This window comes from Sturnus vulgaris, unplaced genomic scaffold, assembly GCF_052056855.1.
Source record: "Sturnus vulgaris isolate bStuVul1 unplaced genomic scaffold, bStuVul1.hap1 Scaffold_180, whole genome shotgun sequence".
Lineage (NCBI taxonomy): Eukaryota > Metazoa > Chordata > Aves > Passeriformes > Sturnidae > Sturnus > Sturnus vulgaris.
In genome coordinates this window covers 3,185,655-3,327,827 of record NW_028276110.1, presented here as the reverse complement: position 1 = coordinate 3,327,827, position 142,173 = coordinate 3,185,655, and the positions used below count along the sequence as shown (strand labels likewise).

At 51.2% G+C, this 142,173-nt stretch overlaps 2 protein-coding genes across 2 annotated transcripts; both read right to left on the bottom strand.

The window, feature by feature from the left end:
• Nucleotides 1-33,472: 33,472 nt before the first annotated feature.
• LOC148218567 (serine/threonine-protein kinase pim-1-like) lies at nucleotides 33,473-96,896 on the bottom strand. Its single transcript, XM_088157827.1, has 6 exons — nucleotides 96,867-96,896; nucleotides 35,126-35,260; nucleotides 34,993-35,043; nucleotides 34,395-34,764; nucleotides 34,015-34,191; nucleotides 33,473-33,746 (listed from the first exon to the last, which is right to left on the bottom strand). Exons 1-6 carry the CDS (start codon nucleotides 96,894-96,896, stop codon nucleotides 33,607-33,609), a joined length of 903 nt encoding a protein of 300 aa, XP_088013953.1. The 3' UTR covers nucleotides 33,473-33,606.
• Nucleotides 96,897-108,702: 11,806 nt separating this feature from the next.
• Nucleotides 108,703-110,724, bottom strand: LOC148218566 (serine/threonine-protein kinase pim-1-like). The gene is made up of 6 exons (XM_088157826.1): nucleotides 110,698-110,724; nucleotides 110,227-110,361; nucleotides 110,094-110,144; nucleotides 109,496-109,865; nucleotides 109,111-109,287; nucleotides 108,703-108,842 (listed from the first exon to the last, which is right to left on the bottom strand). The coding sequence occupies exons 1-6, from the start codon at nucleotides 110,722-110,724 to the stop codon at nucleotides 108,703-108,705; spliced, it is 900 nt and encodes a 299-aa protein (XP_088013952.1).
• Between the last annotated feature and the right edge of the window lie 31,449 nt (nucleotides 110,725-142,173).

Here is a 142,173-nt window from a genome sequence, read left to right as displayed (position 1 = left end):
GGTCTCTTGCATTGCTTGTCTTCTTGTAATTTGTTCCTGCATGGTCTGTTCTTCTTTGCTCCATGCTGTCTTATGGTTTTAGCCAGTTGCCAGGGGTATTATAGTAAGCACAATGAAAATAATTCTCAGGAATTTTAACTTTCTACCTGTCTCAAGGCCCCTTGGGTTGCAGCCAAGGGCCGAGATGTCAATCTTCTCGGTAGCAAAGTTTTTATCCTGGGATTTGTTTCTCTTTGGTACCCTTGGCCTCATATAGTTCGTATGAGCCATTTTAACTTTTTCTGTTCCAAAGATGCCACAAAGTATTTGTAGTTCTGCAGCACTGCCTTATCTCTCTCCCTAGACTGATCATCTATTTTTCTTAATCCACTAAAGCTCTGGAGATATGCCAACTATAAGATTTGTTTTTACACAACTTGTCTCGATGGTGTTCCAAAAAATCACTAAAAAATCCTTTCAAAGTTAGCTGTTTACATGCACAACTTAAACAAACCAATTGTCTCTCTTTTTCTTTCACTCTAGTTACTCTTCACCACAAATTAAAACAACAGGTACAAATAACACAAATTTGTGGACAACACTTTAAGCCATGGTTAGTACATTCCCAGTGTGCTAAATGTTTTTGGGCCCTCTTAATAACAGGTGTTACCAGTCTCTTTTTCTGGAGTTGTAGTTCTTCTCAAATAAATCATTTAATGTTGACTGTTGGAGGCTTTTGGAGAAAATTTTAAATCCTGCTGGGCTGTTCCCATTGGTCAACGAGGTGTCTGATTCTTTTCTATCAGAGCTGTTCTGCCTTCGGGCTCAACGAGGTTGCAGTTGGCAGCCAATTCAGGATGTCCAGACTTTGATAATGCACCTCTCAAAACAACTTCAAACTGGTATTTTAAACAGCATTGCCATAAAATAACATTTTTTAATCACACATACCAAAACCACATCCCCCCTTGGTCCCAAAGTACAGTGGTTCTATGCTAACTTTATATAGACTGTAGCCTTTTGGCACCCAGCACCCTCCTTAGCTTCACCATGGATTTATTACAATTTTATTGAGTAATTTGTTTCCTAATTTCAAATATTGTTATACACCCATAAAATTGTTTTAAAAAATAGTCACAAAGTTCTCTCGTGCCCCAGTGAATCCCCCCATGCGAGCTGCCTGGGATCTGTCGGGCCAAAAGTCCTGGCACCGCTCTTCTACTGTGGGCAGAAGAATCCATCCTTCTTCCAGGGTTACCCCCAGCTTCTTCACAGCCTCCACTTCTGCCAAGGAAAAGCATGGTGCCCCACCCTGTGCTTCTGCTTCCCCAAAAGCCACACTCACACTGCTGCTTTCTCCCAGGGCTCCCCTCCTGTTTCATCATCAGCCAAATTGTTTCCTCTTATTTTATGATGCTTGTATCCCCAAATAGTCTGTTCAGTTGGTGTTGAATATTGAATTCTGCAGCTTTAAGACTGATTCCAGGAGTGAAAGAGGAGAGACTGAGTGCAGAATTAGTTATCAGAAACTACACTGACTCCCCCGCATTCCTGCTCACAGACCTAGTTGTCTGCAGTGGACAGCGGGAGAGAACTCTCTTTTGCTTTTTGGTTAGTTTTTTTTTTTTTCTTCTTAACCAATTAAAGTAAAAAAATTCCCTGGAGTGTGTTTTTCTTCTTTTTTTCTTGAATTATTCAATTTTGCTCTGGACTGAAAACCCAAGAAAGCACTGGAAGCTCACACCGTAGCCCACCTAGCCTGGCCTGGGCCAAGGCATTTCCCAGCACTGAAGGAACTGATACCAGACTAAGTAAGTTAAGCTGCAACTTACAAAAAAACCTTCTTTTGAATCTGTCATCTTTTTGAAACAATAAGAAGTTTTGTTGTTTAATATTGTTCATTTTTATACTGAAAAGTGTTTTGCCTGTTAAATAAATAGTTATTTTTCCCACTTCTCTCTGAGGAAATTTTTTTTTCTCTAACTAATTAAAAAAAGATTGCTTAAATTTGTTTCCCAGAAAAATTCTATTCAAAAGTTTCTCTCTAAATTTACCTTAAACTAAAACAAAGTCCTTGTGTCTCCTAAAAACATGATTTCTTCATTTTGAGAATCTACTTTCAGCTTTATCAAGGGGTCTTCTGGTATTTTGGTTCATATTAAATAAATGAGCCCCTGACCCCCCCTTAGTTTTCTTGAATTAATATTCTTTTCCTGATAAATTCTTTGTGTTTGTGGCTGTTTGTATTTCTTGGATTGCTGTTATTAGAATCCTGGCTTTAATTTTCTTTTCCTCATCTCTCCGAACATACGCTTCTTGTGCTTCCTTTAACAACTTCTGAAGCTCCTATCCTGCTAATCTTCCAATTTTTCTAATTTTTTCCTGATGTCCCCCCCTAAGACTTAGCTACAAATTGTGTTTTCAAAAGGACCTGCCCTGCTGGTGTATCGGGGTCTATGCTTGAGTATAACTGCAAATCCTTTTTTTTAGTCTCTTTAACCATTCTGCCAGGCATTCATCTTTCCCTTGGTGCTCACTCAGAGATTTCCCTGTATTTTGTCCTCTGGGCATTGCTTCCTGAATACCTTGGATAATCATTTACCTGAAATCTCTCATATTTTGTCTATGTTCTACCTCCTGATTATTACAATTTGGATCTGCCATAGGCCATTTCTGATCTCTTTGGTTTGGCTTCTAATGATCTCTATTCTAAGCCTGTATTCCTGACTATCTAATCATTTCTTTCTTCCACTGTAAACAAGATTTCTAAAATAGACTGCAATTCCGCTCAGGTGTAAATATTCAGTCCTAATAACTGATCTAGTTTCTTTGCTACCTCAATATGATCTTCTGGCATCCTGCCTATTTCTTTCTTAAATTTCCTAAAGTTCCTAGTATTCAGGGGAACACTCACGTAACCAATAGGTCCCTGTCCTGGGGCCAGATTTGCCATTGGAACCTCTCTAAGAGGGTATAATCTATCCTCCCTTCCTGCTTCCTCGCCCTCTTTGTCACTTTCTTCCCCCTGTCCCCTTCTGCCTCTAGTTCTGTGTGCTACTGGCTCGTCCTGAATAGGGGGTGCATCGGGGACCAAGGGCTGGACAGGCTGGCCAGGCTGTCTGTATGGGGGTGGGAGGTGATCTAACGGGTCCCATGGCTTTAGCCAGTCCCTTTTTGCTGCCCGTCCTTTAGTTTGCAAAGGGTATAACGAATAACCTTCTTTTTCCTGCCTTTGAACTATAAATTTACCCCCCACACTTTTTGGAAGCCACAAAGCAGCATATTCACTTTCTTCTTAATTAAAACGTTGTTTTGAATTCACATATAGATTTAAAACCTGACAAATCCAATCCTCACATGATCCAAACTCTGGCCAGTATAAATTGTCTGCACGGATCTTTTCTTTTGTCCACTCAAACATACAGTACTGTATCATTTTCTGCTTACTTTTTCCTCTCCGGGATTCACTTGTATCCCAGTATTGTAACATGATTCCCAGGGGGCTGTCCTGAGGAATCTCGCTCCCCTTCTGGGAAACCCCCTCTCGGTTCCCAGGCACACCGGGTTCTCGTGAACTATTCTCATAATTCACAACCCCTGGGTCAGAGATTTTACTTTTTTTCTGGCCCATCTCTGGCGGCAACAGCTTCCTGGCTCTCCCTCACTTGTTCTGCGGTTCAACTCCTTCCTTTAATATGCACTATCTCACTTTTTTCCAACCACTTGTTTCCCACCTAATTCCTTCTTTTTTCTATCCTTTCCTCCTTAGCTTCTCTTTCTGACTACTCTTCACAGTCCTTCTTGGTCACTTACTAAAACTTCCACCTTTTATCTTCCCAACAAATAGTTGAACCTAACTCATTCATTCCCTTCTCTCCTGGGAATTCTCAGACTGGGACTTTCCCTCCCGGTCCCTCCCGGGGTATTCACTCGCTCTCCCCAGTCGCTTCCCTCCGCTCCCGGCCGTTCTCCTCGCGGAGAGACGGAACCGCGGTACGAGGAGGTCCCAATTACTTCAGCTAGGCAGCCGTCTCAGACCTTCCTCACTCACACACAAGCACACAGCCGCCCCCTTTACCCAACCCCGTGGTGCTCACACAGCCCCGTTTTCACACAGGGTTCTTGTGCACAAGACGTTTTACGGGCACCTTTCCTTTTCTGCCGGCGTTCCCACGGGAGACTTCTTCTGGTACACCTCTTTGTAGCGAGCTTCTTTTGCTTATGCTTTATTTTAATTTGGAACTCCTTCTCCAGGAGAGCCTGGTCTAGCCTTGGGACCACCTTAACAACTGGTGGGGAGCTCCTTCCCAAAACCAGCCACTCTTCACTTGGACTGGAGTTCCCGGGTTTCGGCACCAAATTGTTATGAATGGTTTTCTATTTTTCCAATTAAACAAACAACAAAGATTAAAAGTAACAACAAATTTTTAATAGTAACAATTATAAATGAATACAATCAGAAGTATTAAAGATGATTACAAAAATTATTGAAACTAAATACCATCCAAGTAAAGTATTACAATTGTATAATTTGGGATGGATAAAATTTGAGAGTAAGTGTTTTAGTATAATTGAGGTTCGTATAAAGCATAAGCAAAACCGACCGGGGGTACGGGGAGGGGCCTGCACTTCCTCTCGTACCAAAGCATTTGGGCTAACAATCCCACTTATATACTATAGGCTACAAAAGTTTCTAGAAAGCTCCTCCTAGTTTCTATTCCTAAAATCTACGTAACTATACTGCACGGCGCATGCTCTACTAATGGGTTAGGGGTCTCTCATCCTTTTGAGGGTCTTATTTCCGGTGAAGGCCCATCATCTTCATCAGTGACCGAGGTGTGACCTGCAGGTAGCGCAGGCGCCCTGTGTGACTGAGCAGATGTTTTCCATAACATGACTTTAATTAAGTCCCATGCTTGGGATCATTCCATTTTTGACAGCTTCAAGGTTGAAGCTGTATTTCTAGATGCCGCTTATCAGACCTCCGTCCTTCGACTATTCTTATCTGACTTTCTTCTAACCTCCTTCTTCGACTCCCAACATCTGGGAGATGTCTTTTATCCTGTAACACCCATCTCCCCCCCTTTCACTCGGTAACAATAGTCTTTTATTGATCTAAATACAATTTTGATAATATAGTTACAATTTAATTAGCACGAATCACATTTATCACAGGAGTGTCTCTATTTGCAGTGGGGAACATTAGGAGTTTTAGATTGCTTCAAAAAAAAAAAAAAAAAAGAAAACTCCTCTTTGCCAGACCTCCTAAGGAGAGACCCTGCATCAATATCAATCACAGAATGCTGCAATCACATCTGCTCTAAAGAGAACAGTAATTAAACACACCCTTGAAAATAGGAATGGATATTTCTAAGAAGCTCTTTGAAATATTTCTCCATATCTGGAGTTGAAAACCTTCCTGATGAACTGCCCCAGACCAGATGGAAATCAGGATTTTTCAGGACTTGCTTGATTCCAATGAGCCCCGTGGTGCATTTGGTGCTGCCAAGGAGCTCCAAATAATATTTTGGAAATACTGGCTCTCTCTGCAGTGCTGCCTTTGCCAGGAGCTCTGCCCAGCTCAGCAGCACAGACACAGCACAGGGACTTTAATGACCCTCTCGGGGTTGGGGCTGAGTCCCTGAACATCAGTTCCTGAGAGGGAGTTGAAGAAACCTCTCAAGAATTCCAAGTCAAATTCAAACTCCAAAGTTTCTCTTACTTTTAGTGAGTCCCACTGATAAACACGAAGGAGAAAGTTTCCCAAGGGTTGAATTAGAGGAGAAAAGTGATGACAATGATGTCAGGTAGGAAAAAATAGGGTAAAGGAGGAAAAGAAACCTCACAAGGAGGAAAAGAAACCTCTCAAGAACTCAAAGACAGATTCGAAGTCCAAAGTTACCTGATGTTCTAATGGGTCCCACTGAAGGACATGCCTGAGAAAGTGTCCCCAGGTGAATTGATCCCCAGCTTTATTGTTTTTACATTATATTTTAAAAGTGTGGGTTTATTGTTTTTATGTTACTTTTTTTGTGGGGATTTTTTCTTTTTCTGAATGAAGCAGAGAGACAGGACTTCTGAGTTGCTTTAGAAAGTGTGGTTTATTTTTCTTATTTCCTATCCAGGCAGAAAGAATAACTTTGTCTACTGGATGTTCACAGCATGACTTAGAAGTCAAAAGATTTATTTGCAAGATCTGTAAAGGATTTATTAACCAATAAAACACTGTCAAGAGAGATACTTGCATTTCAAATTCAACACTAAGTTATTTTTGTCTTACTGACTCATACTACAGTGTGAACTTTCTTAGCTAATTATATCAAAACACTCAAACTTTCATTGCTGCACTCTAAAACTTCTTGTTACGTTTGTAACTACCTTTATTTTTTCTATATTTTAAATTCTAAAATGACAATTATCTCTACTTAACTGTGTATAATTGTAAGCTTTGGCTTACAGGCCCAAGGTTCTGAGAATTCCTTACATTTTGAATTCCAACAGCCAGGTTCCAGTTAGAGCAGAACACTGGAGGCACTGATGACAAGTGGGGACAAACAAGGGAAAGGTGTCTCTGATGCTGAGAAAACCTGTGTGTGTTTCAGGAATGCAAAGGGCCAGGGGCTGAGCCCCAGCCCCTGGCAAGGCAGATCCTGTCCCTCCCTCATTGCTCAGGGCTCTTCCTGGGCCACTGGGCTCTGGCCATGTGCAATGCCAAGGGCAGCACCATGGGGCGGCCCCTGCCAGGCTGCTGAGCAGGGACAAGGAGGCAATGAGGCCCCAGCACAGCAAGGCTCACTTGTCCCCTGCTGGCCTCAGGCCCAGGGCCAGCCTGCATGGCCCAAGTGCTGCAGGAGTTGGCTGTGTCAGGGCCTTTCAGCTGCTGCCCATCCCTGTGGCCTCTGCAGCCCAGGCTGTCCTACGGTGTCCATGCCCTGCGCCTCTGTCCCTGCAGGCTGTCGTCATCCCCCGGCTGCCCCACCTCGCTGGCCCCTTCCTTTGCTGACAGCTCTGCCTCCTGCCTGCCTCTGCCTGGACACACAGAGCCTTGGGCTGCTCCAGACTCCTTCTGGGGGATGTGCTGAACCACAGCCCTTTCATAGAAGGAAAATTTCTCCTGGTGTCCAGTCTGGGCCTCCCCAGCTGCCCTTGGCATTAATTCTTTCTTTCTCAGGCTGTTTTCCACTATGTCAAAAGGATCCACCATCTCTGAAACCACTGTTCAATCCCTCCCAGGGCTCTCTTCTGCTGTCCTCAGTTTCCACTCCATTGAGCACAGAGCTTCTTTGTCCCTAGATAGTGGTCAAGTGCTTGAACCCAAGAGCCCTTGGACAAGAGGGATCGCTCTTTTCCATAGGAAGGAAACCACAGAACCCCAGGGTTTTGAAGGCAGATGAGAAGCACTCACCAGAGGCCAAGGCAAGCCAGACCTGTCTGTCCTTACAGCTTCTGTCTGAAAGCAACCTTTGGATATATGGGGAGTTTTGGAGGTGGAATTCCATTTCAGCCATGGGTTCCTGGACTAGAAAGACAATTCTCCATAGGAAGGAAAGGGTAGAGTCCCAGTTTTTCAAAGGCTGATTAGACGCAGCCTCAAGGAGGCCAAGGCCAGCCAGACCTTTTGTCAGGGAGGAATCCTTGAACAGACAGAATTTGGGAGGCCAAATCCCACTTTTGTCTATGGACATCTGGATGAGAAGGACAATTCTTTTCCCTAGGAAGGAATGTAGGGTGCCCTGGTGTTTCAAAGGCAGACAAGAGCTGGCCCACAGGAAGCCAAGGGAACCTAGACAGTCCTGGCAGCTTTTGTCTGGGACCTATCCTTGGAATTTTGGAGGTGGATTCCCTATTTTGGACATGGATGCCTGGACTTGAAAGATGTTTTTTCCATGGGAAGAAAAGCACAGGTCACCAGTGTTTTGAAGGCAGATAAGAGGTGGCCCCCAAGAGGCCAAGGCCAGCCAGAGCTGTCTGTCCTGGCAGGTTTCATATGGGAATAATCCTTGGATAAAATCAAATTTGGAGGAGGTATCCCAATTTTGGCCATGAACCCCTGGAGGAGAAGGACAGCTCTTTCCCACAGGAAGGAAAGCACTGAACTCTAGTGTTTCAGGGGCTGATGAGAAATAGCCCCCAACATGGCAAGTCAGCTGGACCAGTCAGGCAGCCCTCAGGAGGCCCAGCCAACCAGACCTGTTCCATGTTCTTGTACCCTTGGGGCCCTGACATCACAACTGCCCCTTGGTGTTGTGTTCCGCTGCAGTGAGGGGCACAACAGCTTCCCTGGGCCCTGGAGTCTTGGACCTCAGGCAGCCATTAGTGACCAACAGGAAAAGACGTAAACAGGATGGGTCTTGGTTTAGTAAAACTCGGGATCCTTTATTGAACCAGGGACCAAGACAAGAATGAGGGTAGAGTCATGGGTTTTATATGCCAGGGTACAGGTGGAGTTTAGGTTCAATTATGAGAAAAGCAGGGGGCTGCAAAGGGGTGGGTCAAGGAGGACAATCAATGGGAAGAACTAAGGCGGGAACACTACAGTCAAATTTAAACCAATGAGGGTACAGGAAAAGAAGATCATTCTGGGGCCATTCCTTATCTGACAAAATGAGTGGAGTATCTTTTCCTGGGCTTGCAGGAGCATGCCCCACAGGGTGGAGAGGCCCTGAAGTACAGAATGGCCCCTTGATTCCATTGGGCCCCTCTGTTACATGAGTTCTTAGTTCTATGGAGCCCTGTAGTTTCACAATGGTCTCCTTGGTTCCATGGTGCCACACAGTGTCACAACAGCCCCATGATTCCATGAGGCTCTGTGATGTCACAATGGTTTCATTGGTTGCACGAGGCTCAGCAGTTCCACAATGGCCTTTGAAGTATAAAAATAGTGTCAGCGGGTTCCCCTGCTGATTCACAATGGCCTCCTTTGTTCCATGATGCCTCATAGTGTAACAATGGTATCCTTGGTTCCACAGAGTCAGAATGGTCCTGTGGTCTCATGGAGCCTGTCACGATCTGCTATTAATACAAAGCAGGGGTCGTGATGGTTCTTTTGATCTTAAAGGTGCAAACAGGCAAAGTGCAGGGGACAAAATCAGTTTATTCAACAGCAGAAAATCAGTTTATTCAACAACAGCAATGCATTTCATCAAATGCCAACAATTCAGTTACGGTAAAGGGGAGAGGTATAGGAAACAAAGTATAGGAGAGGGGAAGGAAAGAAAGGGATGGGAAAATAGCTACCAACAGACGAGACGGGCGTCCTCACGGGTCACCCGATAGACGAGTCTCCGTCCGTGCGGAGATCTCAGGGGTCTTCTCCAGGGGGCAGACTGGTCTTCATCAGTGGAGAGATCTCAAAGGGTCTTTCCCAGAGGGTCGCTCTTTTATAGTCCTTCTCCAAAGCGAGTGGCCTCTGGCCAAGAGGTGGGAAGATTTATGGACCATTGTGTGGTGCTGCAGGAGACAGGTACGGTCAAGCAGTCCTCAGTTGGTACAACACAACCTCTGGTTGGTGCCATGGCAGCACAGTCCAGTGAACACAATACACCAGCACACAGTCACGAGCATCCACCTGGCCCGGCCAGGAAACCATTGTTCGGAGTCAGCCTGGGTGGGGGTCCTCGAGGTCTCCTTGTGATGGTTGGGAGGCAAAATCGAGGGGAAGTTCGGACCGACCCTTACAGAGCCCCACAGTCCCCTTATAGAGCCCCACGGCCCCTTATAGAGCCCCACGGCCCCTTATGATGCCCCACAGTGTCACTATGATCCCCTTGATTCCATGAGGCCCTACCATGCAACAGTGGTTGTACCCCTCGGTTATACAAGGCCCTCCATTGTCCCAACGGCCCCTTGGTTCCAGTGGATCCTCAAGTGTCATAATGATCTCCATGGTTCCATGAGGTCCCACAATGCCACAATGGACTTTTGGTTCCATGAGGTTCAGTAACGTAGCATGGATGCCTTGATTCCATGAGGTTGTGTAGCATCACAATGATCTCCTCGGTTCTGCAACCCTGCTGTGGCTGCTGTGTAACAATGGATCTGTGGTACCATGAGGTTCCATAGTGTCACCATGGTCCTTTTGGTTCCACAAGGCCTTGCTGTGCCACAATGACCCCTTGGTTCCATGAGGTGCCTGGCCTCTCATAGCTGTAATAATTGAATCAATTGAAATAGGAGACATAAACCTGAGACCCTGGCAAACTGGCCACTGTGAGATGTTAATTAGCACATTCCAAAGTAAATTTAATTCGTAGCCCTGATTCTCGGTTGGTCTGAGACCTTTGCCATAAAAAGCCAAGTTCTTCGGGATTGGACCTCTGCCCTCAGGTATTCCCTGTGTATTGTGAACCCGATCCCCTGACCCTTGTCTTTGGTTCCTGCTTATCTTTAGATAACATCACTTTTGGAAACTGCTTCATGGACCACGTGGATTAAAGGATATCCTGGCAGACCACTGAACCCCTCCCTTTATTATTTTACAGCCATGCTATCATTTATTTAAGCTGGTAATGTTGTCTCAAAAGGGAGAATCCCCGAGGAATGCAACACACAGCCCCTCACAGACCCTTATGGCCCTCATTGCTCCTCACAGTTCCCCGTGGTCCCTTGTGGGCCCTCACAGCTCCAGGCATGGGGCCCCTCCCAAAGGAGAAGGGGTCGGGCCCTGCTTGTTCCCCTTTTATTTTGGTCCCTTCACAGCAATGAGTAAAGAAAGGCTGAAATGGAGCCTTTCCCCAGCGTTTCCCTCGGGGTTCATTGCGGGCTGAAGCTCTGTGCTGGCGCTGCCCCAGCACCAACATCCCTGCAGCCCCCAGGGCCTTTGCTGTCCCCCCGTGTCCATTCCCTGTCCCCGAGTCCCGCCCGGCTCTGGCAGCAGCAGCAGCCGCAGCGCAGTGGGCGCCGGCCCGGCCCAGCCGGGGCTCCCGGGCAGGAGCAGCAGCAGCGCCGGCCCCTTCCCACCTGCTCCTGCCTCGGCTTCCAAGGCCTTTGTCCAGGGCAATTCTGGAGTACAGCAACAATCACCCACACACAGCCCTGATTCCTCAGGGCCTGCCTGTGCTGCCCTGACCCAGCCTGCAGAGACAGAAAGGATCGGGTTCCAGCGCTGCTTTCAGCCCTGTTTAACTCACCCTGAGCTGACAGCAGGAGGCTCTTGTTGCCTTTGCCTTGGGAATTGTAGATCATGGCTGCTCTTGCCCCTCTTCTGTTTGCCACTTGAATTTTATCTGTAAAACTGCAATTGCCTTTTCAGTCAGTACTACCCAGAGTGCTTTTGTGATGGGGAACTCAGCCTGTTTGTTGCAGTCATCATGAGTAGCAGATCTTGAAATGTTCACAAATCCCTGAGCACAAAGTCAAGGAGAATTAAAGCCACACAGGACACTTTCGCAGCACTCAAACACAGCCCTGTTGCTGGTGCTGCTGAAATAGAATCAGCTGACAGAGGCCATCACAGAAATTGCCTCTGGACTGTCAAATAAAATGAGAAATCCATCAAGACAAAGAGAAACCAGAACGCCTCAACTCACTTCATTGTTCCTTCTGAGCAGCAGCAGAAAATGTAGATGTCCAGAGGTATTTCCAGCTGCTGCTGATGCCAGTGGGAGCCCAGCCTGCTGCCCAGCCCCAGCGGGATCCTGAGCCCAGCCCGGGCAGCTCCCGCAGTGTCGGGAGCTCAGCGCACGCGGGGCCAGGCCCAGAGCCCCGGGCATGGCCGCCCATTGCGGGGCAGCGGCGCAGGCGGAATGTCCTGAGCCCAAACCTCCTGCTCTGCCACACAGCGCCCAGCCTTCTCCCCCTGCTCCTCCTCTCCCAGCACGGCACAAATTCCAGCTCCGAGGAGGCTTCCCCACACAGGCCTCAGGCTCCTGTTTCAGCCTGAGTGTCCCTGCAGAGGAACACGGCATCTCTCAGGCAGTTCCACAAGCTCAGGGTTCTCACTTCATGGTGAATCTGGGGTGGAAATGGCCTTGCTAAGAAAGCTAAAAGCCAAGGGAATGGATTAGTAATTATTAGAAAAAATTACCCTTCTTCTGGGTGTAATATATGATGTAATTCGTGTAAAGTCGTAAATTAATGAACAGTGTTTGTATGAATAAAATAAACTCAGAAACCAAAAAGAAAACCACAAATGGAAAAAAAACCCCAACACACATTGCTTCACCACAACATTGTAACAGCCAACAAAAGCAGGACGGCGCAAATTAACAAGTGAATGGACCGTGGCCACAATGAAATGGCTCTCTTCAAAAACAGTCCAGAGAACACCCAGACATTGAGCACCAAGCACCCAGGATTAATCGGGAAAAATACATCTCAATACCAACTTCCCTAAACCAAGGCCTGCCTTCATCAGAATTCATGGTCTCCCAGAATATGGTTTTGTCCAGCCCCATGCAGAGAAAGGAAACTACATGAATAAAATACATGAATATGCGAAGCAATGAAAGGAGACAAACACCTCTGCTCCAGGCTATGAAAAACTCTATATAAACTGGACTGAAAAGTGGTTTTGTGAACATTGGGTAATCTGGAGCAGTAGAGTTTGGATCACAGTGTGTTTACCTGGCGCTGATCCCGGGCTCAGTGTTGCTCTTTGTGATTTTGGCTGTCGTGGACTGTATCCTGGCCACGAAATAAATTATCACTTATTTCTGATTATATTCAATTCAGCTAAATCATTTTATTATCTATAACATAGGCAAGGTTAACCAAGTCATTCCCTACATTTCCCCTGTTCAGATTCTTTTAGTTGGCTACTTTGAGAGGTCCAGGTTTTTCTGGTGCTTATCATGAGCGGATTGTACTCTTGATTTATGCACCAATGCACCAGATGTGGAATCGTCTACCCCGAACTCAGAAACAAACTCCCTCTGTCAGACCATTTTCACATTCCAGATAATTTTCAAGACGTCCACTGAGAGGTTGGAATGATTATCACACAACTCTCCACTTCTGGCTGCAGGCCCTGGAGATTCTTTCTCTGAATTCAGCCAGGCTTGTATTCCCTAGCAAGTCCTGGTACCACCTCCTGTTTTCTTAGATCAGAACAGTAACAGTGAAAACATTACCCACGGCACAACTTCCCAGCCCACCAGCAAAAGAAAGGACAAGTTTTCAAGTTCTCAAAACCTTTGTCCTGCTTTGCTGAAGGACAGTGCAGCACGCACAGTGTGGAAAGCTAAGAGACTCTGCAGTTGGTGGCACGTCTTGTGACAGGAGCTCGTCCTCCAGGAAAAGTTTGTGAAAAGAGCAAACACCAATGTAGAGAAAATGCTTGGAACAGCGGAGCAGCTTTCCAGAAGTGCAATGACAATGGAAGGAAACAACCCAAGATGTTCACATATACTATTAATTCCTTTCCTTATACGCTCCCCTTTTCTGTGTTGCACTGGTTCTACATCAACTGATGTTACCTCGAAGACCTAGGACTTAGCAAGTTTGATGCACTCTGCAGTATCATTAGCTACACACAGTTTGCCTTCTCCCTGTTTTGCTTTGAAAGCAATGCTGGAGACATCAGAAACCTGCAAATGCAAGATTTTAAAGCACAGCACTTAGGTTGGCTATGGGTTCTAGAGACAGGGCACGTGCTCTCACAGTATTTCACCCTCAGCAGTGACAATACACAGCAGCAACAAAGGTGATTCCTAGGACATCGTGCAGGGGTCAAGACTCCGTCTCTTGGCTTAACATGGCAAAGTTCACATGTTTTGACAGACTGAGGATCCAAACTAGTTTGCTTTTCTAGCTGTGTCGATGAACAGCAGGACAAATAAAGCAGCCAGCAGTTTCTTTGCAGAGAGGGCCTTTGCTCCAGGCTGAAAGGGCTGGATTGGCAGGGAGGAGGCAGGCAGCTGAGCTGCTGTATTGGACTGGCATCCAAACTCGGCAAAAATAGCAGTTTCATTCTTTTATTTTAATTCTCCTGTCGGCAGTCTGCGATTTTCACCCGGAACTGAACAAGAAAACAGGAACAGCCCTGGGGATGAGGGCACCGCGCCGGGCGTGGCCCCTCTGCTGCCGCTGCCCACCCGGAGCGGCCGGAGAGCAGCGCTGCCCTGCAGGGGCTGCATTTCTCACTTCTCATGTGCTGCTCTGCCCTCCCACGGGGCTGGCTCTGCCTGGCCCTGGCAGGCTCCTCCTTCGGCACTTTGCTCTGCTCCAGAGGAAAGTGCGGACAGCGCTTTGCTTGCTTGTGAGGAACAGACTGCAGCGCGGGGCGAGCGGGCGGGATAGGGCCCGGGGCATGCGAGCACAGGGGACAAGTTGCAATCCAGAAGGAAAAAGAAGTTCTGTTGTGAATGATATTCTATTTTTCCAATTTATCAAGCAACGAGATTAAATGTAGCAGCAAATTTTTAATAGTAACAATTAAAAATGAATCCAATTAAAGTACTGGAGATGACTACAAAAAATATCAAAGTATTGTAAATTAATACAATCAAAGTATTAAAATGAATATTGAATACATATATTTCAGGAAAAGTAAAATTTGAGAGTAAGCAATTTAGTATAATTGAGGTTTGTATAAAGCATAAGCATAACTGACCGGGGAGGGGACCCTCCCCCTACCAGGGGTACGAGGAGGGGCTCGCCCTTCCTCACGTACCAAAGCATCAAGGCTGACAATCCCACTTATGTACTGTAGGCTATAGAAGTTTCTAGAAAACTCCTCCTAGTTTCTATTCCTAAAATCTATGTCACTGTGTGTATGGCGCATGCTCTACTAATGGGTTAGGGGGTCTCTCATCCTTTTGAGGGTCTTATTTCCAATGAAGGCTCATCGTCTTCCTCAGTGTCTGCTGTGTAACCTGCGGGAAGCGCATGGCCACTATGTGACTGAGCAGATGTTTTCCATAGCAATACTTTGAGTCCTATGCCTGGAATCATCCCATTTTGTCCCATTTCAAGGTCGAAACTTTGTATTTCTAGATGCTGCTTGTCAGACCTACGTCCTTCTACTATTCCCTTCCAACATCTTTCTTCGACTCCCAACATCTGGAAGATGTCCTTTGCCCTGTGTCACCCATCTCCCCCCTCACTCTGTAGCAATTGTCTTCTATTGATCTAAATACAATTTTGCTAATATAATTACAATTTAATTGTCACGAATCACATTTATCACAGTTCCAATCTAATGAAGAAGCAGCTAAACAAGACGGTGGTTTTGAGTGGGTGCAGGAGGAAGAGATGCTCTGTGACTTCAGTTTGGCCCCGGTGCGGAGCGGCCCGGGCTGCCCCGGGGCGCACGGGGCGGAACGGACACACAGGGAACGGACACACGGGGAACGGAGACACGGGGAACGGGCACGCGGGGAACGGACACGCGGAGAACGGACTCTCGGACAAACGCTCGTGGCGCTTCGGCAGCAGCAGCAGCAGAGAAGAAGCGATCCCGCAGACCCTCGACGTCCCTTCTCTTGTTCCTCGTCTCACTCTCCCGCTGTCCCACACTCTGTCGCGGTGTCCCGCAGCCTCTCCCAGTACCCCTTTCCCGGTCTCCCCCTCCCCTCTCGGTGTCCCTGTCCCGGCCCCTCCTCTCCCCGCGCCAGGCCGGGCCATGTCCCCACCCCACTCCCGGCCCCGGGCGGGGCTGCCCCGTCCCCGCCCCCGGCCGTCCCGCCGCGGTCTCGCCTCCGCCCGGCTCTGGCGGTATTGGCGCTGGCGCTGCTGGGCGGGCATCAGTGCCTGGGCCGGGGGCGGCATCGCCGCTCTTTGGCTCCGCTTGTCCCGAGCCCGGTGCCGGCCCCGACGCGGAGTCCAGTCGCGGCTTCGGCGCCGGCGCCGGCTCCTCCCGGGGCCCGCGGAGGACACACGCGGCGCGGCCGCTCCCGCCGCCTCCGCTGCGGGTTCCCCGGCCCGAGCTCCGCCGCTCGGCAGCGCGGCCGCCGGCCCTGAGCCGCCGGGGCCCGGGGCGGGTGGGGATGCCCGGCCCGGGACGGTCGGGGGGCGCTCGGGGGCCGTGTCTGGCCCCGGGCCGAGCGCTGACGGCCGCGTGTCGCCCGCAGGGAAGGCGCAGGAGGCCTTGCAGGAGCGGTACCGGCTGGGTTCGCTGCTGGGCAGCGGCGGCTTCGGCAGCGTCTACTCGGGGACGCGCCTCGCGGACGGCGCCCCGGTGAGTGGCGGGGCCGGCGGCGGGCAGAGGACGAGGAGGAGGAGGGCGGGGGAGGAGGAAGAGAGGCAGAGGAGGAAGAGGAGGAGGCCGGGGCGCGGCGGAGCGGGAGGTAAGCTCAGCCCGCTTCTACCCCTTGCTCGCAGGTGGCAATCAAATGCGTGCCACGGGATCGCATCCGGCACTGGGGCGAGCTGGTGAGTGAGCGGGGCCAGCGGCCGAAGCCGGGGCGTGCCGGGCGGCGAGGAGCTGGCGCCCGGCAGGGTGGGAGCCGCCGGGAGCCCTGCAGGGAGAGCGAGCGGGGGATACAGAGCGTCCCGGGCTGGCTGAGGGGTCCCAGAGCCCTGGCACGGCCTCAGCCCCACTGACGGCATCGTGGTCCTCGCGCAGCCCCACGGCGCCCGTGCGCCCCTGGAGATCGTGCTGCTGGACAAGGTGTCCTCTGGGTGTGCTGCTGTCATTCAGCTCCTGGAGTGGGTTGAGCTGCCCAACAGCTTCTTGTTGGTGCTGGAGCGTCCGGAGCGGTGCCAGGACCTGTCGGGTTTGCTGGCGGAGCGGAGGTTCCTGCCGGAGGAGGAGGCGCGGGGGCTGTTCCGCCAGGTGCTGGAGGCCGTGCGGCACTGCAGCAGCTGCGGGGTCCTGCACAGGGACATCAAGCCCGAGAACATCGTGCTCGACCTGGCCACCGGACAGCTGAAACTGATCGACTTTGGCTGTGGCGCCTTCCTCCAGGACACAGCCTACACCCAGTTTGCAGGTGAGCCCTCCCAGGGGATGCTCCTGGGCATCTTATGGCCCAGCCGGGCTGCAGCACCGAGGCTTCTGCCTGTTGGAGCGGGGATGGGATTAATGCTTGAGCCAAGTTGATTTGGGTGGGGGTGTGAGGGGGGCCAGCTCCCAGCCCTGCTGACAGCCTTCATCACCCACTCTGCCCTGGGCTGGGGTTGGAGCTGGGGCAGCCAGGCCGACAAAAACCCCATGGGGGTAGCAGAGGGGGGGGCTCTGACCCCGTGCCCTGGCTGGTTTGGTGTGCAGGCGAGGAAGGGCTCGAACTGCACCTCTCCCCTTGTTTGCCTTGGCTTACTAACATTTTCTGAGGGCCGTGCAGGTGGGGAGGAGAGTGGGTTTTCTCCACCCCTGGGTGGGTTTTTCTTTTCCGTGCCATGGTTGGGCCTTCTCAAGGCTTCGGCTGCCCTCTTCCAGCACCGGTGGCTTCTTTTCCAGCCCCGAGTCTGTACGCAAGTCCCAAGTGCTGGTGAGAGGGCAGCGAGTCACCCCGTGTGCCACTGGGGCAGCCCCTGCATGCCCAGGGATGCTGGGGCGAGGCTCTGGGAGCAGCAGCATCCTCCTTCTGAACTCCATCCGTATTCCATAGGAACCCTGTCCTACAGCCCACCAGAGTGGATCCACCACCAGCACTACCACGGCGAGGCAGCAACGATCTGGTCCCTGGGCCTCCTGCTGTACCACCTGGTCGTGGGGAAGCACCCGTTCAGGAGGGGCCAGGAGATCATCTGGGGACGGATCTTGTTCCCACAAAGGCTCTCTCAAGGTGGATCCTCATCTCTGGGCACAGGGGGAATAGCAGTGCTGGGAGACAGCAGCGGGGTCGTGAGCATCCTGCTCTGGCAGCTGCTGAGGAGGTGGCACAAGTCCTGCTCTCCTGCTCTCCTCTAAACAGTAAATCCATGGGGAAGTTTAGGCACAACCCTGGGTACACCCAGCATGGCCTGGTCACGGGAACGGGGTGGGGGGGAGGCAACTTCTGCAACGTACTGGTGATTTCTGGTTTCTCTCTTCAGAGTGCCAAGATGTTATTAAGAGGTGTTTGTCCATGCAACCGTTGGACAGGCCATCCTTAGAAGACCTTTTCCGCGATCCTTGGATTCAGGGTGTTCATCTGCCCTAGAAGATGGGAGAGATCCACTGGCACAGCTGGATTCAGGAGCCTGGCAGGTAACAGCTGCACACATCTCTTGGCAATCAGTGGCAAAGCAAACCAGGGTGCCTGTAGCTCTGAGCAGGGATCATCAGAAGGGAGCATGCAGCTCTTGGGCTGGAGCTGAGCTAGAGACATGGTGTGGCAAGCACTGGTGGCCACCATCCCCCCTAGGTTTGCTTGTTTGGTTCACTGATGGCTGGGGCCCTGGGCAGAACACTGACAGCCTGGTCTGGCCCCCAGGGAAGGAGAAGGAGCCCCTGGAGAAGCTGTTCCAGGTGGGGCTGCTGCCAGAGACACCAAGGACACCCTCAATGACAAGAATCTCTTCCTCGACCTGGCCAGCTGAAGATGATCGACTTTGATTCTGGCACCTTCTTCACAGACACACTCCACACCCAATTTGTGGGTGAGTCCACAGCCAGGGGGATGCTCCCAGATCTGGGCACAGCATAGCCTGGCTGGGCACCAAAGGTTTCCCCAATTGCTGGGGCAGATGCAATGAATTCTTCAGTTGGCTGCCAAGCTGCTTTTTGGCTCTGGGCAGCTGCTGAGGGGCTGGATGTGCCATGGCTGGCTGCAGGCTGGGCACAGTCCTGCCCTCCTGCTCTGCTCCCAGAGGCAGCAGTGATTGGGAGGTTTGTGCCCAGCTCTGGGCACGGCCAGCATGGCCTGGGCACGGCGGGAGCTGGGACAAGGGGGACAGGAGCCTTCAGCTGACGGGCGGTTTCTGGTTTCTCTCCTTGCAGCCGGGCTCTGCAGATGCTGAGGCTGCTCTGGGCTCTGCCAGGGCTCTGCTGGGCTCAGCCCTGGGCACGGCTGGGCCCGCTCTGCCCTCACATGGCTCTGACAGCTTTGCATCAGACGAGCCCATTCCGAGCACAGCACCTGAGCTTTGTGCTTTTGCAGGTGAGGGAGACTCTCCTGCAGGCCAAGACATTGCAGTTAGACACACACATCCAGTTGGCAAGAACCCAAACTCTCCACAGTCCCAGCTGAACGCCTGGATCTCCACAAGATGTTTAGTCTGTCCCACTTGTCATTCCTTTTTGGTTAGAATTGTGCAATTGCACTTTCTTCCTCCTCTAGAAGTGCCACGAGTGGGCAAAACCTGGTGAGGGGGCCGTGTTCCTAAGGCAGTGCAGTCTGGAGCTGATGGATGGAGAATTGCACTTCTGCACTTCCAAACCAAGCAAAAAGCCGTAAGTGGGACTTTGTGTCTTTAAGAAGCCTCTGACAGTTTCAAAGGGAATGTGCAGCTCATTCACAGGCTGAGAAGGAAGGGCATCTTCTAAAAGATTTGGGCGGTGACAGAGTTGAGATTGCCAGTCCTGCCAGGAGCTGGCAGGGCACAAAGCAATTTCTTCTTGCTTCACACCAATTTCACCACAATTTAAAAGAACAGTATTGGAAACAAATCCCAAAATCTTTTTTAAAAAGGTTACAGAGGCCAGTAAGATGCATCAATGCCATTGACTCTCATTTGCAAAGTGAATAACTGAGTTTTCTGTTGCAAAAGATCAGTTACCTCTTAAAGTTACAGAAGATTTTTCACTGCCCACTTGGGTTTTGCTTTTATCTTTCACATTTTATAGAGGTTTTTTTCTTTTCTTTTTCCTTAAAACAGAAAATATGCCATAAAAGAGCAGCGTCCTCTGCTCCTGGTTCCCGTGTTGAGCATCTCCTTCCCGCTGGCTGAGCTGCTCAGGCAGAGCCCGGCAGCTCCTGGCCCTGCAGGGCTGAGGCTTTTCCCCATTGCTGGGCACAGACTGATGGAGCAGCACTGCTGAGCACGGGGACACACAGAGGGGCCAGGAGCAGCTGCCTTTGTCCACCTGGAGCTCCAAGGCCCAAACTCTGAGCAGACAGGGCTGGAAGGGACTGACAGGCTCCCTGTTTGCTGTGCTGCCCCACTTGTGCCCGGCCCAGCTCTGTGTGGGGCAGAGGGAGAACAAGGGGCAGCTTCCCCTCTGACCCCAGGGCTTTGGACACTGTCAGCACCAGCTGCTCCAGCCACCGTCTCTGCTGGCACTGACAGCAAGTCCCAAATTGTGGCTGATCCCGAGGGAGCAGCAGCAGGGCCTGGATCTGATCCCTGACTCTGGGGCAGGGCTGGACAAATGACCCCCACAGCAGCAGCAGCAGCAGCAGCACATGGACCTGACTTTCAGCACAGCCCCTGCCACTCTTCCCTCCCGTGTGCAGTGGTGTCACAGCAGCCTGGGCCACCTGGGAGCCCCCAGGGCCAGCAGGGACTGGAGATGGCAGCCCTGGGCTCCTGGAGGTTGTGCAGGGAACAGAGGTGAGGACTCGCTCTCCATGTGGAGCTTCCAGATGGAAAAGGCTGCTGTGAGCAGGCAGCTCCAAGGGCACAGAAAGGAAGGACTGGAGCCCTTGATCTGTGCCAGTTCCACAATCCTGGGCAGCAGCCACCGAGCACAGGGGGAACAGAGGACACAGCAAGAGGGACAAAACCAGTCAAGGTCAGAGAGACTGGGAAGAGCCAGAGCTGGGAGCAGGAACAGCTGCTCCATTGCACCCTTGGAGAAAGCTCTTGGCTGGTTCAAAGTGCTGAAAGGTGTGAAGGGCACAGAGGAGAGCACAGCAAACAATGCTCCTGTTTCCACAGCCTCCCCTCTCAGTGTCCCAGAAGGAATTGGATGAACTGTGTTCTTCTCTCTGAGCCATCTCGTTCAGCATGAGCAGCTCAGCACCAGGAGCTAAAGGAGCTGAAGCCTTAGGCCACAAGAGCTGACCAAGAGGGAACTTTTGACCAAAGTAGTGCTGCTAACATGGACCTAGCTGAATGCAGCAGATGGAATCCTTTCTGTAGGGAAAGACCTCTGAGCTCATCCAGTCCAGCCATTCACCCAGCAGTGTCAAGTTCAGCACTAAACCCAGTCCTGAAGTGCCAAGGCCTGAGTGAGGCCTGAACAACAGGCCCTGAGCCAAAGGTGACCTCTCGATGGACCTTCCAACCAAAGGTTATCTTTGTATCCACTCATTCCTGAAATATGCAGGATCATTAGCATTGTGATAGATGTATCCACTCCTTAGGGAAACATGGATTGACCTTTTTGCATTTAAAACCAGACAAGGCCACGAAATCTGACATCTGGCCTTGTTTGGGGCTGTATGGTCAAAGTCAGCTCCCTTGGGTCCTCCTTGAGCCCTGGCCAGGCTTTGGGAGGATCCCAAGAGGAGAATGAAAGCAGCTGTTCCCTCACTAGAAGTGCTGTCAGTTTGTTTATTCAGCACTATCAAAGCATCCAAAAATTGCATCTCAGAAAAGGAAAAGAACTTGTGGGTTTGGGAAGACAAGGATGGATTTTGTTGACAGCACATTGGAAACAGCACCAACAGAAGGAAGAATCGGTTTTGGAACACTCCCACATGGAGTGACAGAGGAGGGTTTAAATCTTGAGCTTGGGTTCATTTCTTCAAGTGAAATAGAATATTATTATTCATAAGAATGGTTATATAAAAATATAACATGATCTTTTTTTTTAGATATCATTAAAAATTGATAATGTGAAATAATGCTGACAATGCTAATATGTCAGCTTTGGCTGCTCACTGTGACACTAAATACCCTACAGAAAAGGACTAGCCAAGACCCAAACATCAGTGGTAAACTTTGCAAATTGTATAGAAGGAATAAAGGAAGAAGGGATGAAATTGGCTATTTTTATGGGGTTTGCTGGTACTGTGATGTGGAATGCTTTGTGTGTTCCTGTGAAAAATGCAGTGAATAAGACATAAGGGTTTTTCATATACCAGATTATCCACAAGCTGCAGGATTGGTTGAACAGATGAAGGGATTGTTAAAAGAGTAGTTGAAGATATGAGGAGATTGGGAACCTGTCCCAGTGGAGAACCCATCTCCCAGATGTGCTCCATGCCCTAAACAATGGGCCCACTGGGAAATGGAAACCTCCTGGCTGTGCATGACTGCACCCAATTTGCAAATACAGCCAAGGACAGTGACACTGTGACTGCCTGGGAAATTATTCCGGGTGTGATGGCCCCTGACAGGCCCCCCAGAGGCTGCAGGGCTGGGCCTTCATGCATTGGAATTAATTAGGATAAATCAGAAGCAAATGAGACTTAACAATACAGGAACAGGAATTCAGATTCCTCCAGGACACTTTGGTTTGATAACTGCTTGCTGGAGCTTGGCCTTACAAAGTGTTCATGTCATGGAAGGAAGAACTGATGCAGATGATCTAGGAGAAATTTAAGTAATTCGGTTAAGTAATTATTAAGATTATTCAACCCCATGGCGGGGTGGCACAGTAACTGATAACTGCAGTTTTAACAACAATTGTGAAAGAAGGAGCTCCACCTCAAATCCACCTCTGTTTGTAGAGACAGAGGGTTTGGATGCAGCAGTCCTAATAATGGAGCCAGAGTGTGGGTGCAGAGGCCAAATGGCCCTCCCAGGCCAGCTGAAGGAACAGCTCTGGGGAAAGACAACACTGTTTGAATCCTGAAACCTGGGCAGAAGCAATGGGAATGTGTCCCTGCAGCCAAGTGCTCTGTGCCAGAACAAGTGGATGTTATGGGATATTGTTTTACAGATCCTGCCAGACCAAATCTCCCTGTTTGCCCCAACGGCCCCTTTGGAAAATGCTCTGATCCACGGGGCTCCATGTGAAGGCTGATGTGACACTGAGGGACCTCCACACAAATTCCATCCAGGAGCCTGGGGGCCCCTCAGGAGCTGGGACCTGGCGTCTCTCCAGCCCGAGGGGAAAGGACCCCACCAAGCCTTGTCAGCCACAGGCAGTGCAGTAAAGCTGGACAGCAAAGGACCTTGGGGACATTAGTGTGGAATTAAAAAGGTGCCAACTCCATGGACAACAGAATTATTGTTCTTAACCCGAATGAGATTGAGGAAAAAGAATGAATAACCTTGTCACTAAAGTACTGTCTTGTTCAAGTTGTCTTGAGAGTCAGCCAGAATCTTTGCTTGCCAGAAACACCTCTAGAGTTTCTCCAAGGGATGAGTCATGAGATTCTTATGAAAATTTAAAGATCAAAGTAACCAAAATACTCAATTTACCTAATCGCTGGAAATGTTGTCAACTGATGTTGGGAGGAGTGGGGTTCCCTTGGAGGGCTCACTCAGTGGGGCGGCCAGAACTCTGTCACTGGGCTCTGACTCATAACTCATAACAGAAACTGCACTGTGGAACAAGGGAATACAATTACCAGTTTTACAGGATTCACTATGATTTCCCTTCAGGAGAAACCAAGCCCTGTTACAGTTAGAGGCCACAATGTGAAAGGATTTCTGTGCTTTACCATCGCTCCCAATGTCAGTAGAACTCGGGGTGCTGGAGCTGGTCAGGTCAGTGTTACAGCACTCCCAGCTGCAGGGCCACTGTGAAACTCCTGTGTCCCGAAGGCACCAGGGACACAGCAGGAGCACAGGGAGGAGCCCTGGATCCATCAGCAGCCCACAGTGGGAAACGGGAAATCAGACCTTTGGTACTGGGAATGGGAGCTGCTGGGTGTGTGGAGACATCCTTTAGGAAGCCGTTTAGAGGCAAGTTTGGGTTCTGTTTCCAGGCAGTATTGATGCCTCCCTTGAAGGTACTTTGGCAACAAGCACGAGGAAGAATTGGGGCTGGAAAACATTTTCCACCCAAGGGGTGCCTTTGATTTCAGAAAGCCAAAGATTCTGTATCACCCTGTGCCCCATGTGCGCTGCCTCGTCCTGTGGAGTTTACATTAATGAGCTAAATCAATTATTAGAGGAAGTAAAAAGTGATGCTGTTAACATATCCAATAGCACATCCTCTGAGTTCCAACGAACACAAATTGGGGCTCTACAGAGCCACAATGCCTTGGATTATCTGCTTGCTGGCCAGGCAGGAACCTGTGCTTTTCTAGGACAGGAATGTTGCAGGAGTGTCTATCAGTGCTGGGTTTGAAGTCCAACAATCTGGAATCACCTCGATAGAAAGAGCAGCAGAAGAGTGGCAGAAAGAAGAAAATTCTTCATGGTGGGATTGGCTTCCAAATTGGAGGCTGCTGTGAAATGAATTTGTGGCAGTCACTGTAATCACTGCGGCGTGAGCACTTGGTGTATTATGATTCCATGCTAGAGCTGTTGTGACACTTTGTGCTGAGAAATGGAGTACTGAGACTTTTCTACCAAGAGACACAGTCTCAAGAAAAAGTGGGATTTGACAAAGAACCTAGAAAATAGCAACTAATTAGGTACGTTTTAAAAGGAATGCGAATTATAGCTGTGAGTAATGAACTTGAACAACACTTAATTGAAGAACACGAGGCGATGCCTTTATGCCTAATATCTAAATCTAAGGTTCTGTATTATGGAAAGAATTGTTATGAAGGTTGTAGTTCATCTCTAAGTCAAAGCATGATTGAAGTACTGAGGCCTGAACACCCGGCCCTGGGTGAGGCATCAACAACAGCCCTGAGCTAAAGCTGTCCTCTAGAGGAACCTTCCAACCAAATGTTATATTTGTATCTGCTCATTAATGAAGCTTTGTTAGCAATATGAACTCTGTATATGTGCATTGGTGAAACATGGATTTATCTTTCTGTATTTAGAAACCGGACAGGGTCACATCTGGCCACGTTTATTTGGGCGTGTATGGTCAAAGTCACCTTCCTTGGTTCCTCCGTGAGCCCTGGCCAGGCTTTGGGAGAAACCAAATTGAGAATGAAACCAGGTGTTCCCACACTAGAAATGATGTCAGTTTGTTTGTTTAACAGTGTAAAAGCTGGGCCCTCTCACAGCCAGGTTGGAGCCTTGTTGCCTGCAGAGGTGGGCGTACCTGCAGGAACTCCCAGTGTCTGGGAGGGGCTCTCCAGTCCTTGGCTGTGACAGCTTCCCCCAGCTGATGTGCACATCTGGGTGCTGCTAAAGTCGGGGGTAACTGGTGCTGTCTGTTTCTTCATCACTACAGGCAATCTTTGGTAGTGATGATTGGGTGCATTGCTGATCTTCTGCTTTTGTAATTATTTTCTAATGGTTATGTGCTTTGCTGAGCTTCTCCTTTTGTAATTCTTTGCACTTTTGCATTATATAAATTCCTCTGTTCCTGAAGTTGGTGTCTGTGTCTTTGGTGCTGACCCTGCCTACCAGCAAAGCAGGTGCTGTGGGCCCCATAGAACCAAAGATGCCTTGTGACACTGCAAGGCCTGTTGTGACCAGGGGACCATTGTGACACTGTGGGGCTCCACGGAACCATGGGGACCATTCTGACACTGCAGGGATTTATATTACCAAGAGTCCCTTGTTTTTCTCTCCCTGCCCCTGCCCCAGCCCAGCAGTGCAGTTGACCCAGTCATGGTAACCTCCTGCAGCAGGAACTGGAGGCACTGCAGGTCAGGGACAGCCACTCTGTGTCTGGAATGCTCAGGAGAGCCTCTGCTCGGGCAGCTGCTGCAGCCCCAGGGCCAGCCCCGCTGCCCAGCACAGCAGCAGAGAGTTGGCCTAGGACTCCTCAGGCAGCTGCTGCTGCCCCAGGGACAGGGCAGCCTCTTGCCAGGGCTCCTCTGCACTCCCACAGGTTCCTGCTCTGCTCCTGGCACATGCCAGCTGCCCACAGAGCCTTTGCCAGGGGAACACGTCTGTGCTGGCCTGAGCAGCCATTGCTGCAGCCCCTGCCCTGCTCCCCACAGCCCCGAGCTGGGGCTGCTGCTCTGCAGAGCACGGGGGCTGCGCTGCCCGGGGCCCTGGGCTGCCTCTGCTGGGCTCTGCTGCTCAGCCTGGGACACAGAGGCAGCTGATGGTGCTCCCTGCACTGACCCCCTCCCACACAGGCTCTGCTGGGGCCATGCAGGGGCTCAGAGCTGCCTGCCTTGTTCCAGGGCTGCCCCCAAGAGGCCAAGGGCAGCCAGACCTGTCTGTCCTGGCAGCTTTCACCTGGGAGGAATCCTTGGAGGTACGGAGTTTTGGAGGTGGAATTCCAATTTTGTCCATGGGCACCTGGCTGAGATGGATGTATTTTTCCTATAGAAAAGCAAAGCGTGAAGTCCAAGTGTTTTGGAACAAGATGAGAAGTGGCCACCCGTGGGCCAAGCCAGACCTGTCTCTCCTGGCACCTTTCATCTAGGGGCTATCCATGGACATAGGACACTTTGGAGGTGGAATCTCAATACTGGCCATGGGCATCTGGCCAGGAAGAAGGAAATTATTACTATTATTTTGTTTTCATTAGGAAAGCACAGAGCCTCAGTGTTTCAAAGGCAGATGAGAGTTCGCCCTGAGGAAGCCAAGGCCAGCCAGACTTGTCAGTCATGGCAGATTTTGTCTGGGAGCAGTCCTTGGATATTGGGAATTCTGGAGGGAGATTCCCAATTTTGGCCATGGGCACCTGGTCAAGATGGATGTTTCTTTCCCATAAGAAAGAAAAGCACACGGTCCCAGTGTTTCAAAAGCAGATGAGAGGTGGCCCTTGGGTGGCCAAGCCAGACAGATCAGTTAGTTAGTCCTGTTAGTCCTGGCAGATTTCATCTGGGAACAATCTTTATGTATTGGGAAATTTGGAGGAGACGTCCCAATTTTGGCCATGGACAGCTAGAGGAGAAGGACACTTCTCTCCCATAGGAAGGAAAGCCCAGAGCCCCAGTGCTTCAGGGGCAGGTGAGAGGCAGCCCTTGACATGCCAGGGGCAGCCAGACCTGCCAGAAATCACCAGGAGGCCCAGCCAGCCAGAACTCTTCCATGTTCCCTTCGTTTCATGGGACCCCACAGTGTCCCCATGTTCCCTTGGTTCCATGAGGCCCTGCAGTGTCACAATGTACCCCTTGTTTCTGCAGTGTCACAATGGCCCTGTGCTTCCATGAGGCCTCACATTGTCACAATGTTTTCATGGATCCATACAGCCCTGATGTGTCACAATGGCCCGTTGGCTCCATGCACCCTCACTGTGTCACAATGGCTCCTCTGTGACACTACAGGCTCCACAAGATCACCATGGACCCTTGGTTCCTTGGGGCCCTCAAATTCCACAATGGTCTCCTTGATTCCATGAGGCACCAGAGTGTCACAATGGCCCGCTGGTTCCATCAGACACCACAGTGTCACCATGGTGTCCACATTGTCACAACTGACCCATGGTTCCATGAGGTTCCACAGTGTCACCATGGTTGCAGACTGGATGAGATGGATGTCCCAGGCACCTTGGGATGCTCGGAATGCCCGTGTGGGGCCAGGGCCGGGTCAGGCCTTGGTTTGTGGTGGGACAGAGCCCCGCCCCCAGCCATGGCCTGGCACAGCTGCCAATCACACAGCAGGGGCAATGCTAACCCAGCTCTGATTGGCCGAGCTGTCAATCAATCACACAGCAGGGGCAATGCTAACCCAGCTCTGATTGGCCGAGCTGTCAATCAATCACACAATAGCAGCTGGTGCCTGCCCTGACTCTGATTGGGCAAACAACTGGAAGTCCCTCCCAAGGGGCGGGGCCCATGAAGGCCCAGGGGGTTAAAAGCCGGAGCACGAGGTCAGCCCATGGTGTGGATCCTGCCTTCTGCTGGGGTTCTCCTGTGAGCCACTCTGGAACCCGAGCCATTGGTACCTATATGTGTGTCTCTCCATACATCTTCTGTTGTTCTCTATTTCTTCTTCTCCTAATCCTACTTAACTGAAATACCTTTGGGTAACTTAGTATCTTCAGGGTTAAAGGTTTTTCAGTTAAATAGTCTAAGTCAAGATGTTAATGCTTTTATATGAGTTTTATATTGAATTGGATGTTGTATGAATTGTTTTGTCCATGTTCCTTGATTGTCTATATTTTGCCAGCAAAATTTTGTTATTTGGACCTCTTAACGCAATTGTTTAGAGCTGGTATCACTGAGGTTGTGGGTTCAATCCCTGTGTGGGCCATTCACTTAGGAGTTGGACTGGATGATCCTTGTGGGTCCCTTCCTATCAAGAATATTCTTTGCACCTGGCCATATTGAGAATATCTGGCTGGAGTTTCTCATGTGCATGAAACTCAAGTAAAGGAACCATTGGTCACCCCCAGCATTTCAGTGTTCTGGGGTGTTCCAGCCCTGCAGGCTCACCATGGCCTCTTGTTTCCATCAGGCCCTGCTGTGTCACACTGGCCCTTGGTTCCATGAGCATCTGGAGTGTCACACAGCTTGATGACATTTGTCCTTGCTGCCCCTGCCATCCCACTGCCCCAGCAACAGCCCCGAGCCACCCGTGAGGGACAGGCCCTGCTGGGCCAGGCCTGGGCTCAGGCCTTGGCCTTTCTGCTTCCTCCAGCCAGCCCAGGCCTTGCTCAGCATTGCAGTTCCCTGCTCACAGCCTCGGGCTCCTGCAATCCTGCCCTCAAGGATCTGCTCTCACCAGTCCCTGGGGAGCCTTTGGCACTCCCTGCCCTCAGTGGGCCCACTGATGCTCCGAGGGACTTGGAGTTTTGCTTCTGACTCCTTGAGCAGCTTCTTCAACCTTCTCTCAGTGCCTGAGGGTCCTGGATTCAGCCCCAAATCCACTGTGAGGCTGATTAAAATACAGAAAGCCTTCAGGAGCTCTTTGTCTTCCTTCAAATGCCTTCTAGTCTTCAGGGTAGTGCAGCTGTGTGACATTGACTGGCACTGTGCCTGAGACAGAAACACAGCACTCTATGATCCATGTGACAAAAAGCTCTTTACTGTTCTGACTTCACCTTAAATACCTTTCTTTATGTTCCTGGGCAAGCCCTTGTGGTTGGTTGCAAGTTCAGGCTGCTCAGCTCTCTGACCAATAGCTCCTGCAGCTTAGCTGGGACTCATTGGATCAAATCCTTGTCTATCTCCAGTTCTGTCCTATCTGTGTTCCCTGGAGCCCTGTCTATCAGGTCAGGCTGTTTCTCCCATATGTGGCCGAATTAACTGCCCTGTACAAGCCAGCTTGCACTGTGACAATTCACTGTTTCTTTTTTATTAGTTTGAAGAAAAATTTGAAACACCATCATGCAGCTTGTTCTCTGTTATCTTACCTGCAAGGGCCCTTTGGCATGCAAGATGACATTGACAGCAGAAACTGAATTTGGATGGTGTTTTTACTTAGCTTAATAAATTTGTCTTTCTTAGGTGGTGATGAGTTCCACGTACCAAAAGCTGCAGTGCTCATGTTCAGGAGCGGCTGGGTGAATTTAGTACCTTCTGGTTTCACATATAACCATTTAACTGCTTAAAAGATATATTGTGGAAAAGCAGACTGAGAGCCTGGAGCTGCTCACTAATGCTCTGCACATCCTTCTGGCTAAGTCCTGCAGCTTCTTTGAAGTCATGACTAGCATTTCCAGCTGTAGTCAAAGAGCAGCAGCTCTGTCGTGGGGCAATAGCATATATACCAACAGCCAGCTGGCCTCACTTCTGCCGGTCCATTTTTGCCTTCTTGATGTCGTTTCTGAGGACGTCCATTGGAGCAGTTTGGCTGCCAGTGGAGAATGATGCAGTACAAGAGCAACACGTTGTGTTCTGAAAGAGGGATGCATGTGCACAGGAGATCTAAGCAGCTATGGCTGGCTTCACAATCAGGGCCAAGAAGGACTTGGTCTCTGCTCAAGAGTGTAGATGCAGCAGGACTTTGTTGGCCTTGAATTGCAGAGGAAAGCCTGCTGCAGTACCAGGACTCAGGCACCTCTCTTCAGCTCCTGAAAGCAGAGCACTTCCACGTGGGTTTGGAGTTGGTGCAGCAGATCAAGGAGCCTCTCTTGGCAATTCTCTGGCACTCCACACAGGTGAAGGCCACGTGGCTGCTCGTGGCTTGTCTTGCTCTGGTCTGATTTGATTGTGGGCAAACTAAAGGACTTGATCAGCTGGGGGGATAGAGTCAGGATAGTGTGTGTGTGCAGGGGAGGGGTTTGCACCCCAAATTACATCTTGTTTCTGTCTCTTTTGGCTGCTCTTTCCTGCTTACACGATTTCCATGTTGGCCTCCAGACTTGAGGCGATGCTGTTCAGAGAAAGTTGAAACTCCCAAATGTGCCTGCTTCAGCCCTTGCATGTACAGGGTGAGTTTTCTTAGTGGGCTAACAGGGCAAGGTGAGTGAGTACAGACAAAAAGCAGGTGAACAGAGTTTTCTCCTGTGCTCACTGACATACAAAAGAGTGAATGACAGACACTGATTATTTGCATCCTGTTTTGTGGCTTGAGGTAGCAATTGAAGTGACATAGTGGTGTAGGGAAAGCAGCAAAACCTGTGCTTGTATGCAGCTCTGATCCAGAAAGCTCCAACACTGGCAGACTCAGTTATGGAAGTTGCTCTCCCTGGACTCTCTTGTGTTTCTTTGGATGGAGATGCTGAGACCATGACAGTGGGGTGTTGTGGGGCTGGGTGGTGGCTGGTGCTCACAGCAGAGGCTCTGCTCTTGTGCTCTCCTTCTCAACAGGCAAAACCTTAACATCCTGTGTGACTGCCCCAACACAGATGAAGGTGGCAAGGAGGCTGAAGATGAGGAGTGTGATCCACAGTGGCAGGAAGACTATGATGATGACCTTGATGAAGACAACTTTATGATTGATAATGATTCAGATTGTGATTCTTACTTTAATGATAATGATAGCTATCGTAGCTAACACTGGACGTGTTCTGTCACCCAGCCTGCCAACTTGGACCTCTGCCTCTACTTTGTCTCAACCAGTTTGTGTTCATGTTTTTCCTGGAAGGCAGGGAGCAGCTCTCAGATGGAACAAAACATTTCCTCTGAGAGGTTTCTTGCTCAGTGACTCTTGAATATGCAGGAACATGCTCTGGGCAGCTGGTCTGTGTTACTGTGGCCACCTCTCTCAGAAAGGCATCTCCTTGCCTTTTTCCCTTGTTCTCCAGTTCTGCCTGTAGGTATTTGAGTTAGAAAGTCACAGCCCACCTGCACAGTGAGGACAACTTGCCACCTGTTCAAGGGCTGCTCCTTGTGCTTGGTGTGCCCTCCCCAAGGGATGGGCAGAGGGGAGGGTGGCATGTGTCCCAGCACAGCCCTGTCTAGCAATGGCCAGTGTCTAGAAATGCTCTAAGAAGATGCATTTACACTCAAGTTCAAGCCTCCCAGCTGGAGCTGGTGGGATGCTCTCCAGCCACAGATGGATGTGGTTCAGTTCCTCTGGTTGAGAGGGGCTGCATTTTTACCCTTTGGAGTTTTCTTCTCTGTTAGGAAGCAGGAAGGGCTGCTGTGAATGACACAAGGTTGCAGAATTGGTCAAGTTTATAAATATATGCACACACATTTTATATATATGCAGAGATTGTTCAGATAATACTGTATCTTTGCCAAAAAAGAATGAAGGCCCAGAGATTTGAAAAACAAGTTCTATTTAAAAAACTAAACAGTTTTCTTCCAGCACAAGCCTTCTTCTTGTCTGTGGGGAACAGGGGAGTGAAGGGAGAGCAGGATATCCTCAAGTGAGGATGTGACCTGCATGTGCTAATCCCAGGAGTTATTTGTGAAATTCGTGTGGCTTTGGAATCCACAGGCAGGCCACACAGTCTGCCATGCCAAGTGGCTTTTCCTTCCTGGGCAGTTCAGGGAACAGTGAGAGGGTGTGGGGAGGGCTGGCAAAGAGGGCAGGGCACCAGGCCATAGGGAGGGGTGGGGCTGCTGTTTCTGGGAGCAGGAGCAAGGCAGGATGCCTGCATGGTGATGGAGGGGTAACATCTGGGGCCCAGAAAAAGGCATATGACCAACATTGAACTTGTCAACTTCCATGTCAAAATGGGCTCTTGGAGGACATTGAGCTGTTTTCCCTGGGCAGTTTGATCAATTGCATGGAAGGGGGAAGGATGAAGAATTTGGGCAGTGTTGGAGCCAAAATGGCATTTTGCCACTTGTGATTTCCTCCCAGCTTTTGCCGAGGGGTGACAGCTCCAGCCCTGCAAACCACTCCCTTTTGCAAGGCACACTCAGACCTTGCTGGAAGCTCAGGGTTCTTGAAGGGGCTGCTGCAGTTGGCAACAGGAGCTGCTGTTGAATTTTTCAGGTTGCTTAACCCCCCATCCCAAATGCCACCACGTGGCTGAGGAAGGACAGAAAAAGATTTGGGTGGAAGAAGGGAGACCAAAAGCTTAGAAAAGGATGAAAGAAAAGCTCTGATTACGATGACGGCAATAACAAGAAAAAGATTTATTTTTGGCAGCAAATGAGCACCTGCCGCCCTGCAGCCCTCCCAGATGGGCAGGCCCAGCGGTGCCGTTTCCATGGCATGAGGTGCTGGGAGCCTGGGGAGAGAAGCCAGAAAGCCACGGTCAGTCACAGAAGGCTCCTGTCCCCCCATCCCACCAGGGCCTGTGCGTGGGCCAGGCTGCTGGCTGTGCCCAGAGCCCAAACCTCCCAACCCATTCTCCCATTTTTAGAGGAGAGCAGCAGGGCAGGCCACGCTCCACCTCTTCTGCTTAAGCACGACACAGCAACATCCTCAGCAGCTGCAAGAGCGAGATTCTCGTGTGCCCACTCCCATCTGCCCCTGTGCCACCTGTGCTGTGGAGCTGGGTACCCACCTCTGCAGAGCTGCTGCCAGGAGAGGAGCTGATCCCACACAAGGTCCTCGTCCTTCTTGAAGGGGATGTCCCTGCACACCGTGGCTGCCCCGGTAGCGCCGGCACCTCCGTGGAGTGCGTCCAGTGCCGGCGCTTCCCCACCCGGTCTGGGCACAAGGTGCAATCTTCCTGGAAAAAACAAAGAACAATCGCATGAAACTCAATTCAAAATGAGACCTAGAAAGGAGAAAAACCACCAAAGGTTATCAATAATTCAAACGGCCTGGGGAGGGTCTGACCACTCCATGCAAGAATTAAACCTCTCCCCAGGTGGGGAAAAACCCCACCTTTCCTGCCCGTAAGTCCACCCCTTCCTCAAGGGCCTGAAAAGCAGAGCAGCTGGGGCATGGCTTTGGAACCCACCCCCCTCTGCTGTCCCCCATCCTCATGGATGGATGCTTTTGTCAGGCAGGCTGCCCCCACCCCAGTCCACACCAGGCTGGCTGGCAGAAGCTGTAGGTGAGGCCAGGAGCCGGCTCCCCTTCCACAACATCCGTCCCCTGTCCCGCCAAAAAGCAGCTGGGCGGGCGGCGCAAAGATGAATATTCCCCATTGCCGCCGAGCGGGGAACCTCCGGCGCGTGGCCAGGCCGAGCCCTGGCATGCCTGGGAGCACGAGCATCCCCCCGCCCCTGCACCGGCTGGGGACTCATCTTGATTTCGTCGGGGCACAGAGCCTGTCCTGTCCTCCAGGAAGGGGCCACAGCCAAAGCCCGTGGGCTTTGCCCCGCCAGCGGCCAGCTCGAGGATGGTGTTCTCCGGCTCCACGTTGTGCTCCAGAAGAACACGCCAGCTGTGCCTCGGCTTGCGGGACATCACGATGCCATTGAGCTGCAGGGGGATGTTTCCCCTTGTCCAGTCTGTGGCAACTTCACTGCACTGTGCCACCACTTCTCCAATAGGACGGGGAGCCCTGAGCTGCTCCCTCCACAACTCGCCGGGGACCCACGGAAGCGTCTCCTCGGCCACGCTCTCTGCTCCGTGCCACGGCCACAGGGAAACGCTCTGGGGTTTGCTTTGAGCGCCATGAGACATGAGAGCTGGAACTTGCTGGGCTCCTGGATCCTACTGTACAGAGGGATGGATCTCTGCTGTCTCCTGGGCCAGCTGGGGGTTCTGCAGCCAGGAATGCTCAAAAAGGTCTTCTAGGCATGGCCTGTCTGCAGGGTCCATGGATAAACACCACCTGATCAGGTGCTGGCACTCTGCAGAGAGAAACCAAAAACCCCTGGTCACCTCCTGTCCAGGCTCTCCCAGATTCCACAGTGCCCACCCCACACTAGGAGTGCTGGGGGCTGCACCCAAAGCTTCCCATCCATCCTCCCTTTTGGAGCAGAGCAGCACACATGCCACCTCCTCCAGCTAAGCCCAGGAGATCAACCTCCTCCCTCGCTGCAAGAGCAGGACGCTTATGTGCCAGCTGCCATCTCTCAAGCCCATTCTTGCTCCCTTGCCTTGAAAACATATCCCCACCTTGAGACACCTGGGGTGGCAAGAAGAACTGGCCCCGGATGATGTCCTCAGGGGTTTTGAAAGGAAGGTGCCCGCAGACCAGGTCATAGAGCAGGATGCCCAGGGACCAGATGGTGGCTGGCTGGCCATGGTAGCAGCCGAAGAGGATCCACTCTGGCGGGTTGTACTGCGGCGTTCCTATGGGACACGGGCACAGCTCATCAGGCCGATGCTGCTCCCTCCCTCCCAGCCAGCTCAAACACAGCCAGCCCCTGCCCCCGCCAAAAAACAACTTGGCTGCAGCCGGCTGAAGAAGGATTCCCCCTCCCTCCCTCCGTCTTCCCCTGTGCCAGCAAAGGGGAGAACCTCCGCTGCCCAGCGGGCCCTGGCTTTGGGCTCACCTGCCATGTGGGTGTAGAACGTGTCCTGGAGGAAGGTTCCGCAGCCAAAGTCAATGAGCTTCGCCTCGCCCGTGGCCAGGTCAACGAGGATGTTCTCGGCCTTGATGTCGCGGTGCAGGACGCCGCGGCTGGTGCAGTGCCGCACGGCCTGCAGCACCTGGCGGAACAGCCCCCGCGCCACGGGCTCTGGCAGGAACCCCCCCGCGTCCAGCAAGTGCCACAGGTCCCGACAGCGCTCCGGACGCTCCATGACCAGCGCGAAGCCGTCGGGCAGCTCAAACCAGTCCAGGAGCCGCACGACGCCGCGGAAGCCAGGGCACGACACCATCCACAGCAGCACCAGCTCCAGTGGCACCAGGGCGCCCTTGTGCTGCGGGGGGACCGCGATGCCGTCAGCGGGGCCGATGCTGCGCCGCGCCTTCGGCACCCCCTGCCCGGCGCCACCGCAGCTCACATTGCCCGGCCCGGGACGCTGCGCGGCCCCCGCTCACTCCACGCTCGCTCCCCTCGCAGCGTCCCGGCTCCCACCCTGCCGGGCCTGGCCTCAGCCCCGCCCGGCACGCCCCGCCGGCTGCTCCCGCTGGCCCCGCTCACTCACCAGCTCAGCCCACTCCCAGATGCGATCCCGGCCCACTCGCTTGATGGCCACCTGCAAGTCAAGACAAGCGGCGGGCTGAGCTCGCCGTCCGCCGATCCCCCCCTCCCCGCTCCGAGCCGGCCCCGTCTCTTACCGGGGCGCCGTCGGCGAGCCGGGTCCCGGCGTAAACGCTGCCGCAGCCGCCCCTCCCCAGCAGCGGGCCCTCCCGGTAGAGCTGCTCCAGGGGAGGCTTCTCCGCCCGTGCGGACGGCACCGCGCTCTCGGCATTCTGCCCGGGGCACCCACTCGCCCCGGGCGCTGCTGCTTGCCCAGCCGCCCCGGGCTCCGGCGCCTCGGGGCCGGCGGCCGAGCTGACGGGCGGCGGGGCTCGCACCGGGGAAGCTGCCGGCGACGGGGCGGGAGCCGGGCGGCTGCGGGGCGGCTCCGGGCGGAACCGCGGGAGGGGCCTCGTTCGGGGCCGGGGCCGGGCCAGGGCCCGCGGCAGGCGGAGCCAAAAGGCGATGATGCTCCAGCACCACCACCAGCAGAGTGAGGAGCTCCTGCAGAGGCTCTTCAAAAGGCGCCGCAGCCAGTGCGGACAGAGGTGGGCAGGGGCCCCGCTCACCCTCGGGCGCCTTGCGCAGCGCGGCGTGAGCCGGGCTGGGAGAGGCGGAACACGGACGGGATGGAACGGGAGTAGAGGGAGTGTGAAAGGGAGAAGGGGACGGAGAGCGAGTCGGAATTCGAGCGGAAAACCGATCGAGAGAAGCGCTGCTGCTGCTGCTGCTGCCGCTGCTGCGGAGCCGCCGGAGCGCGCGGCCGTTCTTCCTCCGCGAGCCCAACGGAGGAGCGGCCGCGCGCCCCGCGGAACGAAAGAAACAAACAAAGAAATAAAAAACGGAGCTAATTCATATTAGAGTGAGAGGAATGTTGAATTTCTCTTTACAAATGAGCTGTGGATCTGCCTGTAGATAAGGCTAGCACTGAGAGATAAAAGAAACAATGGGATGGATTCCACTGATTGATGAATGGAAAGAGATATTTGCCTTTACAAACAAACTGTAGGGCTGCTGATAAATGAAACTGGATATCGAAAGATGAAAGAAGCAACAGGGGCAAAACCATTAATTCTGTAAGAATTAAAATTAAAAGGGAGGGTTATACATTAGAGGGGAAATTCAGGTATCAGGCACTTCGGGAAGTCTGTGCCTCTCAAGTACCTCAGCCAATCGGGAAAGAGAGAAGGAAATCCGTCTGGGAAAATTGGATAAAAAGGAGGCTGCGTCCTCCAAAAATTTGAGAGATCCCAGGGGAAAGTCCCATGGCCTCTCCCTTCATTCGAGTAAAGCAAAAAGGACTCCTCTGTCTCCTTTTTGGACATAAACCTCTGGTGTTTGTGGATTAATTTTCCTGACAATTTTGGGGGCTCATCCAGGATCTTTCCACCATCCGGGGCAGTGGGCAGTGAGTGGAGTTGAAGGCGCCTCACCCAGTTTGGGTGATCAGCTCCCCTTGGTGCCGGCCGGTACCGGGCGATCCGTTGGGTTCCCGAGACTGTCCAGGAGACAGACGAGTGGCGGACCAGGGGGGTCCGTGAAGAGTCCGCAGGGAAGGATCACTGAAAATCTCACCGGTGAGTAAAATGGGATCTTCGGGGAGCAAACCTGGGAGGGCACCCATGGAGGGTAGCACAGGTAAAACGGGGCACCCAGAGAGGGTTGGAAAGGTGAAGCCGGGAAGGGGCCCTGGCAAAAGGGATGATGATCCCATAATACCCCCAGAGAGTCCCTTGGGGAGAATGCTGAGGTCTTGGGACAAATGATATATTCACCCAGTAATAAGTATGGAAATGATGGTAAAATATTGTTATTTTGTGTGGCCAGAGTATAAGTTGGCAAGGGGACTTATATGGCCACCTTATGGAACAGATAAAATTCATTTGTGTCGAATTTTGTGGAGGTATTTAGAGACATTTATATGTTAAGAAAAAAAAAAAAAAAAAAAAAAAAGAAGAGGACAGTGTTGAAGATTGGGATGTTTTTCAGCACCTTCCCCTGTCTTGTCCTCCAGTGTTGCCAGCTGACCCAGGGCCAGCTGCAGGTCGTCTGTATCTTCAACTTCAAGAGCAAAGGGATCAGGAAAATGTTATTCCTACACCCCACCTGAGAAGGATAATGGTGTAGGGGGAGGGGATCAGCATGTTGTATCACCCCCCAGAACTAGAAGTGGAACTCAATTTAGGGCATCAGAAGCCCCCCAAGAGACAGGGGTACACCAGATGCCACTCCGTCAAGTTCCTTTGGGGGGTCAAGGGGGAGGATTTGGGTTTGTAATTGTACCACTCACTACCCAGGATATAAGAGGGTTGAAAAAAAGATTTTGATGATCCCATAGGGGTGGGGGAAAAGATAGAGAAATATTTGGGAAAGGTGGATTATACGTGAAAGGATTGGGATTTTCTTTTGGGAATTTTGTTTGGGTCATCAGAGAAACGAATGATTTGCAGAAAGCTCGGCAGCTGTGGGAGGATGAACATCCACAAGCAGCAGGGGGGGCTGGACCCAATGCACCTACAGTGGATGATGCCATCCCCCAGGCAGACCCCCAGTGGGACCCAAATAACCAGGCCAGTCTGGCTCACCGTGATTGCCGTGCTTATTTGACCAGGGAGATCAAGTCAGCGGCTCCCAGAACTAACAACATAGCTAAGGCTCTGTCATTAAAACAGGAGAAACAGGAAAGCCCTCATTGGTTGGAGAGGATTAGGGATGCCTTGAGGAAGCACGGGGGGATGGATCCTGAAGGGCCAGCCTTCAACACATCGCTTAAGGTACAATTTGTTACTAAGGCCTGGCCTGATATAAGGAAAGGAGTACAGAAAGATGAAAAGTGGCAGAATAAGCCTCTAGAGGAATTGGTTAGAAAACCGCAGCAGATATGTGTAAGAAGGGATGAGGAAAAGGCAGAAGCTAAAGCAAAGATGATGGCAGAGTTTTTGCAGCCCCGGAGGAATAAACCGCAGGGTCCAAGGGGTCCCCAGGGACAGAGGGGACGGGGTCGGCCACAAGGAAGTGGCAGAGGGATTCCCTCCTCGGCAGGGGACAGCCGACCCAAACAGCGGCTGGGGAAGAACCAGTGTGCTGTCTGCAGGGCAGAAGGGCATTGGAAAAACGAGTGTCCGCAGAAACAACTGGACCCTCAGGAGGAGGAAGTCCAGAGGATAATGGAAATGGATTGTTAGGGGTGTCAGGGGCTCATATTATACCAAGGACCCACCACTCAGGAGCCCTTGATAACTTTTAAGGTGGGTCCGGATCGAGAGGATGTGTGTTTTCTGGTAGACACAGGGGCCTCTCCGTCCACCTTAAGTTTTATACCTAAGGAGGGGAAATTGTCAAAAAGATCCTTGGTTATTCAAGGAGTAAGCAGGAAGGATGAGCGAGTGCATTTTATTCAACCGCTGTTAATAGATGTGGGGGACAGATTTGAACTGCATGAATTCTTGTTTGTTCCTAATTGTGATTGTAATTTACTGAGAAGAGATTTGATGGCTAGAATGGGAATGCAAATTAGCATTGAAAAAAGTGACACGGAGTCCGAAACTGTGATATCTTTGTGTAAAATGTCTGAGAAGGCTTATGCTGAAATAAATCAGGAAGTATGGGCAGCCCCAGGGACAAATTGGTTAATGCCCCAGTCTTAGCTCTTCCAGATGCAGAAAAAGAATTTCAACTATACGTGGATGTCAAACAGGGTCATGCTAAAGGAATTTTGGTGCAAGAGCATGGGGGAACACGAAGGCCTGTTGCCTGTTTTTCTAAGTTGTTAGACCCGGTGGCCAGAGGCGGCCCCATTGTCTGCAGAACTGTGCAGCCACAGCTCTGATGGTGGCTGAGGCCCGAAAGCTGACAAGGGGAGGGTATCTCATTGTTAAAGTCCCACATCAGATTAAAGCTTTGTTAACTGAGAGAGCCTCTAAGTGGATGAAGAGTACTCGATTATTACAGTATGAATCTTGTTTAATGGAACAGGAGGATTTAGAATTTAAAAGTGGAGAAGATTTTAATCCAGCCTCTTATTTAAATGGCCCTGGAGAAAAGGGGGGCCAGGAAGAAATCCATGATGGTATCCAGGTTATAGACCTCCAGACACGGGCTAGGGAAGATTTACGGGATATTCCCTGGCCTGAGGGAGAGAATGTGTTCATTGATGGGTCCTCCAAGGTGGTAGAAGGGAAACGATTTACAGGATACTCTATCGTGAATGGGAAGCAATTAAAGGAAGGGGGGAGGTTACCACACACCTGGTCAGCTCAGACAGCAGAGCTGTACGGGCTTGTGAGAGCCTGTGAATTATACCAGGACAAGACAGTAAATACCTTTACTGATTCTAAATATGCATATGGGGTGATACATGCATTTGGAAAACTATGGGAAAAAAGAAGTTTATTAAGCTGCAGAGGAAAGACATTAGCTCACGAGAACTTAATCTCTCGCCTATTGGAGGCAGTGAATTTACTAAAAAAAGGTGGCAATAATCCACATTAAGGGGCATCAGGCAGGATGGTCGAAAGAGGCAATAGGAAACCGACTGGCTGATGAAGAAGCTCGAAAAGCTGCATTGTTGCCAGAAGTCTCTAAGATCCTGCCTTTGCTCCCAGTAACTGCACTGCTGCCAGAGAAACTCTCTTTTCCACCAGAGAAACTTGAGATAATTAAAAAGAGTGAGGCAGAGGAAAGAAGAAAATAATTGGTTTACAAGGGATGGCAAGCAGTGGATACCAAAAGCTCTAGCCTTACAATTGTTAAAACAACTTCATGAAGGGAGTCATTGGGGCTCCCGAGGACTGGCAGAAGCCTTCCTCAAAATGTTCGCTGCTGTTGGTCTCTTTAGCCTGGCAAAGCGAGCCACTGAAGGCTGTTTGACTTGTGCTAAAACCAACAACAAAGTTACAAAGAAACTGGCCAGGGGAGGGAGGCGTTGGGCAGTACGTCCCTTCCAGAGATGCCAGGTGGATTTTACTGAAATGCCTCGAGTGGCAAGATTTAAATATCTTCTGGTAATAGTATGTCAATTAACCGGATGGCCAGAAGCATTTCCAACTGTGTCAGCAACTACAGGATCAGTTGTTAAAATATTTTTGGAACAAAAAATTCCAAGATATGGGATGGTGGAAGCGATAGATTCAGATAGGGAAACTAATTTTACAGGAAAAATTCTTCAAAAAGTTATGACTGCTTTAGGAATACGGTGGAACCTCCATACCCCCTGGCACCCACAAAGTTCGGGCCAGGTTGAAAGGATGAATGGAGAAATAAAGAAACATCTCCTAAAGCTGGTAATAAAAACTAAGATGCCGTAGGTACGGCTCCTGCCCCTGGCTTTAACAAGAATAAGAGCCAGACCCAGGGGAGATATTCAATTATCTCCCTTTGAATTGATCTTTGGAATTCCTTACCCTTGTAATTCTCAGACGAGTGGGGTGATAAAGATAAGTGATGTGTATTTAAAACAATATGTGGCTCGGATACTGTCTCTTGTGAAATCTCTTGGACAGGAAGCTCAGCTGGCACAGACCCTGCCTTTGGACTTTGCTGTTCACAACATCCAACCGGGAGACTGGGTCCTGGTTAAGGAGTGGGAAGAAGCACCACTGGTGGCCAAGTGGCGTGGACCTTTCCAGGTGTTGCTGAGCACAGACACAGCCGTCAAGACAGCTGAACACGGCTGGACCCATCACACTCGGGCCAAGGTCTCTGCAGCCCCAGAGGTTTGGACATCTCAGCTGGAGGAGAAGGACGGGAAGCCGCGACTGACACTCGGCAGGAGGGGACTGGAGCAGCAGCCAGGGCGTCGACATCGGGGGAAGCCTCGTGTGCCCACCCACAGAGTGCCTGCTGAAATAGTCTGTGTGGGCATCCCTCCTCTCAGATCTCCAGGCACTGGGGGCCAACCCTTGCTGTCATTGTTTTCTTTATGTTAAGCTGTTTCTGTGCCTTCACTCGCCACAAGTGGTGTGAAAGACAACGTGAAAGTAAAAATTAAGTTAGGAAATTAGATTACACAATCAGAATGTTTCTCTTAATAATGTTACCTTTATATTATCAGTTAGGTTAGAGCCAAAAATGGGAAAATAATTGTTTTGACCTTAGGAGAAAAAGTAGCAAAAACCTTTATGGGAATGGGACATGTTTTCTTGGCTACCTGGTGGACTATAGGTTAAACAATTACTTTTTTCCTCTTATGTGCTGTAGCAACTCTAATTTTTTACCATGCATGATCCCTTGCTTAGTACAACTTATTCAACATGTGATCAAAGGGATGCAGGTAATAGCCACGCCTACTGATCCAGAGATAGTTACAAAAGGACAGAAATTGATGTCACTCCAAATAATTACAAAACCAAAAAGAACTCAGGAACAAGAAATTAAGTCAATGATAGCTAAAGTTTGTAAAGACAATTATTAACCAAATAAAAGAGGAGGGATTGAGAGGAATGTTAAATTTGTCTTTACAAATGAGTTGTGGATCAGCCTATAGATAAGGCTAGCACTGAGAGATAAAAGAAACAATGGGATGGATTCCACTGACTGATGAATGGGAAGAGATATTTGCCTTTACAAACAAACTGTAGGGCTGCTGATAAATGAAATTGGATATCGAAAGATGAAAGAAGCAACGGGGGGAAAACTATGAATTCTATAAGAATTAAAAATTAAAAGGGAGGGTTATACATTAGAGGGGAATTTCAGGTATCAGGCGTTCCGGGAAGTCTGTGCCTCTCAAGTACCTAAGCCAAGGGGGAAAGAGAGAGGGAAATGCGGCCGGGAAAATAGGATAAAAAGGAGGCTGCGTCCTCCGAAAATTTGAGAGATCCCAGGGGAATGTCCCATGGCCTCTCCCTTTATTCGAATAAAGCAAAAAGGACTCCTCTGTCTCCTTTTTGGACATAAACCTCTGGTGTTTGTGGATTAATTTTCCTGACAACAATTAGGAACACATAGGAATTCCTGCATTTCAAACCCAGTCCCCTGGGTGATGGGGCCCCCTTGGGCCCAGGGGGTTCATCCCTCAGGGGCTGTAGAAACTCTGCTATGGCCTTTGCCTTCCCCTTGGCCTTTTCCTCATCCCTTCTTGCATTCCCCTGCTGTGCCTTTGTGACCAACTGCTCCAGGGGCTTCTTCTGCCCCTCCTGCAGCCCCCTCAGTGCCTGGGGGTGCTCATCCTCTGACAGCTGCTGAGCTTTCTGCTAAATCATTCCTTTCTGCAGTGACCCAAACAAAATGCTTAAAAGCGAATCTCGATCCTTGCACGTCCAATCCCCATTTCCAGGCTGTTCCTTCCTGCTGCTCCTTGTGCTGTCGCTGCCGTGGCCAGCCCGTATCCCAGAGCCGGTGCCTGTCCTGCCGCAGTGTCCAAACGCGGCCCCCCCGGCGGGCAGGGCCGGCAGCTCCACGGGGCCGGGCAGCGGCCGGGGCGTCCCGCAGCCTCCTGGGGGCCGGGGGCCACTGCCGGGCCTGCAATTGCCGGGGGGTGCTGGGCTCAGGCAGCGCCCGGCGCTGAGCCCCGGCTGCCCCACAGCCCCGGCCCGGCCCCGCAGCTCCCCACAGGCCCCCAGCCCGTGCTCCCGGTGCCGCCCCTCTGCGCCCGCTCCTGCCGCTGCCCAGCACAGAGAAACCCCCTGCAATCCTGACCTCCTCGTGTGCCTGTCCTGGGAACCGGGGATACAAAGGATCTGCATCAGCTGGCAACTTCTGAGGATAAGAGGTTGCTGAAAAACATCCCCATCCTCAGTATTTTTCTCTTCCTCCTCTTTACCATCATTCATTATTTCTTCCCACATACATTGCTCCTGTTTCTTCTCTCCTGAACCATATTCCTGCACACTCCCCTTCTTCATCCAATCCCTTCCCAGCACACCAACACCATCCATCCGCTGTTGTCTAAATCCCTTCTGGACTTCCCTTATTGCCTCCCTGGGTTTCCATGTCCTCGATTACCTCTGTGAGAATGTCCAAACGCTCTCAACATGCTCCCAAGGGACCCTTCAGAGATATTTTGGGATCATCATCCCTTTTGCTGGGATCCCTTCCCGGCTTTCCCTTTCTACCTGCCATGTTTAGTCCTCGAAGATGCCACTGTAGTCACTGCTGAGATTTTCAGTGCTCTCTGGCTGCCGACTCTTCCCAGCCCCCCTGATCTGTCACTCGTCTGTCTCCTGGCCCCAGCGCCCCCCGGCAGGGGAATTTGGGGAGGTGGGAGGGGGGGGAGCGCCAAGGCCGGGCCCCCCCGCGCTGTGGTGGCGGCAGCGGCTGCAGTGGGGTGCGGGCGGGAGCGGCCGAGAGCCCAGCGCTGCCCCAGCCCGAGCTGCCCCAGCTCCATCGCTGCCCCTGCGCTGGGATGCTGTGGGTTTGGGGGGAAGAGGGAGCCGGCAGTGGGTGCTGGGCCGGGGGGCAGCAGGAGAAGGGAAGGAGAAGCAGGGTTGAAGAACCAAGTGGTCAAATACTGTACGTGGGAGGAGAAGGTGGCATTGTGCGGGAGGAGGACGAATAGTAGGAGGAAGAGGAGTGTGAGAAGGAGTAGGGACACAGGAGGAGGAGAAGCAGAATCAGTAAACACCACAAGGTTCCACCTCTTCCTTTATCTGCAGCCTCCCCCAGCCCCAGGAGCGTTGTCTCCCCACATGCAGTAGGTGACTGAAGAGGACCATGCATGATTTTCACAGGGGTGAATCTTGGTGTTTGTGAGCTTTATTGGATTAAATGTTGGTGCTTTGATTTTTTGCAGGGGCTGAATCTTTATATTTTGGAAGGGATTTGGGCTGAAACTTGCTTTTGGGGGAGTTTTTGATCTGTGTCTTGATGTTTCAATAATTTTTGTGCTGAATCATTGTGTTTTGGGGGTTCTTATAGACACAAGATGCCCAATGACTTCCTGAGTTGCACTTTGGAAGGAGGAACCCTCAGCCCAAGGTGCTCTCTTGTGTTTCCCTCCAAACCAGGATTTGTCATTCCCAAGGAGTGGATGGATGGAGGAGGAGGAAAAGTCCCAGGGATCCCACAGGAAGCGGGGCTGCAAACCCAGCCCAGGGAGCTGCGAGGAAAAGAGACCCTCCCTGAGCCGGGAAGGCTGCTGGAGATCCAGATGGAGCTCAGAGCTGGTGGAGAAGCCTCCTGGAGGGGAGAAGCCCCACAAATGCTCACAATGTGGGAAGGGTTTCAGCTACAGGTCCCAGCTGATCCTACACCAGAGGATCCACACTGGGGAAAAGCCCTATGAGTGTGGGGAATGCAGGAAGAGCTTCAGCACTATTTCTTATCTGATGCAGCACCAGGTGATCCACACAGGGGAACGGCCCTACACCTGCTTGGAATGTCAGGAGACCTTTGGGTGGAGCTCTGACCTGAGAAGACACCAGCGCATCCACACTGGGGAGAGGCCCTACGAGTGTCCCAAGTGCGGGAAGAAGTTTCAGACCAGCTCTCATCTCCTCAGACATGAGCGGATTCACACAGAGGAGAGGCCCTTCCGCTGCCCCGACTGCGAGAAGGGATTCAAGCAAAACTCCCATCTCACTGCCCACCAGCGCATCCACACTGGGGAGAGGCCCTACGAGTGTCCCAAGTGCGGGAAGAGCTTCTCCAGGAGCTCTCACTTGACCCAACACCAACGGAGTCACCACTAAGGGAAGCCCTGTGAGTGCCCCGAGTGTGGGTCTGGGCTCTGCTCCAGCTCCATCTCCCATGGGAGGATCGGTGTTGGATGATCCCCAGTGACTCCGATTGGGCAGAGCCCTGGTGATCCTTGGTCCCGGTGATCCCTGTTGCGTGGAGGGAAGGAGTTGAAGAGATTTCTCTCTCTTTTCCTTGTGCTGCTGTGATTTGGTTGGTAATAAATTCCCTCGCTGTGCCCAGGCTGGGTCTGCTGTTCCCGTGCCGGTGCTCGGGGCGGGATCTCTCCTGTTCCTTCTCTCAACTCCCGGGCCTCTCCTCAGCCAATCAGAGAATGCGATGAAGAAGATTCAGCCAATCAGCGAGAGGAGCTGTGATGACTCACCGGTTGCCGGGCAGACCCGCAGCACCCAGTGTTCCCCACCTGGGCAGGGTCTGCAGCGGCTGCTGGGACAGGAGCTTTGTGGGCAGAGAAGAGGGGGTAACACTGAGCCAGGGGTCCCCAGGGGGAGCACACAGGCTCTGGAGGAGGGGGCACACGACTCGTTAGGACCCGTTCTCACGTTCTTGCCCAGGTAAAAGCCGAACTCCAGTGCCAGGAAGATGAAGCCCAGCACGGAGCCCCCAATCCCCATCAGCACCTTGGTGTCGATGGTGTCTGGCAACATCTCTGGGGGTTCACAAGGGTCAGAACCCCCCAAAACCTGTCACAGATACCCGAAACCCCTCTAAGCACCCTCCCAATTGCCTCAGCCCATGCAGGACCCCTTAAAATCTCCTCCCAGTCACTTTCCAGCACAACCAACCTCATTCCAACCCCTGCTTTTCCATCCCTGATCTTCTTCCATCCCCTTCAGGCTCACTCAAATCCCTCCTAGTTACACCCAGCATCCCCAGACTCCCTCCCAGTGCCCACCAGGACACCCGGAACCCCATCCCACCCTCCCCAACATCCTTCAGACTCCTTCTCAGCCATTCTAAAACCCCCAGCCTTACTCCCAGGTTAAACCAGGCTATCTCAAACTCTCTCCCAGTTACTCCCAGCACACCTCAATTCCCCTACCAGCCCCCCCAATACCTTCCTCACTCCCCCTACACTGTGGGGTCCGGGCCGTGCCCCAGTGCCGGCTCAGGGGGTGCTCCAGGCTGACGTGCTCCACCTGGAGCTGGAGCTGACCCCGTGCCGGGGGGTGTTTTCAGCAGCACCAGGAGTTGGTAGAAATCCAGTCCCCGTTGGGGACCAGGTCGGTGGCCACCATGTGCCCCAAGAGCTCCTGCTGGCCCTGGACCAGCTCAGCTGGATGTCGGCAGAGTAGAAATCCATCACGGAGCAGAGCAGGCAGCTGGGGCCGGGCTGGGAGCTCGAGGGCCATGGTGATATGGATACACGGGGGGACACTGGGAGAGAGTGAGGACACACTGGGATCAGCTGGGGGAACTGGGAGAGATGGGGGAGGGCTGGTGTGGCACTGAGAGGGACTGGGATTGAAACTGGAGAGAATGGGGAAACATGGAGAGAGAGTGGAGCGGATTGGGGCAATGGGTGATAGGGTGGTGGTCTGGAACTGGACTGAAAAAGGATTTGGAAAGGACAGGGAATGGACTTGGAATGGAATGACTGTGGACTGAGAGGAATTTGGAGGGACTCTGGTGTCACTGGGAGGGACTATGAGGATACTGGCAGGGCCTGGGGAGGCACTAGGAGAGACTGGGATGGACTGGGAGAGACTGGGACGGACTGGAAGAGCCACCATCCCACCACTTCCCGTCCCTCCCGCTCACCCGAGAGCTCCACGCTCCCAGCCCGGGGGGCTCCCAGTGGCACCAGTAGGGCCCCAGCTGCCCCACACGCCCCATGGCCAGCGCTGGGCAGGGTCTGACACCTCCCCCCTGTTGGAAACCTGGAAACTGAGGGATTTGGGCTTTCTGTGCTGACAGGCACTGACCTCCAGGAAAACACTGCTTTTGACCTGAGGCCGTGAAGAAGCTTTCCAGAATTGAGTGATAGAACGGGGATCACTGGTGTGTAGTTTGAATAGAAGTGTGTAATGTCCCATGGTGGACAATTTAGAGCTTGGGGTTTTAGAATATAGTAATGTATATAAAACAAGATGGATGTTTTAGGGTGGAGTTTTCTTTCTTTTTCACCTTCTTCACGGGTCTAGGTGGTACTTTTGTAATTGGATAGAATATTCCACATTACAGGTCATGAGTGATTGGTTGTTGGGTTAATAGTAAAAAGAATTTATCTGTCTGTTCTTAATTGGACAGATTGGCCCTTAAAAGGCCTTGTAGAGAGAGAGCGAGATACGTCTCCATTTTTAGCCTGTTAGCTAGAAGTGCTGTAGAACTCACTGTAATATAGATAAGAATTAATAAATATCTGAGTCCAAACATGAAATTCCGTCTCTCGAGCATTTAATCCTGACTCTGGAAGAATAAAAGATAAAACGTGATACTCCCCACCCCAAATTCTCCTGGCGGGGGGCGCTGAGGGCGGGGCGCGGGTGGAGTCCAGGTGAGGAGCTCTGGGCGCTCTGGGACTGCCTGAGGAGTCATCAGCGCCGCGCGCTCTGATTGGCTCAATTATTTTGGTGCCTTCTCTGATTGGCTGAGGAGAGGCCCGGGAGTTGACAGGAGGACCAGGAGAGATCCTGCCCCAACTTAGCAGTGGAAGAACATCCAATTAACAAGGCATGCAGATCATTTCCCAGCGGTGCCCACACTCCTGTAGGAACTAAATGCACCGAGGATCTCACGAGGGTCACCAACTCTCTGGCGGCCAAATCCAGCCCTGCGCTCCCTGCGCGTGCGGGCACTCTGGGAAGGGCTCAGCTGCGGGTCAGATGGCCGGAGAGTGGCTTGGTGGTCACCTCGTGTGTGAGGCAGTGATGGGCTGGAGAGATGCGTGGACACTGCACATAATCCCTTCCAAGCTAAAATCATTCCAGGAAGGAGTAACAGCTTCTGACAGAAACCAAGTGTTGCCACCAGGTGCTCCTGCCAACAGCCGCCTGCAGAAAGGAGCACACACACCAACGCACGTGGGCTTTGGCTGTCCTCTGGCAGAGAAGTCCCCAGGGGACACAGGTCTCTGTGGCAGGAGCAGGCACCAGCATTGGCAGGCCTTGGGGGCGGCAGGTCTCCTTTGGCAGGGACTCTGCCACACCTGCTGATTTCACTGTTTCCAGGACTCAGAGCAGCATTCGTGCCCTGGGCCATACGTCCCGTGTCTGTGTCACACTCCCGTGTGTGTGACAGCCACCCAGCACCGGGTCTTGTCCCAAAGAGGCCCCGGCAGCTGCTGTGGAAGGCCCCGATGCCCTTCCTGCTGCAGCTGCATCGGCAACCGTGGGGGCTCCTTCTGCTGCCCTGAGCAGGCAGAGCAGAGGAGCATCTGCTTGTTGTTTGAGCCATTCCTAAAATTCCTGTTGGGCTGTCCTCGAACCTTGAGGGAACGTCTTCCTTGCAAGCTGGGCCACTTTGGGGGGGGTGTGGGTGCCCCCAGGGCACGTGGAGGTGTGTCCTAGGGCTCTTTGTGACACAGTGCACCGTGGTCACCGTGCAATAGGAAAGGGACAGAGCGTACAAGGGTGACCCTTTGTGACACATTGTGACATAGGTGCTGGCGGTGACACGGCCACACCACAGTGCTCGGTGCACTCGTCGAGACAGGACGGAGAGAGCGGTGCTGTGAGGAGCCCCCACACAGCCAGCTTGTTCCCTACTGACCCGGAGCTTTTCCAAAGCGTTTCCTCTGCAGGTGGCCTCGAGGACAGACTGCAGGACACCGTGTCCTGTAGCCTTCCCAAGGCTTCTCTGTTGCAGGTGCCTACAAGGCACAACTGCAGCACTTGCTCATCTGGAGCTTTTCTGAGACATCTCTCCTGCAAGCAGTCCCAACTCCAAACAGTGACATGGAGCAGACGCCACCCAGAGTGCCCAAGCTGGCCTGGGTGAAGGAGGAGGAGGAGGCTGCAGCTCCCTCAGCACAGCAGCCTGAAGAGCTGGAGCAGATCCAGCTGCTGCAGGAGGGTGAGTAGCAGAGCTGGGTCACAGGGCTGGTGCCTGCAGCCAGCTTAGCCCCATCCCATCCCATCCCATCCCATCCCATCCCATCCCATCCCATCCCATCCCATCCCATCCCATCCCATCCCATCCCATCCAACATGCCCATGGATAGGACAGAAGAGGAGCTGGGGCTGAACCCCCTGTCAGCCACACCCCATCCCTGGAGCATCCCAGGGCTGTCCCTGCCTGGGAATGCAGGGCTGGGCTGTGTTCTCTGGCCTCTCCCACAGCCCCTCAGCCCTGGCTGCGCTCGCTCTTTGCCAGGTGCCGCCATGGACCCGACACAAGAGCAGGACCCTGCCCGTGGCCGCTTCCGCAGAACAGCGCAGGTACTGCAGCCATCCCCACCTGGGCTGGGCCTGCTGTCACTGCTCAGCCCAGCACCGTGCTTGGAGCACTCCATGGATTCTCCCTCTCTTCCTGCCCTTCTCCTGCAGATGATCTATGAATTCATCATGTGCATTTGGCGGGAAGAGACCACCAGTGTGTGCACTGGGCTCTTGGCAAACTTTCCCCTCTTCACTGCTGAGACCGGGGCAGCCATGCTGGATTTGCTTGTGGAGAAGGGTGTCTCCAATCCAAAGCAAGTAAGCAGCCTGCGACCAGGGCTTGATCACCCCAGGAATTGTGTGGCACCTCAAGCCAGCTCTGCTGGGTTCCTTCAGTCTTTGAGGCCCAGATCAATAGGGTAGGAAGGGCAGCACTTCTCAAGGGAAGCTGGGGAACCTGCTGCTCGGGCAGGTATCCAAGTCTCCCCGGGCCTTCTGCAGGTGCCAGCCATGGTGAGGTACATCCACAAGTGGCTCACGGCCAATGAGTCTGCTGGGCACAGGCTGGACAAGGCCCTTCTGGAGCTGACCAGGGAATACCCCTGCGATGTGCTGATGACTCTCTTGCGCTGGGCCCCATCGGGTGACAGGTACGGCAGCCCCACCTGCCTTGAGGGTTTAGGGTTCCCCGGCCCGTTACCCTGTAGAGCCTGTCCCTGGTGACTGCCAGACAGGGGGACAGTTCCAGGAGCCTCTGGCTCCTCCGTTTGCCAGTGCTGCCATGTCAGCCCCTGAGCGTGCTGCCACGCTCCCTCCCTGCCCCTCAAGATGCCTGCACCCCCGTGGGCTGGCTGGGTGCTGCCAGCGAGGGCCGGTGGGCAGAGGCAGGGCTGACGGCCAGCGCGGGCCCCTGCAGCAGCCCAGGCCACAGTGCTGTGGTCGAGACCCCCCTGACACAGAGCTCTGACCCCACAGAGCTGCTACGGCCATGTGGGGAGTGATCATGTCCTCCACTGGGACTGCGGAGCCGGCGCTGCAGATACTCCTCAATGTGCTGAACGCCTGGCCAGTGGACAGTGTGTACACCTCCGATGGGGACAGCACAGGAGTCTTTGCCCTGGCTGTGAGTTCCTGCAACTGACCTTGGCTTGCCCCTAGGCCACCTCTCCAGCAGCTAGCTCTCTGTCCTCCCCCCAGCTGCATCTCTCTGCCTCAGGCACTGGGCTGAAACCTGCCTTAGGGGCAAGGTTCAGGGGCACCAGGCTGGGTGACCCCGCATGGTGTCTCCCCCGGCCTCTCCCTGGCATGCTCGGGCCCTGCCACACGGATGTCTTGGCACTGAGTGTTGTCTCTGGGTGGTTCATTTTTTGCAGGCAACCGTGACACTGTGGAGGGTCTTCAACCTGACCTGGTGCCCACCTATAGTGTTGGAGTATTTTCCCCGTCTCTTTCTGTGTCTGCTCTTCCAAGTTTACATCAGCGCACTGGATACGCCAGAGGAGGTTGATACCTTCTGGAAGGGGTGCCAGGAGCAACTGGGCCTTGCCACCAACCCCCAAAGGTGCTCCATCCCAGTCCTCCCAGTCTCCCTATCCCTTCCAAGGCAGGAGCCAGGGCTGCCAGCATGACCTGGGCTTTGCTCTGCACACAGGTTTGCAGTGCAGACCCTGAAGGTCCTGCTCTGCCGAGTGCAGTGTGAGCGTGTTGTGGTAGCCATGGAAGGCAGGGCTGGCTGGGACACGCTGCTCTGTACTGACACCCACCACTATGCAGTGGGACTCCTGGCCAGGTGAGACCCCCTTCTCCCTGCTGCCCCCGGCACTTGTGCCCAGGGTGCCCCCCACAGTTCCCATGGGCATGGGTGAGAGGGCTTTGTCACAAAGAGACGGACGAGCAGACTGGAAAAGGCTGGCAGAGGAGGGTGCCCGGGAACAGCCGCCTCCCAAAGCGCCCACGGGGGGCTTGGGAAAAGACCAGAGCTCCGTGGGTCACTCCTGGGAGAGCTTTGCCCACCCGGCTCAGGGGCAATGATGCCTTTTCCCCCCCACCAGGGAGATGCGCTGTGTCTCCATGATCTGGTGTTGCAGCTTCATCTCCTGCCTCTTGGAGCTCCTCAGCCAAGACATTTCAGACTGGCAGCTGCCCGCCATGGCATTCCTTGTGGAGGTGAGCCCCATGGGCAGCACAGCTGAGCTGCCTCCCACCTCTCTGCCCTCTCACAGCCGCAGCTGCCTGGGACGGTGCCCGTGCCCTGTGCTGCTGCCTTGGCTCAGGCCTGTGCAGTTCTGAGCTCCTGCCAGCTGGGCACCCCGGTCACTGCTTTGTGCCTTTCAGGTCCTGGACCTCCTGGACATCAAAGAATGGGGTGACAGCCTCCTGGAGATCATGGCAAGGCGCCTGCAGAGCACGTCCAGGGAGATGCGTCGCCTGGTGCTCAGAGGCCTCGTGCAGCTCAGCAAGGACCCCTCGATGGTGAGAAGACAGCAGCGGCTGAAGCTGTGCTGGCAGCGTGGGGCTGGGGAAAGCAGCCCCTTGGGCTTGGCTGGGCTTTGGGAGCTGTGGCAGCTGCTCCCAGCTCTCCTGCGTTGCTGTTCAGCTGCCCGAGTGCTTCAGGACAGCCCTTCGGCCCCTGGGCTCCACGGCAGCAGCAGCAGCAGCGTGGGCTTGCCCTGCCTTGTCTTCCGTGCAGAACATTAGAATGTACAGCCTGACAGAAAGCCTTGTGGACCTGTTGCGGGATGCAGATGAAGACATCGTTGAGATGACCGTCGCGGTGCTCAGCTTTCTGCTCTCGCACAGACACCTCGCAATACCCAGCCCCATCGCCCTGCGGCTGGCTGGCGCGCTCTGGCCACTGCTGGACAACGTAAGGCTCTGTGCCCCCAGCCACGGCCACTGGGTGCTGCCCCCAAGTGTGGGGCCCCGTGGATTTTTGGGCCTGTGCACAGAGGGGCCTGGAGCAGCTGATGTGGAGGGCTTTTGCTTCCTTTCCAACAGGACAACCGCCATGTGCAGCTGCTCTCCATTCGCCTCTTCCAAGAGGTGATGAGGTTGGTAGCGGCCAAGGGTAAAAAGCCCCTCAAGATGCTTGTGAGCAAGAGCCTGCTGCCACTCTTCTTCAACTGCCACGATGAGAACATGCGTGTGGCAGAGGTGAGGACTCCTGGGCGCTGCTGTCCTCCTGGCAGGGGGCTCAGCTGTCTCCCTGCACCCGGGCACCTCATGGGCTCCAGCCTCCTCCTGGCCTTGGCGCAGGGAGGCAGGTCCTGTGCCCTGGGCTGCGGTGCCATCTCTGGGTCTCTGCTGCTCTGCAGGCCTCTTGTGAAACGCTGCTTTCTGCACTAAGCTTCCTGAAGAGGAGGGACCTTGAGCACCTGCTGAGGGCAGATCAGATGTGGAGGTTTGGCGAGTGCTTGGTAAGGACAGCCTGCAAACCCCAGCCCCCGCCTGGAGAAGCCCCCTGCCCACGGTGCCCAGTCTGTGGGGCTGGCAGCTGTGGCCCCTGCCCGGTGCTGCACCCAGGGGCACTGGCCTGCGGCCCACACACTGCTCCCTTCCCTGGGCTGCCCACGCGGGCTCTTCTCCAGGCTCCTCTGGCCCCAGGCCAGGAGCTGATGGAGCCCCGAGCCAGCCGGGCTCTGCTGCGGGCCAGCACCGCGGCTTGTCGTGTCCTCTGCCCCTCTCAGTGCTGTGCGAGCAGGGCAGGCCGGGGCCAAGGGACAGAGCCCGCGCCAACCCTTCTCTCCGTGCCCTTCCGTTCTCTCCAGCTGGCAGAGGACAGGAGCCGAGCGGCCGAACTGCTGCGCCAGGCGCTGCCGTACCTGCGGAGCCCACAGGAGCCCCTGCGAGAGGCGGCCGTCAGGTTTCTTGGTGAGCCACAAGCCCGGCTCCCTCCCCGCCCCGCCGCAGCTCGGCCCCAGCCCCGCCTGCTGCCCCGGCAGCGCCATCCGGGCCGGGGCTCTGGAGCCCCGCCTGCCCTCGGCGCCGCTGCCGCCCTCTCGCAGCCGTGTCCTTGGGCGTCAGGATGCGGCGAGGGCCGGGCCTGAGCCCTGCAGGGGAAGGCGCTGCTGTGGCCACAGGGCTGGCAGCGCCGCTGCGGGGCAGCTGTGCGGCTGGGGCCGTGACAGGCTCTGTGTTGGCAGGGATGGCCGGGCGGTTCCTGAGAGAGCAGCAGCGAGAGTTGCAGCTCATGTGCAGGGGTGAGTGAGGCCAGCGGGCTGTCAGCGGGGGCTGGCGCTGGCAGCTGCGTTCCCTGCCCCGGCTGGGAGGGCTCTGCTCCCTGCGCGCACGAGGGGCGGCGTGGGCAGAGCACAGAGACCTTCCAGGGCCTGCGGGAGGGACATTCGTGGCCAGCACCTTCCAGCTGATCCTTGCTGTCTCCTGCTTCCTCCAGGCCGTGGCAGAGCTGCCGTGTGGGATGGATGGGGCAGGAGGGTCTCCCCAGGTCCCTGCAGATGCAGGCTCTGACTGTGGCTCTGTTCCTGTCTCTTCCAGCCCTTCAGGACATGACGGATGACACCAGCCCTGCCATCTCGTGCCTGGCTCTTCAGACTCTGTACATCAACAGAGTTGTACAGAGCATTCCCTCCTCCCGACTCCAGCAAATGAGAGATCGATTACACCGGCTCTGGAAGTCGCAGCCTTCCCTGTGTCGCAGGGGCTGGTTGTCCTGCGTGAGCAGTGTGGAGAACTGATCCGGGAGGCTGCGTCTGCTGGGGCCACCTGAGCCTGCAGGGAACATCTCTGCTCTGCAAGCACTTTGTTTCACCCCATTGTAGGATTAGTAAATTCCCGTTGTCATACACAGAGGTCCAGGAGCTGTCTTTTGGTGCCCAGAGTCTTCAGGCCAATGGGGAAGAGGGCACAAAGGGTGCTTGTGCTCGGCAAGTGGGCCAAGCGTGCGGTGTTGAAGGGAAAGTGGCCAAAAGGCCCTTGGCCTTTGGTGGTTCTGTGGAAGCCTTAAGGCTTCTGACAGAGCGGGCGGGCAGAGGCCGGAGCTGCGGCGGGGATCCCTGAGAGACCGGTCCCTGGAGATGGCCAGCACCCCTCTGCCAGCCTGGAAGCGCCATCTGTGTCCTGCCCGTGTGTTGCTGGCTGGATTGCTGAGGGCTCTGAGGTGCCTCTTGATGCGGCTCCTCTGGAGCTCCTTCAGCAGCCAGGCAGGCCTGGGGGAGGCGTGGAGGGCACGGGACAGTGGGAGGCCATGAAGGGCTGCGGTGCTGCCAAGGCCTGCTCGGAGAAGGCAGTGGGAAGGCGTGAGGGGGATGCGTGTGGCGCTGGGTGGCTGGAGGCAGTGATGGGCCAGGAGGACTTGTGTGGATGGGTTGGTGGGAATCCCTGAGGAACTGGGTGGCAGAGGCCATAAGTAGCCCCCAGACAGCCACCTTCTTGCTGCCAGCCGGCTGCTCTGGCGCTTCCCCGACGCGTCTCTGGTGCCTGTGGCAGAAGCCCTCGAGGCCTGGCCTCAGCAGGACGGTGGGGACAGCCCCAAGGTGGCCAGGCTGCTTTGGCCAGGGACAAGGAGGGACAAGGAGGCCCTGCTGGAGCATGGCCACTTGCCGCTGCAGGCGAGGAGCAGTGGGAAGTGGCAGCGCTGGCGATCAGCCCGGGTCCCCAGAGCTGCCCAGGCCACTGTGCTGTGTGGCCAAGGCTCCCCTGACAATGAGCTCGGGACCCACAGAGCTGCTGCCACCATGGCAAGAACGATGTCTCCTGGAGCTGGCCTGTGGAGCTGCTGCTGTCAACGTGGCTCTGGACACCAGAGAAAAATCACCAGAGTGTGCACAGGAACAGCAGCACCCAGAAGGCTTGTACCTCCTCAGGAAGACTTCCACACCAGCCAGGATGCTAAAAGAGAGAGAGGCTGGAGAACACAGCCCAACCCTGCATTCCCAGGCAGGGACTGCCCTGGGATGCTCCAGGGATGGGGTGTGGCTGCCTGGGCATTCAGGCCCAGCCCCTCTTCTGTCCTATCCATGGGCATGTTGGATGGGATGGGATGGGATGGGATGGGATGGGATGGGATGGGATGGGATGGGATGGGATGGGATGGGGCTAAGCTGGCTGCAGGCACCAGCCCTGTGGCCCAGCTCTGCCACTCACCCTCCTGCAGCAGCTGGATCTGCTCCAGCTCTTCAGGCTGCTGTGCTGAGGGAGCTGCAGCCTCCTCCTCCTCCTTCACCCAGGCCAGCTTGGGCACTCTGGGTGGCGTCTGCTCCATGTCACTGTTTGGAGTTGGGACTGCTTGCAGGAGAGATGTCTCAGAAAAGCTCCAGATGAGCAAGTGCTGCAGTTGTGCTTTGTAGGCAACAGAGAAGCCTTGGGAAGGCTACAGGACACTGTGTCCTGCAGTCTGTCCTCGAGGCCACCTGCAGAGAAAACACTTTGGAAAAGCTCCGGGTCAGTAAGGAACAAGCTGGACTGATGTGGGAGGATCTATGAATTGGGGGGATGGGTGTGGGGCTCCCAACTTTGGAAGGAAATTGGGGTGTCACCATTGAACTGGCTGGACATCATGTGTTGGATAAATCTAAATTTTGGTGTTTGTAGTTGAGAGAACCCCAGCTTTTAGGGAGTAGACACTCTTGAATTGGGATACTGTGGGAGAGAAGACCCCAATTTTTGGGGATCAATGTGGGGAAGGCAGTGGGCGGACCCCAATTTTAAGCGAATGACTGTGGGGGAGCCCCCATTTTACCCTGCCCCACACTGGGGCGTCACTCTGGGGTTCCCCCTGACCCCCCCCCCCCTTCCCCAGATAATTTTGGGGGTGCGCCAGGCCGGGGGCTTCACCCGCTGGTTGGGGGTCGAGTGCTCGAGTGCGGATGAGGTGCCGGCGGCTGCTGGGGCTGGGGCTGACATCGTCCTGCTGAACAACCTGCCCCCCCAGGTGAGCCCCAAAATCGGAGGGGGGCCAATAGTGGTGGGACCCCAAGTGTGGGCTGGACCCCAAAAATGGGAGTTTGGATTCTAAAAATGGGGATAAACCCCAAAAATGGGGCACAGATCTCCCAAAAACGGTGGGTAATGCCATAGGTTTGACCTCTTCCCCCACCAGGTGAGCTTCCAAAATCTGGCAGGAGCCCCCAAGAAAGGGAGGACCCTTCAGGTGTGAGCCTGGACCCCAAAAATGGGGGTCAAGACCCTTTAAAAAGAGAGACAGACCAGTGAAATGGGTTGAACCCAAAAAAGTGGGTGTTAACCACATAGATCTTGGCTCTGTTATCCCCAGCTGAGTCCCCAAAATCGAGGAGAGTGGCAAAAATAGGGTAAGGCTACACCAGTAAAATGGGGATCTGCTGTAAATGTGGGGCAGCCCTAATGATATGAGGGGGAATCCCAATTTCGGGGGAGTCCGAGGGTTGGGTAATCCCAGTTTGGGAGGTTTAGGGTGAAGGGACCCTTGACTTGGGGAGTTTAGGTGGGGGGATTGTAATTTAGGGGTCAGTGGGTGGGCAAATGCCTGGATTGGAGGCGTTGGATAGGAGGCCACAATTTTGGGGGGTTCTGGGTGGGGGGACAGCCCAAATTTGGGGTTGTTCTGGAGGTCAGTGGTGGGTGGTGCCCCCAGTTGGGCAGATGTTGGGTGGGAATCTATTTTTAGTGAGTTTTTATTGGGTTTAATCAGGATAACACTTGATTTGGAGGGGTTGGGGGTGGACACCCCAGTTTTGGAGCTCAGTGGGTGGAGTGATCCCTGAATTGGTGGTTTCTTGTGGGGGAGCCCACATTGAGCAGATTTGGGGGGGGATTCTGCACTATGTAGCATCCAGTATACATCCATATGTCCAGTGTACCCCCAAATTTTGGGGAGGGGGTGCTCCCTGCTAACAGGGTGTCCCCCCCAGGAGCTGCACTCGGCTGCAGCGCAGGTCAAGGCTGCACATCCCGGAGTGATGGTGGAGGCCAGCGGGGGCATCGTTTTGGAGACCCTCCCCCAGGTTTTGGGGCCCCACATCGACGTGGTGTCCATGGGGTGTCTGACCCACAGTGCCCCCGCCCTGGACTTTGCGCTGCAGGTGCTGGAACCCTAAAATCCATCCCCCTGACCCTGAAAACCCAGCCTAGGACCCCAAAAATCCATCCTAGGACCCTAAAAACCTACTCTGGAACCCCAAAACCCAACCTGAGATGCCCAAATCCATCCTAGGGAGGGTGAAACTCACTGTGAAACTCCAAAATCCACCCTGGGAATCCTCAAACCCCAATGGCTTTCCACTAAGGGGTCTGTGAAATCTGGTGCTCGGACCCACAAAATCCATCTTGCACCTAATCTATGCACAAAATCTATCTTGGAACTGCCTAAATCAACCCTGGGACACCCAAAATTCCACCCTGAGGCCCTCCAGAACCCACCCTGGGACCCCAAATCCCCCCTGAGACTCCACAAAGCCCACCCTGAGGATCCCAATCTCCATCCTGGGCTACTCCCACTCACCTCCCCCCTCTAAGGTAGACCCAAAATTCCACCCTGAGGTCTCCCCGTCCCCCTTTAATCTTTGTATCCCCAAATAAAGCCCTACCTCACCTCCCCCACTTGTCCCCCCCCCAGTTTTTTCAGGGGTCCAAACTCCAAGCGGGGGGAGGTTCCAGACCCAGTTTGAGGATTCCAGACCCCAGTTTGAGAGGCCCAGGTGCCAGGGTGGAGAGCTGAGACCTCAGTGTGAGGATCCCAGATCACACTGGAGGGCTGAAGATTCCAGTTTGGGGGTACCAGATCTCAGTTTAAGAATCCCAGACGCAGTTTAAAGAACCCAGATTACAGTTTGAGGGTCCCTGACCCCAGTTTAGGAGTCCAGGACCTGAACCCCCAATCTGAGGGACCCAAACCCCAGTTTAGGTGTATCAGATCTCAGTGTGAGAGTCCCAGACCCACCAGCAGCACACCTGGCAGCACCATAACACTGGGAATTAGGATCAGAGGAGAAGTCCTGCTGTAAATCACAAAATCAGGGTCTAATTCCTGGCCTGATCCCACCCACCCCATCACACCTGTGTGCCCACCTGCCCGCAGGTACCTTTGGGATGTCTTAAAAGAAATTTGAAAAGCAATTATTTAAAACTTTTAAAAACTAACTTTATTTACAAAACTATAGTTGGTTTTCCAGCCATAATCCTTAGGACAAAGTGATCTCCAGGCTCAACGACGCCTGTATGACCCTTCAGACTTAAAGTGCTGCCCCAGTCTGGGGCTGGGGTTGGATCCAGCCACACCCAGAGCCTTCTCTGAGAGGAACCCTAGGAAGTCAAGGAGTCCTTTCTGCACCTTGTGAATCAGTAGGAGGGTGTCCCTGATCAGTCGTGCCTGAATGTCCCACTCTGGGCACAACAGGCCCCCAGCTCAGCAGTGCCAGCACCACAGAGCTCGCAGGGACTGTCCCGGTGTCCTCTGCTCCTTCGGGCTCCTCAGGATCGAGCTGCTCTGAGCTGCCAGACAACGCATGAGTTCACACCCATCTTTCTGCAAGGCCTGAAGTTCTGTGACCAAAACAGAGCCGAGATGAGTTCCCGTGTTTGGAGAGACCCCCCACTCTCCCAGCCCTCACTCCCCACTCCCCACTGAAATCCAGAGCAGGCAGCTCCTCGCTCTGGTCCTGGAGATGTCACGCGATGGTCCCTGGGCACAGAGCTCTGTCAGCCCCTGCTGTTCCCCAGCACGATCCCAAACAACCAGGGACCACCAGTAGCCTGGATGTGGCACTGGGCAGGGGCTGGGGGGGACAGGGGCTGCCCAAAGAGGGACCCTGGGCTGGGGCTCATGAACCTGATGGTCCAGTCTTGCACAAATTCCTGAGGGTCCCTCAGCTACTGCAGGCTCTGATGAAGGTGCTGCTCAGCCCTCCTGCTGTCCTTTTCCATCTGGAGGGACCATAAAGATGTGGGCATTGTCACACATCTTCCAGGTGACTGGAGCAGCCCCTCCTGGCAGCAGCCCCATTACCAAGAGCCCTCCTCCCTCCCACTGGGTGCAGGAAGGGGAGATGGGACTGGAGGAGAGCCCCTGGGGCTCTGTTCTTGAGCCAGGAACAAGGATGAAGCTGCAGGCTGTGGGGTCTCTTCCTCAGGCCCAGCTGCAGAGCCCACGGCCCAGCACAGTCCCTGGGGCACATCCTCACCCAGCAGTCAGCCATCCTCCAGGTCTGCCCTGTCTTCACCACGTGCTTCAGCTCCTTCCACTTGAGGAGCTCTGCGATAGCAAGGACGGCATTCCTGGAGGCCTGTGGAACAGCAGAAACTGGGAGATGGCTCCAGGGCCTGGGAAAGTTGACCTGGGGTGACTGCCTTTAGGGAGCTGCCAAAACATCCGGGAATGGCCCCCAGGTACAGGGATTGAGGCCCAAATGCCTGCTCTCCAACACCTTTGGGGACACACCTGTCCACACCTCAGTGTCCTGGTGCTGAGCCCTGCTGCAGTGGGCAGGGTAGGTGCTGGCAATGCCAACTTGGCTCTGCAGGGACCCTTCCCTGGGCTGTGCTTGGGGAATGCTGCCCAATGCCTGGAGCCCCAGGGGGTGTCAGCCACCCCTCTCCGTGTCAGTGCTCAGCCTTGGCAGCAGTGCCTGGCCCACCCTGGGGGTCTCGTCATTCATGGGGAGGATGAGCAGGGCCAGGACACTGCACGCAGTTCTTCATCCACTTCTTCCCCTTCCCCACCCCTGCCCTCAGCAGGCCTCGGAAGGAATGCATGCAGCGCTCCCACACCCAGCTTTCCTCCTGGAAGGAACGAGGAAAGGTGAGCTTCAGGAGGCAGCAGCTCCCTGCCCATAGTGATGTGAAAAACGAGGTTCACTTTCCTGGTAAATTTTACAAGGTTTAATTAAAAAAAAAAAAAAGAAAAAAAAAAAGATAAATAGGAGACTAAGACAGTAAAGCAAAGGATTAATGTGGCTGGGTGCTGGGCATTCAGCCAAGGGCACACACTCAGAAAACACTTCCTTAAATGCATCAACGTGTTGCATATTCATAGACCTTCATTATTCAAATTCATCAACCCCAACCTGCAAATCAACTTTTTTTGTAGCCGTCCTGTCCTACTCCCCATCAATAAATTCCTTCCCTGGAGTTCTGGTTATCTTCATCCAGATAGGATAATCTAATGTCTTGGTTTAATTTGAATTTTTGAATTTCCTGGCCAACGCACCAATTAATGTTATAGTTTTGACTTGCCAATTTAAATATACTCATTTTCTGCTGTGAGACAGAAGCAGGAGCAAAAGAGCAAGTCAGGCCTAAAACGTAAGAGGGTATAAAAATCTTTATTAACTACACTAAGAAAGAGAAAAAAAAGCAAATTCAGAATAAGATCTTCAGACCACTCTTTCCCCCTGTTGGGGGTTGAATTGTTCCCTTTTCTTTCTGTGGAATTTTTCCCATTGTTATGTTAAGTATTTGTGGCTACACCTTAGTAGCAATAGTTTTCTCTTGCAGGGGGGTGGGGGAATGGGGGGAGACCAGAAAAGGAAAAGGTGGGAAAGGGGTCTGGGGGGGGACTCTTGCTCTCTCACTTCGCCTGTGGAGAGAGAGGAGGACGACCCGTGCCCCAATCTGGCATCTCCCCTGCCATCCCAGCGCTGAGATCCACGCTCCCTGCCATTGGACATCGCTCTGCTGCTCTCCCACCTCACCCTGCTACCTCCGGACACTCTGCCGAGCACCACGACCGACACCATGAGGGGGGAGTCACTTTCCCCATCCCCTCTCACCCCTGGGCCGCTGCCGCCATCACTCCAGCCCTCTTCAACTCTGATTTGAAACTAAAATAATTAGAAGGGAGGTGGTTGCATTCTGCATCTCACGAAAGGGGTTCTCACCTTTCCTTAGAAAAATACCTGTCTTTCAAACCAAGACAAGGTGACGCTGGCCCGATGCCAGGCACCCACCAGAGCCACTCTGACCCTGCCCCTCCAGCTGCAAGGGAAGAGAATGTTTAACCAGGAGCTCCAGGATCAGATTAAGACAGGACGAGCAAACACACCAAACAGAAAAACGGGCATCAGACACAGCCTGGGCACAGCGAGGGAATTTATTACCAACCAAATCATAGCAACAGAAGGAAAAGAGAGAGAAATCTCTCCAACCACTTTCCCCCACCCAATGGGGATCACCAGGACCACGGATCACCAGGGCTCTGCCCAGCGGGGGTCACTGGGGATCATCCAACACCAATCCTCCCATGGGAGATGGAGCTGGAGCAGAGCACGCAGCTCTTCCCCCACTCGGGACACCCACAGGGCTTCCCTTAGTGGTGTCTCCATTGGTGTCAGGTCAAGTGAGTGAGAAGCTCTTCCCACACTCAGGACACTCGTAGAGCCTCTCCCCAGTGTGGATGCGCCAGTGGACAGTGAGGTTGCCATTTTGCTTGAAGCCCTTCCCGCAGTCGGGGCAGTGGAAGGGCCTCTCCTCTGTGTGAATCCGCTCATGTTTGAGGCAATCGGAGCTGGTTTGAAACCTCTTCCCACACTGGGGACACTCGTAGGGCCTCTCCCCAGTGTGGATGCGCTGGTGTCTTCTCAGGCCAGAGCTCCGTCCAAAGCTCTTCCCACATTCCAAGCAGGTGTAGGGCCGTTCCCCAGTGTGGACCACCTGGTGCCGGAGCAGGTCAGAGATCTCACTGAAGCCCTTCCCGCATTTCCCACAGTCATAGGGCTTCTCCCCAGTGTGGACCCTCTGGTGTTGGATCAGCTTGGAGCTCCGACTGAAACCCTTCCCACATTCCCCACATTTGTAGGGCCGTTCCCCAGTGTGGATCCTCTGGTGTTCGATCAGCCTGCACCTGTAGCTGAAACCCTTCCCACATTCCAAGCACTTGTGGGGCTTCTCCCCTCCATGAAGCTTCTCCATCAGCTCTGAGCTCTGCCTGGATCTCTGGCCAACTTCCCGGCTCAGGGAGGGTCTTTCCTCCTCACAGCTCCCTGGGCTGGGTTTGCAGCCCCTCCTCCTGAGAGATCTCCGGGGCTTTTCTGCCTCCTCCATCCCCACACACCAGGGGAATGAAAATTCCTGGTTTAGGGGGAAATAACAAGAAGAGAGCTCCATAAACTGGGTGTTCCTCCTCGCCCAAGTTCATCTCTGGAAGTCATTGAGCATCTTGTGTCTGTAATAACCTCCCAAACAACAAGATTCCCACCCAAAATCCCCCAAACTTTAAGACACAGATCAAAACCTCCCCAAATATCAAGATTCAGCCAAAATCCACTCCAAAATTTGTGCTGGGTTGAAAGCAAAACCAGTGAGAGACTCCAAGTCAGAAATAGAATTTCATAAGAAAAACATAAGAGAAAAAAAATCCATGCAATAGTACAAAAGAAAACAACTGACAGAATCAGAATACAACCTGACACCCCGCTAGTTAGGGTGGTGGTAGCAGTCCCAATGAAGTGGTCTTGTTGTAGTAGTGACGCTGTAGAAAGGTCTGGTAGCTCTTGTCCTCTGGAAACCAGTGGGTAAAGGCTGCCTTGGTGTTCCAAATCTCAGATTTCATCTAGGTAGGAAAGGCTTGGCTCCTCCCCCTGGCTGGAGCATTTCCCAATGGGATGATGGAATTTTATCAGTCATGCAGTGGGACTCAATGGCCCATTAACAGAAGATATCTTCCTGGAGGAAGGATGGGTTGTGGAAAAGATAAAGAACACTGCCCCACCTGGTTTTAACAGATGGCCCATTAGCAGAGGATATCTCCCACAGAGATAAGGATCACTGCTCCGCCTGTTTTTTTCCACCACTCTTTGTTCTTTTGTTTCTTCCCTGGACCTCTGACTGGTTACTTCATGTTTGCTGCTGATATCTCTCCCTTTTGAAGATGAAAATGGTAAAAGTGTCTTTTACCTGCCTTGCTGGATATTGTGAAGAGGAACAGTCATCTTCTGCAAGTGGAAGTGTCACAGGTGGAGCAGAGTTCTGTGAGTGCTGTATCAAACCAGACCTCGTCAGAGCTGCCAGAACAACTGGTCCATGCTGCCCTTCACTGCTCCGCCTGTTCCCCACTGTTTCATGCCAGAGTAATTTAACTGCTGTTAATTGGTTGTGTGTTTCACTCGAGCCAGTCCAGCAGAACCAGCAGAAAGCAGCCCCAGAATGAATGGGGCTCTGCAGAGGAGCCCCAGACTATTCATCAGCCTGCCCGCTGAACTGGCTCCAACTCTGAACCCTTGTGACCACACTCTGAAGAAGACACACTTCTGATATTTCTGATGCACTTATGACTGAGGCACTGCATGTGCTTGTGCAGGTAAGAATCCCAAAGTTCTTTCCTACTTCAGGAAAAATCCTGTAGCAGTGCATACCCAGCATCTGCTATCAGCACATCCTGGCTGCACGTGCAGGAGAAGCAGCAGCAGCATTGTACGCGTGGGTTTGTTAAGCTGAACTCCCCGACACTTTGAACAGTGCTCATCACAAACATATTTAATGGCACACCGATGCCATACATTTCTCCTAAAAGCCTCCCTTGTAACTAAACTTTGCTAGAAAGTTAATGCCGAGGATGAACGAGCAACTTCGGTCTCAGTCCGGAGGCGGAGGGGTTCTAAACACTGACTTTCCGAGAGCAGCATCTCTCCTGAAGCCTTCGGGGCCACCCGTGCCGCCAGCGGGAGCGCGGGGGAAAAAGCCGACCCGGACTCAGCCGCAGCGCCGGGCACCGCGCATCGCTGCTCTGCAGGGCGGCCCGCACGTCCTCCAGCAGCTGCCGCAGGCTGCCCTTCTCCTGCTGCAGCTCGGCCATGCGCTCCTCGGCCCGCTCCAGCGCCACCATCTCCTCGCAGCGCTCTCGGGAGCAGGGCCCCGGCGGCCGCCGCTCGGGCTCGGCGGGGGCTGCGCGGGCGGATGTGGCTCTCGATGTGCTCGCCCTCCCGGCCCAGCGGCAGCCGCGGCCCCGCGCGGGTGCTGAAGTGGCCGCAGAGCCGCGCGTGGAGCTGGCGGAAGGTGAGCTCGGCCCAGAGTCCGTCCCACAGCCCTGCGTACTCCTCGGGCTCCGCCGCCTCCTCCGGCCCCAGCGCCCGGCACAGCGTGCGGGACTCCTCGCCGGGGATGCGGCCCGGCCCGGTGCAGTCCCGCTGCTGGAAGATCTCCTGCAGGGACTGCTCCGGGCCGCTGGCCAGCACGACCATCTCGTTCTCCACGCCGCGCTCCAGCCCGTAGCGGTGGGCGAGGGCGCTGAGCAGCCACTGCGTGCCCCGGGCCGGCCGCCCGGAGGGGTCCCAGCCCTCAGGCGGCTCCATCGCGCCCGCCCTGCCCGCGGCGCTGCCCGAGCATCCTGAGCGCCGCCTGCCCGAGCGCTCGGCCCCGGCCCCGGCACGGAGCGCCCGGCTCGCCCCGCACGGAGCCGCGTCCGCCTTTGTCCGGCAGGAGCAGGGACTCGGGCAAAGCGGGCAGGTGCCGCCCTGCTCCCTTTGTCTGCCAAGCCTGAGCCCCAAGTGTGGTTCTTGTTTCTTAGCTAATTTCTCCCTGGTTTCTCTCTAACACAAGCAAGACAATAGCATCGCACAATCCAGTTTGACAAGTAAGGCTTGTGAACGAGTGAGTGCTTCCACTAAATTAAAAACTCGATGTGCTTGAATGTCGACCTTGTGTTGGCTCAGGCTCCTGACCTATGTAGATGAGGTGACTTCCTGGTGTTGGTGTGTGGATGTTAAGAGGTCTGTGTTAGAGATGAGTAAGTGTTCAACTCGTTCAAGCGAGCTGCCCAAAGCAGTGATTTTGGTCTCTCTTTGGCTGGGCAGTAGGACCGGCTTTGTTGAACGCAGGCAGCGGCACGAGCAGGGCTCCTCCAGCAGCAGGGACACGCCAGGAGCCAGAGGGGACCGTGGCACCAGAGGGGACCGTGGCACCAGTCGTGCCCGAGGTCTGAACAGGCTGCCAAAGTCAGGTGGTGCTGACAGGCTGCGTTAACAGCCCAGGCAAGGCGTGGTGAGGAGCCAGGGCTGGGGGCCACCCAAGGAGTCCTGTCAAGAGTAAATCGTTCTAATATTCTCTCTAGGACAAAAAAGGAGCAAACCAGTTCAGCTGATAGGTGAGGAAAAAGAATTCAAGTTCGTTTAAAACACTGCTCAATACAGGGTTGGGTTTCTTTTGAGTGAACTGATGCTAATAAATATTTGCTCCCATATGATGGGGTTTCTCTGCAAATAGGCCTTGATGGGAATTTTCTGACCACCTTTAGTTTTGCTCTTTCTTAAATTGAGCACCTGAGTAGCTTTGTTGAGGAATGGAGAACTGTTTGTAGCTCAGTATTTTCTCAAGAGGAGCCTTACATTTTAACACAGGAGGAAGGAAAGGCAAAGGTTTGAAAGGCTTCTCCTGATGAAGTGACACACTTTGAGAGGAGTCTGCGAGGAGAAGTCCCCTCAGGCACTGCCAGGGCTGTTTGCCTCCTCTGCAGGCTCAGTATTCTGGGAGTTCCACAAGTCTCAGCTGCCACTGTATTTTCCTCTGAATATTTCTTGTTGTAGAGTACACAGGGAGAATATTTTGTGCCAGATTCTCGTCTGGGCTTTGAGGTGAATCTCAGTAATAGTGGTGACTTTCATGTCCAGATGTACTTTTTATTGATAGTAAGGAAAAGGCAAGAGGTACCATGGAAAATTAATTGCTCAAAATGTGAGTGGCCAAGCACACCAAAAATGAAGTCTGAAGTGAAGAATTTTTTAATTTTTTTCCCTCGATAGGTGGGGTAAAACATGCAGTGTTAAAAATGTTCTTTGAAGAGATTCAGCCAGCACCCAGGTGTATGAAAATCAAAACAGCAAAGGATGAGGCAGGGCATGGGAAGAATCTTCAGCCCTTTCTGTTGGAGGCACGACAGTATGAAAAGTGCCTCTGGATGTTTTCCATAGGTAACACGTGTTATTTGTAGAGAGGAGCAGATGTCCCAAGCTGTTGGTGGCCCAAGTCCTGCCATGGCTGGCCCAGTTTCAGTCCTAGCTGGACCAGGGTGGCTGGCTGGACAGGGGAGGAGGTGGGGGGATCTCGGGGGGCTTCCGCTTCACGGCCGGGCTGGGGGGCCATGGGGGAGGCAGGGAGGGCTGGTGCTCTGCTTTCCTGGGCGACTGCTGCTGCTGAGGCCGTGTGTGAGAGCTGTCAAACCGGACGGTCCTTGGGCTCCCTGGGGGCGAGGGAGAGTCGCGCCTTCTTGGCCGGGATGGTGGAGCTGCAGCAGGGCGAGTGTGGAGAGAGGAGTGGCTGAGGCCCCAGCTCACACAGGGACCCTCCTGCACAGCAGGGCCCAGAGCTGGAAAGGTTCCCCAGCATGGCTGGAGCTGCTGGCACACCTTGGCCCAGCTGGACAGCTGCTCCTCAAGGCCCTGGCGAGCAGGGGATGTGTTTTAGGTCACAGGATGTGACCAAAAGTATGTATTCTATCACCATCTGTGGGGCAGGGATCCTTATCTCTGTGGGAGATATCCTCTGCTAATGGGCCATCTGTTAAAACCAGGTGGGGCAGTGCTCTTTATCTTTTCCACAACCCATCCTTCCTCCAGGAAGATATCTTCTGTTAATGGGCCATTGAGTCCCCCTGCATGACTGATAACATTCCATCATCCCACTGGGAGATGCTCCAGCCAGGAGGAGGAGCCAAGCCTTTCCTACCTAGATAAAACCTGAGATTTGGAACACCAAGGCAGCCCTTACCCACTGGTTTCCTGAGGACAAGAGCTACCAGACCTTTCTACAGCGTCACTACTACAAGACCACGTCATCAGGACTGCTACCACCACCCTAACTAGCGGGGTGTCAGGTTGTATTCTGATTCTGTCAGTTGTTTTCTTTTGTACTATTGCATGGATTTTATTTCTCTTATCATTTTTCCTATCAAATTGTATTTCTGACTTGGAGTCTCTCACTGGTTTTGCTTTCAAACCAGCACAATTTTGGAAGGGATTTTGGCTGAATCTTGATATTTGGGGAGGTTTTGATCTGTGTCTTAAAGTTTGGAGGATTTTGGGTGGGAATCTTGGTGTTTGGGAGGTTATTACAGAGACAAGATGCTCAATGACTTCCGGAGATGAACTTGGGCGAGGAGGAACACACAGTTTATGGAGCTCTCTTCTTGTTATTTCCCACTAAACCAGGAATTTTCATTCCTCAGGTGTGCGGGGATGGAGGAGGCAGAAAAGCCCCGGAGATCTCTCACGAGGAGGGGCTGCAAACCCAGCCCAAGGAGCTGCGAGGAGGAAAGACCCTCCCTGAGCCGGGAAGGCGGCCGGAGATCCAGGCAGAGCTCAGAGCTGGTGGAGAAGCCTCCTGGAGGGGAGAAGCCCCACAAGTGCTTGGAATGTGGGAAAGGTTTCAACTACAGCTCCAGCCTGATCCGACACCAGGTGATCCACACTGGAGAACGGCCATATGAGTGTGGGAAATGTGGGAAGAGCTTCAGGAGTATTTCTCATCTGATGGAGCACCAGGTGATCCACACAGGGGAACGGCCCTACACCTGCTTGGAATGTGGGAAGAGCTTTGGACGGAGCTCTGGCCTGAGAAGACACCAGCGCATCCACACTGGGGAGAGGCCCTACGAGTGCCCCAAGTGTGGGAAGAGGTTTCAAACCAGCTCCAATCTCCTCCTACATGAGCGGATTCACACAGAGGAGAGGCCCTTCCGCTGCCCCGACTGCGGGAAGGGCTTCAAGCACAACTCCACCCTCACTGCCCACCGGCGCATCCACACTGGGGAGACGCCCTACGAGTGTCCTGAGTGTGGGAAGAGCTTCTCACGGAGCTCTCACTTGACCCGACACCAACGGAGTCACCACTAAGGGAAGCCCTGTGAGTGCCCCGAGTGTGGGAAGAGCTTCGTGCTCTGCTCCCCCTCCGTCTCCCATGGGAGGATTGGTGTTGGATGGTCGAAAAAAACCACAAAAATAAAACCAACAAACAAAAAAGTTTAGTTTTCTTCTAAGGGTTTTTTTCTTATAGTTTCTAGTAATAAAATTTCTCTTTATACCTTTTAAAGTAAAACCTGTTTTTTGTCTACTTCTTAATCCTCTCTCACAACAAAAAAAATCAAATTAATAAAGCAAAACTACTACATTTAACCTCAGTGATTCCAGGATTTTGATTTCCTATTACCCAAGGGTGTCTTCCACAGCCAAATGGTGATGAACTCAGGCAAAGACCAAGATTTTGGAGATAGTGGGGTGGAAACTCCTCCAAAAATGTTCTTCCCTCCCTCCCTCCCTCCCTCCCAAGCACGTGGATCTTCAGCTTGCACAGACACAGAAATTCTTTTCTTTTGGCCTTGATTTGCTTTTCATTTCTCTTCATCCCTTTAAAACATCCAACACTGGGGTAAAAATAAAGACACTGAACTGAGACATGGGTTGGACATGGAGGGACAATGACATGGTGGGACACAGACCTGGAGAGTGACATGGGGACACATGGACATGGAGGGGGATGTGGCCATTCGTGGGGACATGGGGGGACACAGGCATGGATGGAGATGTGGGGGACAGTGACAGGGATGGAAACATGGTGGGGACACAGCCATGGGTGAGGACATGGTGGGACATGGCCAGTGACATGTGGGGACACGGCCACGGCCGGTGCCATGGGGGGAACTTGCAGGGGCTGTGGGGGATGCTGGCTTGGAGGGAGTTGAGGGTTCCTGGCAGGGACTTGGGGCTGGCTGAGGCCTTTGGGGACCCCAGGCCGAGCAGCTCCGGCTGCGCTGGGAGACCCTGGCGGAGGTTCTGGGGCAGCTGCTCAAGGACCCCCTGCCTTGGAGTCCCAGCCGGGCACTGGGCTCCTGGAAGAGAATGAACGTCCTTGTCCCCAGCAGGACAGATTTCTTATTTCTTGCAGGTGCAAATGGTTCTCTTACCAGAATAACTTGTTGTGTTAATTGTTTTCATGCTTAAGATTGTTTTCACATGGAAACAATCAAGTAACTTACCTGCACATAGAAGAAGTGACAGGCTAGCTATTAATTTAGCAGAGAGCAAGACCTGATTTTATGAAGCCTTTCTTTTATAATTTGTCTACCTGACTGCAGCATCTCACCCTTTTTCATTAATTCAAAGAAGGTTCATATGTTCTGATGATAAAATAGCTCTCTCTTGTGAGGGTGTTATCTCATTAAGGTTATTACTGGTTATCTGTTAGATATGGGATAAGATACATAAACGACAGATTACAATCAACAAAACTTAGCAAATTCTATCAGGTCATTGACACAGGGTTTCACAGCATGAGAAAACAAAAGAATAATGTCCAATGTCTCCTAGGCAAATGGGAATAAATGACCATTGTTTTAAAGTCCAAATAGTCAATTAGCTTGAAATGTTAATCTTTGACATCACTGAATGTGCTCTTGGATCCTGGAACAGGGAATAACTGAAGCAGGTTAGTAGGAACACTATATCATGATGATGACCTAAGGCTTTCCTTGGCAATTTACCTGTAAATTTCCAGACACAACTATGTCTTGGCAGTCCTACTTCTGATTTTGTTCTGGCCACGAAGGCTGCGTGGTGATTAGGTTCTTTTTCTTCTCACTGGGCTTCATTTTCTTGGAGGCAATTGATATTTGGCTGAATAAAGAGGTGACTACTTTGAAGTTGTTGATGATAAAAACACATGCATACCTTCTCCTTAAGTTAATGAATTAATTAGTCTTTGTCATTGTACATTCAATTCAAGAGCCTTACATTCAAAATTTTACTTTTTTTGTATAAATATTGCAAAATGTTTTTTGTAAATATGTAAATATTTAGGAGCTAACTCCCCCTTCTTTGTTTTAAAAACAGCATGCATGATTCTTGCCATGAAAGGAAGTTCAAAACAAAACAATACATGTAGTAAAACCAAAAACTTACAGTAACTGGGAATAATTCTGATATAACAATCCAAAACATTTCCGATGACAGATATAATTAAAAACACTTGTAAAATTAGATTATTACCAAACATTAAAACATTGTACCATCATCCCAGTGTCTGCAACAGCTGATAAACCTCAAATCAGTGAAGAACTGGATAAGCGTCTGTTGGGGGTTGGTTTTTCCTTTCCTCTCTGCCTGTGGATTTTTTTTCCCATTGACATGCTAAGAAGCACTGATGGTTAGGTCCTAGCACCAGGGAGAGGTTCCCTGGTTTTTTGGGAGTTTCTCTCGGAGGGTGGGGGGAGGGAAAGGGGGAACACGGTGAGATTGGAAGCAGGTAAAGGAGGGCGGGGGGCAGTTGCTGGCTCTCGCTCGCTTTTGGCTCTCGGAGCAGAAAGGTCATTGCTACCCCCCCACCATCCCAACGCCGGGAGCTGCCTCTCTGTTTTGGACCCTGCACCCCTGCTTGGACGCCCTCCCGCTTCAGCTTGCTGTTTTCCCAGCATCCTGCCTCTCCTCCATCCCTTCCCATCTGGGACACAGCTGCCATCACCCCCAGCCCCTGCAGGTGCCGGGATCGTCACATCTGCCCCGTCCACCGGGAACCTGCCAGCGCTCACTGCCAGCGGTGACGGTGACTGCAGCACAGGGGAAAAGTGCCTGAGGCCCAGAAGGACTGGAACTGGGTTCCTGTTCTGCTTCTTGTTAATTCCAGAGTTGTTGTTCTCTTTGCCCTCTTAGATATACTGGTAAAGAACTGTCATTCCTATCCCCATATCTTGGTCTGAGAGCCCCTTAATTTCAAAATTGTACTAATTCAGAGGGAGGGATTTGCTTTCTCCATTTCAAGGGAAGGCCCTGCTTTCCCTAGCACACACCTATATTTTATTCTAACCAGGAGTGATTTTGGCACCCGACAGTGGAACCTGTGGGCATTGAGTGGAAAGGCTGGAAAAGGAATAATAGTTCTTGTGTGACCTGATTTTGTGTTTTAGGTGGCACCATGGTGTCCAGCTTACCCTGGCTCGGGCTGCACGTGGTCACAGCTACATCTCTCCCACTTGCAGCCCCTTATCTCAACACGGGTGCTATCACTAAGGGTACTGTGACTATTATAGAATTCATTTTGTGGGTTGATAAGGTGAGGAATTCATGGATTTTTAACTCTCTCTGGAAGGTAAGTACATGGATTTAGAGCTATCACACTCTATCTGTGTGCTTTTGGGATTACTTCAATAATGGTACTTAATGTGAGGAAGTGAGAGCAGGGGAAATTTTCTCCCAACCCATCACCCAGTTGTTTAGGTCCACCCCACCAGTTTTCAAAGGCTTCAAATCCACTCTAAATGCTAATGATATCATACAGTGGCTGGTGTTGCTAATCTGCCTGTTCTGTTTAACATTCAGAGACAAGGGGACATTGACTTGGATAACAACCCCAGGAAATCGGGATGCTGCTGCAGAGACTGACCCTGTTCCAGAGACTAGGGGTGTTTCCACAGAGCCTAACCCTGCCCCAGAGCCTGACCTTGCCCCACAGCCCACTTCAGAAAGAAACCACCCAGAGTGGGTAGGGGTTACAGTGAAGGAGATACATGAGATGAGCCAGATGCTGAAGGAGTACCTTGCTCCAGCTGGTGAGAAACCCTCCCCCTGCCTTAAAGAGGGAGAGTCTGATGGTGCAGCAGTGGAACCCACAGACATTACATCTGTCCAGGTTCCAAATGTACTGCAAGAGCACTTGTAGCCAGCAGCAGTCACCCCTGTGGAAACTAAGAAATCTAGGATGAGAACAAAGCACCTAGTTGATAAGGATAAGAAAGGAGGGCCCTCAGAACCAGCAGGGGAGCCAGAGGTTGAGATCATCACTGAGTCCCTGTCATATGAAAGTCTCTGTAATCTGTAAAAAGACATTGTATGATGGGGCCGTGAGGCTTTTAAAACTTGGTTACTTTGGGTCTGGGACCTTATGGGTACAGGCGTGCAACTGGATGGTATTGAGGCAAGGAATTTGGGACTCTTGACCCAGGACTCAGGTGTGGAGCAGGTATTTGTAAGGGAGCCAGGCCTCCTTTCCCTCTGGGAGTGACTTTTAATGAGTGTGAGAGAGAGGTTTGTCCACAGAGACAGAATGCAGGAGCACCACCGTAGAATGCCTTGGAAGACCCTTGAGGAAGGGATCCAACAGCCAAGAGAAGTGGCAGTGCTGGAGGTGCTCTTTGGGAGGGACAAACAGCATGACAATGACCCTGACAAGGTCAGGTGCACAGGGCAGAGATGGAATCTGACAAACCTGGGGCCATCTCACTACACCACCTTTACTGAAACAATTAATGCTAATAACAACTGAGAGACAGTGGGTTCTGTCACCAGCAAATTTAGAAATTTTGGGAGTATGATCAATGGCCCGATGCAGGCTCCTGTCTCTGCCATGGTCAAGGGCCTCCAAGAGAAGATGAGGGAGATGAGGGAGGAGATGAGGAAAATCAGTGCAGCACCAGTGTGAGTCACAGGCCCCAAAATCAGAGCCCAGTATCCCCCAGCAAGACAGAGAAGGTACAACCCATGAGCTCACCTGTGGTTCTTTCTGTGTGACCATGGGGAAGACACGAGAAGGTGGGATGGGAAACCCACTTCTGTCCTGGCAGCACGGGTGTGTCAGCTCAGGGGGGGAAACACAAACTGAGGGAGCTCCACTAAAGTGAAGGTAGCCTCAGCCTCCCATGACTGAGGTGTTGGGTATTACAGAAGGGAGGATGATCTGTCAGATCCCCTTGAAGGAACTTCCAGCATGTATCCCCAGGAAAGAAATAATAACCATGGCTAGTGGGGCCCTGCCTCTAGCCAGAGAGAGGGACGGGAAAACTGGATTTTTTGGATGGTGTGGATCCGATGACCTGGCACATCAGAGCCACAGAAATATCGAGTGTTAGTTGATCCTGGTTCACAGTGTACCCTAATGCCATTGGGACATGTGGGGACAGATCCTATGTCCATTGCTCAGGATTCCCTGTTTCCCCTCAGTAACACAATGGCCTCAGGCTTTCATGTGCCCACCAGTGTCACAATGGCCCCACAGATCTGGGAGGTCCTGCAGTTTCCCAATGGCCTCACGGTTCCATGTGTCCCCTCCGTGTCACAATGGCCCCACAGTTCCATGTGTCCCTTCAGTGTCACCATGGTCCCACGGTTCCAAGAGCCCCTGCCGTGTCACAATTGCCCGATGGTTCCATGTGTCCCCTCATGTCACAATGACCTCAGGTTTCCATGTGTCACAATGGCATCATGGTTCCATGTTTCCTCTCAGTGTCACAATGGCCCCATGCTTCCAGGAGGCTCTGCAGTGGCGCAGTGGCCCCAGCATTCCATGTCCCCTCATGTCACAATGGCATCAGGGTTCCATCTGTCCCCTCAATGTCACAATGGCCCCAAAGTGTCATGTGTGTCCTCAGTATCACAAGGGACCCAGAGTTCCATGTGTCCCCTTAGTGTAACAATGGCCCTATAATTCCAGGAGGCCCTGCAGTGTCACAATGGCCCCAGGGTTCCATCTGTGCCCTCAATGTCACAATGGCCCCACAGTACCATGTCTCTGCTCAGTGTCACAATGTCCTCACATTGTCACAGACGAGCAGCACTGGAGTGGGAGCAGCACCACTGGAGGGGTTGCAGCTGCACTGGAACAGGAGCAGTGGCTGTGGAACAACAGGGGAGAAGCTGTGGAACACAAGTCCTGTGAGGAGCAGCTGAGGGAGCTGGGAATGTTTATCCTGGGGAAGAGGAGGCTCAGGGGAGGGTGCCGCCTGGTGGGGGTTGAGCTCTTCTTGTAGGGAACAGGGACAGGACAAGAGGACACAGCCTTAACTGCACCAAAGGAAGGTTTATCCTGAACATTAGAAAAAATTTATTCACAGGGTGATTTGGCATTGGAATGGGCTGCCCAGGGAAGTGATGGAGTCACTTGTAAATGAGGTAAGTGAACCACCTAATTAGTGGTTTGTCTTAATTTTCTTTTGTTTTTAATCAGAGTCAGGATTAAAAACATGAAGGAGGTGAATTTTCTCGAGTTTGGGCTTGGTTGTTTAATAAATCATATTTAAAGTACAGAGAGTTCTGCAACACGTCAAGCCACCAGCTAAAAGCCAGCAAGTGGAGGCGTATCGAGCTAGTTACAAGGTTTTTTAAAGTTAAAAAATTCTATAGAGAACTAACACCTATATTAATTTATACTTTTCACTAAATAACCAAACTGCTGTGACCCACTGTGCAGCATTAACTGTCCAATCAGAAACTACTACCTGAAACCATGAAGAAGAAGGAAGAAGAAGACAGAAAGAGAAAACACTGTCCTGGGGTAAAATGCAAAAATGTGTATTTTATCACCATCTGTTGAAATGTATGAGGGGTGGTGATCCTTATCTCTGTGGGAGATATCCTCTGCTGATGTGCCATCTGATAAAGTCAGTGGGATGATCATCATTATCTTTTCACAACCCATCCTTCCTCCAGAAGATATATTCCGTTAATGGGCCATTAAGTCCTATTGCGTGACTGATAAGATTACATCATCCCATTGGGAGATGCCCCAACCAGGGGCAGGAGCCAAGCCTTTCCTACCTAGATAAAAAACTGGGGTTTGGGACGTGAAGGCAGCCCTTTCCACTGCATCCCAGAGGAAAGTCAGACCTTTTCTACATCATCGCTGGAAAACTGCACCTTCTACAGGAGCACTGCTTCAACAGAACCACATCTGTCATCCAGGAGGACTGCAGCCACCATTTATATGGACTGCTACCAACACCCTGACTGACGGGGTGTAAGCTTGGATTCTGACTCTGTTGGTGGTTTTTCTTTTGTATTATTGCATGTATTTTATTTTTTTATTTTTTTTCCTATTAAATTGTATTCCTGACTTGGAGTCCCACATTGGTTTTACTTTCAAACCAACACACAAGCTCTTAAAACCTTCCATCTTGTCCCATACTTCTTACTATATTCTAAAAACCCCAAATTCCAAACCCTTCACCCTGTGAAATCACACACTTTCATTCCAATAACAAACCTGTGACTCCAACTCTATTATTCAAAGGCCTCAAGTCAAAAGCAGTGTTCTCCTGGGGGTCAGTATCAGAAAGTACAAAAAGTTCAAAACTCCCAGGTTTCTGGGATCCAACAGTCACCGTCCCTCGAAGTGTTTAAGGAAAGACTGGATGTGGCACTCAGTGCCATGGTCTGATGACAAGGTGGTGTTGGGTCATTGGTTGGACTGGATGATCTCAAAGGTCTTTTCAAACCTAAGTTCTGTGATTCCGTGATTCAATGGAGCATCAATGGAAAATGGGTGGATAAAGAGTGGAACAGGCCCGGCAGCTGTTCTGGGAGCAGTGCTGGAGATGCCGAAGGGAACGGCGGCAGAGCGGGAATGGAGCGGCGCCGGAGATGCCGAAGCTGCGGGACACAGAGTGGCTCCGAGCGCTGTGTCCTGCAGGAGCCAGCCCTGCACACCAGAGCCGTGCCCGTCAGGCTGACCCAGAGCAGGGGGCAGAGGCAGGAATTGCTGCTGGGCCATGGGAGGTGCGGATCGAGTGCATTTAATAGTGATTTGGGAGTTTGATTCTTGTCACTGCAGCCACATTCTGTGGTGCCAGGACCCTTCCAGTTCATCTGAAGTCATGAACTCAGGACAAACTCAGAACAAAAGGAATCAAACTGCCTTCTCAGCTGCAGGGAAACACATCTTGGTTTAATGATTTCTGATATAGGAGCCAAACTGGGTCAGTTATTGGTCTGTGGTTTGCTGTAATCCAGGAACAATTTGCAAGGTACTGCAATTTGGCATTAAAAACGAGCAACATACCTCATCATCTGAATATTGCATATGGAGTACAGAGCTATTTCTGGTTGTTCTTATTGTGTTTTGTCTTCTTTTTTCTCCTCTGCCACAGTCAGGATTAAAAGCTCGAGAGATGGTATTTCGTGTTTCAACTCCGATATTTATTCTTATCTAAATTACAGTGAGTTCTACAGCACTTCTAGCTAACAAGCTAAAAATGGTGATGTATCTCTGTCGTTACAAGGCCTTTTAAGGCCTAACTGTCCAATTAAGAATGAACATCTAAATTAGTTTTACTTTTAACCCAATAACCAATCACCTGTGACCTGCAATGAGGAATTTCCTATCCAATTAAACAAGATCCCACCTAGACCCATGAAGAAGAAGGTGAACAAGAAAGAAACCTCCATCTTGCCTTCTACATATTACTGTATTCTAAAACCCTAAATTCCAAAATTTCTACCATGTGATATTACACATTTTTATTTAAACTTCACACCAGTGACCCCAGTTCTGTCATTCAGTTTTCAAAGCCTTCTCCACAGCCTCAGGTCAAAAACTGTATTTGCTTGTGGGTCAGTATCTGTCAGCACAGAAAGTCTAAAACTCTCAGTGTCCAGGGTTCCAACAGTTATGATCAAGGAAACAACTGGAAGTATTTTCTTTCCTGGTTTCACTCTTTCTTCCTCTCTCTGGATTTAAGCCTCCACCACTCCCTGCAGGTCTGCTTTCCATAATCTGCTCCTCTGGAGTTGGGATGTGACAAATGAGCAGTGGGAAGAAGGAGGATAATGAATAATGGACCATTCCAACTACAAACTCTGTTTTAGTAGCCTCCGGATTTCCAGTGTTTAGAAATTGTCATGTTTTAAACTACCTGACCAAATCCCATGTTTCTCGCTTTTGCCCTGGCAGAAATCCTTCCTTTGGCCTGATTTAGTAAATCACCCTCAGAGATTCTGACAGGACCAAGATCCCTCCCCTGACTGGGCTCCTCTGTTTGTCCAATTAGCTCCCAGTGGCTGCTCTAGGAGAAGTTCCAACTTCCCCATGTTCCTTGGGATGGGCACATCCTGCTCAGGGCCAGTGCTGGCCTGGGCACAAGGCCAGGGCATTGCAGAGACCCTCTGTGGGGACAAGGGCCTTGGGGAGCTGTGGGCAAGTCCCAGGCAGGGACAGAGCTGGAATGGGAGCCTTGTTGGGAATGGGGTCCCTGGCACCCCCCATGAGTGGCAGCTGTGCAGAGCAGGACCAAGGAGCTCTAGGAGGTTTTATTGGCTGCAGGTGTGACAGGAGGAGGGTCAGTCCCAGGGCAGGGAATATTCCCACCTGGACTCCACCCTGAGGCTGAAGATGGGGCCAGCTTGGGTCATGCAGGGAAAGGGAAATAATGGGTGGTGTGGATGTGGGAAGTGCCACACCTGAGCAATTCCCCAAGCTACAGCCTTGTCTTGAGGTGATCATCATTTCCCAGTTCTCCCCAGTGACTCCAGAGCCTGGAGATCCAAATCACCTGGCTATTTCCCAAGTTCATGACACCTCTGCCCTATCATATCCCAATTTTCCAATATTCTGGAGTCTCGTTGTCCCAAGAAGAGGGGTCAGTCCATCTCCTGTTTCCCCATGGGGCAGGAGGAGGAACAGTGACGATTCTGCTCAGACCCACTGGGTGAGTGGCTGGGGTCAGCTCTGGGGTGTCTGGAAGGAAAAACCCTTGGAGAGGAGGGGTACCGGGAGATGGGGGGGTGGCGCTGGGGGCTGTTGGAGGATGGATTGTGTTGGAGTGGGGGTGTCCCCACAGGGTCCCCAGCTGGCTTTGGATCCCTGCCTGCCCCCCTCGGCCCCCCGGGTGCCCGGTCCCCTCCAGGGGCAGCTGCCCCGTGCAGGAAGCTGCAGGGATGCGGGGAGCGGGGCTGGATCCGTGCCACAGCCGGGATGGACTCTGTGCCAGGGCTGGGCTTGTGGCCGGGGCTGGGGGCTGTGCCAAGCCGGGCTTTGGCCTGGGGGCTGTCAGGGAGGGCGCATGGAGGAGTCCCGGAAGGGATAAAGGTGCTCCTGCCCTGCTGCAGCCTCAGCCAGCGCTGCCCAGTGCGAGAGGAAGATGAAGGTGGCTGTGCTCAGCGTGGCCCTGCTCTTCTCCATCCTGCTGTGCCCCCCGGCACAGGCCAAGGTGAGGCACCAGCCAAACGCTGTCCCCACACCCTGCCCTTTGTCCCCTCCCATCCCACCCTTTGGGTCCCTTCAGGAATTCCGTCCCTGCTCCCTCCTCTGTGTCCACTCCAGGGTCCTCAAACGCCTCCCACTGACCATTCCCCAACTCCTTCCTTCCATGTCCCCCCCCCGAATTCTTTACTTTTCTTCCTGGTCACAGCAGCGGGGTCCCCTTCAACAGTTTCCCCGAGTCACCCCTCCTTCCCAAATCCTCTCTCGTTCCTGTCGCTTAGGTTTTTTAAGAGCTTGTGTTGGTTTGTAAGTAAAACCAATGAGAGACTCCAAGTCAGGAATACAATTTAATAGGAAAGAAAAGAAAAAAATAAAATACATGCAAAAATACAAAAGAAAATCTACCAACAAAGTCAGAATCTAAGCTTACACCCTGTCAGTCAGGGTGTTGGTAGCAGTCCATATAAATGGTGGCTGCAGTCCTCCTGGATGACAGATGTGGTTCTGTTGAAGCAGTGCTCCTGTAGAAGGTGCAGTTTTCCTCCAAAGATCCAGCAATGATGTGGAAAAGGTCCGACTTTCCTCTGGGATCCAGTAGAAAGGTTTGCCTTTGCGTCCCAAACCCCAGTTTTTTATCTAGGTAGGAAAGGCTTGGCTCCTGCCCCTGGCTGGGGCATCTCCCAATGGGATGATGTAATCTTATCAGTCACACAATAGGACTTAATGGCCCATTAACGGAATATATCTTCTGGAGGAAGGATGGATTGTGAAAAGATAACGATGATCATCCCACTGACTTTATCAGATGGCACATCAGCAGAGGATATCTCCCACAGAGATAAGGATCACCACCCCTCATACATTTCAACAGATGGTGATAAAATACACATTTTTGCATTTTACCCCAGGACAGTGTTTTTCTGTCTTCTTCTTCCTTCTTCTTCATGGTTTCAGGTAGTCGTTTCTGACTGGACAGTTAATGCTGCACAGTGGGTCACAGCAGTTTGGTTATTTAGTGAAAAGTATAAATTAATATAGGTGTTAGTTCTTTATAGAATTTTTTAACTTTAAAAAACCTTGTAACTAGCTCGATACGCCTCCACTTGCTGGCTTTTAGCTGGTGGCTTGACGTGTTGCAGAACTCTCTGTACTTTAAATATGATTTATTAAACAACCAAGCCCAAACTCGAGAAAATTCACCTCCTTCATGTTTTTAATCCTGACTCTGATTAAAAACAAAAGAAAATTAAGACAAACCACTAATTAGGTGGTTCACTTACCTCATTTACAAGTGACTCCATCACTTCCCTGGGCAGCCCATTCCAATGCCAAATCACCCTGTGAATAATTTTTTTCTAATGTTCAGGATAAACCTTCCTTTGGTGCAGTTAAGGCTGTGTCCTCTTGTCCTGTCCCTGTTCCCTACAAGAAGAGCTCAACCCCCACCAGGCGGCACCCTCCCCTGAGCCTCCTCTTCCCCAGGATAAACATTCCCAGCTCCCTCAGCTGCTCCTCACAGGACTTGTGTTCCACAGCTTCTCCCCTGTTGTTCCACAGCCACTGCTCCTGTTCCAGTGCAGCTGCAACCCCTCCAGTGGTGCTGCTCCCACTCCAGTGCTGCTCGTCTGTGACAATGTGAGGACATTGTGACACTGAGCAGAGACATGGTACTGTGGGGCCATTGTGACATTGAGGGCACAGATGGAACCCTGGGGCCATTGTGACACTGCAGGGCCTCCTGGAATTATAGGGCCATTGTTACACTAAGGGGACACATGGAACTCTGGGTCCCTTGTGATACTGAGGACACACATGACACTTTGGGGCCATTGTGACATTGAGGGGACACATGGAACCCTGATGCCATTGTGACATGAGGGGACATGGAATGCTGGGGCCACTGTGCCACTGCAGAGCCTCCTGGAAGCATGAGGCCATTGTGTCACTGAGAGGAAACATGGAACCATGATGGCATTGTGACACATGGAAACCTGAAGCCATTGTGACATGAGGGGTCACATGGAACCGTTGGGCCATTGTGACACGGCAGGGTCTCTTGGAGCTATGGGACCATGGTGATAGTCAGGAGACACATGGAACCGTGAGGCCATTGTGACATGAGGGGACACATGGAACCATCGGACAATTGTGACACAGCAGGGGCTCTTGGAACCGTGGGACCGTGGTGACACTGAAGGGACACATGGAACTGTGGGGCCATTGTGACACTGAGGGGACACATGGAACCGTGAGGCCATTGGGAAACTGCAGGACCTCCCAGATCTGTGGGGCCATTGTGACACTGGTGGGCACATGAAAGCCTGAGGCCATTGTGTTACTGAGGGGAAACAGGGAATCCTGAGCAATGGACATAGGATCTGTCCCCACATGTCCCAATGGCATTAGGGTACACTGTGAACCAGGATCAACTAACACTCAATATTTCTGTGGCTCTAATGTGCCAGGTCATCGGATCCACACCATCCAAAAGATCCAGTTTTCCCGTCCCTCTCTCTGGCTAGAGGCAGGGCCCCACTAGCCATGGTTATTATTTCTTTCCTGGGGATACATGCAGGAGGTTCCTTCAAGGGGATCTGACAGATCATCCTCCCTTCTGTAATACCTGGCACCTCAGTCATGGGAGGCTGAGGCTACCTTCACTTTAGTGGAGCTCCCTCGGTTTGTGTTTTCCCCCCTGAGCTGACACACCCGTGCTGCCAGGACAGAAGTGGGTTTCCCATCCCACCTTCTCATGTCTTCCCCATGGTCACACAGAAAGAACCACAGGTGAGCTCATGGGTTGTACCTTCTCTGTCTTGCTGGGGGATACTGGGCTCTGATTTTGGGGCCTGTGACTCACACTGGTGCTGCACTGATTTTCCTCATCTCCTCCCTCATCTCCCTCATCTTCTCTTGGAGGCCCTTGACCATGGCAGAGACAGGAGCCTGCATCGGGCCATTGATCATACTCCCAAAATTTCTAAATTTGCTGGTGACAGAACCCACTGTCGCTCAGTTGTTATTAGCATTAATTGTTTCAATAAAGGTGGTGTAGTGAGATGGCCCCAGGTTTGTCAGATTCCATCTCTGCCCTGTGCACCTGACCTTGTCAGGGTCATTGTCATGCTGTTTGTCCCTCCCAAAGAGCACCTCCAGCACTGCCACTTCTCTTGGCTGTTGGATCCCTTCCTCAAGGGTCTTCCAAGGCATTCTACGGTGGTGCTCCTGCATTCTGTCTCTGTGGACAAACCTCTCTTTCACACTCATTAAAAGTCACTCCCAGAGGGAAAGGAGGCCTGGCTCCCTTACAAATACCTGCTCCACACCTGAGTCCTGGGTCAAGAGTCCCAAATTCCTTGCCTCAGTACCATCCAGTTGGACGCCTGTACCCATAAGGTCCCAGACCCAAAGTAACCAAGTTTTAAAAGCCTCACGGCCCCATCATACAATGTCTTTTTACAGATTACAGAGAATTTCATATGACAGGGACTCGGTGATGATCTCAACCTCTGGCTCCCCTGCTGTTTGTGAGTGCCCTCCTTTCTTATCCTTATTAACTAGGTGCTTTGTTCTCATCCTAGATTTCTTAGTTTCCACAGGGGTGACTGCTGCTGGCTACAAGTGCTCTTGCAGTACATTTGGAACCTGGACAGATGTAATGTCTGTGGGTCCCACTGCTGCACCATCAGAGTCTCCCTCTTTAAGGCAGGGGGAGGGTTTCTCACCAGCTGGAGCAAGGTACTCCTTCAGCATCTGGCTCATCTCATGTATCTCCTTCACTGTAACCCCTACCCACTCTGGGTGGTTTCTTTCTGAAGTGGGCTGTGGGGCAAGGTCAGGCTCTGGGGCAGGGTTAGGCTCTGTGGAAACATCCCTAGTCTCTGGAACAGGGTCAGTCTCTGCAGCAGCATCCCGATTTCCTGGGGTTGTTATCCAAGTCCATGTCCCCTTGTGTCTGAATGTTAAACAGAGCAGGCAGATTAGCAACACCAGCCACTGTATGATATCATTAGCATTTAGAGTGGATTTGAAGCCTTTGAAAACTGGTGGGGTGGACCTAAACAACTGGGTGATGGGTTGGGAGAAAATTTCCCCTGCTCTCACTTCCTCACATTAAGTACCATTATTGAAGTAATCCCAAAAACACACAGATAGAGTGTGATAGCTCTGAATCCATGTACTTACCTTCCAGAGAGAGTTAAAAATCCATGAATTCCTCACCTTATCAACCCACAAAATGAATTCTATAATAGTCACAGTACCCTTAGTGATAGCACCCGTGTTGAGATAAGGGGCTGCAAGTGGGAGAGATGTAGCTGTGACCACGTGCAGCCGAGCCAGGGTAAGCTAGACACCATGGTGCCACCTAAAACACAAAATCAGGTCACACAAGAACTATTATTCCTGTTCCAGCCTTTCCACTCAATGCCCACAGGTTCCACCGTCGGGTGCCAAAATCACTCCTGGTTTGAATAAAAGACAGGTGTGTGCTAGGGAAAGCAGGGCCTTCCCTTGAAATGGAGAAAGCAAATCCCTCCCTCTGAATTAGTACAATTTTGAAATTAAGGGGCTCTCGGACCAAGATATGGGGATAGGAATGACAGTTCTTTACCAGTATATCTAAGAAGGCAAAGAGAACAACAACTCTGGAATTAACAAGAAGCAGAACAGGAACCCAGTTCCAGTCCTTCTGGGCCTCAGGCACTTTTCCCCTGTGCTGCAGTCACCGTCACCGCTGGCAGTGAGCGCTGGCAGGTTCCCGGTGGACGGGGCAGATGTGACGATCCCGGCACCTGCAGGGGCTGGGGGTGATGGCAGCTGTGTCCCAGATGGGAAGGGATGGAGGAGAGGCAGGATGCTGGGAAAACAGCAAGCTGAAGCGGGAGGGCGTCCAAGCAGGGGTGCAGGGTCCAAAACAGAGAGGCAGCTCCTGGCGTTGGGATGGTGGGGGGGTAGCAATGACCTTTCTGCTCCGAGAGCCAAAAGCGAGCGAGAGCCAGCAACTGCCCCCCACCCTCCTTTACCTGCTTCCAATCTCACCGTGTTCCCCCTTTCCCTCCCCCCACCCTCCGAGAGAAACTCCCAAAAAAACAGGGATGCCCTCCCTGGTGCTAGGACCTAACCATCAGTGCTTCTTAGCATGTCAATGGGAAAAAAATTCCACAGGCAGAGAGGAAAGGAAAAAACAACCCCCAACAGACGCTTATCCAGTTCTTCACTGATTTGAGGTTTATCAGCTGTTGCAGACACTGGGATGATGGTACAATGTTTCAATGTTTGGTAATAATCTAATTTTACAAGTGTTTTTAATTATATCTGTTATCGGAAATGTTTTGGATTGTTATATCAGAATTATTCCCAGTTACTGTAAGTTTTTGGTTTTATTACATGTATTGTTTTGTTTTGAATTTCCTTTCATGGCAAGAATCATGCATACTGTTTTTAAAACAAAGAAGGGGGAGTTAGCTCCTAAATATTTACATATTTACAAAAAACGTTTTGCAATATTTATACCAAAAAAAGTAAAATTTTGAATGTAAGGCTCTTGAATTGAATGTACAATGACAAAGTCTAATTAATTCATTAACTTAAGGAGAAGGTATGCATGTGTTTTTATCATCAACAACTTCAAAGTAGTCACCTCTTTATTCAGCCAAATATCAATTGCCTCCAAGAAAATGAAGCCCAGTGAGAAGAAAAAGAACCTAATCACCATGCAGCCTTCGTGGCCAGAACAAAATCAGAAGTAGGACTGCCAAGACATAGCTGTGTCTGGAAATTTACAGGCAAATTGCCAAGGAAAGCCTTAGGTCATCATCATGATATAGTGTTCCTACAAACCTTCTTCAGTAATTTCCTGTTCCAGGATCCAAGAGCACATTCAGTGATGTCAAAGATTAACATTTCAAGCTAATTGACTATTTGGACTTTAAAACAATGGTCATTTATTCCCATTTGCCTAGGAGACATTGGACATTATTCTTTTGTTTTCTCATGCTGTGAAACCCTGTGTCAATGACCTGATAGAATTTGCTAAGTTTTGTTGATTGTAATCTGTCGTTTATGTATCTTATCCCATATCTAATAGATAACCAGTAATAACCTTAATGAGATAACACCCTCACAAGAGAGAGCTATTTTATCATCAGAACATATGAACCTTCTTTGAATTAATGAAAAAGGGTGAGATGTTGCAGTCAGGTAGACAAATTATAAAAGAAAGGCTTCATGAAATCAGGTCTTGCTCTCTGCTAAATTAATAGCTAGCCTGTCACTTCTTCTATGTGCAGCTAAGTTACTTGATTGTTTCCATGTGAAAACAATCTTAAGCATGAAAACAATTAACACAACAAGCTATTCAGGTAAGAGAACCATTTGCACCAGCAAGAAATAAGAAATCTGTCCTGCTGGGGACAAGGACGTTCATTCCCTTCCAGGAGCCCAGTGCCCGGCTGGGGCTCCAGGGCAGGGGGTCCTTGAGCAGCTGCCCCAGAACCTCCGCCAGGGTCTCCCAGCGCAGCTGGAGCCGCTCGGCCTGGGGTCCCCAAAGGCCTCAGCGAGCCCCAAGTCCCTGCCAGGAACCCTCAACTCCCTCCAAGCCAGCATCCCCCACAGCCCCTGCAAGTTCCCCCCATGGCACCGGCCGTGGCCGTGTCCCCACATGTCACTGGCCATGTCCCACCATGTCCTCACCCATGGCTGTGTCCCCACCATGTTTCCATCACTGTCCCCCACATCTCCATCCATGCCTGTGTCCCCCCATGTCCCCACGAATGGCTACATCCCCCTCCATGTCCATGTGCCCCATGTCACTCTCCAGGTCTGTGTCCCACCATGTCATTGTCCCTCCATGTCCAACCCATGTCTCAGTTCAGTGTCTTTATTTTTACCCCAGTGTTGGATGTTTTAAAGGGATGAAGAGAAATGAAAAGCAAATCAAGGCCAAAAGAAAAGAATTTCTCTGTCTGTGCAAGCTGAAGATCCACGTGCTTGGGAGGGAGGGAGGGAAGAACATTTTTGGAGGAGTTTCCACCCCACTATCTCCAAAATCTTGGTCTTTGCCTGAGTTCATCACCATTTGGCTGTGGAAGACACCCTTGGGTAATAGGAAATCAAAATCCTGGAATCACTGAGGTTAAATGTAGTAGTTTTGGTTTATTAATTTGATTTTTTTTTTGTTGTGAGAGAGGATTAAGAAGTAGAGAAAAAACAGGTTTTACTTTAAAAGTTATAAAGATAAATTTTATTACTAGAAACTATAGGAAAAAAACCCTTAGAAGAAAACTTTAGGCTACTGCTTTTTCTTCCATACTTTTTTTTTTAGTACTAAAAACTTACAAAAACAACTCAGATAGTTTACCATCTCTAAAATAGTTTTTTACTCATTTACTTGAAAGAGGAGACTTTTTTTCAGTCTATGGACATTTCTTCACAAGAAAACGGATTCTTCTTCTTTTGATGTTACAGTGATTAGCTTCCCAGGAGAATGGAAATCTGATTACTACCTAAAAATCCTTTATACAGACTACGAGTTTTTCTAATAACTTTTATTGAGGACTATATTAACTGCTGAGGCACAGTTTAAGGATTATAACGGTTTGAACAAAAGCTTACTTTATTTTTGAGAATACAGTTTTTTCCTTTTTTTTTTTTGGGTGGGCAGCAGGGGTTTTCTTATTATTTAAAACTAGAAGATTACTGCAATTTTAATATTTGTTTAATATTAATGCTTTTCTTTATATGTACAGTTAGAACAGTCATATTCACTTCAAAATATTTTTACATGTTTTAGAGGAAACAAGACTTTTTTCTCCATAGTTTAAAAACAGAGAAATTTTAGTTCATGATTTTCTCCATTCTTTATTTTGACGTCAACAATTCTTTTTGTTTTATTTTGGTGTTTTTATATTGTTTTCGTGTGTATCACTATTTTGGTGGGTTTTTGGTTTTGTTTTATTTTGTTTTGTTTTGGGGGGGTGTTGTTTGGTTTTTGGGGTTTTTTGTTTGTTGTTTTCATTTTTGTGTTTTTTTTCGACCATCCAACACCAATCCTCCCATGGGGGATGGAGCTGGAGCAGAGCACGAAGCTCTTCCCACACTCGGGGCACCCACAGGGCTTCCCTTAGTGGTGTCTCCGTTGGTGTCGGGTCAAGTGAGAGCTCTGTGAGAAGCTCTTCCCACACTCAGGACACTCGTAGGGCCTCTCCCCAGTGTGGATGCGCCGGTGGACAGTGAGGTTGCCATTTTGCTTGAAGCCCTTCCCGCAGTCGGGGCAGCGGAAGGGCCTCTCCTCTGTGTGAATCCGCTCATGTTTGAGGCAATCGGAGCTGGTTTGAAACCTCTTCCCACACTTGGGACACTTGTAGGGCCTCTCCGCAGTGTGGATGTGCTGGTGTTTTTTCAGGTCAGAGCTCCATCCAAAGCTCTTCCCACATTCCAAGCAGGTGTAGGGCCGTTCCCCAGTGTGGACCACCTGGTGCCGGAGCAGGTCAGAGATCTCACTGAAGCCCTTCCCGCATTTCCCACAGTCGTAGGGCTTCTCCCCAGTGTGGACCCTCTGGTGTTGGATCAGCTTGGAGCTCCGACTGAAACCCTTCCCACATTCCCCACATTTGTAGGGCCGTTCCCCAGTGTGGATCCTCTGGTGTTCGATCAGCCTGCACCTGTAGCTGAAACCTTTCCCACATTCCAAGCACTTGTGGGGCTTCTCCCCTCCAGGAGGCTTCTCCACCAGCTCTGAGCTCTGCCTGGATCTCCGGCCGCCTTCCCGGCTCAGGGAGGGTCTTTCCTCCTTGCAGCTCCCTGGGCTGGTTTTGCAGCCCCTCCTCGTGAGAGATCTCCGGGGCTTTTCTGCCTCCTCCATCCCCACACACCAGGGGAATGAAAATTCCTGGTTTAGGGGGAAATAACAAGAAGAGAGCTCCATAAACTGGGTGTTCCTCCTCGCCCAAGTTCATCTCTGGAAGTCATTGAGCATCTTGTGTCTGTAATAACCTCCCAAACAACAAGATTCCCACCCAAAATCCCCCAAACTTTAAGACACGGATCAAAACCTCCCCAAATATCAAGATTCAGCCAAAATCCCCTCCAAATTTGTGCTGGGTTGAAAGCAAAACCTGTGAGAGACTCCAAGTCAGAAATAGAATTTCATAAGAAAAACATAAGAGAAAAAAAAATCCATGCAATAGTACAAAAGAAAACAACTGACAGAATCAGAATACAACCTGACACCCCGCTAGTTAGGGTGGTGGTAGCAGTCCAGATGAAGTGGTCTTGTTGTAGTAGTGATACTGTAGAAAGGTCTGGTAGCTCTTGTCCTCAGGAAACCAGTGGGTAAGGACTGCCTTGGTGTTCCAAATCTCAGATTTTATCTAAGTAGGAAAGGCTTGGCTCCTCCCCCTGGCTGGAGCATCTCCCAATGGGATGATGGAATTTTATCAGTCATGCAGTGGGACTCAATGGCCCATTAACAGAAGATATCTTCCTGGAGGAAGGATGGGTTGTGGAAAAGATAAAGAACACTGCCCCACCTGGTTTTAACAGATGGCCCATTAGCAGAGGATATCTCCCAGAGAGATAAGGATCACTGTTCCACCTGTTTTTTTCCACCACTCTGTTCTTTTGTTTCTTCCCTGGACCTCTGACTGGTTACTTCATGTTTGCTGCTGATATCTCTCCCTTTTGAAGATGAAAATGGTAAAAGTGTCTTTGACCTGCCTTGCTGGATATTGTCAAGAGGAACAGTCATCTTCTGCAAGTGGAAGTGTCACAGGTGGAGCAGAGTTCTGTGAGTGCTGTATCAAACCAGACCTCGTCAGAGCTGCCAGACAACTGCTCCATGCTGCCCTTCACTGCTCTGCCTGTTCCACACAGCGCCGGGCGCTGCCTGAGCCCAGCACCCCCCGGCAATTGCAGGCCCGGCAGTGGCCCCCGGCCCCCAGGAGGCTGCGGGACGCCCCGGCCGCTGCCCGGCCCCGTGGAGCTGCCGGCCCTGCCCACCGGGGGGGCCGCGTTTGGACACTGCGGCAGGACAGGCACCGGCTCTGGGATACGGGCTGGCCACGGCAGCCACAGCACAAGGAGCAGCAGGAACAGCTGGGAAATGGGGATTGGACGTGCAAGGATCGAGATCAGCTTTTAAGCATTTTGTTTGGGTCACTGCAGAAAGGAATGATTTTGCAGAAAGCTCAGCAGCTGTCAGAGGATGAGCACCCCCAGGCACTGAGGGGGCTGCAGGAGGGGCAGAAGAAGCCCCTGGAGCAGTTGGTCACAAAGGCACAGCAGGGGAATGCAAGAAGGGAGGAGGAAAAGGCCAAGGGGAAGGCAAAGGCCATGGCAGAGTTTCTACAGCCCCTGAGGGATGAACCCCTGGGCCCAAGGGGGCCCCAGCACCCAGGGGACTGGGTTTGAAATGCAGGAATTCCTATGTGTTCCTAATTGTGATTGTAATTTACTGGGAAGGTTTTTGATGTCTAAATTTGGAATGCAAATTAATATTGGAAAAGGTGATACAGAGGCTAATTCTGTTGTGCCTTTGTGTCAAATGTCTGGCAAGGCCTATGCTGAAGTGAGCCCAGAAGTGTGGGCAGCTCCAGGAAAATAGGGAAATTAGATATGGAGCCTCTCCAAAGTACTTTGAAGCAACCAGGACAAGTGGCGTCTGAAAGCAATACCCTATTCCAAGGGAGGGAAGGAAGGGCTTACAGCCTCTTATTGAGTCCCTGCTAAAGGCAGGGCTTTTGGAGCCAGGGATTTCTTCCTAAGACATTCCTATCTTGCCAGTCAAGAAACTGGAGGGATGGACACCAGGAGGAAAGCAGAATTTTCAAGTCTTAAAAAGCAGATTAACTGAGCCTCCTGCCCTGGCCCTACTACAAAGGGAAAAAGAATTTGAATTGTATGAGAATGCTAAACAGGGCCATGCCAAAGGAATTCTCATGCTAAAATATTTAACCCAGTGGCCAGAGTGGCCTCATTGTCTGCAGAATTGTGCGGCCACAGCTTTAATGGGACCTGAGGCCCAAAAACTGCTGGAAGGAGGATCTCCTGTTGGTCAAGTCTTGGATCAAATTAAAGCTTTGATAACCAAAAGAGTGCCTGCACTGCCACAGCTGCTGGGGAAGACAATGGCAGAATTCCACTCTGCCTCTCAGTTACACTCACACACTGGCCTGCCCGGGATTCCATTGTTGGAAAATATACCTAGTTTAAATTTTTAAAACTTATTTCTCAACTCAGGCTTGTTTTGCCTTTGCACTGGGGAAAGAAATTTTAAAGAACTTTTTAATGGGTGTTACACCAGTCAATAGGGATGAGTTTAATATGTCAACAGACTGGGAAGAGCCCAAAAGATACCCACAGAGTGGCCATCAACAAAACCTCAACGAAACATCAGCAAATATCAAAGAACACCCACCCCAGACTGCCCCCGGCATAGAGCATAGATGGAGACACCTGGTCTGGAAAAGGCTGAGAAGGAAATCCAGGAGTTCGGACCTCATTAACATCACAAGAGGAGAAATCCGGGTCTGCTACAAAACAAAATACTAAGAACCACACAACTATGAAGCAGTGAGGAACAGACGAGTGGATTTCTATGGGTTCAGGCTGTAAAAACTTTATGAAAATCTAGTAAAACTCACGTGTCACGAAATGATTTTCTTTGCACATCCGGGCTATGTGTGGATGAAATGATCTCTGTTGCACACCCCGACCAGAATCAAGTAAAACCTTGACTCTCTAACACCAAAGATATTATTGGAGAGTTTTGTTTTTCCTGCAGTTTAACTGACAAGATTACACCATTAGAAAAAAATTTCATAATAATCCTACTTTTATATTATCAGTTAGGATTGGGCCAGGGTTGTGACAATTTTTACTCCCAGGAAAAGCAGAAAAAACTTGATTGCATTGGAATATTTTTCTACATATTTGCAGGAGGCTCTTAATGATGGCAGAATGTCGGAATGGATTTTTGGATGCGCATCTTTAGGTTGCATTTGGCAAAACTAGAAGAGTATTAATGGTGAGACTTTAATGCATAACCAGTTAATACAAAATCGTTTAGAAAACAAAACAAAACAAAACAAAACAAAACAAGCAGGTTGTGGGGGTGCACATGTGAATCACCTAATGGCAGCTCTGGAAGAAAAGCATCGGTTCCAGGCAGCCAGGAGGGGAGCTTTAGAAATGCAAATTACCTGAAGCAAAGTGTGGACAATGCCCCAGGATCTTCCTGCCTGGGGGAGGAATTTGGCTGATTCCCTCTGCCCCTCACCCCAAGCTCTGCCTGCTTGCACAGATGGAATTTGCACAGATAAAGGCAGAGCCCATAGTGAGGATATCTGACTGCAACAGAAATTGGTTAAGCTGCAAAGGGAAACAGCAAATGGAGAATGTTGGGAAAACTTCATGAAAAAAAAGTGTGGGGGGGAATCATCCCTCTCCCCAGAGCACTGAGGTGTTTTTGCTAGTCCAGAGAAATCACTTGGGAATCCAAACATTTGATGATTTAATAAGATAAAAGTGGTCAATTGATGCAGCCCTGGCTGGAAGGAGCACCCAAAATTGGGAAAAAGATGAACGGCCACTAGAACAAATCCTACAACACCATGGACCAACCCCGGGGATCCCTAACGAATTCATATCAGAAGACAGAAAATCCATCCGTAATTTGAGTGGCATAATTAGGTTAAAAAGTGTCCTTGAAATAATAACCAACCAGACAGCCCCAGCTCCTGAACTTCCTGACGACCAATCCACTGAAATGAGGAACGAGACATTTCACCATGGGATGGGATCAGATTATCTATTAACAAAAAAAGGTGGAGTTTGTGGAAAATTAAACTATTGAAATTGCTGTTTGCAAGCAGATGATAACCAGAAAGTGGTGAAACAGATAAGAAAGGAAATAAGAAATTAGCTCATGTACCAGTCCAAAGAGGGAAAGGATGGGAATGGGACACGTTTTCGTGGTTCCCTGGCAGACCATGGCTTAAACGAATGCTGCTCCTCCTCTGACCTGCTGCACCAACTCTCATCTTTTTACCATGCAAGACATCTTGCGTCAAAGAGGATGCAGGAAAAGAGATTGAGTCAACGGAAATTAAAAGTTTGTAAAGGCAATTCTTGAGAAAACGAGAAAAGGAGGGATTGAAGGCAGTAAGATTAATATCGTAGTAGGAGTGCATATTAACGAGGACATGCAGTAGGCGGATCACGAAGTCTGAACCTTCCAAGTATCTCAGCCAGTGGGGAAAGAGAGAGGGAGATGCAGACGGGAAAATGAGGATAAAAAGGAGGCTGCGTTTTAGAGACCGCGTGGCAAATGCCGCATGGCCTCTCTCTTTGTTCATCAATAAAGTCACTTTTACAAGACTCCTCTGTCTCCTCTGGGCACACAAACCTCTGGCCACGGGAATTTTCCCGCACAGCCCCGGGCACAGGGCAGACACCTCTGTCCCACCCACAGCAACCGGGACGAGCCAGCGCTGCTCCGGCACCGGCTCCTGCCGAGGCCCCAGCGGGAAGGAGACCGCAGGCAGCCGCTCCCACAGCGCCCTCAGCCCAGCGCCAACACGGGCCGGCACCGGCACAACCAACCCGCCAGAGCCCCCTGCCGCCCCCTCGGCCCGCAGCGAGCCCCGAGCCCCCGCAGAACCGAGCGCGGCTCCCACCTGCGCTGGGGCCGCCTCCGAGCTCCGCCGCCGCCTCCCCGGGCTCCGGCCGCTGCCGCCGCTGCCGGGCCCGCACAGACGCTGCCACAATGGCGCCTTTGCTGCTCTGCCCAATCAGCGCGCGACAACCAGGAGTGACATTGGCACAATCAGCCAATGGCAGCGAGGGCCGGGCTCTGCACACGGCCCAGCCTCGGCCCGCGCTCTCAGGGCCCCCCGGGCTGTGGGAGGGCAAAGGCGGAGATGAGGAACAGCCCTGGAACGGGCCCGGGCCCGAGCCGCCATTGGCCTGGAAACACAAACAAAGTTCTCCGCAGCTCCCGGCACGCCTTTCCCAGCCCTGCGTGTTCGCTGCCTCCGGCTCAGAGGGAACCCCTGGACCCTCACTTCTGCTACCCCTAATTCGGAGCGTCTGTGCTTGGCTTTAATTTCCCCCAAACAGGGAAAACTGCTCCACATCCCCTGTGGATGAGTGGAAGAGGGGAGAGATTTCTGGCAGAAAACTCCAAAAACTCAGAGCAAGATAATGAGAAGTAAATGAAGACCCTTCAAACCAGCTTTCCACACGCCTCCCTCCTTCCAGCTGCACCTCCTACCCCGGCAGTGCAGGGTTGGAGAAACGACGCTCACTTTGTAAAATTTTAAAGGTTTATTAAATCTTAGCAAAAAAAATACACCAAAAGACTGAATAAAGATAAAAATCAGCGCTGGGAGCACAGGACTAAAGCAGCAGACCCGGGTGTGATTTGGGGGCCCAGGGGCTCCGCGAGCCGCCCCCGCCCCCCCCCCCCCCCCCGATCTCAGCCAGTGGGTGCAAGCGGCGCGGCCCCGCTGCTGAGCACTGACCCTGCCCCGGGGGCCGCCGGGACCCCTCCGATAAAAACCCCGCACCTGCACCCCCCCCTTCAGTCCCTATGACCTTCCCAGTCCTGGGTGAAAAGGGGGAAAGGGGAGGACCTGGGGCGGGATCACCCGGAGACCCCCGGGGTGAGGAGCAAGGGGTGGGGTTGGGCTCGCGCTGAGGGGGGCAGTTCCCGCGCGAGGATTTCGGGGGGGTTCGCTCAAGGAATTTTGGGGTTCTCGTGCGACGGATCCTCGTGCAAAGGGCTCCTCTCCTGCCACCGTCTCCTCGTGTCACCCAGACCAGTTTGGGAAGCTCTTTATGTCACCCAGAGGAATTTGGGGGCCCCTCGTGTCATTAAGAGCCCTGCGAATGTCACCAAGAGCTCCTCGAGTGCCACCAGGAGGAACGGGGGGACTCCTCCTATCACCGAGAGCCCTGCGAGTGACACTGAGAGCCCTGTGTCACCAAGAGCCCCTCAAGTGCCCCCAGCTCCTTGTGCCACCAGGAGCCCCTGGAGTGCCACCAGCCCTGTGCCAGGATCCCCAGTGTCACCGGGGTCTCTCTCTGTGTCACACACCAGGAACCGACCCCCCCTCCGAGCACCAGAACCCCCGAATTTAACCGTCCTCGTGCACCGGGACCCCCTCAGGACCCTCGAGTTTCCTCTCTCCCCTCCTCGTGCACCGGCATCACCGGACCGCCCCCCCCTTTCCCGAGGAATCGCCGGAGACCCCCTCCATCAATCACCGGGCACCGGGACCACCAGAGGACCTCCCCCATCAATCAGCACCGTCACCGTGCACTGGGACAAACCCCCCCCATCGAGCAATGACACCCCCTCATCGTGCACGGGGACCGCCGGACCCCCCCTCAAACATCGCCAGCCTCGGGCACCGAGATCACCGGAGACCCCTCCATGAGTCACCGGGACCCCCCCGTCATGCACCAGGACCACCGGAGACCTCCCCAGGAATCACCGGCCACCCCCTCACGAATCACCGGGCACCGGGACGCCCCCTCGGGCACCGGGACTGGACCCCCCCCTCGTGTACCGACCACCCTCCGGTGCACAGGGCCCGGACCCCCCTTTGTGCCCCCCCTGCCCATCCCGGGGATTCCGCCCCTCCCCTTTGACTTCCCCCGGGAACAGGAGCGGGAATGTGGGGGGGCCGTGCGCTGGGGGGGCACCGGGGTGTCCCCAGCACCGGGGGGAGTCCCTTGGGGCTCGCTCCTTTCCCCCCACTTCCTCCTCCGGTTGTCACCAGGGACCCCCCTAATTTACCGGGGCTCCCCCTATTCACTGCCCCCCCGTTCACCGACCGCCCCAAAGCGCTGGGACCCCCCCTCACTCAACACCCCTCCCCCATCCATGGGACCCCCCCCACTCACCGTGCCCCTCCCGTCACCAGGACCCCAAAATCCATGGGACTCCCCCCACACTCATCAAGACTCCCCCCAAATCCATGGGACCCCTCCCTCCCCCCCACTCACCACCCCTTCTCAGCACTCCCCGGACCCTCCCCATTGATCGAACGCCCCCATGGCCCCCCCAGCCCCTCGCCCTCGCATTGGGCCCCCCCGGGGCTGAGGCAGAGCCCTCCCTGAGGGACACCCCTCATCCCCGGCCTGCAGCCGCCCATGGAGCCGCTGACCACAACTCCCTGCCTGCGTCCATCCGGCCAATTCCTCTGGGCCCGCACAGCCCAGCCTGCAAAGCCAGGCCTGGCACTGTGGGGCTCGGGGGGGTCTGTCCTGGGCCACTGGGCCTCACAGGGCTCTGGGCACAGCAGCAGTGTCACACACTGAAATGTTATGGGGAATGGCTTAAACGCTGCCAGGAAGGAGATTTGCACATTATGGCGAAACTGAATAAAGAGGCTGAGACCACCCCAGCCCACCCCTCCTTCACCTGACTGCAGCTTTGGCCTGGGACTTGAGCGGCCTAACAGCACCTGAGGTACCATCAAGGTGACACCATTGATCAATTGCCTCTGGTCTAGGGACAAGGACACGAGACTGAGGCAGGAGAATGTATCCAAAGAAAGCCAAAGCCAGCAGCTGTCCTGAAAATCAGCTTGGGCCAGGCTGGGGCTGGGGGAGGCCATAGCCCACAGGCTCATCTGCTGAGGCCACGTTTGCACACACTGCCCACAGCCAGCCAGGGAGGAGGAGAGTTCTGGGGCTGTGGGGGAACCTCTGCTCACAGGCACTGAACACCCATCCTCCCTCACACAAACTGGCTCTGCTGGAAAATCCCCAGCCCAGGAAGGCCACATCCACGGCACATTGCCGTGAGGGGCAGCTGAGGAGGTGCCAGAATCCATCCAAGAGCCCCAAAGCGCTGCCCAGACTCACTGCTGAGGCCTTGCAGCAGAGCACTGCTCCTGATGCAAAGGGATGCAGCAGAGCCCGAGGCTGCTGCCAGAGCCTGTGTCAGACTTGTCCCTGCCAGGGGAGGAACCTGGGCCTTCCCACCTGGCCCAAGTGTGTATGGACCCCCTGAACTCCATGTTTGTGGGGAACCCTGCACACGAAGGAAATGGAGATGTAGAGCATCCACAGGAAGCCACTGGGATCCACAGAGTGGTGAGGTTTTCTACTTAATCTATCTCTGTCACTCTCTTTCTCTCCTCCTACCTCTATTGCATTTCTATTTTTCTCTCTTTGTCATTCTCTCTGTCTCTCATTTACTCTTCAGTAAAACCCATCCTATTGACTTTGGCACATGGTCTCATTTGCAGCCTAATTGAGGCAGAGCCATTTCTGATCATTGGAATCAGTGGATCAGAACAAGGGGCTAGAAGCCCTCCAGTCTGGCTGCTGCTCCATACCACTTCCAGGGGCTTGGGCTGCTGAAGGGCTGCTGGGCTTGGCCCTTTGTGACACAGGGCCGTTCTATCGGGTTCCTGGGTGCTGTTGGACATTCTGTTGTCCTGGTGACATGGCACAGCCCCGCCCTGCAGGGGTATATACGGGGCACAGGGCCCTGCGCTGCCCAGTGCCACGAGTGCCACTGGCTCAGGAGGAAGCAGCTCCCGGGATCTCTGTGTGCCAGACGTTCTGCACTGCACATGGAGGAGGAAAGGGGGAAGCCCAACTCCAAAGCAGCCAGCCCCATGCCCAGCAGGCTGGAAGAGCAGGCCCTCAGCGGACAGGGGCTGGGGACAGGCGACGGCTCAGGCCTGCAACCATGCAGCAACCTCAGCAACAGCTGCCATGAGGGATCCCAAGGGGAAGCCTGCACTGAGCAGGAGCTGTCCCCAGCAGAAACCAGCATGTACCATCAAGAGTGACATGAGGAAGCGTGCACTGGGCAGGAGCTCTCCCCACCAGAAGAGGATGAGGGGGATGGAGTGAGCGTCCTCGAGCTGTGTGAAGAGCGGGCAGAGAGAGAGTGCAGATGGGCAGGTCTGTCAGCAGGCGGGTTTCCCTTGGCTGCCCCTGCCAGGCCTGGGTTGAGCCGGGCCCACCTGAGCCGAGCTCTCCAGGCCCGTGCTGTGCCTGCCCTGCCCGTGTGGAAGCGCCTGCACCCATCAATAACCATCGATCCCGGCTGCGGCGGGCACTGCGGGCGCTGCGCAGACTCTGCCCCTGCCCCTGCCTGGCTCCACTGCCCCAGCAGGAGGGCTGGAAAAGGAGCAAAAATTGAAAAAGAAACAGAAAGAAAAGGAATAATAATAAGAATTAGAATAAGAATAGGAAAAATAATAGGAATTAAGAATAAGGAAAAAAAACCCAAAAGGAATAATACTATAAGAGTAAGAACAAGACTATAAGAATATAAGAATAAGAAATAGATGTAGAAATAGGAGAACAAGTAGAAGAAGCCATGAGAAGAAATAGTTATAGTCAGAATTATAATAGGAAGAAGAATAATAAAAATACTAAGTTGAAGAAGAAATAGAGGTAGCAGTAAATGTAATAATCATTATAAGTATAGAAAGAAGAAGAAGAAAAAGAGGAGGAATGGGAAGAAGAAGAAAGAGAAGAGGAAGAGGAGGAGGAGGAAGAAGAAGTAATAGATGTAGTATCAAATAGTAGAAGTAGTAGTAAATAATTATAATAAACATAAAGTTATGATGATAATTATAATTTGTATTAATGTTATCAAGTTAAAAAAAACATCCACACATCTTCTAGAGTCACAGTATAGTTTGGGTTGGGAAGGCCCTCAAAAATCCTCTACTGAATAAAGAGGCTGAGACCACCTGTAAGGGTTGGTCCGAAGTTCCCCTCGTTTTTTTGCCTCCCGACCATTGCAAGGAGACCTCGAGGACCCCACCCAGGCTGACTCTGAACAATGGTTTCCTGCCCTGGCCAAGGTGGATGCTCGTGACTGTGTGCTGGTGTATTGTGTTCACTGGACTGTGCTGTCATGGCACCAACCAGAGGTTGTGTTGGACCAACTGAGGACTGCTTGTCCGTACCTGTCTCCTGCAGCACCACACAATGGTCCATAAATCTTCCCACCTCTTGGCCAGAGGCCACTCGCTTTGGAGAAGGACTATAAAAGAGCGACCCCTGGAAAAGACCCCTGAGATCTCCCCACCGTTGAAGACTCGTCTGTCGGCTGACCCATGAGGACGTCTGTCTCATCTGTTGGTAGCTATTTTCCCATCCCTTTCTTTTTCTTTCTCTCTCTATACTTTGTTTTCCTATATCTCTACCCTCTATCACAACTGAGTTGTTGGCATTTAATGAAAATGCATTGCTGCTGTTGAATAAACTGATTTTGTCCTCTGCATTTTGCCTGTTTGCACCTCTGAGATCAAAAGAACCATCACGACCCCCGCTCTGCATTAATAGTGGATCGTGACACCTGTCCCCCACCCCAGTAACTCCAGCTATCACAACCCCAGTTCCAGTTTTAACCAAAGCAATCTCTATTTCAACTCCAGCTTCAGTTTTAACCTGAATCAACTCCAATTTCTATTTCCAGTTCAGCTTCATCTTCTATCCTATCCCCTACTCCGACTACTCCACTTACTCCTAAATCTCTCCCACTGCTTAGCAGTGACAGTGAGGAGGAAAAGCCCTCTCCAAAGCGTCTAATAGCATCCCGGAATCGGAAACAAGTCAAAGAAATTGTACAAGCACCTTTGAGAGAGGCAGTGAGTCCTGAAGGGAAAACAATGCTAGTTAAAATTCCTTTTTCTACAATAGATTTAGAGGCCTGGGAAAAGCTTGCTAAGCATTATCGGAGTGATCCGATAAGTGTTGCAAGGAGTTTAAAATTTATGGTTAAACAGTATCGACCTGACTGGTCAAGTCTCCAGCTGCTGCTAGATGCCTTAACAGAAACAGAGAAACAATTAGTTTTGAAGGTAGCCGGAAGCTTAGCAGAAGACGCTTGCAAAATAACACAATGTAGAACTAGTGATGTTTTTCCTCTTCAGGACCCACAATGGGATCCTAATGATGATGATGATATGGGAAAATTAGAGGATTATCAAGATTTTATAGTAAAGGGGTTGGAAAGAGGAATTCCTAGAACAATAAACTGGTCTGCCCTGTATACAATTAAACAAGGTCCCTCTGAAACACCTTCTGAATTTTTGGAACATTTACGAGATGCAATCCGTGGCTATACAACTTTAGATCCTGAGTCTGAGGAAAGAATACAGTAGGTAGTGGGTTTATTTCTGGGAGAATCTACAGGGGACATCAGACACAAACTTCAGAAAATACGGGGTCCAACAGCACGGGATTTAGAGACTTTGCTAGAAGAGGCATGGAGAGTTTTTAGTAATTGGGAAGAAGGATATAAGGAAGGAATGAAACAATTAGCAACAACAGTGAGGGAGGAAAGAGAAAAATATAGACAAGGGCTACCAAGGCAAGAACTACCCCGGTTAGGGAAAGATTAATTTGCATACTGTAGGAAAACTGGACACTGGAAAAGCCAGTGCCTGGAACAAAGAAAAGGTGATAATCAAAGAAAAGGAGATCGAAGAGGGGAGGCAATGGTGACTTATGTCAAAGAAGACTGAGACAGACTGGAGAGTCTTACCCTAGGAGACCCTCTGGTTATAATGAAACTAGGGAACAAAGAACAAGAAATAAAGTTTTTAATAGACACGGGGGCAACATATTCGGTGTTAAATAAAGCTTTGATATCAATAACAGATGATTATGTCATGGTAAAGGGGGCAACTGGCCAATCTGAGAGGGCTTATTTTTGTAGACCCTTGAAATATAAACTTGGGAAACAATGGGGAATTCATAGATTTTTATATATGCCTAATGCTCCATTAGCACTTTTGGGTAGGGATCTATTTGAACTATTAGAAGCAAAAATAATATTCAAAAATGGGCAAATTAGTTTGGAGGTAAAAGATCAGCAATATGTGGAACTGCTAAGCTTAATGCTAATAACGAAAGATATTGAAGCTGAAAACAAAGTAGAAATTATTAAGAAAATAATGGCTCAGGTGTTCCCTGGGATGTGGGCCTCCAATATACCAGGGAGAGCAAAGAATGCTCTACCAGTACAAATCTGGCTTTAAGAAGGAAAACAACCAGTTAAAATTAGACAATATCCCTCAAAGAAGGAAAATAGAGAAGAAATTAGTCCAGTAATTAAGAACTTTTTGCAAATAGGACTATTAAAAGAATGTCAATCTGATTTTAATACTCCTATTTTGCCCATAAAAAAGCCCAATGGATCATACAGGTTAGTACAAGATTTAAGAGCTGTTAATAAGATAACTGAAGATTTATATCAAGTGGTTGCCAATCCCTACACTTTGTTAACTCATTTAACATCTGAACTAACCTGGTTTACTGTTTTAGATTTGAAGGATGCTTTCTTTTGCCTTCCTCTCCATGAAACCAGCCAGAAAATTTTTGCACTTGAATGGGAAAATCCCAAAACTGGACGTAAAACTCAGCTCACATGGTATGTACTACCCCAGGGGTTCAAGAACTCCCCTACCATATTTGGAGAACAGCTGGTAAAAGATCTAGAATCCTGGGAAGCTCCATCAGGAGAAGGACAGCTGTTACAGTATGTGGATGACCTCCTGATAGCTACTAAGACTCAAGAAGCATGTATGGAGTGGACGGTAAGCCTCCTAAATTTCTTGGGTCTACAGGGGTATCGAGTATCCCAGAAGAAAGCCCAGATGGTGACATGAACACTTGTCTATTTGGGCTGTGAGATTAGTGCTGGACAAAGAACCTTGGGACAAGATGGCAAGGAAACAATATGCCAGACCCCAAAACCCCAAACAGTGAAAGAACTGAGAACCTTCTTGGGCATGACAGGGTGGTGCAGACTGTGGATTTACAATTATGGGCTGTTAGTCAAACCCCTATATGCCTTGGGTAAGGAGGGAAACAGAGATCTCCAATGGAGGAAAGAAGCAACATGAGCCTTTGACCAACTAAAAAGGCTCTCATGTCAGCTCCAGCCCTGGGACTTCCAGATGTGAGTAAACAATTCTTTCTGTTTTCTCACGAAAAGCAGGGGATTGCTCTGGGAATACCAGCACAGGACCTGGGCCCGTACAGGAGGGCAGTCTCCCACCTCTCCAAACAGCTGGACACGGCAGCCAAGGGGTGGCCAGGGTGCCTCAGAGCTGTTGCAGCAATAGCACTGAACATCCAAGAGGCACACAAATTCACCCTAGGCCAGAAGATGACTGTGCTAGTATCCCACACAGTGTCTGCAGTCCTGGAGGCAAAAGGGGGGCATTGGCTTTCCCCACAGAGGTTCCTGAAGTACCAGGCTATACTAGTAGAGCAAGATGTTGTTGAAATTGTGGTAACTAACACTGTCAATCCAGCTTCTTTCCTCAGCGGGAGTATGGGAGAGGCAGTGATCCATGACTGCCTGGAGAACACTGAAGCCACCTACTCCAGTCGCCCAGATCTGAAGGACACCCCTCTCGAGGACGCTGAGACCTGGTTCAGTGATGGGAGCAGCTCCATCATCAGTGGGAAAAGATACGCTGGGTATGCAGTTACCACAAACAGGGAGGTAACAGAGTCTGGACCATTGCCAACAAACACCTCTGCACAAAAGGCTGAAATAATTGCCTTAACCCGGGCCCTAGAGCTGGCAAAAGGAAAAGAAATCAACATTTATACAGATTCAAGGTATGCATTTGGAGTGGTTCATGCACACGGAGCTATTTGGAAAGAAAGAGGACTGCTGAACTCACAAGGGAAAACTATTAAACATGCACAAGAAGTACTAAAACTATTAGATGCAGTCCAGCTACCAAAAAAGGTAGATATTATGCACATCAAGGCACACCAAAAAGTGAGCTCTGAATTGGAAGAAGGAAATGAGCTGGCAGACAGAAAGGCAAAAGAAGCAGCCAAAGGTGAGGTAATTGTTAAAACAATTGAGGCAGCTTTGATCCCAAATGGACAAATCTCTACGGAAGGTAAGCCAAGATACAATAAAAGGGATAAAAAGCTCATTAGGGAAGAAAATGGGAGTGGATTGGAGGGGTGGGCTACTACAGATAGAGGAAAAGGTAGGCTTGTGATCCCCTCTTACATGTTATGGATATTAGTGAAAAAGGAGCATGAGAAAACACATTGGGGAATTGATGCTCTGTACAATTATTTGAAAGATTGAATCATCACCAGAAACTTGCAAGGTGCAGTAATTCAGGTGACTCGTCAATGTAGCCTTTGCCTCCAAATTAATCCCAAAAATATTCCTATACCAAAGCTTGGGCAAATTGGAAAAGGCTATGGGCCTGGGCAGCAGTGGCAAATTGATTTTTCAGAACTACCCAGGAGAGGGGGATACCCATACCTATTGGTATTAACAGATACCTTTTCAGGGTGGCCAGAAACTTTCCTTACCAGAACTGCTAAAGCACGGGAGGTAACTGAAGCATTGTTACAAGAAATAATACCACGCTTTGGAGTCCCAGCCACAATGTCTTCAGATAGGGGACCACATTTTATTTCAAAACTTGTGCAACAAATTAGCCACCATTTAGGCATAGACTGGGAACTTCATACTCCATATCATCCCCAGTCGAGTGGCCAAGTGGAGAAAATGAATCATCTGATTAAGCAGCAAATTATAAGATTGGGACAAGAAGCAAAGTTACCTTGGCCTCAAGCTCTTCCATTAGCATTATTACGAATCCGGACTAAGCCAAGAATAAAAGAAAAACTAAGCCACTTTGAAATACTATATGGAAGGCCATATGGAATTCAGGAGGGGATAACACCCACTCAAGTAGGAGAGGAGACCCTACACAGATATATGATGACCCTAAACAAACAACTTAGAGAAATTGAGAAACATGTGGCTGGGGCTCGAAGCAGAGAATTAGATGGACCAGTACACGATGTACAGCCTGGGGATTATGTATATGTTAAGTCTTTTGCAGAAAAGGCTTTGGAACCTCAGTGGGAGGGACCGTTCCAAGTACTCCTTACCACCTTCACTGCAATCAAGATCAAGGAGCAAAACGCCTGGATCCATCATTCCCGAGTGAAGAAAGCTCCTGAGGAACTCTGGAAAGCTATACCAGGTGACAACAAACTGAAGTTAAAACTCTCTCGGGGAAAAAAATAAATAAGTGCGGGCGAAATGATAAATATAGTATAGCAATTCTCCAAAAATAGAAAGGCTTGTAGTTGCAATGGATAATCAATTAGGCATAGCCTGGAGAGTGGTAGCATTTGTGATCATTGCTTCAGCTACAGCTAATGCAGCACCAGTGCATTATAATGTGACTGGCGTATATAAGTGTAAAGGGAAAGCTTATGATTTTGACTCCCATAAGTCTCTGGTTCAGATGTTAAAAGTTACAAATGCAACTGTGTGGGAAGGAAGGAATGTTTGGGGATGTGAATATGCGTTTGTCCAGGATGGATTCCATGAAACTTATCAAGAACCCATGAAACTCATTCGAATGAGTTCTGAATGCTGTGACAAGTGCTTAACTGACTGTCCTGAGTTTAGGCTCAAAATAGAGGGTTGTGCAACTAAGAATCTTAAAATTGACTTTAATATAACTCAAGTTTGTACTGCTCCCCGAAAAGATGAGGCTAAGACAACCCAATCACTTCGACTAACAACACCCCTAAAAGAACCACAGTGGGTTACACAAACCATTCTAGAATCCATAACTCCCATAATTACCAAGGTTGGGCCATATGCTGTTAAGAAGACAGGAATTCAAAAATTGATAGTTAATCCAAAGTGGTCGCTAAAACGGGTAGAGATGGCAATGCAAGTAAATGCTTCTGATAATCGCCCCGAGTGTGCTCCATTTTTAAAGACCTCTTTTATGGATTGGATCGCCTGGCTGCAGAAGCATGTCCCTTATACATCCAGACAGACGAGAGACTTAACTGGGTTGTTAGGGACAGGACTGGGAATACTGAATACCATGGATTCGGAAGTATTAATGAACAAATTGGCAGTAATGGGTGGTGATATGGTAAAATTGCAGCAACCTCTACAATCTTCCTTATTAGCATTAGGTACCAGCCAGTGGAAATTGTCTAAAATATTACCAGAATGGGAAAATATAGAAGAATGGGAGCATCAATTAATAATGAATACCTTGGGTGACACTAGTGAAAATATTTCTTTGGCACTTGGATGTACACAGGCACAGTTATGGATGCAATCAGTAGCAGCCTCAGTCACTCGGGATGGAGGAGAAGGCATATTCCCTGCTGAAATTTGTAAAGTCGTTTGGGATAATGCCTCGGATCTAGAGAAGGAGCTCCAATCCTGGTGGGCACTAGTTAATTATGATCCCATGACAAATATGGTTACAGCTTTTGTTTTAACTATATATGATGCATCAGTGAGCTTGATACATCCAATTGTTGCTTTAGGGTTAAATCATGAGGGGACCATACTATATCCTTCTAGCACAGAATGTGGGCACGGAAAGCTGAAGGAAAGTGGTGAACCATTAACTTAGAACCCTGCTCGGTAAGGGAACAATTAGGGTTTATATGTGAAGGCAATATAGGTGATGATAGAGATACTTGTCTGGACACAGAACAAAGCATTTGTCACTTTGAAATGCATCCCATTAATCAAACAACTTTGCTTGTGTACACAGGACAAGGTTGTGTCTGTCTTAGGACAGCGTGCCCCACTATAATAGTGGATGGGATTACTGTGAATGAAACTCAATATAACTTGTGCATTTGTAACTTTGTCAAAATTGAAGGATGTGACTTTTTCTATCAGGCACCTGTCATATCACACCAACACATAAAGGCAAACTTGACTACTGTCCAGGAAATATTACCTGCGCCTATAGGGATGAATTTGACTTTGGTTGCACAATTATTGAAACACAATGAATTAAAAGACATTCTCAGAGAAATTAGAGATGAAGGAAAAAGGACTTTAATCACAATACATCATCACACAGAGACTATAGGGAGAGTATTTAAAAGGTTAGAAGAAGGCCCATCCCATCATTGGTGGGATGAACTTTTTGGGTGGTCACCAACGGCAACCGGTTTGCTCAATACTTTGGTTCATCCGATTGTTGTACTGCTTATTCTGGTTGGCATAAGTCTAATTCTGTCTGTTATAATATTTGTTTGGAATTGCAGAATGCTGAAGCAAATAGCAGCTTTAACTTCAATATCAAGAGCATATGGTACGGTTTTGAGAGATCCCTGCTGCCCAGCTTTGCTAGATGATAAAGAATCTCCATATTAGTAAAAGAATTTACTAACTTTGAAGAGGGAGTGGGGAATGAATCATGGTTTCAAAGAGTTAAGATTTTTACTAAAGGTAGAAGTAGTTTCCATGACCAAGATGTAAGCTAGGTAGAAAAATGGTAGGTTAATAATTACTAGATGCTTAGGTAAGAGCTAAATTGGTATAATTATCTGCTATTATGAACCTGCATATAGAAAAACGTAAAATAAGTAAACTGTTAATCATAAAGCACAGGGCCTTGGATCGTGCCAGAGGGTCACTGAGACCTGATGAAGATTCTCCTGACTTCATCCTTCGAGACCACCGACCCAATTCAAGAGAAGAACTGCACACGTGTGAAGGACTGATGGGCTCATTTTAATATGGGGTGGGGATGGGAGGTGCTGGGGTTATGCAGATGTATTGTATGTAAGATCTTGGGGAATAAATACATGGCAAAGAACCTTGTTCGGGGTGGTCATGCTTTTTGGTGGTGACTCCCATGCTGCCCTCTGGTGAATAAACACACCACTTTGTAACTTTAATTAGTTAGAGGGTCTTTGTCCATTATTATACCTTTTTTTTTAACGATTCAGCGACTGGAGAGCAACATGTTGTGTTCTGAAAGAGGGATGCATGTGCACAGGAGATCTAAGCAGCTATGGCTGGCTTCACAATCAGGGCCAAGAAGGACTTGGTCTCTGCTCAAGAGTGTAGATGCAGCAGGACTTTGTTGGCCTTGAATTGCAGAGGAAAGCCTGCTGCAGTACCAGGACTCTGGCACCTCTCTTCAGCTCCTGAAAGCAGAGCACTTCCACGTGGGTTTGGAGTTGGTGCAGCAGATCAAGGAGCCTCTCTTGGCAATTCTCTGGCACTCCACACAGGTGAAGGCCACGTGGCTGCTCGTGGCTTGTCTTGCTCTGGTCTGATTTGATTGTGGGCAAACTAAAGGACTTGATCAGCTGGGGGGATAGAGTCAGGATAGTGCGTGTGCAGGGGAGGAGTTTGCACCCCAAATTACATCTTGTTTCTCTGTCTCTTTTGGCTGCTCTTTCCTGCTTACAGGATTTCCATGTTGGGCTCCAGACTTGAGGAGATGCTGTTCAGAGAAAGCTGAAACTCCCAAATGTGCCTGCTTCAGCCCTTGCATGTACAGGGTGAGTTTTCTTAGTGGGGTAACAGGGCAAGATGAGTGAGTGCAGACAAAAAGCAGGTGAGCAGAGTTTTCTCCTGTGCTCACTGACACACAAAAGACTGAATGACAGACACTGATTATTTGCATCCTGTTTTGTGGCTTGAGGTAGCAATTGAAGTGACACAGTGGTGTAGGGAAAGCAGCAAAACCTCTGCTTGTATGCAGCTCTGATCCAGAAAGCTCCAACACTGGCAGACTCAGTTATGGAAGTTGCTCTCCCTGGACTCCCTTGAGTTTCTTTGGATGGAGATGCTGAGACCATGACAGTGGGGTGTTGTGGGGCTGGGTGGTGGCTGGTGCTCACAGCAGAGGCTCTGCTCTTGTGCTCTCCTTCTCAACAGGCAAAACCTTAACATCCTGTGTGACTGCCCCAACACAGATGAAGGTGGCAAGGAGGCTGAAGATGAGGAGTGTGATCCACAGTGGCAGGAAGACTATGATGATGACCTTGATGAAGACAACTTTATGATTGATAATGATTCAGGTTGTGATTCTTACTTTAATGATAATGACAGCTATCGTAGCTACCACTGGACGTGTTCTGTCACCCAGCCTGCCACCTTGGACTTTTGCCTCTACTTTGTCTCAACCAGTTTGTGTTAATGTTTTTCCTGGAAGGCAGCGAGGAGCTCTCAGATGGAACAAAACATTTCCTCTGAGAGGTTTCTTGCTCAGTGACTCTTGAATATGCAGGAACATGCTCTGGGCAGCTGGTCTGTGTTACTGTGGCCACCTCTCTCAGAAAGGCATCTCCTTGCCTTTTTCCCTTGTTCTCCAGTTCTGCCTGCAGGTATTTGAGTTAGAAAGTCACAGCCCACCTGCAGAGTGAGGACCACTTGCCACCTGTTCAAGGACTGCTCCTTGTGCTTGGTGTGTCCTCCCCAAGGGATGGGCACAGGGGAGGGTGGCATGTGTCCCAGCACAGCCCTGTCTAGCAATGGCCAGTGTCTAGAAATGCTGTAAGAAGATGCATTTACACTCAAGTTCAAGCCTCCCAGCTGGAGCTGGTGGGATGCTCTCCAGCCACAGATGGATGTGGTTCAGTTCCTCTGGTTGAGAGGGGCTGCATTTTTACCCTTTGTTGGAGTTTTCTTCTCTGTTAGGAAGCAGGAAGGGATGCTGTGAATGACACAAGCTTGCAGAATTTAAGTTTATAAATATATGCACACACATATATTTTATATATATGCAGAGATTGTTCAGATAATACTGTATCATTGCCAAAAAAGAATGAAAGCCCAGAGGTTTGAAAAACAAGTTCTGTTGAAAAAAATAAGCAGTTTTCTTCCAGCACAAGCCTTCTTCTTGTCTGTGGGGAACAGGGGAGTGAAGGGAGAGCAGGATATCCTCAAGTGAGGATGTGACCTGCATGTGCTAATCCCAGGAGTTATTTGTGAAATTCGCGTGGCTTTGGAATCCTCAGGCAGGCCACACAGTCTGCCATGCCAAGTGGCTTTTCCTTCCTGGGCAGTTCAGGGAACAGTGAGAGGGTGTGGGGAGGGCTGGCAAAGAGGGCAGGGCACCAGGCCATAGGGAGGGGTGGGGCTGCTGTTTCTGGGAGCAGGAGCAAGGCAGGATGCCTGCATGGTGATGGAGGGGTAACATCTGGTGCCCAGAAAAAGGCATATGACCAACATTGAACTTGTCAACTTCCATGTCAAAATGGGCTCTTGGAGGACATGGAGCTGTTTTCCCTGGGTACTTTGATCAATTGCATGGAAGGGGGAAGGATGAAGAATTTGGGCAGTGTTTGAGGCAAAATGGCATTTTGCCCTTGTGATTTCCTCCCAGCTTCAGCAGAGGGGTGACAGCTCCAGCCCTGCAAACCACTCCCTTTTGCAAGGCACACTCAGACCTTACTGGAAGCTCAGGGTTCTTGAAGGGGCTGCTGCAGTTGGCAACAGGAGCTGCTGTTGAATTTTTCACGTTGCTTAACTCCCCATCCCAAATCCCACCAAGAGGAAGGACTGAAAAAGATTTCCGTGGAAGAAGGGAGGCCAAAAGCTTGGAAAAGGTTGAAAGAAACATGCCGATGATGATAACAAGAGAAAGATTTATTTTTGGCAGCAAATGAACACCTGCCGCCCTCCAGCCCTCCCAGATGGGCAGGCCCAGCTGTGCCGTTTCCATGGCATGAGGTGCTGGGAGCCTGGGGAGAGAAGCCAGAAAGCCACGGTCAGTCACAGAAGGCTCCTGTCCCCCCTGTCCCACCAGGGCCTGTGCGTGGGCCAGGCTGCTGGCTGTGCCCAGAGCCCAAACCTCCCAACCCATTCTCTCATTTTTAGAGGAGAGCAGCAGGGCACGCCACGCTCCACCTCTTCTGCTTAAGCACGGCACAGCAACCTCCTCAGCAGCTGCAAGAGCGAGATTCTCGTGTGCCCACTCCCATCTGCCCCTGTGCCACCTGTGCTGTGGAGCTGGGTACCCACCTCTGCAGAGCTGCTGCCAGGAGAGGAGCTGATCCCACACAAGGTCCTCGTCCTTCTTGAAGGGGATGTCCCTGCACACCGTGGCTGCCCCGGGTAGCGCCGGCACCTCCGTGGAGTGCGTCCAATGCCGGCGCTTCCCCACCCGGTCTGGGCACAAGGTGCAATCTTCCTGGAAAAAACAAAGAGCAATTGCATGAAAGTCAATTCAAAATGAGACCTAGAAAGAAGAAAAACCACCAAAGGTTATCAATGTTTCATGGGACTAGGGAGGGTCTGACCACTCCATGCAAGAATTAAACCTCTCCCCAGGTGGGGAAAAACCCCACCTTTCCTGCCTGTAAGTCCACCCCTTCCTCAAGGGCCTGAAAAGCAGACCAGCTGGGGCATGGCTTTGGAACTCACCCCCCTCTGCTGTCCCCCATCCTCATGGATGGATGCTTTTGTCAGGCAGGCTGCCCCCACCCCAGCCCACACCAGGCTGGCTGGCAGAAGCTGTAGGTGAGGCCAGGAGCCGGCTCCCCTTCCACAACATCCATCCCCTGTCCCGCCAAAAAGCAGCTGGGCGGGCGGCGCAAAGATGAATATTCCCCATTGCCGCCGAGCGGGGAACCTCCGGCGCGTGGCCAGGCCGAGCCCTGGCATGCCTGGGAGCACGAGCATCCCCCCGCCCCTGCACCGGCTGGGGACTCATCTTGATTTCGTCGGGGCACAGAGCCTGTCCTGTCCTCCAGGAAGGGGCCACAACCAAAGCCCGTGGGCTTTGCCCCGCCAGCGGCCAGCTCGAGGATGGTGTTCTCCGGCTCCACGTCGTGCTCCAGAAGAACACGCCAGCTGTGCCTCGGCTTGTGGGGACATCACGATGCCATTGAGCTGCAGGGGGATGTTTCCCCTTGTCCAGTCTGTGCCAACTTCACTGCACTGTGCCACCACTTCTCCAATAGGACGGGGAGCCCTGAGCTGCTCCCTCCACAACTCGCCGGGGACCCACGGAAGCGTCTCCTCGGCCGCGCTCTCTGCTCCGTGCCACGGCCACAGGGAAACGCTCTGGGGTTTGCTTTGAGCGCCATGAGACACCAGCAGCTGGAACTTGCTGGGCTCCTGGATCCTACTGTGCAGAGGGATGGATCTCTGCTGTCTCCTGGGCCACCTGGGGGTTCTGCAGCCAGGAATGCTCAAAAAGGTCTTCTAGGCATGGCCTGTCTGCAGGGTCCATGGATAAACACCACCTGATCAGGTGCTGGCACTCTGCAGAGAGAAACCAAAAACCCCTGGTCACCTCCTGTCCATGCTCTCCCAGATTCCACAGTGCCCACCCCACACTAGGAGTGCTGGGGGCTGCACCCAAAGCTTCCCATCCATCCTCCCTTTTGGAGCAGAGCAGCACACATGCCACCTCCTCCAGCTAAGCCCAGGAGATCAACCTCCTCCCTAGCTGCAAGAGCAGGACGCTTATGTGCCAGCTGCCATCTCTCAAGCCCATTCTTGCTCCCGTGCCTTTAAAACATATCCCCACCTTGAGACACCTGGGGGGGCAAGAAGAACTGGGCCCGGATGATGTCCTCAGGGGTTTTGAAAGGAAGGTGCCCGCAGACCAGGTCATAGAGCAGGATGCCCAGGGACCAGATGGTGGCTGGCTGGCCATGGTAGCAGCCGAAGAGGATCCACTCTGGCGGGTTGTACTGCGGCGTTCCTATGGGACACGGGCACAGCTCATCAGGCCAATGCTGCTCCCTCCCTCCCAGCCAGCTCAAACACAGCCAGACCCTGCCCCCGCCAAAAAACAACTTGGCTGCAGCCGGCTGAAGAAGGATTCCCCCTCCCTCCCTCCCTCCGTCTTCCCCTATGCCAGCCAAGGGGAGAACCTCTGCTGCCCAGCTGGGCCCTGGCTTTGGGCTCACCTGCCATGTGGGTGTAGAACGTGTCCTGGAGGAAGGTTCCGCAGCCAAAGTCAATGAGCTTCGCCTCACCCGTGGCCAGGTCAACGAGGATGTTCTTGGCCTTGATGTCGCGGTGCAGGACGCCGCGGCTGGTGCAGTGCCGCACGGCCTGCAGCACCTGGCGGAACAGCCCCCGCGCCACGGGCTCTGGCAGGAACCCCCCCGCGTCCAGCAAGTGCCACAGGTCCCGACAGCGCTCCGGACGCTCCATGACCAGCGCGAAGCCGTCGGGCAGCTCAAACCAGTCCAGGAGCCGCACGACGCCGCGGAAGCCAGGGCACGACACCATCCACAGCAGCACCAGCTCCAGCGGCACCAGGGCGCCCTTGTGCTGCGGGGGGACCGCGATGCCGTCAGCGGGGCCGATGCTGCGCCGCGCCTTCGGCACCCCCTGCCCGGCGCCACCGCAGCTCACATTGCCCGGCCCGGGACGCTGCGCGGCCCCCGCTCACTCCACGCTCGCTCCCCTCGCAGCGTCCCGGCTCCCACCCTGCCGGGCCTGGCCTCAGCCCCGCCCGGCACGCCCCGCCGGCTGCTCCCGCTGGCCCCGCTCACTCACCAGCTCAGCCCACTCCCAGATGCGATCCCGGCCCACTCGCTTGATGGCCACCTGCAAGCCAAGACAAGCGGCGGGTTGAGCTCGCCCCCCGCCGATCCCCCCCTCCCCGCTCCGAGCCGGCCCCGTCTCTTACCGGAGCGCCGTCGGCGAGCCGGGTCCCGGCGTAAACGCTGCCGCAGCCGCCCCTCCCCAGCAGCGGGCCCTCCCGGTAGAGCTGCTCCAGGGGAGGCTTCTCCGCCCGTGCGGACGGCACCGCGCTCTCGGCATTCTGCCCGGGGCACCCACTCGCCCCAGGCGCTGCTGCTGGCCCAGCCGCCCCGGGCTCCGGCGCCTCGGGGCCGGCGGCCGAGCTGACGGGCGGCGGGGCTCGCACCGGGGAAGCTGCCGGCGACGGGGCGGGAGCCGGGCGGCTGCGGGGCGGCTCCGGGCGGAACCGCGGGAGGGGCCTCGTTCGGGGCCGGGGCCGGGCCAGGGCCCGCGGCAGGCGGAGCCAAAAGGCGATGATGCTCCAGCACCACCACCAGCAGAGTGAGGAGCTCCTGCAGAGGCTCTTCAAAAGGCGCCGCAGCCAGTGCGGATAGAGGCGGGCAGGGGCCCCGCTCACCCACGAGCGCCTTGCGCAGCGCGGCATGAGCCGGGCTGGGAGAGGCGGAACACGGACAGGACGGAACGGGAGTAGAGGGAGTGTGAAAGGGAGAAGGGGACGGAGAGCGAGTCGAAATTCGAGCGGAAAACCGATCGAGAGAAGCGCTGTTGCTGCTGCTGCTGCCGCTGCTGCGGAGCCGCCGGAGCGCGCGGCCGTTCTTCCTCCGCGAGCCCAACGGAGGAGCGGCCGCGCGCCCCGCGGAACGAAAGAAACAAACAAAGAAATGAAAAACGAAGCTAATTCGTATTAGAGAAATAACCAAATAAAGAAATGTAGGAATAAAGAAGATTGTTGGCTTGTGGCTTTCTTCTTTGGGTGAGATGAAGCATTTCGTGGTCAGGAATTGCCTCTTCTGACAGTTTTGCCAGTGTGAACAGGAGCAGAGCATTTAAATTTCAAGTAGGAAAGAGAAATCTTGTCAGTATTGTCATCTATGTTCATTCTCTGTTGAGATAGTTGCAGGCTGCCAAAAGACATTGTCTGCAATGTGGAACTTGGTCCCAGGTTACTTTTTCTGCCAGAGGATGAGGAGGGGAGGTATCCCAGAATCATGGAGTCATGGCATGGTTTGGCTGGGAAGGGACCTGAAAAATCAAAGCACTGCAACCCCCTGCTGTGGCTGGGGACCCCTTGCTCTAGACCAGCTTATCTGGAGCTCCATCCAGCCTGGCCTCGTACACTGTCAGGGATGGGCATCCACAGATTCTCTGGGCAACGTGCTCCAGGAAAGTCTTTTTTTCTGAATTTCTATTCTAAACCTACTCTCTCTCTTTCAGTTTGGATCCATTCTCCCTTGTGTTCTCTCTGCCTGTCCTTATACAAAGTCTCTATCCGGCTTTCTTGTAGGTTGCTGTCAGGTACTGGAAGGCCACAGTTCAGTAAAGCCTAAGCCTAAGCCTAAGCCTAAGCCTAAGCCTAAACCTAAGCCTAAGCCTCAGTGTCTTTTCCAGGCTGAAGAAGCCCAGCTGTCTCAGGCTTTCCTTGCAGGAGAGCTGCTCCAGCCCTCGCAGCATCTCGCTGTCCCTCCTGGGCACCTGCTCCGGCGCGTCCCTGTCCTTGCGGGCCGTGCTGGGGAGCCCAGCAGAGCCGGACGCGGCCCTGCAGGTGCAGCGACAGCGGCTGCAGGAGACACGGCCCTGACAGCGGCTGCAGGAGCCGGCAATTGGCGATTGGCCGCCCGCTCTGCAGAGAGCCGGGGCCTTTCTGCCTGCCCTTCTCCCTGCCGGGGCCTTTCCCCACTGCTGGCCCGTTGGCCCGCTCGGGGGAAATGCAGCCTGTGCCGCCCCTCAGAGCCGGCCCTGCCCGCTGCCCCGGGGGCTCCCCGGCGCCATCTTGAGGGCCCCAGGCCTCGGCCTCACCCTGCTCACCCGAAGGCCGTGCAACAGTGGATAAAAACACACAGGGCAAACAAAGTGCCCTGTGATTCCAAGGCTAATCTTTTGTCTACAGCATCGCTTTGCTTTCAGAGTCTGGACGAGATGATAAAGTCACCAGGAAAACAGAAGTGAACAGCTTCTGCTTTGGCAGTACCTCAAGGCTTTGAGGGATAAGGTTTATGGTGCCTACTCGCTCACAGGGACACACAGAAAATGTTGAAATGGTAAAAATTGTCAAAACTCCTTAGTAATTGGAGGGAACAACTGAGGAAGTGGCAGCTAGCATCTCAGAAACACGTGGCTTTTCCTTCTGTATTCTACCCTAGAGCTTCCTGGGCAGGGGCAATTCTTTTGACTGCATCAGTGTGGCCATGGCTAGAAAGGGCAGCGAGCAGATGAATTTAGCTTCTGCTGCCAGCCCCTGAAATCCCAGTTCTCATTTGTGTGCGCTGGGGATTGTGCTTCAGGCTCTGAACTTGCACAGCTGCTCCTTGGGTGCTGCTGGCACACGGGCGCAGCGGTGCTGCAGCAGCCGTCCTGCACACGGGGACGGCACTGGAGCCTCCCCTAGGCCACCAAGGACAGGACCAGGGAACGCATTCCCGATATGGTGCTGTACCCTGGAGCTGTGGGAGATCCTCTGGTCTCTTTGACAGGTGAGGGAGGAAGGCAAAGGGAATCAAGATGAGACAGGGATCAAACAGCCCCATGCCAGGCAGTGTTTTCTCCTACCAGAGCTCCTCTGAGTTTCACAAGCCAATGCAGCCTGTGGACCACATGAGACCCGGGAATGAGGGAAGGGCTGGCTGGGAAGGGTCAGATAAAGCCCATGGGGGCATTTCTCTTTCCGAGGGGCTCCTGGGGAGATAAAAGAGAAAAGAAGGATGTCTCATCTCACGACATTTCAATTTTTCCTTCAGTAGCTGTATTGCAATCACTGCATAAAAGAGTTTATTTGATCCCTTTGATGCCACGGAGCACCAAGAACTTGAACCTTGCTGTAGTCCAGCCCTGCCTGCCTATCTTGGAGCAGAGAGAAAAGATGAAGAATTTGGGCAGCATTTGAGCCAAGATGGCATTCTGCCCCTTCCGATTTCCTCCCAGCTTTTGCAGTCGGGTGACAGCTCTAGCCCTGCAAAACACTCCCTTTTGCAAGGCACACGCAGACCTTGCTGGAAGCTCAGGGTTCTTGAAGGGGCTGCTGCAGTTGGCAACAGATGGTGGCTGGCTGGCCATGGTAGCAGCCGAAGAGGATCCACTCTGGCGGGTTGTACTGCGGCGTTCCTATGGGACACGGGCACAGCTCATCAGGACGATGCTGCTCCCTCCCTCCCAGCCAGCTCAAACACAGCCCCTGCCCCCGCCAAAAAACAACTTGGCTGCAGCCGGCTGAAGAAGGATTCCCCCTCCCTCCCTCCCTCCGTCTTCCCCCAGCGCCAGCCAAGGGGAGAGCCTCCACAGCTGCGACATCTCTCGGTGGGGCACGGGGCATGACGGGAGATGAAGTCACGGCTCAATAGCACTGATGGGAACCGCGGAGCATGATGGGATCTGTAGTCCCGGAAATGGCTCAGGAAGGGCGTTTGGGCATCCGGAAAGGTATTGAGGGACAATTTTGCCCCTGAACGGCGACTTCAGGTCCTCAGGGGGATACGTATACAGTTCGAGAGCACTTGGGGGGAGCTTGGGGAGCTCTAACCGAGCTCTTTAGGGCGTACGGCACGAGTTTTAGGCATGGAACTGTGTTATGAGGTGCTGTGAGGTCGCAAGGGATGGCAAATGAATTCCGTGAAGTGTCTCTTTAGGGCATCTATGGGATTAGGAGCATCCAGGGACGCTTCTCGGGGGTCCTGAATGGGCGCTGAGGGGGCACTTAGGGATCCTGGAGGGTCTGGGGGACACATATGGGACATAAAGGGGGTTGATACCGGGATTCTATGGAGCGCTGGGCATGACGGACGTTGTAGTCCCGGCTCCAATGGGGCTCTATGGGGCTGCGGGGCATGATGGGAGTTAGAGGCAGACAGGAAAGATGGCACCGAGTCCAGGCACCGCCCCCGGAACACTGAGGCACAGATCCCCGGCGCTGAAGCTCCTTGGTGGGGCCTTGAGCCGGCACACACCTGAGGAGTGTGTCTGTTTGCAGTGGGGAAAGTTTTAGACTGCTTCAAAAGTAACAAAAAGGAAAACTCTTCTTTCCCTCAGTGCAGCCAGCTCTCCATGCAAAGCAGGTGCCAGGTGAGTTAGGACAGACAGGATGACGTTGAGGAGTGTGGAGCAAGATTGTCCTCACTGGGTCAGACCTCAAGGCACAGCTTCTCTGAGCAGGCCAGACCTTCTGAGGAGAGAGCCCGGATCAATATCAGTCACTGAATGCTGCAATCACCTCTGCTCCAAAGAGAACAGCAATAAAATACACCCGTTAAAATGGGAATGTGTATTTCTTAGAATCTCTTTGAAATACTTTTCCATAAATATTGTGATAATTGATAAAAGATTCGTATTAATCACAAAAGCACTGGGGTTTGTATAATACTAAGCTATATAATCCACGGCCTTGATGTCCTGGTCACACAGCCCTGGTCCCTTGTCCCCGTGTCAGGCTCTGGGGTTGATTTGTGGAACATCCTTGGGGGAGGCTGTGGCTCCAGGTGGAGCAGGGGGATCCCGGGGGACAGGGGACCCTGCTGGGCATGAACAGCATTGGACTTGTCTGGGGAAACTGTGAGGGGGGGCTGGGGCAGAGTGACCAACCCAGTGACCTCACACAGCCCTGCTGGGATGTCACACAGCCCCTCCTGTGATGTCACAGCCTGCCCTGTGATGTCAGACCTCTGTCCTGTGATGTCACAGTCAGCTCTGTGATGTCACAGGGACAGCCTGTGATGCTCAATGGCCTCACATACCTCACTCTGTGATGTCATAGCCCACTCTGTGACGTCATGTTACCAGATGATAAATTGCCTACCCCAGCTGAGCTAACACAATTCCTGTTCTCCAAAACCACTGGCCTCTGGAACCTGCACAGTGCCCGTTGTGTAAGAAAGGGAACTGGAAGTTCCCCAGCCTCAGTGTCCTGCCAGCTCAGCCAGGCTGAACTGGAACATTGGGGTCCATGACCGCCAGAGACAACCAGAGAGACCCCCAGGACAGAAGAACCCATGGGTAAAGGGGAGGGAAAATATGTTCATGATTTTGGGGAAATGATTATCATATACTTGTTTAGTGCAGGACAATCAATGAATATGTTTGCAAAGTACAGAATATAAACAGAAACTTTCCTGTACTTGGCTTTGGGAGGAGCTGTCCCCTGTGTATGCAGTCAACTAAAGAATGGTGCTTTTTAATGCTATGTTGGTGTTTGCGAGTTTTTTATTTTACTGAATGTTTGGTAACACTCCCACTGCCCAGGGAAGCTCTGTCTCCTGCTGTTCACAAACAGAGAAGGGTTGGTGGGAGATGTGGTGGTCAGAGGCTGTTTGGGGTAGAGTGACTATGAAATTATTGAGTTTTTAAATATTCTGTGAAAGAAAGAGGGGCATCAACACAATTTCTACATTGCCCTTACAGAGAACAGAATTCAGCCTATTAAGGATACAGATTTGGGCATAACTGACTTTTTAAAGGGAAACAAGAAAAGTTTTAACAACTTAAAAACAAACCATTCCAAGAAGGATGGAGAAACTTCAAGAAAGAAATCATGAATGAGAAGGAGGAGCCTGTCCCAGTGTGCCAGAAGTGAGTTAGAGAGGAAAATGACTGGCCTGGCTGGGTATGGAGCTTTTTCCAGGCACTCAGGGAGAAAAGAGAGTGCATCACCTTTGGACAGAGGTGCAGGCAACTCAGGAAGTGTTTAAGGATGTTGTTAGGTCATGCAGAAAGAAAATGAGAGAAGTGAAAACTCAATTAGGACTTAACCTGGACACTTCTGTGAAAAATAATAGAAAAGATTTCTATAAATAAGTTATTAGCAAACCATGGGACAAGGAGAATCGCAGCTCTTAATTGGATGCTGTGGGGAATAGAGAAACTGAAGATGAGAAAAAGGCTGAGACACTTAACCCATTCATTGCCACAGATTCCAAATATTAGACAGGATGTCCTCAGGACAAGTGTTCTCCTGAGCTGGGAGATGGGGACAGGGAGCAGAACAGACCCCCTGTAATCCAGGAGGAAGCAGCTGGGGACCTGCTGAGCCACTCAGATGCTCACTGGTGTCTCTGGCACCAGATGGGATCCATCCTAGGGGGATGAGGGAGCTGCTGGATGAGCTCCCCAAGCTGCTCTCCATCATTTCTCATCAGTGCTGGCTCAGCAGGGAGGTGCCAGAGGACTGGAGGTGCCAATGTGAGCCCATCCCCAAGAAGGGCTGGAAGGAGGATGTGGGGAACTGCAGGCCTGTCAGCCTGACCTGGGTGCCTGGTGAGGTGATGGAACAGATCACCTTGAGTGCCATCACAGGGCACCTACAGGATGGCTGAGGGATCAGAGCCAGCCAGCGTGGATTTCAGTATCTGCACTGATGATCTGGATGAGGGCATTGAGTGCACCATCAGCAAATGTGCAGATGGCACCAAGCTGGGTGTGAGTGTGGATCTGCTGGAGGGTTGGAGGGCTCTGCAGAGGTACCTGGACAGGCTGGATGCAGGGCCCAAATCCAACAAGGTGAAGTTTAACAAGACCAAGTGCCAGGTCCTGCACTTGGGCCACAACAACGCCTGCAGTGCTCCAGGCTGGGGTCAGAGTGGCTAGACAGCAGCCAGGCAGAAAGGGACCTGGGGACACTGATGGACAGCAGGCTGGACATGAGCCAGCAGTGTGCCCAGGTGGCCAAGAAGGCCAATGACACCTGGCCTGGATCAGGAATGGTGTGGCCAGCAGGAGCAGGACAGTGATTCTTCCCCCCTGCTCAGCACTGGTTGGGCAGCACCTCGAGTGCTGTGTCCAGTTCTGGGCCCCAATTTAGGAAGGACATGGAGGGGCTGGAGCGTGTCCAGAGAAGGGCAAGAAGGCTGGTGAGGGGTCAGGAACACAAGTGCTGTGAGGAGTGGCTGAGGGAGCTGAGGTTGTTGATCCTGGAGAAGAGGAGGCTCAGGACGACAAGGTGGTGTCAGGGCACAGGATGGACTTGATGATCTCCATGGACTTTTCCAGCCTTGCTGATTCTGTGATTCTCTGAAACCACCCCTGGAGCAGTTGCAGGATGAGCCCTGGGCCTCCTCTTCACAAGGTCCAGCAGCCCAGGTCCCTCAGCTTCTCCACACAGCCCCAAAGCCCATCCTGTCAGTCCTGCAGAGCCTCTCCAGCCCCTCCTCATTGCCCACAACAGGGAGCCCCACATCCAGACACAGCAGCCCAGATGTGCCCCCCTGGCCTGTGGTGCCTCTGGCAAGGGTGCAGCACAAGGCACTGCAGGACCCTGCAGACAATTCCTGAAGCACTTGGAGGATGATCCGGCTCCCCAAGGGATGTTCCCATGGTGCCAACTCAGGAACTGAAATGGGGAGTGGGGCCAGAGAGGAAAGGGCAAACAGGGATGGGCTGTTTGCTGGGGATGGTACAGGGATGGCAAGAGGAAGAAATCTAGAGCAGGAAAGAAGAAAGAAAGCAAAGGTGAAGGAAAGGAAATGCTCAGGGCAGTTTGGGGCTGGCTGCCAGGCAGCCCTGGCTCTGTACAACAACATCTGCAGTGGGACAGGAAACTCACAGCTCAGGGGAACAAACTTTCTGGCTGACTTCAGAGGCCACGACAAAGCTGAGTGGTTTCCCTGCCGTCCCCCAGTCCTTGCTGGCCCCAGGGGCTGATGGCATTTGTGCTCACTCAGCTCCATGTCCCCACAGCAGCACCATGGGGGTGCTGAGCCTGCTGTGTGCAATGCAAACAGGGGCTCCTGAGCCAGTGCTGCCGTGTGTGTGCCTGCAAGGATGCGGCTCCTGTGTGAGCTGGGGGAGAGGCCAGGGCTGCAGAGGGGGGATGTTGTTGGCAGGTGCATGAGGACGCTCTGGGACGCTGCCCTGGGGTGTCCAGCGCAGTGGGGATGGATCAGCCCCTGCTCTGCTGCTTCTTGCCAGGGTGTCCCCCTTGCAGGGACCTTGCAGAGCACCAGCCATGCTGTTTGCCCCCAGCCTGCCCACGGCCAGCCTGGGGCTGCTCCCGGGGCTTTTCTGTGCTCAGCATTGTCCTGGCCAAGTGTTGTGGAGAGAGCCTGGCCAAGGAGCCTGGAGCCCCCAGGCCCTGCCCTGAGGTGTCAGCACTGCCCCAGCAGTGCCCATGGCCTGTCCCTGCTGCAGCCCCGGCACTGCCACCCCCAGGGCTGTGCCCGGCCCCGAGAGCACTCAGGCCCTGCAGCAACACGAGGGCCAGGAGGGCAGCGGGGCAGTGGCACGGGAGCAGCACTGGCAACACCAAGTGCTGCTGCTGCTGCTGCTGGGCACAGCTGCTGTGCCAGCACTGATCTGCCCCATCTCTGCACACAGACATTGCTGCTGCAGCTCCAGGGAAGGGAAAAAAGGGACATCTCTGGAGAAATCTTTACTGGGAGAATCTTTATTTTATTTTATTTAAAGTTACCAAGAGGGCTGCCCCTCATTGACACAGTCTCTGGGTCACAGAAAAAATGGAGAAAATCAAAAGGAAATACAGCACAAATAATGACATTTCTTTGTAGACAATATTGAAAAGCTAAAACAAAGGAAAAGAAAGAACAAACCTAAAAGCAAACCCACAAGAAGAATCAAAGGAGACTTTTATTACAAGTGATTTTCAGAAATTGGCCAGCAGTTTACTGTTCCTTAAACCATCTAGTGTTCAGTCTCCACACTGCAGTCTTGAGCTCCTGATTCCTCAGGCTGTAAATGAGAGGGTTCAGGGTTGGAGGCACCACTGAGTACAGAACAGACAGGGCCAGATCGAGAGATGGGGATGAGATGGAGGGGGGCTTCAGGTAGGCAAAAAACGCAGTGGTAACAAGCAGGGAGACCACGGCCAGGTGAGGGAGGCAGGTGGAAAAGGCTTTGTGCCGTCCATGCTCAGAGGGAATCCTCAGCACAGCCCTGAAGATCTGCACATAGGAGAAAACAATGAACACAAAACATCCAAGAACTATACAGTCACCAACAGCAATGATCCCAATTTCCCTGAGATAAGATTTGGAGCAGGAGAGCTTGAGGATCTGGGGGATTTCACAGAAGAACTGGTCCAGGGCATTGCCATGGCACAGGGGCAGGGAAAATGTATTGGCTGTGTGTAGCAGAGCATTGAGAAAGGCACTGGCCCAGGCAGCTGCTGCCATGTGGGCACAAGCTCTGCTGCCCAGGAGGGTCCCGTAGTGCAGGGGTTTGCAGATGGACACGTAGCGGTCGTAGCACATGATGGTCAGCAGGGAAAACTGTGTGGAAATGAAAAAGGCAAAGAAAAAGACCTGTGCAGCACATCCTGAGTAGGAGATGTGTCTGGTGTCCCAGAGGGAATTGTACATGGCTTTGGGGACAGTGGTGCAGATGCAGCCCAGGTCAGTGAGGGCCAGGTTGAGCAGGAAGAAGAACATGGGGGTGTGCAGGTGGTGGCCGCAGGCTACGGCGCTGATGATGAGGCCGTTGGCCAGGAGGGCAGCCAGGGAGATGGCCAGGAAGAGGCAGAAGTGCAGGAGCTGCAGCTGCCGCGTGTCTGCCAATGGCAGCAGGAGGAAGTGGCTGATGGAGCTGCTGTTGGACATTTCCTGTGTCTTGGCATGGGGATCTGTAAAATAAATAATCATGGAATAATCATGGAATAGTTCAGTTTGAAGAGGACTTGAAATATCCCGGCCCAGCTTGGTGGCACTGTGCCTGTGAGGGACCCTGTGCTAATTTCTGTCAGTGCCTGCTTTATTAAAATCTAAGAAAAAAAATTTATATTTTTTCCAAACTGAACTTAGACATTAATATCTATATGCAATTTCCCAACTATGCAAAGCAGAGCAGTAGATTATAAAATCAGGAATTTCCCTATCATGCAGGCCCTGCCTCACTGTGCTCCCTATGTAATCTACCTAGAAATATTCTGGAGTTAAATGTGAGGCTGGGAGCAGTCCTGAACATTGCAGCATCCTCACCACACAAGGAGAACACTTCCAAGCCTTACCAGCTGTCTCCTTCCACCCAGACATTGTCCCCCAGTGCTGGGAGCAGCTCCCAGGGCTGGCTGAGAGCTGTCCCTGGCAGGCAGCAGAGTCCCTGCCCCAGCACAGCGCCCTGGGCTGCAGGACCCTGCTCTGCACCACAGCCCTGGGCACCCCTGGCTGCTCTACACAAGAGATCATCAGAGAATGTACTCACACAGTCTGCAGGCATTGGGATGTTCCAGCTTTAGGAGATCACTGCAGGAGCTGCAGCTGCATTGTCCTGCAGCCAGAGGCTTCCTGTGTCAGGGCTGGGAGTGATTCTGCCCCAGTCACTTCTGAGCATCTTCCCAGCCCTGACTGATTGAAGCTCTCTGTGCCTCTGTGCTGTGCCTGGGGTGGCTGCAGGCAGTGCCCCAGCCCTGCTGGGCTGGGAGAAGAGCTGCTCATCAAGAGAAATGTGTTTTTGAAGCTCTTCTTGGTTACCAGGATCACCTTCTGAGCCAGGAGCCCGGCCCACCTCATCAGCACAGACACAGCACAAGGACTTTAATGACCCTCTTGGGATTTGTGCTGGGGCCCTGAACATCAGTCCCTGAGAAGGAGCTGAAGAAACCTCTCGAGAACTCCAAGTCAAAATCAAACTCCAAAATTTCCTAAAGTTTTAATGGGTCCCACTGAGGGACACAACTGAGAAAGTGTCCCCAGGTTCCAGTTAGAGCAGGAAATTGGAGTCAGTGATGACAGGTGGAGACAAAGAGAAGCCAAGTCTCGGTGCCCTGCGGCACAGCAGGGTCTGTGCTACCAAGGGCTGTGAGGAGACACCTTGTCCTGAGCCACTGGGGCCTCCTGGCACAGCCCCAGCAAGGCTGGCCACTGTCACCCCTTGTCCTGCCCTCAGCATCCCCCCACATCTCAGTGGCCTCAGGGATGTGCTGGGACGAGTCCCTGGGGAGCCTTGGTCAGGAATGGCCCTGGGGGCTCCTTCATGCTCCCAGGGACTGCAGGTTTTTCAGAGCACTTTGGATTCTGCTTTTTCCTTGGAGTTTGTGAGAGCTTTGTGCAATCATGGCCTCCAATTATCTGCTTTAATTAGTCCCTTGAGAAGCTTTGTCAGTAACAACACTCAGTAAGGCTCATTAATGTTTCAAGGTACTTCAGTTTTTTCAAGGTACTTTCCTTTTTCCTTTCTTCTCTGACTCCCTGAAAGGTTTTTGGGCAATCATAGCCTCCCATTCTCTCCTCCAAGGAATCCATGAGGAGCCTGTGTTGGGGATGGACCCATTAACACCTCAAGACACTTTGGGCTTCTCTTTTGACTTTGATTCTTGGAAGGGTTTGTGCATACTCCCCTCAGGCCCTGAGGTTCGAAGGCTCAGCCTCAAATGCACCACGGGGCTGATTGGGATCAAGCAAGTCCTGACAAACCATGGCTCTGCCTTGATTTCCTTCTGATCTGGTGCAGCTCAGGAGAAGGTTTTCAACTCCAATCATGGAGAATTATGTCAAAGAGCTTCTTAGAAATATCTGTTCCTATTTCAATGGATGCATTTTCTTTCAGTTCTCTTTAGAGCAGAGGTGATTGCAGCATTCCCTGATTGATATTGATCCAGGGTCTCTCCTCAGGAGGTCTGGCCTGCTCACAGAAGCTGTGCCCTGAGGACTGACCCAGCATGGACAACCTTGCTCCACATTCCCCAACCCCATCCTGTCTGTCCTCACTCACCTGGGACCTGCTTTGTTTGCAGAACTGACTCCACTCAAGCAAAAATGAGTTTTTTCCCTTTTTTATTTTTCTTGGCTTTTTTTTTTTTAAGCAATCTAAAACTCATGGATTTCCTCATTGCAAACAGACACCTTCCATTAGTGTGTGCCAGCCCAAGGTCCCACCACGGAGCTTTCCCTTCCCCAAGGCAATATATGTAAGGAAAAATGTCAGGGGGACACAGCAATACAGAGTTCTTTATTTTGTCCACACGCTTGTGGACTCCTTGGTTCTACAAGGGCTCGCTGGGTCACCATGCACTCTTGGTTCCATGAGGTTCTGTACTGTCAATTTGGGATTTGTGGAGATTTGGGTCCATGGCACCCCACAGTGTCACAATGCTCTTTTGGGTTCCATGAGGTCTTGCTCTGTCACATGGACTTTTGGTTCCTTGGGTTTCCATACTCTCAGCAATGGGCTCTGTAGTTCCAGAGTGTCACAACGGACCCTTGGTTCCATGAGGTTCTTCAGTGTCAAAATGGAATTCTTGGTTCCACGGGGCCCCACAGTGTCACCATGGTCTCCTTGGTTCCACAAAGCCAGGCAGTGTCACAATGGCTCACAGGTTCCATGGGGTGCCACAATGTCACAGTCCATGAGTTCCATGGACTGGGTCCCATGAGTTTCCCCAGTGTCCCAATGGTTCCTTGGCTTCACCTGGCCCCGTGTGTCACAATGGACTCTTGGTTCCGTGGGGTCCCGCAGTGTCACAGGGGTTTCCTTGGTTCTGTGAGGTTCTGTGGTGTCACAATGGATATTTGGTTCCATGGAACCCCACAGTGTCACAGGGCTCTCCTTTTTCCTGTGGCACCCAGCAGCAAACCCCACTGGCACACCACTGCCTGGGAAGAAGGAGGAGGGGACATTTGGAGTGATGGTTTTTGTCTTCCCAAGGCACAGTGATGTGGGCTGGGGCCCTGCTGTCCTGGAGATGGCTGAACACCGGCCTGCCCATGGAAGGGCTGAGAGACAACAACCTCCGTGCATGGAACTGCAACAGCAGAGAGCTCAGGCTGAAGGCTGGGTTTAACAGACTGTCACCAGCACAGGAACCATCAATGTGAGAGGAAAGATGTGTGCTCATGTCTTTACAAATCATTTGGTGGGTGAAGGGATGGGTGTTAAGGTGTTTGAAATGGGTTGTAACATTTCTACTGACTTTGGGCAGCAGGTTTGTTACCGGGCCCAGCCAGCTTGGCTCCTGACACAGACAAGGGTTTTCACTGGTTTGTACTGGTTTTTACCTATTTTCCTGGTTTGTACTCGTCCATACTGATGTTTTCTGGTCCATACTGGTTTGTACTAGTTACTAGCAGTTTGCATTACACTGTTGTTTACTTTTTTATACTGGTTTTTACCACTTATACTGTCCCATACTGGTCTATACTGGTCTATACTGGTCCATACCGGTTTATACAGGTTTCAGGGTGCCATCGAAGCTGTCATTCATGGGGCAGTGTCTGGGGGTGAACCCAAAATCCTACGGGGTGTGGCACCACCAGGGCTGGGTGCTGGGCCGCTCTGCAGCGCCCCCTGCTGGCCGGGAGGACCTGGCACTGTGCGGGCACCTCCTGGTAGCCAACCCCTGCAACGGTGAGTGGCTTGTACTGGTTTGTACTGGCTTGTGCTGGGATAGGATCCAAGGCGTACTGGGATGGGGCTGGGGTTACTGGATTGTACTGGGTTATACTGGGAGAGAGTGTGTGAGTGTCTGGGATGATCTAGCACTGTGTGTACTGGTTGTAGTGGGTTATGTTGGTTTGTACTGGGATGAGGTGCTGGGGTGTTACTGGTTTGTACTGGGTTATCCTGGGAAAGGGAGCAGGGGTGTGTGAGTGCCCCCTGCTAGCTTGGAGGACCTACTGGCCAACTGCGAGTTATACTGGTTTATACTGGTTTATATTGGGATGGGGTGCTGGGAGTCACTGGGTTATAATGGGTTATACTGGGTTATACTGGGATGTGGTCCTGGGAGTGACTGGATTGTAGTGGTTTATATTGGGTTATATGGGGATATTCTGGATTTTACTGGGCTAAACTGGGGTGTACTGGGTTATACCGGAAGGGGTCTTAGGGATGCTTGGCACTCCACTGGGATCAGCTTCTGGGGATGCTGGCCTTACTGATTTATACTGGGATGGAGCTTAGGACCTACTGGGAGTGACTTCAGGTTGTGCTTACTGGTTTATACTGGGAGCTGCTGCTACGGGCTCAGGGGCGGCTCCCAGTGCTTACTGGGTTATACTGGTCCCCACCCAGTGTAAACCTGGGAGCCCCCAGACCACACAGGGAATGAGTTTGGGTGCATGAGGCCTTACTGGTTTATACTGGGAGCTGTTGCCACAGGCCTCAGGAGCTCAGGAGAGGCTCCAAGTGCTTACTGGTTTATACTGGTGCCTTCCCAGTCCACACCTGGGAACACTGGTAGGCACTTGTGGCCAGGCAGGACCTCAGGGCTGAGCTGGCCTTCACCAGGGCCTTGCTGATCCTCAGCTTCTCCAACTTCTCAGCCTGGCAACACTGCCTGTGGCTGCTGATGCCCACCAGGAACTACGGCAAGGGCACTGCCCCCTGGAAGGCTGAAGGAAGGTGAGGGATTCCCCAAAAAACTCCCACAATTTTGCGGGATCCCCAAAATTTTCCAGCCCCTCCCTCGCCTAAAGTGTGAGCTGGTGGGTTCTGTTGTGTTGAATGGGTAGACCTGGTGTTCCTAAATCCCCACTGACTTTAATGGGTAGACCCGAACTCCTGGATACCTGGGTGCACACATCGAGATATTGGGATTTCCCCCAGCGTCCCCTAGAGATTTTGGGGTGTCTCCTTTGCCCACCCCAGAGCTGGAGCTGCTGCAGAATACCATCTTCACCAACCCCATGCACCAAAGCACCTGGGTGTACCTGCTCTGCTTCCTCTCCCGAGGTAACTCAGGGCTCCCTCCCATCCCTGATGTCCTCACCTGGAATTTTGGGGTACCCCCCGAATGTTGGAGTGCCCTGTGACAGCCCCGCAGCTGTCAAGGGTCATCTGTGTCCATGTGGACCAGGAGGACTGTGGCCATCATCTTCTCCTGGCCTGTCAGGGTGAGTCAGGGCACTTGGGTGCCCAAAAATAACCTGGATATCCCCCCAAAATTATCTGGGTACACCTGGATACGGCCCAAAATCAACTGGATCCCCCCCAGCAATCACCTGGGTACACCTGGCTGTCCCCAAAAATCACCTGGGTACTCCCAGAAATCACCTGGATACACCTGGGTACCCCTTGCACACATGGACCACCAAAAACCCCGGGACCCTCAAAACATGTGTCTCAAACATCCTCATTGCTTTAATTGGGTAGACCTGGCTCCCCTAAACTGCATTGCCTTTAAAGGCTAGACCTGCTGTCCCTATATTCTTATTCATTTCAATGGGTTAGATCTGGAGTCCTGTTTATCTCCATTTATCTCTACAAATCCCTCCCAGTGGTCCCACTTTTGCTTCAGTGCTCCCAGTCACCCCAGTGTCCCCCCTCAGCCCTTCCCAGTGCTCCCAGTTTGAAAAGTAACTCTTCCCAATCAAGCCCTATCAATGAGTAGACCTGGTGTCCCTAAATCCCTATTGACTTCACAGGGTTAGATCTGGTGTCCTTCAATCCCCTTTGAGTTCAGTGGGCAGAGCTGATGTCCCAAAATTTTTGGCACCAAAAATCCCAATTTTCAGCTTGGAATTCCCAGATTTTGGGATGAAAATCGACATTTTTGGGCTTACCTGGAGGCACAGCTCCAGCATAGACAGCAGGTGAAGGATCAGGGATTCGGGATTGGCCTCCAGGAATTCATCCAGAACATCCAGAGCATTGGCACTGTAGTCCTGGAGTGGAAATTCCCAGAATTCAGCCCAAGATTTCCTCCAAATTTTATCAAATTTCTTTATTTTCGGGCCAAATTTCCACAAAACCCCATTGATTTTAATGGATAAACCAGGTGTCCCGAAAACTGTATTGACTTTAATGGGATAGACCTGGTATCCATAAGTCCCTATTGATTTCATTAGTCATGTCTGATGTCAAAAAAATGAGCATTGGGAGATTGACATTACAAGAGATGGGGCAACTGAGAGACGTTGTCAAAGATGGTTTATGGCCTCATGGCGTCAGTCTCATAGAAGGGTGAGACATTAAAGGTGTTACATCCAACACCATAATATCAGAAGCTGCCTCATTCTTAGTTACAATGCTTTATGTTCGTTTTTTAGCCAATCAAATACTTCTGTGAAGTTTGCCAGCATCCTTTTACACCAATCATTAATTGCTTTCCTTCTCATGGCTTTACCGCAATTCATAATTTTTCAACCAATGCTATAACACTTCACCAACCTACACTGATAAACCTTAAACTTTTAATCAACTTTATAACAGGTTTTATTGCTTAGCTTTACAATCTTTTACCATCTACTTAACATACTGCTTTGCTTACATAATGCATATTTCTGTTTGCTTAAAACATACTTCTACTTAAACTAAAAACTTATATTCCTGTTTTATATCTATTTTACTTTTCATGCTCTGATTCCCCAAGCCTTCTCCAAGGTCTTAGGTCAAACCTTGGATCCATCTCAATCTCTGAGCCTGTATGCACAAGGCCCTGAGAGCTCTCTGTGCCTGCATTTCCCACACCACCTGTCATCTCTGCCTCCAATTTCCTGCTCACACTGGAACCTGGGGACACTTTCTCAGTTGTGGCCCTCAATGAGACCCGTGAGCAGTATCAGACACTTTGGAGTTCGATTCTGTCCAAATTCTGCAGAGGTTTCCTAGAAAACAACAGTTCTGCCTTGATTTCCCTTTGGTCTGGTGCCATTCATTTGGAAGTTTATCAACTCCAGTTATGGAGAAATATGACAAAGACCTTCTTAGAAATATCCATTCCCATTTTCAAGGGTGTATTTTATTACTGTTGTCTTTAGAGCAGAGGTGATTGCAGCATTCTGTGATTGATATTTGTGAGAAATGGATTTGTAAAGGATTCTCAAAGCCTGACTGAAAGCTCACACAGTCTTGTACATCTGCATGCAAACTCTGAGATAAGGTGTGCTGACTCAGAAAGGCCCTGGAATAGAGAAGACATTGCTGAGAGAGAGATTGAACTAGAAACAAATTTCAAACACTAGCCTTAGAAAAAGACCAGATATTTTGGAGAATTAGAACTGTGAAAGTTGCATTGTGGCAAGACTACGTGGAGTAAAATACAAGGTGACTGGTGTTAGAATTATTAGCACCATTGTGTGGCAAAAGCTAATAGGCTGGAAAATATTTATAAAATATTGTGAGCAGGAAATAACTTGGCTTTGGATAGAATGTCATGGAGATTTACATCTCTTATGTTTCACCCTTCAAGGAGTCCGATAATGGATTAAATCTTTTTAAAACCCCTCTCAGTTGCCCCATCTCTGTAGAGCTGGGATTTCCAACAGTGCTGAGTCCCTGGATATCAGTCCCTGAGAGGGGGCTGAAAGAAAACTTCTCAAGAACTCAAAATTAAATTGAAACTCCAAAGTTTCTTGAAGTTTTAATGGTGCCCACTGAGGGATAAGACTGAGAGTGTCCCCAGGTTCCAGTAAAAGGAAAACACTGGTGGCAGTGATGACAGGTGGGGACAAACAAGGGAAAGGTGTCTCTGGTGCTGAGCACACCTGGATGTGTTTCAGGAATGCAAAGGGCCAAGGGCTGAGCCCCAGCCCCTGGCAAGGCAGATCCTGTCCCTCCCTCATTGCTCAGGGCTCTTCCCGCGCCACTGGGCTCTGGCCATGTGCAATGCCAAGGGCAGCACCATGGGGCGGCCCCTGCCAGGCTGCTGAGCAGGGACAAGGAGGCAATGAGGCCCCAGCACAGCAAGGCTCACTTGTCCCCTGCTGGCCTCAGGCCCAGGGCCAGCCTGCATGGCCCAAGTGCTGCAGGAGTTGGCTCTGTCAGGGCCTTTCAGCTGCTGCCCATCCCTGTGGCCTCTGCAGCCCAGGCTGTCCTACGGTGTCCATACCCTGCGCCTCTGTCCCTGCAGGCTGTCGTCATCCCCCGGCTGCCCCACCTCGCTGGCCCCTTCCTTTGCTGACAGCTCTGCCTCCTGCCTGCCTCTGCCTGCACACACAAAGCCTTGGGCTGCTCCAGACTCCTTCTAGTGGATGTCTGGCCCCACACCTCTGCCCTAGGAAGGAAATTTCTTTCTCCTTTTTTCCAGTCTGGACCTCCCTGGCTTTCCAGCTGGCATTAATTCTTTCTTTCTCTGCCTGTTTTCCACAATGTCAAAAGGATCCACTGTCTCTGAAACCACTCTTTAAACACTGCCATGGCTCTCGTCTCCTGTGCTCTCCACCCCAATGAGCACAGACCTTCTTTGTCCCTATATAGTGGTCAGGTGCTTGTAGCCTCCAAACCCCACCTCGGGAGATCTTTGTGTCTTCTCTGAGGTGTTTGCAATTGAAGATGTTCTGCTCATAGTCTAAGCAAATCACCAGAGGACAGGACAAGCCACATCTCTATGTCTGGGCTACTTTTTGTTTTGGAGCAATCTTTGGATATATGGAATTTGGGAGGCCAAATCCCAATTTTGGTCCTGGTCCCTGGACAAGAAGGCCAATTCTTTTCCACAGGAAGGAAAGAACAGAGCCCCAGTGTTTCAAAGGCAGAAGAGGAGAGAGGTGGCTCCTGGGAGACCAAAACAGCCAGACCTGTTTGTCCTAGAAGCTTTTGTCATGGAGGAATCCTTGGATATATGGAACTTGGTGGGAGGCATCTCAATTCTGACCACAGACACCTTTAGAAAAAGGATGATTCTTTCCCATTACAAGGAGAGCACCGAGCCCCAGTGTTTGGAAAGCAGGTGAGAGGCAGCTCCCAAGAGGCCAAGGGCAGCCAGACCTGTCTGTCCTGGCAGCTTTCACTTGGCAGGAATCCTTGGAGGTATGGAGTTTTGGAGGTGGAATTCCAATTTTGGCCATGGGCACCTGGCTGAGATGGATGTATTTTTCCTATAGAAAAGAAAAGCGTGAAGTCCAAGTGTTTTAGAACAAGATGAGAAGTGGCCACCCACGGGCCAAGCCAGACCTGTCTCTCCTGGCACCTTTCATCTAGGGGCTATCCATGGACATAGGACATTTTGGAGGTGGAATCTCAATACTGGCCATGGGCATCTGGACAGGAAGAAGGAAATTATTACTATTATTTTCTTTTCATTAGGAAAGCACAGAGCTTCAGTGTTTCAAAGGCAGATGAGAACTGGCCCTGAGGAAGCCAAGGCCAGCCAGACTGTCAGTCATGGCAGATTTTGTCTGGGAGCAATCCTTGGATATCGGGAATTCTGGAGGGAGATTCCCAATTTTGGCCATGGGCACCTGGTCAAGATGGATGTTTTTTCCCCATAAGAAAGAAAAGCACACGGCCCCAGTGTTTCAAAAGGAGATGAGAGGTGGCCCTTGGGTGGCCAAGCCAGGCAGATCAGTTAGTTAGTCCTGTTACTCCTGGCAGATTTCATCTGGGAACAATCTTTGTATATTGGGAAATTTGGAGGATGCTTCCTAACTTTGGCCATGGATGGCTAGAGGAGAAGGACACTTCTCTCCCATAGGAAGGAAAGCCCAGAGCCCCAGTGCTTCAGGGGCAGGTGAGAGGCATCCCTCGACATGCCAGAAATCACCGGGAGGCCCAGCCAGCCAGAACTCTTCCATGTTCCCTTCGTTTCATGGGACGCCACAGTGTCCCCATGTTCCCTTGGTTCCATGAGGCCCTGCAGTGTCACAATGTTCCCCTTGCTTCTGCAGTGTCACAATGGCCCTGTGCTTCCATGAGGCCTCACAATGTCACAATGTTTTCATGGATCCACACAGCCCTGATGTGTCACAATGGCCCCTTGGTTCCATCAAACACCACAGTGTCACCATGGTGTCCACATTGTCACAAGTGACCCATGGTTCCATGAGGTTCCACAGTGTCACCATGGTCACAGGCTGGATGAGATCGATGTCCCAGGCACCTTGGGATGCTCGGAATGCCCGTGTGGGGCCAGGGCCGGGTCAGGCCTGGGATTGTGGTGGGACAGAGCCCCGCCCCCAGCCATGGCCTGGCACAGCTGCCAATCACACAGCAGGGGCAATGCTAACCCAGCTCTGATTGGCCGAGCTGTCAATCAATCACACGGCAGGGGCAATGCTAACCCAGCTCTGATTGGCCAAGCTGTCAATCAATCACACATCAGGGGCAATGCTAACCCAGCTCTGATTGGCCGAGCTGTCAATCAATCACACAATAGCAGCTGGTGCCTGCCCTGACTCTGATTGGGCAAACAACTGGAAGTCCCTCCCAAGGGGCGGGCCCATGAAGGCCCAGGGGGTTAAAAGCCGGAGCACGAGGTCAGCCCATGGTGTGGATCCTGCCTTCTGCTGGGGTTCTCCTGTGAGCCATGCTGGAACCTGAGCTGTTGGTACCTATATGTATATCTCTCCATATGTTTTCTGTTGTCTATTTCTTCTTCGCCTAATCCAACTTACCTGAAATAATTTTGGGTAACTTAGTATCTTCAGGGTTAAAGGTTTTTCAGTTAAAAGGTCTTAGTCGTGGAAGCTAATGCTATTATATGAGTTTTATGTTGAATTGGATGTTGTATGGAATGTTTTGTCCATGTTCCTTGATTGTCTATATTTTGCCAGCAGATTTTTGTGTCATTTGGACCTCTAAACTCAATTGGTTAGAGCTGGCATCACTGAGGTTGTGGGTTCAACCCCTGTGTGGGCCATTCACTTAGGAGTTGGACTGGATGATCCTTGTGGGTCACTTCCTATCAAGAATCTTCTTTACACCTGGCCATGTTGAGAATATCTGGCTGGAGTTTCTCCTGTGTGTGAAATTCAAGTAAAGGAACTTTTGGTCACCCCCAGCATTTCAGTGTTCTGGGGTGTTCCAGCCCTGCAGGCTCACCATGGCCTCTTGTTTCCATCAGGCCCTGCTGTGTCACACTGGCCCTTGGTTCCATGAGCATCTGCAGTGTCACACAGCTTGATGACATTTGTCCTTGCTGCCCCTGCCATCCCACTGCCCCAGCAACAGCCCCGAGCCACCCGTGAGGGACAGGCCCTGCTGGGCCAGGCCTGGGCTCAGGCCTTGGCCTTTCTGCTTCCTCCAGCCAGCCCAGGCCTTGCTCAGCATTGCAGTTCCCTGCTCACAGCCTCGGGCTCCTGCAATCCTGCCCTCAAGGATCTGCTCTCACCAGTCCCTGGGAAGCCTTTGGCACTCCCTGCCCTCAGTGGGGCCACTGATGCTCCAAGGGACTTGGAGTTTTGCTTCTGACTCCTTGAGCAGCTTCTTCAACCTTCTCTCAGTGCCTGAGGGTCCTGGACTCAGCCCCAAATCCACCGTGGGGCTCATTAAAATACAGAAAGCCTTCAGGAGCTCTTTGTCTTCCTTCAATTGCCTTCAAGTCTTCAGGGTAGTGCAGCTGTGTGACACTGACTGGCACTTTGCCTTGGACAGAGACACAGCACTCTATGATCCATGTGACAAAAAGCTCTTTATTGTTCTGACTTCACCTTAAATACCTTTCTTTATGTTCCTGAGCAAGCCTTTGTGGTTGGTTGAACGTTCAGGTTGCTCAGGTCTCTGACCAATAGCTCTTGCAGCTTAGTGGGGACTCATTGGATCAAATCCTTGTCTGTCTCCAGTTCTGTCCTATCTCTGTTCCTTGGAGGCCTGTCTATCAGGTCAGGCTGTTTCTCCCATATGTGGCCAATTTAACTGCCCTGTACAAGCCAGCTTGCACTGTGACAATTCCCTGTTTCTTTTTTATTAGTTTGAAGAAAAATTTGGAACACAAACATGCAGCTTCTTCTCTTTTATCTTTTCTGCAAGGGCCCTTTGGCATGCAAGATGACATTGACAGCAGAAATTTAATTTGGATGGCGTTTTTACTTAGCTTAATAAATTAGGCTTTCTTAGGTGGTGATGAGTTCCACGTACCAAAAGCTGCAGTGCTCATGTTCAGGAGCGGTTGGGTGAATTTAGTACCTTCTGGTTTCACATATAACCATTTAACTGCTTAAAATAGATATTGTGGAACAGCAGACTGAGAGCCTGGAGCTGCTCACTAATGCTCTGCACATCCTTCTGGCTAAGTCCTGCAGCCTCTTTGAAGTCATGACTAGCATTTCCTGCTGTAGTCAGAGCAGCAGCTCTGTCGTGGGGCAATAGCATATATACCAACAGCCAGCTGGCCTCACTTCTGCCAGTCCATTTTTGCCTTCTTGATGGCGTTTCTGAGGAAGTCCATTGGAGCAGTTTGGCTGCCAGTGGAGATTGATGCAGTACAAGAGCAACACGTTGTGTTCTGAAAGAGGGATGCATGTGCACAGGAGATCTAAGCAGCTATGGCTGGCTTCACAATCAGGGCCAAGAAGGACTTGGTCTCTGCTCAAGAGTGTAGATGCAGCAGGACTTTGTTGGCCTTGAATTGCAGAGGAAAGCCTGCTGCAGTACCAGGGCTCAGGCACCTCTCTTCAGCTCCTGAAAGCAGAGCACTTCCACGTGGGTTTGGAGTTGGTGCAGCAGATCAAGGAGCCTCTCTTGGCAATTCTCTGGCACTCCACACAGGTGAAGGCCACGTGGCTGCTCGTGGCTTGTCTTGCTCTGGTCTGATTTGATTGTGGGCAAACTAAAGGACTTGATCAGCTGGGGGGATAGAGTCAGGATAGTGTGTGTGCAGGGGAGGGGTTTGCACCCCAAATTACATCTTGTTTCTCTGTCTCTTTTGGCTCTTCTTTCCTGCTTACAGGATTTCCATGTTGGGCTCCAGACTTGAGGAGATGCTGTTCAGAGAAAGTTGAAACTCCCAAATGCGCCTGCTTCAGCCCTTGCATGTACAGGGTGAGTTTTCTTAGTGGGGTAACAGGGCAAGGCGAGTGAGTGCAGACAAAAAGCAGGTGAGCAGAGTTTTCTCCTGTGCTCACTGACATACAAAAGAGTGAATGACAGACACATGATTATTTGCATCCTGTTTTGTGGCTTGAGGTAGCAATTGAAGTGACATAGTGGTGTAGGGAAAGCAGCAAAACCTCTGCTTGTATGCAGCTCTGATCCAGAAAGCTCCAACACTGGCAGACTCAGTTATGGAAGTTGCTCTCCCTGGACTCTCTTGCGTCTCTTTGGATGGAGATGCTGAGACCATGACAGTGGGGTGTTGTGGGGCTGGGTGGTGGCTGGTGCTCACAGCAGAGGCTCTGCTCTTTTGCTCTCCTTCTCAACAGGCAAAACCTCAACATCCTGTGTGACTGCCCCAACACAGATGAAGGTGGCAAGGAGGCTGAAGATGAGGAGTGTGATCCACAGTGGCAGGAAGACTATGATGATGACCTTGATGAAGACAACTTTATGATTGATAATGATTCAGATTGTGATTCTTACTTTAAAGATAATGATGTCCAGTGGTAGCTACAATAGCTGTTCTGTCACCCAGCCTGCCACCTTGGACCTCTGCCTCTACTTGGTCTCAACCAGTTTGTGTTAATGTTTTTCCTGGAAGGCAGGGAGGAGCTCTCAGATGGAACAAAACATTTCCTCTGAGAGGTTTCTTGCTCAGTGACTCTTGGATATGCAGGAACATGCTCTGGGCAGCTGGTCTGTGTTACTGTGGCCACCTCTCTCAGAAAGGCATCTCCTTGCCTTTTTCCCTTGTTCTCCAGTTCTGCCTGTAGGTATTTGAGTTAGAAAGTCACAGCCCACCTGCAGAGTGAGGACCACTTGCCACCTGTTCAAGGGCTGCTCCTTGTGCTTGGTGTGCCCTCCCCAAGGGATGGGCACAGGGGAGGGTGGCATGTGTCCCAGCACAGCCCTGTCTAGCAATGGCCAGTGTCTAGAAATGCTGTAAGAAGATGCATTTACCCTCAAGTTCAAGCCTCCCAGCTGGAGCTGGTGGGATGCTCTCCAGCCACAGATGGATGTGGTTCAGTTCCTCTGGTTGAGAGGGGCTGCATTTTTACCCTTTGTTGGAGTTTTCTTCTCTGTCAGGAAGCAGGAAGGGCTGCTGTGAATGACACAAGGTTGCAGAATTGTTCAAGTTTAGAAATATATGCACACACATATTTTATATATATGCAGAGATTGTTCAGATAATACTGTGTCTTGGCCAAAAAAGTATGAGAACCCAGAAGTTTAAAAAACAAGTTCTATTTTAAAAAAACCCAGTTTTCTTCCAGCACAAGCCTTCTTCTTGTCTGTGGGGAACAGGGGAGTGAAGGGAGAGCAGGATATCCTCAAGTGAGGATGTGACTTGGATATGCTAATCCCAGAAGTTATTTGTGAAATTCGTGTGGCTTTGGAATCCTCAGGCAGGCCACACAGTCTGCCATGCCAAGTGGCTTTTCTGTTTCCTGGGCAGTTCAGGGAACAGTGAGAGGGTGTGGGGAGGGCTGGCAAAGAGGGCAGGGCACCAGGCCATAGGGAGGGGTGGGGCTGCTGTTTCTGGGAGCAGGAGCAAGGCAGGATGCCTGCATGGTGATGGAGGGGTAACATCTGGTGCCCAGAAAAAGGCATATGACCAACATTGAACTTGTCAACTTCCATGTCAAAATGGGCTCTTGGAGGACACTGAGCTGTTTTCCCTGGGTATGCTGCCCGATGCCCCAAACAGAACACAAACTAACAGAGTGTCAGTTTATGCGGTGCTTTATTCAGGGCCCGGGGAAACTGCGGACTAGCGTCCAAAGTCAGGATCCCACAGTTCCCTTTTTCGTCAAGTTTTTTATACCTTTTTACAAAGTAGTCCACGTGCAGAGGTACACATTCTTCAAGACAATACAGATACATAAATCTTGTAGATATCATTCCTAAAAGTTATAAATTTTGCATGCTTGTCTATTCAAAACTATAGGCTACCCCCCTTTAATTCCCCCTTGCATGTTTTCCCATCACCAGAACCCTTTATTTATTATTATACTTTAGCCTTATCCTGAAAGTTTCTAGATGTTCTTATATGCTCCACTAAATTCTTTAATTATCTTTAATTATTGTTTCCACAGTCCCCAGCTCATTCCCAGGGCTGGTTCCCAGGGCCTGTCTGAGAACTGCAGTTTTCTAAGCCTTAGCATGACTACTACTATATCTACATTAGTCCTTTTTCTCATTATTTCGGTATCAACTCCCCCCTTTTGAGCATTCTTCAGATTTTCTGCAAGGATGCTCAATTCTTCAAGTTATGGTTTCTAAGTAGGATGGTGAGTCTTCTTTTCGAGTTGGCAGGATTACTTCTTTCCGGGTCAGTGCTCTCATAACACGTCGAGTATGAGTTCCTTCTCTGGCAATCATTCCTAAAAGACATCTATACATAATCATGCATACTACAATAATCAATACAATCATTATTACATATTGTACAATTGATGATATCCAACCAGAGACTTGGATTCCTAGGGAGCTAAACAGTGCTCCTACCCAGTTATGTTCAGCTTCCTCCTGGACTTCATGCACTTTTGTTTCAATTTGTTCTAATTGACTTATGTCTTTTTCTATTTCTTCTGTGACATTTGGGATATGTACGCAGCAATGGTCAACCTTTCCTTGGAGGTACCCACAGACTCCATGTTCTTTTAATAAAAGCAAATCTAATGCCATTCTATTTTGAATTGTCATTCTTGTCGTTGCCTGCAACTGTAAGTTTAGATCCCTAAATCCTTTCTTTGTAACTGCGGCTAGCCTCTCAGTTTGTCCTACTAATTTGTACAGCATCTCCCGGTTTCTATATGTAGAAATTGGTGCAAACAAGGACTCCAATACCCATCCAAATTTAACTCCTGATGAGGGTTCATGCCATTCATCTTCATTTCCCAATCCTAGTTCTTCTGCCACTTCATTTGTTTCTCTCTTTGTTCGTGACTGCATCTCTTTCTGCGTTAATTTAGACTGTTTCCAAAAAGGGCAAAGTGTAGGGACTCCTAAAGTAATCTGTGTGACCGGGCCATTAATAGGCATATGAGTAGTCCACTGTCCGTGCCCCATTACCCACACTGAATGCCCTGGACTCCTGATGGTAGTCGCCTGACAATCTTTCCATGCCCCTTTTATTTCACCTGTTATTGTATGATTATACCTCTGACATTCACAGCCCCATTTTAATAGTATCCGTACTGGCACTAAACCAATTTGGGATTCAGGGGTCTCACAGGTGATGATTTTGCTACAATTCCAGCTAGGTGTGAGGGTCACTCGATCCCGTCTTACTGTTTCAGTTCCTAACACTCCTAGATGTCCTTGCTCTCTCTGGCCTGACCATTCGACACACCAATGTACTGGTCCTATGTAACTGTAAGGTTCTAACAAACTAGGACCCCAAATCGTTTTCCAATGTTCCCATTCTTCCTTCCCTTCTTGACATACTATCTCATAAGAAAATTCTGTGACTGGTTTTTGTCTTTTTTGTCTTATGTCATAAGTACACCATCCTACATTCTTGAACCGTCCAATTCTTGTAAAAACTGGATTTAGTAATTTTAGGCACTCACTCTTTTGTCCCGGTGTTGACCATTTCCCTCGAACTGTATAGGTTTCCTCTATCATCTTAGTATGATTCCGTATTTCTTTGTTACATCTTTTTGTCCCATTTATAGTTACTGGAGGCATTTCCCCAACGGGAATGATGCCCCATGGTATTGGATCTCCCGCCGCTTTAGGTAAAGGTAAACATGCAGTGATGGACGTAGTATTTTGTACTTGTCCAAAATCTCTAACTAATCCCACTATTAAATTTTCTTGTCCCAATTCTTGTTGTGTTTTTCCAGCTTCTGTCACCTGCCATGTTCTCCCATTCTCTTTTAGAATACCTACATTTATGTTCCCATAATCAAAACTTTCTCTAATCCGCACAATGCATGAGAATTGTCCTACCTGATCAGCTTGCATATGAGATATTGTCAATGTGGTGTTACCTCTTTGCTGTTCCATATCCCAAAGTGTCACAATTCCTTCTGTAAATACCTCGTCTGTGGTGATTTGTCTCCAGGCTGCATGTACTTCTTTTAATCCAGTTCTCTGGTTGTCAGAAAACAAACAGGTTAAATTTACTCCCGCACCCTCAGGCACCATTACATCTGGCTCCGGAACTGTAATTTTAACAAACGCTTCTCCCACCTGCATTATACAGACTAATGTTAAAAGAACTAAGGCCTTGCCCTGAACACCAGCTTTGTTGCTGACAGAGGCTGTACTTCCCATCTTGACGGGACCTTCTTGATTCGAGTGTAGTGAATCCAGTTTTCGATCCCTTGGACTTTCACTGCCGTGTAGGTAGTCATGATCACCTGGTGAGGACCGTCCCATACTTCTTTCAAGGGTTCCGTATTCCAGTTTTTCACGTATACTTGATCTCCTGGCTGTATGTCATGGACAGGATTCTCCAAGGGCAGAGGCCGGTTCCACTGCAATGCTCCTCGCAGCGCTGTAAGGACTTTATTTAAAGACAAAATGTAACTCAACAATACTTGATCTCCTACTAAGTGAGGGTCCCCTTTGTAGGTTGTAGCATGATATGGTTTGCCATACAAAATTTCGTATGGACTTACTCCTATCCTTTCTCTGGGTTTAATCCTGATTCTTAGCAAGGCTAGAGGTAGTGCCTGAGGCCACTGTATCTTCGCTTCCTGACAAATTTTCTTAATCTGCCCTTTTAATGTCTGATTCATCCGTTCCACTTGGCCACTAGATTGTGGTCTCCAGGGCGTATGGAGATTCCAAACTATCCCTAACACTCTGGCTACCTCTTGGACTACTCTAGCTACAAAGTGAGGTCCTCTATCTGAGGACATTCCTAATGGGATTCCAAATCTAGGGATGATTTCCCGTAGTAAAGTTTTAATTACTTCCTTTGCTTGGTTAGTCCTGCATGGGAAGGCTTCTGGCCACCCTGAAAAGGTACACACATACACCAGTAAATAACGGTACCCTTGTGCTTTTGGTAGCTCTGAGAAATCTATTTGCCAATAGTCTCCTGGTTGCGGCCCCACTTGTAACTTTCCTAGTTGTATCTGCCTTCGTGTCACTGGGTTATTTTTAATACAGACTGGACACATGGCGTTAATCCGTTTTGCCATTGTTAACATCTGATTGGAAATTATCTCATGTTTTAAAAATTTTACCAATGTGTCTGCTCCCCAATGGCACTTGTTATGTTCAATTTCTAAAATTGTTTTCATTACTTTTGTTGGCAGTACAACCTGACCTTCAGCTGTGACATACCATCCTTTTTCGTTCTTCTGGGCCTGAACAAATTGAGCAAGCTTCTCATCTTCATGTGTATACCATGGTTTCTGCTCAAGAAAAGAAGTGGCAGGGTTAATTCGCACTGGCAATAAAGCTAATTCTGTCCATACCTCTCGAGCAACCTGTTTGGCAACTCTGTCAGCCAGCTGGTTTCCTTGGAACGCTTTTCCCTCTTCCTTTTGATGTTCTTTTACATGCATCACTGCTACTGCCTGAGGTTTATGCACTGCTTCCAATAGTGCTAATATTTGTTCTTTGTGCTTAATTTCTGATCCTTGAGAATTCAACAGTCCTCTTTCTTTCCACAGTGCTCCATGTACATGTATTACTCCAAAGGCATATTTTGAATCAGTCCAAATGTTTACTCTTTTCCCCTGACTCAATTCTAAGGCTCTTACCAGAGCTTGTATCTCGGCTTTCTGGGCTGAAGTTCCCGGGGTTAAAGCTCGGACTTCTATTATTTGTGTCAAAGTCACTACTGTGTATCCCGCATACCTGATTCCATTTCCCACAAAGCTGGATCCATCTGTAAACAGTTCCCATTCCGGATTTTCCAAAGGCTCATCTTTCAGGTCCTTCCGGCTGGCATATACCTGTTCAATGATTTCTACGCAATCATGTGTCAATTCGCCTCCTTCTTCCTGGCTGCTGCTCCTAAGAAATTCTGCTGGATTGAGATGATTGGTTATTTTTAATTCAATGTCATCCTGTTCTCGGAGGAGTGCCTGATATTGTAACATGCGACTCGACGAGAGCCAATGCCCCCCTTTTTGTTCCAAAACTGCAATGACCATATGGGGAACAAATACTTCCATCCTTTTTCCCAAAGTCAATTTTCTGGCTTCTCGAATTAGGAGCACTGTTGCTGCCACAGCCCTAAGACAACTGGGCCATCCAGCACTTACAGAGTCTAGCTGCTTTGAGAAGTACCCCACTGGGCGCTTCCATGAGCCCAATTTTTGGGTGAGAACCCCTATTGCCAGTCTCTGTCTCTCATTTATGTATAGTTGAAAAGGTTTTGTGAGATCTGGCAATCCTAGTGCTGGGGCTTCCTTTAAAGCTTGTTTCAGACTCTGAAATGCCTTTTCTTGCGTTTGTCCCCACTGAAACACAGGGCTTTTGGCTGCTTCATACAAGGGTTTTGCTTTCAGTCCAAATTCCGGAATCCACAAGAGGCACCACCCTATCATGCCCAAAAAGGATCTTAACTCTTGTGGATTTCGTGGTGTGGGTATGGTGCAAATTGCTTGTACTCGATTGATTCCTAACTTTCGCACCCCTTGTGAAATTTCGCAGCCTAAGTAAATCACTTGGGTTCTTACCAGCTGAGCTTTTTCTCTCGATACTCGGTATCCAGCTTGTCCCAGCATATTAAGTAATTCAATGGTGAGTCTAAGGCAAACATCCTTTTCTGCGGAGGCTATAAAGATATCATCAACATATTGTAGGAGAACATATTAAAAAGGTGATTCTTTTACCTGAGTCATCTTCCATTCTTCTAACTCTCGAGCCAATTGATTTCCAAAAATAGTTGGTGAGTTTTTGAATCCTTGTGGTAGACGCGTCCAGGTGAGCTGCTTCTTGCGTCCCGTGTCTGGGTTCTCCCACTCAAAGGCAAAGTATTTCCTACTTTCAAGTGCCAAGGGGATACAGAAAAATGCATCTTTCAAATCAATCACTGTGAACCACTTAAACTTTTCCAACACAGCTGTCAACAATGTATACGGATTAGCTACTACTGGGTGTATATCTTTAGTGATATTATTAATTGCTCTTAAATCTTGAACTAATCTATACTTACCATTTGGCTTTCTAAGTGGGAATATCGGAGTATTGAATTCTGACTCACATTCCTGTAAAATTCCTAAGCTAAGAAATTGTTCAATCATAGGTGCTATTCCTATTCGTGCTTCCAATTTCAAAGGATATTGTTTTACCCTTACTGGGGAGGCTCCTTCTTTTAGTTCTATTACAACCGGTTGTGCCGCTTTTGATTTTCCAGGTACTCCTGTTTCCCATACCCATGGTACTACAGCTTGCTCTATTTCTTGTGGTATTTCTACTGCTTCTACTTCTTTCACTACAAACAGCTTAGCAATATTCTCCTCGGGAAATTCCAATCTTACTCTACCTTTTTCAAATATTATCTTCACTTCTAACATTGACAATAAATCCCTCCCAAATAGTGATTCTGGGCTATTTGGCATATATGAAAATCGATGGTCAAATTCCTTCCCCCCAAATTTTATATCTAATGGCCGCAAAAATGTTCGTTCCTCAAGTTGTCCCGTAACTCCCACTACTTGAATAGTAGAATCACTCAAAGGTCCTATCTTAGTGTTGACGGCTGAGAATGATGCCCCAGTATCTACTCTAAATTCTAACGGTTCCCCATCTACTTCCATTATTACCTTTAAATCCTGGTCTAGTCAGTTCTGATTCTGGTAATTCCCCATCATAAAGGCCTGGGCGGCACCTTGTGGATTTCCCGGGAAAGCACCTGTATTATTCATCAGTCCCTGATTTCCATCCCCACTGGCTATAATTCCTCCCCCAAAACCCATTCCTTGGTTGAGAGGACACTCATTTTTCCAATGTCCTCTATTTTTACATAGAGCACATTGATCTATCCCCAGCTGCATTCTTCCTCTTCCCATATTCAATTGTCCCATGAGTCCTCCCGCCCCCATTGGCATTTCCCCCTTTGCTATTCCTCTTCCCCTTCCTCGTCCACGTCCACGACTCCCTCCTCTCATATTATTTCCAGCCACTTGCTGTAACACCGCTAACATAGTAGCCTGTTGTTTCCTGGCCGTTTCTTTTTCCCTGTTACTATATACCTTCCACGCAACTTCCAATAGTTTATCTAAATTCCGAGTATCTTCTCCCTCCAATTTTTGTAATTTCTTTCTAATATCTTCCTGGGACTGCCCCATAAAAATTAATGCTAGCTGTAATTTTCCCGATTCTCCCTCAACTTCTAAATTAGTGTATCTACGAGCTGTCTCCTTAAGCCGCTCTAAAAAGGTTGATGGAGACTCATTCTTTTCCTGTCTGACCGAATATAACTTAGACCAATTCAAAGTTTTTGGTATTCCATTCCGTATTCCTTCTGTTAACAAATCCTGATAAGCTTTAAGTCTCCGAGACCCGCCCGTCGAGTTGGGATCCCACTCCGGATCTTCCCTAGGCACTAAGTCATTTACTGTACGATCCGCAAGCCACAACCTAATCATTTCCCGTGCTTTCTCTGTCATGGCTTTAAACACCATTTCCTTTTCAGTAGAATCCATTATTGTGTCTAACAGAACTTGTAAATCATTCCAATCTGGGTTCTGAGTCTTAATTACCATTTTTACCACCCGTGCAGTTCGTTCAGGATCCTCCCGATACGCCCCCGCTGATTGTTTCCAAATTAGCAAATCATTCGGAGAAAAGGGAACTTTCACTATGACCCGTTCCCCCTGCGGCCCGACTGCTTCACGCAGCGGAACCATTAAATGAGCACCTCCTCCCTTTTTCTTCCTTTCTACCTCCCACCGCCCTCTCCGAGTTCTTTCGCATAAGGGGGTTCATGGTATATCTGTGGTTCCTATTTTTGTTTCTTGATCCTCCCTTTCTGCCTCTAGCATGCTTTCTCCACGTTCTTCCATTGGAGGAGCACTAGGGGCTATCAGCAAAGAAACATCCTCTTCGGGTTCCGAAAACTTAACTGAGCATTCCTTCTCTTTCTGCCACCCCTTACATCCTTCACAATTCAGGTTTAATGTTTTCAAAACCATGATCCCACACTCCTTTTGCCACTCTGGTTTATCTTTCAAATAATAAAAGAGGTCTAGATACGGTATTTCATCCCATTTTTCATTACTTTGCAGGAAATGCATCAAAGGTGTAATAATGTCAGGATTCAGTGTACCGTTCCTAGGCC

What these genes read in the sequence shown, in the direction of transcription:
- LOC148218566 (XM_088157826.1), bottom strand. Translation starts at nt 110,724, where the DNA reads ATGCCGCGCTGCGCAAGGCGCTCGTGG. An exon ending in GCTGCGCAAGGCGCTCGTGG is followed by an intron (nt 110,362 to 110,697) that starts GTGAGCGGGGCC and finishes TGCCCCGGGCAG; the next exon opens with AATGCCGAGAGCGCGGTGCC. An exon ending in GTTCTACACCCACATGGCAG is followed by an intron (nt 109,288 to 109,495) that starts GTGAGCCCAAAG and finishes CGTGTCCCATAG; the next exon opens with GAACGCCGCAGTACAACCCG.
- LOC148218567 (XM_088157827.1), bottom strand. Translation starts at nt 96,896, where the DNA reads ATGGGTCAGCCGACAGACGAGTCTTCAACG. An exon ending in TCTGGGAGTGGGCTGAGCTG is followed by an intron (nt 34,765 to 34,992) that starts GTGAGTGAGCGG and finishes GTCCCCCCGCAG; the next exon opens with CACAAGGGCGCCCTGGTGCC. An exon ending in GCCACCCCAGGTGTCTCAAG is followed by an intron (nt 33,747 to 34,014) that starts GTGGGGATATGT and finishes TTCTCTCTGCAG; the next exon opens with AGTGCCAGCACCTGATCAGG.